This window comes from Rhinoraja longicauda, chromosome 8 (assembly GCF_053455715.1).
Source record: "Rhinoraja longicauda isolate Sanriku21f chromosome 8, sRhiLon1.1, whole genome shotgun sequence".
NCBI classification, from domain to species: domain Eukaryota; kingdom Metazoa; phylum Chordata; class Chondrichthyes; order Rajiformes; family Arhynchobatidae; genus Rhinoraja; species Rhinoraja longicauda.
Genome location: NC_135960.1, coordinates 27,449,885 through 27,569,630, shown reverse-complemented (window position 1 = coordinate 27,569,630; position 119,746 = coordinate 27,449,885). Strand labels below are relative to the sequence as shown.

At 40.6% G+C, this 119,746-nt stretch overlaps 3 protein-coding genes across 11 annotated transcripts; 1 reads left to right on the top strand and 2 right to left on the bottom strand.

Moving 5' to 3' along the window:
- Positions 1-22,328: 22,328 nt before the first annotated feature.
- Positions 22,329-25,118, bottom strand: dbi (diazepam binding inhibitor (GABA receptor modulator, acyl-CoA binding protein)). Of its 3 annotated transcripts, none has more exons than XM_078404424.1 (4): positions 24,964-25,118; positions 24,036-24,153; positions 23,887-23,949; positions 22,329-22,623 (listed from the first exon to the last, which is right to left on the bottom strand). In XM_078404424.1, the coding sequence occupies exons 1-4, from the start codon at positions 24,970-24,972 to the stop codon at positions 22,547-22,549; spliced, it is 267 nt and encodes an 88-aa protein (XP_078260550.1). In that variant the 5' UTR covers positions 24,973-25,118; the 3' UTR covers positions 22,329-22,546. The 3 variants fall into 3 exon arrangements, with proteins under 3 accessions (XP_078260550.1, XP_078260551.1, XP_078260552.1); XM_078404425.1 differs by lacking the exon at positions 24,964-25,118 and adding an exon at positions 24,900-24,948; XM_078404426.1 differs by lacking the exon at positions 24,964-25,118 and adding an exon at positions 24,705-24,829.
- Positions 25,119-25,432: 314 nt separating this feature from the next.
- On the top strand, positions 25,433-49,357 carry c8h2orf76 (chromosome 8 C2orf76 homolog). 7 transcript variants are annotated; one of them, XM_078403466.1, is made up of 6 exons: positions 25,433-25,490; positions 39,809-39,965; positions 43,172-43,222; positions 44,581-44,618; positions 45,541-45,622; positions 47,936-49,357. In XM_078403466.1, the coding sequence occupies exons 2-6, from the start codon at positions 39,833-39,835 to the stop codon at positions 48,010-48,012; spliced, it is 381 nt and encodes a 126-aa protein (XP_078259592.1). In that variant the 5' UTR covers positions 25,433-25,490; positions 39,809-39,832; the 3' UTR covers positions 48,013-49,357. The 7 variants fall into 7 exon arrangements, with proteins under 7 accessions (XP_078259592.1, XP_078259593.1, XP_078259588.1 ...); XM_078403462.1 differs by lacking the exon at positions 25,433-25,490 and adding an exon at positions 35,729-35,895; XM_078403461.1 differs by lacking the exon at positions 25,433-25,490 and adding an exon at positions 35,731-35,876.
- A 1,763-nt stretch (positions 49,358-51,120) lies between these two features.
- Positions 51,121-84,561, bottom strand: LOC144595794 (metalloreductase STEAP3-like). The gene is made up of 5 exons (XM_078403459.1): positions 84,525-84,561; positions 64,613-65,089; positions 63,258-63,785; positions 60,676-60,840; positions 51,121-55,039 (listed from the first exon to the last, which is right to left on the bottom strand). Exons 2-5 carry the CDS (start codon positions 65,084-65,086, stop codon positions 54,743-54,745), a joined length of 1,464 nt encoding a protein of 487 aa, XP_078259585.1. The 5' UTR covers positions 65,087-65,089; positions 84,525-84,561; the 3' UTR covers positions 51,121-54,742.
- Positions 84,562-119,746: the final 35,185 nt, after the last annotated feature.

Below are 119,746 nucleotides of genomic sequence, written 5' to 3'. Positions count from 1 at the left end.
GACATCTACTTTGTAAACTCCCGCTGAGATACTGCTGCTTCAACTCAATTTTAGGACAATTAAGGCACAGTCCCAGAATAACAACAACAGTGCAGAGTTGCAACTAACTTTAGGGAGAGGGGACTCTGCGCGGTGGATGTCAAAATATCAAAGGCTTTTGCTTTGCATTGCATTTATTCATTTAAACCAATGTTTTATCCTGCAGTTTGGGGATAAACATCGACATCGCAAAGATTTAGGGGCCTCGACGGCTGCAGTTCTCCTGATTTTGGGGTGGCAATTCCAGAGGCAGGATTGAATAGAACTGCAGTTTCCAACAGTGAAGTCACGAGATAGCTAATCAGATTTAAGTACTGCAAAAAAAAGTAAACGAGGAAGCAAGAGTGTATGACATTATTTTGCAAAGGTCAAAATAATGATTGTTCTTTTTAAAAATTAATTTATTGGAAGTGGGTTTCGCTGGTAGGTAGGCTTTATTACAATTCACTCATTGCTCTCAAGAAGATTGTTGTGGACTTTCAGGGAGAGGTGATCTTGTGCACTGTCCTTGTTCCTGATGTTAGAGGTCATGGGACTGTGATGTGCTTTCTTAAGTGCCGCAGCTCTTCTGATGAAGGTCAGAGACTGAGGGGGACCTGAAAGAAGTATGAGAGGCATAGATATGGTAGACTGTCAGAACCGACACCCTTTTTTTCTAGGGAAGAAAGGACAAAAACTGGAGGGCATTGTTTTAATGAAAAGTTTAAAGAAGGTGTGGGGCAAATATCGTGCAAAGGGAGTGGTAGAACTCACTGCCAGGGATGGTGGTGACAGTAGACACAACAGTGGCATTTAAGATTAGCACGTGGATATGCAAGAAGTGGAAGGATATGGATCATGTGCAGGCAGAGGAGATTAGTCTAATTTGCATCATGTTCAGCACTGACATTGTGTGCAATGTGTGCCAAAGGGTCTGTGCTGTTTTGTTCTATGGTTCTCCATCCCCTAACTCCCAGTGATAATTAAAGAATTAAGTGTCAAGAATGGGTGGTCACAGTCTTTCTTGTTGGAGATGGTCATTGCCTGGCACTTATTGGGCACAACTATTAATTGCCTAAATGGTGCCTGAATGTTTTGTTGTGCAAGGGTGTGGAGTACTTTATGTCCTTAGGAGTTAACAAAGCATTAGAAAACAGTTTCTCTCTTATGTGGATCTCGAGGACAGTGGATAAAAACATAATGCAGGCACTAATAGGTTACAAAGAATTAGGTTTTCTTTCCTGCCCACAGGATCCTTATCATCTTTTGTACGTTCTATCTGGTGCTGGCTGTATGTGGAAACCAGGTGATTCTATTACATTTAGTTATCGATAAGTTGCTGCAACTAAATGTCTATTTGGCAGCCATTTCTCCCCAATAAATTTCATCTGGAACCTAACGGAAATATGGTTCAGATCAATGAGTTGTGAAAACAAAGAACTACAGATGCTGGTTAATACACAAATGGACACTAAGTGCTGGAGTAACTCAGCAGTTCAGGCAGCATCTCCAGAGAACATGGATAGGTGATCCAGAGAAGGTTCTCAACCCGAAATGTTACCCATTTATGTTCTCCGGAGATGCTGCCTGACCTGCTGAGTTACTCCAGCACTTTGTGTCCTTTAATGAACTGTGGAATTGTGCAGATCCAGTGGATGCATTGGCAACTTAAGAGTCAAAGAGTCCTCCAGCACGGAAGGTATATTTTGCACCATAGTTGAAAATCCACTTTTAGTTGTTTGGCGACTGGCTATCAACTTCATGGACGTTTGAAGGATTTTCAAATCATCAAGCATAGAAACTTAAATGAAATGCAGATTTGTGAAATTATTGTCATTTAACAAGTACACCAGCTCCATCTAGTGATTATTCATGGTTACTTAATTAACTGATTTATTTGTGTAATATAGGGAAAACACAGGAAAGTAATGGGATAATGGGATTCTTTCCGAATTGCTCAAGCAACGAATTAGCACATGTACATTGCAGAGTTGCCTCTTTGGTGTTGTTGACATTCATTGTCCTTGGTAGCATCTTGGTATGAAAAATAATCCTGAGTTAACTGAGGAACATCGCAGAAAATAACTTGCATTAACATTCCTTATATATAAGAAAACATTTAAATATTTTTCAAAAGATGAAACAAATCTTGCTTTCTTGACCTACAATTCTGTTCAATAGCATTCCTATCACCAAGTATCCCATCACCAATCAACTTTATCGGGAGGGTGGGAAAGGGGTAAGGTCAATCAGAAGTCAAAGTATATCAACCATATACTGTAAGTACTATGGAATGATTTGAATATCTGTGATCACTGCCTGACTCCCCAAAACCTTCCACCATTGATGCAGCATAAGTCAGGAACTTGACGAACTATAACTTCTAGGAATGATTGCATCTTTGGCAAAGCATTGTGTATCTTCCCACTCAATTGCTTTCATTTGGCACCATAAGCACCCAGTCTGTCCATCAGCAAAGTAGTCTGAAGTTTGACGAAGAGCCTGAAGAAGTAGTGAGTCTGAAACATTACCTGTCCATTCCCCCCACAGATGCTGCCTGACTTGTTGAGTTGTGTTTTGATCAAGATTCCAGCATTTACAGTTCCTTGTGTCAGCAAAGTAATCTGGCTGTACTGTATTTCATTCACAAAATATGCCCAAGTTACTCAACCAATCTTCTGCTCCAGCACTTCCCAATGTATAGCTTTTATCACCGGGAAACATAAGGGATGCATACCTATGGAAATGTCATTGTCTACAACTTTTCCCCCAAGTCACTGGCTATCCTGTTGTGCAAATATTTTGCTGTTCTTTCATTACACTGCTGTGTCTAAATCTTGGAAATTGTGCACAGCAACACTGTGAGAATTCCTACATCACGACTTTAGCAGTCAAGGATGCAAGCTCCTACTCAAGGCGAGGGCAATAAATTGGCTTCACCCAAGCATATCCATGAATTTTTTAAAAAGTTGCAGAGGCTAATTAAAACATTTTACAATGTATTTTTCACAAAGATAATATCTGGGATAAAATGATTGTCCTATCAAGAATAGCTAAAAAAAGTTGGACCTGTATTCTTTAGAGTTTAGAAAAATGAGTAGTGACCTTATAGAAACATCTAAGAGCCTAAGGGGTATGACAGAGTAGATGCTGAGAATTAATTACCAACAGAATCTTGGGCAAGGAGACATAGTTAGGGGCAAAGGGACAGTCATTAAAAACCAAGGTGCGTTAGAATTCCTTCTCTCAGAAGGTGGTAATCTCTGGAATTCTCTACTCTGTTAAGTTGTGGAGGCTAGATCATTGAAAGTATTTTTTAAAAGGTGGATAATTGTTTTTTTAAAGAGGTCAGGCGATGGGGAAACTGTAGAGACGAGGAAATGAGGCCTTGGGCAAGTCAGCCATGATTATTCTGAAGAAGGTTCTCGACCCGAAAGGTCACCCATTCCTTCCCTCCAGAGATGCTGCCTGTCTCGCTGAGTTGCACTGGCATTTGTGTCCATCTATTAAATGGCAGGGCAGGTATGAGGGGCCACGTGGCCTACTCCTGCTCCTATTTGCTTGTGTTCCTGTGCTTTCTTGTTTACATCTATTGTTCTATAGACTCCTCAGGCAGAATGACTGGTTGATTTGTTTTATTTCCCAATAAAAGAAGAATGTTGACAGATGAAATAAAATTTCATCCATCATGCAGCTGTTTTATATTAAGTGAAACTTGTGAAATGTCAGTCCAGAGATTCAGCTGGAAAAGCATTTGATGTGTCAAACCTTGTGATGATGATGTAGGACCGAGTTGCCAGAGGAAAAGCTAGACGTTGGGAAAGCCAATTTTCTGGAAAAAGAAGAAAACAATCTGGGTAATAAAATGAATGAGGTGTGAGAAACTGAGATTGTGGTCACATTTACTAAATCAGCTTGAAATGTCAGTAGGTAGATTGACTCCGAGCCCAGGTTTGAGATGCTAACAAATACCAAGGAGGATGACAGCAGGTTTTTTATTTTCATCTGAAGAAATACCAAGTTTTTATATCAGACAGTTTGAGAATCCGGCAACAGTCTTTGGCTCAGTGGGGGGGAGACAACGTGTTGTTGCCAGGGTTAAAATAAAACCTGACCAGTATTTCTGGATAACATCACTGCTTTCTTAAAGCTACCAACTCCTTTGCTAACTTTCAAGCTCGTTGTACCTGCTGGAAAGTTCACCATACAAATTCCTTCTTTTCCCACTGATCTCGTCTGTGATGGATTAACAAGATACAGCCAAAACCATGTATATTTCAACACTGCAGAAAAAGAGATAATTATTTTCCATGATTTTCCGAACAGCCCCGCAATGAATCCGTCGATGTTATACCTCAATTTTCAGATAGCAATGCATGAGGATTCTTTGATTTCCTCTCACATACAAAAGTTAATTGGCCACCGTCATTTGCCCTTTGTATGTGGGTGAGTGGTAGAATCCAAAGGCATTTGATGAGAATGTGGGAAGAATTAAAATATGGGATTAATACAAGATAACATAAATGGGTATATGATGGTCAGTGAGGGCAAAAAGGCATGCTGTATGTCTTTGTGACTTAAAGAAGCTGCACATAAAAGGCTAGTTAAAAAGAAATGTGGTTAATCGGTACAGACAGAAGTGAACTTTAAAAGAATAAAGAAAAATGGGCTATATTTGCACTCCACATTTTTGAAACTTCTCCAGATATTTGACAAGCTTGTTGCTTTACTTATCCATTCAATGTAAATCAGCTATCAATAAAGAAAGTAGTATACAAAATTACCTCCTGCAGTAAATGCAATCCCACTTCCTTCTCTGCTCCAACACCACTTGCAATAACCTTCCCCCCTTAATCCTCTCAGGACTTGGCTGATAATAACTGCTGGTGAGATTGGTGGTCAAAAACATGATTTACCCATGGGAAAGCTGCATGCTGAGATGGAACAGATAAGAAATTGATCCTTGGGTTTCAGGTTTCTTGTGTGTGCATTGCTGGATTTCCACCAAGTTATATCCAGTCTATGCCCCGGCGCTCAATGCCATTGCAACATTCCATTTCCTCACAGATAAACTGTTAGGTGCCATGTCAATGCAGGTGAAAGCACCAAAACCAATAATTAGAGTATGCCTTTATTTTAAGGAAAATCTCATGGAGCTTGAGCTTCAGTAATTAAGCCCCGCTGAGAGGTGAACGTAAAATAAACAATAGTAAAGGGATGTAGAAACAAAGAACTGCAGATGCTGGTTTATTAAAAAAAAAGCAGAGAGTGCTGGAGTAGGCAGCATCTCTGGTGAACATGGATAGGTGAGGTTTTGGGTTGGGGCCCTTCTTCAGACATCTCTGGAGAACATAAATAGGACAAGTTTGGTGCAGTCTTTTTGGGCCGAAGGGCCTGTTTTTGCACTGTATCTCTAAACTAAACTAAACTAAAATCAAGGGAAATAGATCTCCCAAGAAAAATAAACTCCCATTACTAATTTGTCAGGTGCACAAATCACTTTACAGCTGTAATCTGCGTAATGGAGCACAGAACGAAAAAAAAATCTTTTGTTTGTGATTTTAAACAGTTATGCAGTAATCACACTATTTTATTCTATCTCCCTAGATCATTTTTCTCTATAAGTTTATGATCCCATCAGCACCAAGAATTTAATGGTAAGATCATGACATTTACTGCTGCAGATTTGAAGTTATTAAACAACCATAACATGCGCATCACTGGGTCTGTAGAGTTTATGGTGATTGACAAATCCAGTCAATCAAGACTACTGCCTGAGGAATAGTTCTTTAAATAGGGAGAAGACAATTATTTTAGTCCTGGGACTTCCATTTCTCATGGTAGATAGGTATATGTTTTCTCAGGGGGAATTGCGTCCTAAAGCATTCTGTGTCAAGTTCTATGCAGTTCACAGATCGATTAAAAGTTTTATTATATATCTAGCCATATCTCTTTGGTATTGCTCCTGATTTATTATAACTATTCATTTTATTTTTGTGATTTTAACAAAATTAGATATAAAATACTGATGGAAAAAAATTAGTTATACATTTCTGATTTAAAAAAAAAAGTGGAACTCATTAGGGTGAGCCAGCAACTGTGGAGGAAAACAATTAGACAACGTTTTGGATCTGGACAAATCTTCACTCTGAAACATTGTCCATTTCTCTCCACAGTTATTGCCTGACCTGCTGAGGTCCTCCAGTCGTTTGATTTGTGCTCAAGATTCCAGCATCTGCAGTCTTTTATGTTAACGTTTCTGATTACCTGGCTCAAGTTTAGTGTTTAATGTGCACACAAAATGAAAATGGCATAACAAAATTGTGACAACTCACTATTTCATCTTTGGTGAGATTATATTGATGGATGCTAAAGATCTGGTATATCAACCAGGATTGTAATTGGATTGACCCAAATCTGATTTGACCAGATTGAAAGAAAGTACATGTCAGCTTGCACTTAAAGTTAAGTAGTCCTTCGCAACTTATAAATCTAAAAGTCCAGATTGAAAAGAGCTAGGTCTCAATTAACCATTATTTCGAGAACGAATTACATCATTCCCGCTTTTCAGCTCTCAGTGCCAACACTGGGATTAAATCAGGATTCTGATTCACATGGTGCTGATTCTTATGATTACAGAACAAATGAAGTACTGCTTGCCAAAAAACAAAGCCTTGTGTTATTAAATTGATTGGCAATGTTTAATTTTGTTCCAAACGTGTTTTGCAACAAACTGGCTCCTTTCATTACAAATCATTGAAAGTTTCCAAATGCAGATTGAAAACAGTTCCATGGACTTCAAGTATTTGGCCTGACCTTTTGAAGTGGATCTGCATAGCACACAAACACTAAATCAATCTATTTTGAATGTCAAAAATTGAAGATTTACAAGACTGATCTCTCAGAGCTCTCAACCTCTAAGTACAAATCTTTTAATAAACATCCCCACATATACAAAGTGCAAGCATGGCAACACTTCTTATTTCAGTGCTCAAAGTTTATTCATATCCTCTTGTACTGACATGGACAGCTCGCACACTGACCAGCATTTTGAAATGTTTGGTGTGATCACAGTGGAAAATATTACTTACCACGGTTATACATCATTGATAAAAGTCTGTTGTGGTTTCTTCATTTCCAACAATACAGTATTAAATTTTTTTGAATGTATATCTTCATGGAACAAAAATGAAAACACTCCACGAATTATGGAGCCAAAAGCGTACATCAACTGATACATCAGCATTTTATTTTCAGTGCAAACTTGATATCAGACTAAATATTTTGCTACTTAGCCTTCTGTTATGCCAAACCCAGTTTCAGAGCTCGTGTTGAGAATTCATTTAAAACACCCGAAATACGGAAATAATGTTTGATTCAGTAATTTTATGAGACAAACTGTACTTTATTAAATTAAAATTCATTTGAAAATGAAAAATGCATGTTTGAAAACTGCCAGCAGGTTATGTTCTTCCATAACAAATTGTTTCACGAGGCTGTGTGGTGCAGTCAGTTTTTATACTATTGCTTTGTAGATAAAGTATCTTCTTCATATGAAATACATACAGATTCACATGAAATAAAAATACATACATGTTGCAGCAGAAGATATGGTGTTTCCCTTTAAAAAAGAGTATACATACACAGTTTAACTATGTTGGTTTAGTTTCAAATGAAAAAAAATAACAGCTTTCAAGAGTGTTCAGTTGTTATATGCACGGTTAACAGAATAATTAAATATTTATTTGCTGTAGATGTCCAAGTACATTAAGGCAACGATACGATAAATAAATGTACAATAAATAATCCAGTAAATTATCAGTTACAATAAGTAACCAGGCCATTATAGAGCAAGCCAAAGTATGCAATTCAAGCGTGGTTCGGGTTATGCCATTCAAGAGCCTGATGGTTGATGGCAAAAGCTGTTCTTGAACCTGAAGGTAACAGACACTGATAAATGCCTTCCAAAAATCTATGTAGACAACATCCAATGCCCTACCTAGCTACAGTCCAGTCCTCCGGGGCCTCACTTGTGTCAAGAGAAGATGCAAAGAACTTCATCAAGGCTCCTGCAATCTTCTCTCTGCCTCTCTCAATAACCTGGTATAGGTTGCATCAGGTCTTGGGAATTTATCCATTTTATTGCTTTTCAAGAACCCCAACCCCAACTCCTTCTTCACTTCAAACTGTCCAAGCATATTAGTATTCTCCACACTGATTTCACTGTCTTCCATGTTCTTCGCCTTGGCGAATACAGATGCAAAGTACTTATTTAGTATCTTGCCTACTTCCTCTGAGTCCAAGCATAAATCCCCATCTTTAACCTTGAGCAGTTCTACCATATCTCTAGTTACCCTGTGATCTTTTAATTTAAGTATAAAAAGCCTTGGGATTTTCTTTAATTCAACTGGCCTATGAAATTTTGTGGCTTCTTCTGGTCCTTCTAATTACCCACTTTAGTTCTTTCCAGCTTGCTTTATACTTGAGCTGCTTGGTTTCACCTAGTAGGAGGTAGTGGTATGCAAGGGCAGCCACAGTTGCTGAATGTCTGTTAGATCCTCCAGTTTAGACTGAAAGTGTATCATTGGTTTCTTGATGATATTCCTGAGGTCATACCTGAACTTCGTATATGACTCTGTATCACTTGACATGAATGATTGAGATCTGATCCGCAACAGATTGTGGGACTACTTCACTGGTGGATGAAGGTAGAGATTCAGGAGAAAAACTATGATCAAAAGGGCAGCACAGTGGTGCAGTGGTAAAGCTGCTGCCTCATAGCACCGGTGACCCTTGTTCGATCCTACAGTTTCCACCCACATCCCAAAGCATGCAGATTTGTAGGTTATTTGGTTTCTGTAAAATTGCTCCCAATGTGTAGGATGCAAAAGTGAAATAACATAGAACAAGTAAGTGTATGAGGTGATTGATGTTCATGGTTCCATGCTATATCTCTAAACTCGAAAAACAGAAATTGACGTTTGACGCACAAACCTGCACTTCTTTGGGTTGTGAGAGGAAATCACGCAATCACAGAAAGAATGTACAAACTCCATACAGACAGCACCCACAGTCAGTATTGAACCTAGTTCCCTGGCATTGTAAGGCAGCAACTCCACCACTGCACAAATGTACTGCCCATCTAATTTTCAAGAAAGGATACCAGGCTAACCAAAATATCTGCAAAGGTGTTTCCCTGCTACTTACCATGGGGAAAGGCATTGCCAGGGTCCTTATTCCAATGGCTGAGGAGCTATTCCTGAATTGCAGCATAGATTCCGCCCATGCAGAGACATAGTGGCCATGACCTTCACTGTGCACTAACTTAAAAAAACTGCAATAAACAGCCATAGCTATCTTGACTCATTTATTGAAACATGAGGGGATTGGTTTTACATTACTATTTGCAAGATAAAATAACCTCTTCCAATCTGCCTCCATTGCAACACATTGTTTTGTACAATAAGGAATCAAGGTTAGATGGTGGAAACCATGGACCATTGATGATGAAATTCAACATCACCTTCAATACTCTAACTCAGGAAAATCATATTTGAAAATCAAAACTGCAGATCTGGCACAAATGTCATTGTCTACCAGGCAGCAGTTATTCCTCTCCCTTCTGAGGCCTGACCACCTACAACAGGCACCTCCACCAAATGGAAAGATACCAGCAATGTTACCTTCACAATATTTTTTACCACTTTGCTGGATCGCGAAAATTCCCACGCTTACCTGACCGTCAAACTGTTGCCTCCAATCTACCTGTCAAATGTCCTGACGGTAAATAAATTGGTTAAACACAAGCATTTTATGGTATTTTGAAATTACTTTACTTATTTTAATATTATGTGCTTTTAAATGCATCTGAGAACCTAATAAACCTGGGGATAGCATACGACAGCACCCACAATAAGCAACGATACCTGTCGACAAGCCAGCTGTCGCTGAGAAATTTCAAACCGGACGATTTCTCAGCGACGCGCTGAGATCCACTACGATTTTTGGAAGACTCCTCACGATCATGCCCGCGACACCCCGGCGAACTGTCGGCGACAGCCTAGTTGCTAGCAGTCGCCTTTAAATCGCCTAAGTGGATCAGGCCCTTTAGTCACCTATTATGCTCCCTATATACACACAACTGTACGGCTAAATTTGGCTCTAAATGCATCTACAAGTTTGCAGACAACACCACTGTAGTTAGCCTAATCACAAACAGTGGAGACAGAGTACAAGGAAATGGAGAACTTAGTAACATGATGAGAGGACAATAACCTCACCCTCAATGTCAGTGAGACAAAGGAACTGGTTATTGACTTCAGGATGCCAGTGGAGTATATGCCCCAATCAGCATGAATGGTGCAGAAATGAGAGTGATTGAGAGCTTCAAGTTCCTTGGAGTGAGTATTATCAATAAACTGTTGTTGACCAACCACATTGTGTGATACATCAGGAACAGCTTCTTTCCCTCTTTAATTAGGCTTCTGTATGGTCCTTTCATGGCCTATGGTAGCGTTTGATTCATTTCTATCCCACTGAGGACATTTGTTTATGGAATTGATGCGATACAATGCCCTGTAGTGGTGTGAACTATATTCTGCACTCAATATCTGCCCCTTTGCTCCATCTATTGTACTGAGTTTGACTTGATTGTATTATGTATGGTATATCTTATCTACAGGCGTTCAATAATGACTAGAGAACCACATATAGAAAACACAAGTCTTTCATAGTTTAAGCAATGACTAATCTGTGTTTATATCTTTGCATGCTCAGTATCTAGAAAACTGGATAAATAATTTATTCTAAGATGTTAGGCTATTTCGTTACTCACTGATAGAGATATCCCAAAAGTGAAAATCAAAATAGACAACTTTCATGCTTGAAACGCTTGACAGTAAACAACATCCAGTGTTCCATGGATAATTTGAAGACTCTGGAGATTCTACAAGTAGTCACATTAACACATGGAATAAAACAGTGTGGTGTTTCATTTAGGCAATGAACCATAACTTGCACCTATCACAAGTGAATCATCGGACTTTGAAACAGCTGCCCTAATGCAATCAGAAATGACAGCTTGTAAACAAGAGCCGTGCTTTAATATTTTGCAGCGTAATCACAGTTTTCCTAGATATATATATCATTACAATAAGTAATGTGCTACTTTGTCTGTACTATTGTTAGGCAGTTGCTTATAAATTTATAAAATCTCTGACTCATGCAAGGTAATGAACAAAAATATATTTCAATACCACTTTCCATCTGCATCTTAACCATGATTGGATTTGCAGAGGTCCTTTGTTCTGACATCTGAAAACATCGGACTCTTCTAATGCCAATAAACTACTTCGAGGGCCGCATATATTTATGGTAGACAAGATTGCTTCAAGAGTGAAAACTGGAAATCTTTCTAATTTACTTAATTTTATTATAAGCTTTTCTACAATTTTTTTTTTAATGATTTAATAGATAAAACAAAAAGAATCATTATTGGAAGCAAAAACCTTCAAGTGAATATGAGTACTCAAATACTCAAATACAATAATAATATTTGAATGCTTTTAAAAGTGTGGCTGAGAAGAGTGAAAGGGACTTGACTAAACTAAAATAGTTATCATAGTTTTCCACGTATGAGATCATGTCTCATGAATTTGATTGATTTTAATGAAGTAGTGACCAGAAGGTTGATTAGGGCAGGCTCGTGAACATAACTTATATGGACTTCAGCAAGGCCTTTGATAAGATGCTCTGGAAATTTAGATCACATGGGACCCAGCGAGAGCTAGGTAACTGAATACAGAATTTACTTCATGATCCGAGGCAGAGGTGATGGTGGAAGGTTGTTATTCTGACTGAAGGCCTGTGACTAGCGGTGTACCTTAGAGAATAGTACCAGGACCGTGGCTGTTTGTCATCTAAATCACCAATTTTGATGAGAAGTTACAAGACATGATTAGTAATTTCGCAGATTGCACTAAAATAGTTGGAATCATTGACAGTGGAGGTGGTTATCAAAAATTGGAGCAGGATCTTGATCAGCTGGCCAAATGGGCTGAGGAATGGCCAATGGAGTTCAATGCAGATAAGTGCAAAGTGTTGCATTTTGGGAGGTCAAACCAGGAAAGGACCTTCATCATAAGGAGTTGGGTCCCGGGGAGTTTTGTAGAATAGAGGGAGTAATAGTACAAGTACATCATTCCCTGAAAATAATGTCACAGGTAGATAAGGTGGTAAAGAAACATTTTAGCACATTGGCATTCATCAATCAGAGGGAATGGACTACAGAAGTTGACATGCTATTAGTTGTATAAGACATTGGAGAGGCCACACTTGGAGCATAATATCAGTTTTGGTCACCCTGCTGTCATTCGGCTGGAAAAGGTGCAGAGAAAATTTACAAAGATGTTGCGAGGACTCTAAAGCATAACTATAGGGTGACATTGGGTAGGCTAGGACCATATTCCTTGGATTGCAAGAGGCTGAGGGGTGAGCTTATAGCGGTGTATAAAATTATGAGTGAGATAGCGTAAATGCAGTCTTTTTCAAGGGGAGGGGGAATCGAGAAATAGAGCACGTAGGTAGGTTTAAGATGAGAGGAGAAAACATCCAACAGGAACCCATGGGACAACTTTTTCCATTCAGAGGGCTGTGGGTATGTAGAACAAGCTGCCTGGGGATGTGATGAGGCAGATATCATAACATTTAAAAGACATATGGACAGGTGCATGGATAGGAGGTTTGGAGGGATATGAGTAAAACGTGGATATATGGGATTAGCTAAATTGAGGTATTATAGTCGCTGTGGACGAGTTGCCTCAAAGGGACCTGTTTCTGTGCTGTATGGTTCTTATGATTATTTAGCTAGGTGATATGGAAAACATTATCTATTGCAACAACTGCCAGTAGTAGTTTCTGATTTGATGCTTCTTAATGTGAGAAAACAGTAGACACTTGTAAAAGATATACTATTGGTTGGCATTGTATATATGAAAGTTCAAAGTTATGAAATATGTTGCATCTGAAGATGCAAGATCTTGATGTAAAATAATAAGTCAGAATTGAAAAGTTCAAAGAAAATTATGTTGCAACAGTCCAAATAAAAGATACAGTAAAATTTGCCAATGCAATTTCTGCATAGCACCCTATATGTAATCATTGGTTGTTGGGTTGGAGTATAATTCTTTTGCAGATTCATGGTTTTGAAGAAGGCACATCATGCAGAATGTTACAAAAACATTTTAAAAAATGGGAATAAAAGGTCAAATTATGACCCAAGGCCTGCCAATGCAAGTTTACGAGAGCACAAGTTGATCCTTGCTTGTGTGCCTATTTGTGGCTGCTTTGTCGCATGAAATACATGGTTGCTGCTTGTGGTAGATTGTTGTCACGTTTGCACTTCAGCATCTTCACTACAAATGCTTTGAAACAGTAATGACACAAATCAACAATCTGTGCAAGTTGGGATTCTTTACTTGTAGGAAAATAACTGCAGATGCTGGTACAAATCACAAAATGCTGGAGTAACTCAGGTCAGGCAGCATCTAGGAGAGAGGGAATGGGTGACATTTTGGGTCGAGACCCTTTGATATATTGAAGAACAAGAACAGAGGAGGGCTGGAACAGCTACATTATCTGTCAGGAAGGTTTGAAAACTGACTGATGTTTGTATGACTGAACAGATGAAACTAAAACTCAATGAGATCAGTCTGAAGAAGGATCTCGACCCGAAATGTCACCCACTTCTTCTGCCCAAGGATGCTGCCTGTACCGCTGAGTTGCTCCAGCATTTTGTGTCTTAGATGAAACTCAAGAACAGTTTAAGAATTATTGATGATGTTAGGGTCCTTAATGTATGCTACAATGAGCATCTAATCTGATGCAATTATATCAATTGTGCATCACGACTACACTACTTGCCAAGTATCTTCACCGAAACAAATAGGGCCAATAAAGTGGTTGCAAAATTAGACTGTATTGGGTAGCCTGATGGGACTGAAGGCTGATAAAATCCCAGGGCCTGATGGGCTGCATCCCAGGGCACTCAAGGAGGTGGTTCAAGAAATCGTGTACGCATTGGTGATCATTTTCCAATGTTCAATAGATTCAGGATCAGTTCCTGTGGATTGGAGGGTAGGTAATGTTATCCCACTTTTCAAGAAAGAAGCGAGAGAGAAAACAGGGAAGTATAGACCAGTTAGCCCAACATTGGTGGTGGGGAAGTTGCTGGAGTCAATTATTAAAGAGGTAATAATGGTGCATTTGCATAGCGGTAAAAGGATGTCCAAGTCAGCATGGATTTATGAAGGGGAAATCCTGCTTGACTAATCTTCTGGAATTTTTTGAGGATGTGACAAGTAAAATGGATGAAGGAGAGCCAGTGGATGTAGTGTATCTAGACTTACAAAAGGCCTTTAATAAGGTCCACACGGGAGGTTGGTGAGCAAAATTAGTGCACATGGTATTGGGGATAGGGTATTGACATGGATAGAGAATTGGTTGGCAGACAGGAAACAAAGAGTAGGAATAAACGGGTCCTTTTCAGAATGGCAGGCAGTGGAGAGTGGAGTGCCACAAGGCTCGGTGGTGGGGCCGCAACTATTTACAATAAATATTAATGATTTGGATGATGGAATTAGAAGTAACACTGGCAAGTTAACAGATGATAAAGCTGGGTGGCAGTGTGAACTGTGAAGATGATGTTAGGAGGTTGCAGGGTGACTTGGACAGGTTGAGTGAGTGGGCAGATGCATGGCAGATGCAGTATAACGTAGATAAATGTGAGTTTATCCACTGATGGCAAAAATAAGGATGCAATTATCTCAATGGTGTCAGATTAGGTAATGGGGAAGTGCAACGAGACCTTGGTGCCCTTGTACACCAGTCACTGAAAGTAAGCGTGCAGGTACAGCAGGCAGTGAAGAAAGCTAATGGCATGTTATCATATATATACAGCCGGAAACAGGCCTTTTCGGCCCTCCAAGTCCGTGCCACCCAGCGATCCCCGTACATTAACACTATCCTACACCCACTAGGGACAATTTTTACATTTACCCAGCCAATTAACCTACATACCTGTACGTCTTTGGAGTGTGGGAGGAAACCGAAGATCTCGGAGAAAACCCACGCAGGTCACGGGGAGAACGTACAAACTCCTTACAGTGCAGCACCCGTAGTCAGGATCGAACCTGAGTCTCCGGCGCTGCATTCGCTGTAAAGAGGATTTGAGTACAGGAGCAAAGAGGTCCTTCTGCAGTTGTATGGGGCCCTGTTGAGACCACATCTGGAGGATTGTGTGCCGTTTTGATTTCCTAATTTGAGGAAGGACATTGAGGCAGTGCTATTGAGGCAGTGCTATTGAGGCAGTGCAGCGTATGTTCACAAGGTCAATCCCTGGGATGGAGGGACTGTCATATGAGGAAAGATTGGAAAGACTGGGCTTGTATTCTCTGGAGTTTAGAAGGATGAGAGGGGACAAGCTAGATGCAGGAAAAAATGTACCCAATGTTGGCAGAGTCCAGAACCAGGGGACACAGCCATTTAAAACTGAGGCGAGAACTGTAGGTCCCTTGAAGACAGAAACAGGGGAATTTATTATGGGGAACAAAGAAATGGCAGACGAGTTAAACCGTTACTTTGGATCTGTCTTCACTGAGGAAGATACACACAATCTCCCAAATGTTCTAGGGGCCGGAGAACCTAGGGTGATGGAGGAACTGAAGGAAATCCACATTAGGCAGGAAATGGTTTTGGGTAGACTGATGGGACTGAAGGCTGATAAATCCCCAGGGCCTGATGGTCTGCATCCCAGGGTACTTAAGGAGGTGGCTCTAGAAATAGTGGAAGCATTGGAGATCATTTTTCAATGTTCCATAGATTCAGGATCAGTTCCTGTGGATTGGAGGATAGCAAATGTTATCCCACTTTTTAAGAAAGGAGGGAGAGAGAAAACGGGTAATTATAGACCAGTTAGTCTGACATCAGTGGTGGGGAAGATGCTGGAGTCAATTATAAAAGACGAAATTTGCTGAGCATTTGGATAGCAGTAACGGGATCATTCCGAGTCAGCATGGATTTACGAAGGGGAAATCATGCTTGACAAATCTACTGGAATTTTTCGAGGATGTAACTAGGAAAATTGACAGGGGAGAGTCAGTGGATGTGGTGTACCTCGACTTTCAGAAAGCCTTCGACAAGGTCCCACATAGGAGATTAGTGGGCAAGATTAGGGCACATGGTATTGGGGGTAGGGTACTGACATGGATAGAAAATTGGTTGACAGACAGAAAGCAAAGAGTGGGGATAAATGGGTCCCTTTCGGAATGGGAGGCAGTGACCAGTGGGGTACCGCAAGGTTCGGTGCTGGGACCCCAGCTATTTACGATATACATTAATGACTTAGACGAAGGGATTAAAAGTACCATTAGCAAATTTGCAGATGATACTAAGCTGGGGGTAGTGTGAATTATGAGGAAGATGCAATAAGGCTGCAGGGTGACTTGGACAGGTTGTGTGAGTGGGCGGATACATGGCAGATGCAGTTTAATGTAGATAAGTGTGAGGTTATTCACTTTGGAAGTAAGAATAGAAAGGCAGATTATTATCTGAATGGTGTCAAGTTAGGAGGAGGGGGAGTTCAACGAGATCTGGGTGTCCTAGTGCATCAGTCAATGAAAGGAAGCATGCAGGTACAGCAGGCAGTGAAGAAAGCCAATGGAATGTTGGCCTTCGTAACAAGAGGAGTTGAGTATAGGAGCAAAGAGGTCATTCTACAGTTGTACCGGGCCCTGGTGAGACCCCACCTGGAGTACTGTGTGCAGTTTTGGTCTCCAAATTTGAGGAAGGATGTTCTTGCTATGGAGGGCGTGCAGCGTAGGTTCACTAGGTTAATTCCCGGAATGGCGGGACTGTCGTATGTTGAAAGGCTGGAGCGATTGGGCTTGTATACACTGGAATTTAGAAGGATGAGGGGGGATCTTATTGAAACATATAAGATAATTAGGGGATTGGACACATTAGAGGCAGGAAACATGTTCCCAATGTTGGGGGAGTCCAGAACAAGGGGCCACAGTTTAAGAATAAGGGGTAGGCCATTTAGAACGGAGATGAGGAAGAACTTTTTCAGTCAGAGAGTGGTGAAGGTGTGGAATTCTCTGCCTCAGAAGGCAGTGGAGGCCAGTTCGTTGGATGCTTTCAAGAGAGAGCTGGATAGAGCTCTTAAGGATAGCGGAGTGAGGGAGTATGGGGAGAAGGCAGGAAGGGGGTACTGATTGAGAGTGATCAGCCATGATCGCATTGAATGGCGGTGCTGGCTCGAAGGTCTGAATGGCCTACTCCTTCACCTATTGTCTATTGTCTATTGAGAAGAAACTTTTTCACCCAGAGAATTGTGAATTTGTGGAATTCTTTGCCACAGAAGGCATTGGAGGCCAATTCACTGGATGAATTTAAGAGAGTTAGATAGAGCTCTAGCGGAATCAAGGGATATGGGGAGAAGGCAGGCACAGGTTACTGATTGTAGACGATCAGCCATGATCAAAATGAATGGCGGTGCTGACTCGATGGGCCAAATGGCCTCGTCCTGCACCTATTTTCTATGTTTCTAAAATATGTGCAGAGGTGGACTGCTCTTGTCACCAGAATGCCCAAGAGAAAGTAACATTTCCAGCCAGATAGACTAAATGCGAGAGTAACTCAGTGGGTTAGGCAGCATCAGACTGCGGAAGGGTCCCAACCAAAAACATCACCTATCCATTTTCTCCAGACCAACAGTTACTCCAGCATTTTGTGTCTATCTTTGGTAGTTTATTTTATTACATTTCTAGCTTCAGCCTTGAATACAGATACAAACATCTGAAAGAACGTAAAAGCATGTGAGAGAGATCAAAAGAAAGCCTGACTGAATGATCTACATGAAAAGCACTCAGGAGTATTCAAAACGTTGGTTAAATATTTTTGAAAAATAATTATGCCAGCCATCAGATATAATAGTAAAGCATCAATCTCAGGAGATGTATGCGTATATGAAAAGCAATTAGTTTGGACAATTACAGGTAAAAACAAAATGCTGAAGGAACTCTTCAAGCCAGGTAGCACCTGTCGAGAGAAATGAACAGACATTATAGGGCGGAACTCTTCTTCGGACTGATGGAGCAGAGGGAAGAAAACTAATAAAGAGAAGTGAGGGGAAGGGGTGGGGCAAGAATTGGCACTTGATATATGGATTCAGGTGAAGGTGGATGAAAGGCAGATGGATGGAGATAGTAACAAAGGCTTGAGGTGAAATGGAGATCAAAGGGTGCGGATGTGGAATCAGATAATTAAATAAGGAGAGTGAAATGTAAATCTGGAAGAAAGGGTAATGATTGGAGGGAATGGGGCGAGAAAGAGGTTAGAGATGAGCAGATGGAGGAGGGGAAAGGAACCGAGGTGATGGGGCAGCAGGGGGTGGGTCAGGGAGAGCAGTGTGTGTGCACGGAGATTGGTGGGGTGTGGGGGGATAAGGTAGGTGGGAAGGCTGTGGGTGCTGTTTAACTGAAATGGGAGAATTCAACCAACAAGCCAACTACACCAAAATTTGGTGCTGTTCAGTTCACAGGAAAATTGTTGTTTTAGAAAACTAGAACTATTAAACATGCTGCAATAATCTAATGACACAGGCAGTTATGAAAATCCTTTCGTCTTCTAAATAGAAAAGTTTAGCGTTGTGATATAAATACATATTTGTATTTAACTTTGATCTATAAATTTCACTTTAAAAGATTTTTTTCCTTCAAAATTCCATTATCAATATTTTATAAATAGACAAGATTTCAAATGAGAAAAACACAATTCCACCAGCCAGTTTCCTTTCCACCTTCATTAGGTTTAGAGGGATATGGTTCAAATTCAGGCAAATGCAAACAGTCCAGATTGTCAACTTTGTCAGCATGAATCTTCACTCAATATACTTCCCTGACTGACACAGGAAGGTGTTTAGAATTGAGCATTAGCCATTAGTGGATGACTGGTAAAGAGCAGTTAATTATTAATCACAATGTTGCATGTCACTTGATAAGTTATTAACTAATCAATTGCCAAACAGCATTGCATTTTTCTGTGCATTTAATATAGCATTTATAATTTTCCTCAGTTCAGTGAAAAGTTTTATGCCAAATGATTCAAATTTTGGAAATACCAATTTTATTGCTTATTTGGAAAGGTTCTAAACAGTACGAAATACAGGTAAATGTTCACAACAGGTTTAGCCTTGTATATTAGTTGCTAACTACATGAGCTAAATGCCTCAAATGCCCAGAATCAGTTTAATTGGTTAATCATAGCTGCCATCCGAAAGGGCTCATCCTAGAAAATCCATGCAACATGAAAAATTTTGAATTTGTGTTATTTTAAGGCATATGATTACTTATGATTTCAGACAACGGTTAATGGAGTTTAATAGAGAAATGCGTGGTGTTGCATTTTGGAAAGTCTAACATGGGCCTACAAAGTGAATGGTAGGGCTCTGGGAAGCATTGTAGAACATAGTAATCTAGAAGTACAGGTACATAGTTCCCTAAAGGTGACGTCAAAAGGTAGTTGGGGTGGTCATAAAGGTTTTTAGCACATTGGCCCTTATCAGTTAGAGCATTGAGTATAGAAGTTGGGAGGTAATGTTGCAGTTATATAAGACGTTGATGAGACCGCATGTGGAGTATTATATTCAGTTCTCGGTACCATGTTATAGGAAATATGTTGTCAAGTTGGAAAGTGTGCAGGGATGTCCAAGGATGTTGCTAGGACTCAAGGGGCTGAACTATAGGGAGAGGTTGAAGAGGCCTGGATTCTATTCTCTGGAGCACAGGAGGATGCGGAGTGATCTTATCTAAAATCATGAGAGGAATAGATCGGGTAGACGCAGTCTCTTACTCAGTGTAGGGGAATTGAGAACTAGAGGGCATAGGTTTAGTGAAGGGGAAAGATTTTATAGGAATCCGAGGGGTAACTTTTTCACACAAAGGGTGGTGGGCATATGGAACGAGCAGCTGGAGGAGGTAGTTGAGGCAGGGACTATTGCATTATTTAAGAAGCAATTAGACAGATACATGGATAGGACAGATTTAGAGGGATAAGTGGCCAAACGTAGGTGTCAAGTCAAGTCAATTTTATTTGTATAGCATATTTAAAAACAACCCACGTGCAAAGTGCTGCACATCTGATTAGGAAAAAAAAAAAAGAAACATACAGTGGCGTGTCTACTGTAGATGAGACATGTTGGTCGGTGTGGGCAAATTGGATCGAATGGCCCGTTTTTCACACTGTACGACAATGATTTTTATAATTTCTCCAAGGACAAAAGTGCAGCAGATGCGAACCAGGTTTTACCTTCTCAAATCGACCTAAAGCAGCTAGCAAGTCAGCCAAAATGGCACAATGTAAGGAATCTGGAAAGGCTTTTAAGCAACATATATTATCTTCAAGGTTTCAAGGACAGTTAGTGTCACATGTACCAATTAAAGTACAGTGAAATTCAAATTACCATACAGCCATCCAACAAAAAAAAGCAACAAACCACACAATTACATAAAAGTTAACATAAACATCCACCACAGCAGATTCTTCCTCTTTATTCTCCCGTGGTCGGGCCAGTCGAACCATCCGCAGTCAGGACGATCGAAGCCCCCGGGTCGGGGCGATTAGTCAGAGGTTACGGGGAGGAGACAGGAGAATGGAGTTAGGAGGGTGAGATAGATCAGCCTTGATTGAATGGCAGAGTAGGCTTGATTGGCCTAATTCTACTCCTAATCCTTATGACCATATGGCAATATCAAACCACAAGGTTCCAGTTTGTATGCTGGAGAACCAACCTAAATCCATGCTTTCAATGCATCTTATTTTTACTAAAAACAAGATTTTTGGCCTATATAATAGAATGTGTTTTAATATTCTAACTGATCACATTATTGTAATTTAAATGCAGATAATCAATTAATATCTTACACTTGGGCCACAAATATACTAACATAGTTTGTCTGTTTTGGCTATTCCCAATTCATATAAATGATCCAAGAAACACTGGTAATGTCAGCTTTAAATGCTTGGGAAACAGATGTGTAACCAATTTCAATAGAATTTACATCCAAAACCTTTGCTCTAACTCTAGAAGGAAGTCGAATTTAGTTTCTATTTTACAAACAGTAACGGCCTGATTTTGCAGAACAACTTTTTGCAGTGGTAGAATGAAAACTAAAATGAAAATATGCAAACACTAGGTACAAGGAAAACACGTGCCAAATTAAACATAACGAATGAAAATGCCCATTAAAAGTGACACTTCATAATCAACCACAAAGCAGCTGAACACAAGTTTAAGAGAATGTGTAAGAAAATAACTGCAGATGCTGGTACAAATCGAAGGTGTTTATTCACAAAATGCTGGAGTAACTCAGGTCAGGCAGCATCTCAGGAGAGAAGGAATGGGTGACGTTTTGGGTCGAGGCCCTTCTTCAGTCTGAAGAAGGGTCTCAACCCAAAACGTCACCCATTCCTTCTCTCCTGAGATGCTGCCTGACTTGCTGAGTTACTCCAGCATTTTGTGAATAAACAAGTTTAAGAGAAAATTATTTATAAACTTCATTGAAGATATTATTTGGGGATCAAAAAAAAAAATCACAGACTACTCTGTATATTTCAGAAATACAAGCCTCTCTAAACTATTAGTGCAATACACGCATAAAAAAATCCTAAGGCAAATTAATGATTCTAGTCATTCTTCATGAATACCCCACACCTGTAATACATGAACTACTCAACAGTAGGATAATTTCCCCCTAATATTTCAAAGATTAGGCATAGATCTTAATCCTTTGTTCATAGAAGATGGATTAATTTTAAGCAACGTATATTATCTTTTCTCATGCAAAAATCTTCGTCACATGTATATGTTATAATTTCACTGTGTATAAGCTCCAGTATGTTTCACCTACAATTCCTCACTAATTTGCTTGATAACTGCTGGCTCAGATTTCCCCAGAGATGTTTAGCATTATCAAATTAACCTTTTGCAATCTAAAATTACATGACACATGTAATCTCTGCAAGGAACTAGAAAGGAGACAGTCTACTGCAAAATCAGTAGTCATGGTATAAGGAGAAACAAAAAAAAATCAGCATCAGTTACTCTTTCAAAAAGCTAGTGAAATTGCACGAAGTACATTGTACACTCTGAATTAGAAGGGAAAGCACTTTACTTGTTGTTAAGGCAACCCGATGAAGTTCAAATATTCATAATTGTGTGTGTTGTGATATGTCAGTCAAAACAAACAAATGAGTTCGTTTAAAATGTTTTATTTTAAGGTTTACTATAAATCCAGTTTTCTAGCTACAGTTTTAATCCCCATTAGTAAATATTATGAACAGCCATGTTACAATATAAAATTAATCATACCGCCATTAAAAGTTTCTCAACTCTACGCATGGCGTAGAAACAAATTAGTTCAATCAGTGCTTTTGTAAATAAAATTTATACTTAAAAAAAAATGTTCACATTCTATTCCATGCCCAATTTTCCTTTTAACTCTTGTACTTTTTCTATGTATTTCTTCATTGCTTCCTCTTTGCTTGTACCTATTAGAGGATAATCAAAGAATTAAGAAAGCTACCTTCTATATTTGTTGCACAAAGATTAGCATTACTTGGAAAAATTTCGTTCAATGCTCATTTAAAGTTGATTATAAAAGTAGAAAAGAAATGAAGCAGTTCAATTTAGTCTGAAACTCTATGCAAGAATTTCCATTGTCAGGAAATGAGAAACATATGTCCACTGCACATTAGATTCAATGCAATTCTGATTTCATCATGAACTTGGATACAAGTTTAAACTAAGAACACATGTTATAATTTGAGTGATAATCTCATGTATTTTACCCATTTAAAAAGGCAAAGACAGTATAAATTCCCCACAAGAATAGCCTAGAAAGTATCTATATACTAAAACTCTTGTTTGTTCCCGAAGCACAGTCAAAACGGTACACGATAGCACGACAATTTTAGGCCCACCTTACTCACCGTCGTCCCTTTGGTGCTAATGGAAGAAATTTAATTGAAACCGGTGTTATATTTTTAAAGTTATTCACATTTAAAAGTTTAAATCTATCTCCTAGGGAGGGAGGGGGGGAATAAGGGTGGTTGAGGGGGATGGAGTGGGGGAGAGGAGAAGGGGGTGGAGTGAGGGGGAGGGGGGGAAGGCAGGAGGGAGAAAGGAGGGGGTGGAAGGAGGCGGGAGGGAAGGGAGGAGGTGCTGCACCAATGCAGGAGAGGGTTGAGCCCAATGGGTCGACTTGGTCTAGTAAATACTAAAACAAAAATCTTAAAACCTGTTTACATATATGATGTACATTTATTTATATAGACAGATAGTTTTAAATATTACGTGAATTTGTGGAATTCTCTGCCAGAGGGCAGTGGAGGCCAAATCACTGGATGGATTTAAGAGAGTTAGATAGAGCTCTAGAGGCTAGTGGAATCAAGGGATATGGGGAGAAGGCAGGCACGGGTTATTGATTATGGATGATCAGCCATGATCACAATGAATGGCGCGGTGCTGGCTCAAAGGGCCGAATGACCTCCTCCTGCGCCTATTTTCTGTTTACAAACTACTCCTGAGAAATTGTAATTCCAATTTCCAGTTAGTGAAGCTAGGTTCAGAAAAATCTAAGAGGTTGGATACTGCAGATAGGACAGAAAACAGAAATTTGTGATTGGGAAAATTAGCATGCTTTATGCCTAATGCCGTAAGAACTTGATATGCAGCATTGATGCTGAATGTTCTATTAACAGTTCATTATATTATTTAATTAGGAGCCTTTTGTTTTGTTGTGCTATACTAACCTTTCTGTCCGTTCCATGCATCCCACTTGGCTTTTCCTTTCAAGTCCAATATGCCTGGGCGTGCTGGGAAAGCAAAAGATATTATCTAGAAGGTGAACAGCAATTAACATATAAACGGATATTGGTGCAGAATCTGATCGCCAACAAACCTGTATTCACATCCCCAACAACTGCCTGCTTGTAAAGGCTATAGATAATCAGCATGTCTTCATCAGATGGTTTAGTTTTGAGATGTTTGACATCTTCTGCTGCCTTTTCAAAATCCGCCTAAAACAGAAAGAACAAGACGTCAAATCCAAACCATTCTTGGGACATGATCAAAATTTTCAATCCTGCCCCAGATACTTGGATATGTGCACTCAATATGCTCCATAACACTGCACTTGATAAACATAGGGTCTCATAAAGCAAATAACACACCCTCCAGAGACATCTCTACAGACAAGCTCTTGATAATTAATTACATTTTTTCGTTTATTATAATGTACATAATTGTAGGCTCGACCTTCAATCTTTTGGTAAACATTTCTCTAGTGTAATTTCCTGAAGCAATGAACCTCGCAATGATCAATAATTTTTTGGCAGTCATTTTATAAAGATGACCCTTTTGGTCTCGCTTTTGCAAACCGGAAAGATACAAACATTACGAGGTCGTTTCAACAGTTTGGTCAAGATGTTTATAATGTTCATTCATTTTTGACCTGCACAGCAACCTCTGCAATCAAATACTTGTCTAGCTCCACCCTTTTCCCCCGGCAACAAAGGCGGACATTGGAAAATCCGCAATAAAACCAAGAGCTCTTTCCCAGGTACAGTACCCGAGTCAGCAAATCGGTAGTATTCGTCGCTCATGTTTGGAACAACTTCGAGCTCGGGTCCTGGCCGACACCGACCGCCCGGGACTTGGTATAGGGATCGGCAGAGTTGCAGCCCCGCGCCACTCCTCCCACCGATGCAACGCGCCTCGCAGACGGTTGATCGCCGCCAGCCAAACTTCAGCGGGACTTGCCCACCTCGGACATATGTTACTCCCAATTCAGATCGCCCATCCGAGTGATGTTGCACCGAGCACGTTACCTGAGACATTGTTGCAGCTGCACACACTCCACGAACTGTACCTTCCACTCACGTCCGCGATCCAAGGCGCATTCTGATTGGGAGAGGATAGGATGGCACGGCGCGGCTCCGCTCTCTCTGATTGGGTGGAAAGCTCACATTTTGATTGGGGAAAACTAGGGTGCGCTGCTCCCTTTGATTGGATGATAGCCCGTTGAGTTTTCTGGTTGGGGGAAGAGGACTCGCCGCTCCCTCTGAATGGGTGATGAGATCACGCCTTGATTGGGTGACAATGCGTCGCACTGTCTGATTGGGGAGGGTGGGAAAATCGGAGGCGCTCCGCTTTCTCTGATTGGTCGATGAGATCACCCTTTGATTGGATGATAACGCGCCATTCTCTCTCGGTACCAAAGAAAAGAGGGTGGCACTGGGCACACTAACATTCCCTGCACGGTGCATCCCAGTGCTCCACTGTGCCTGGCCTGCGAGCCAATTCATCATACTGTTCCGTAGGCAGCCATTTTGCTCTGTTAAAGACCATATATCCGGCAAGTATTACAAGATGAAGTGAAGTGAAACGCGTAATCTGCAGAGATTTCGCCATGATGTATTAATAATAATAATTCTTTATTCGTCCCATAACGGGGAATTTGCAGGGTTACAGCAGCAAAGTGGATAGCAAAAATAAATAAGCATTCATTAAAAAAAACAAATAACGATAATTATCTTTATTTACTGGTCTGCTGGGAGCAGTGCTGATTGTACAGTCTGATCGCAGCAGGATGGAAGGACCTTCACACACTTGGGGTTAAGTCTGTCATTGAAGGAGCTGTTCAGCGCAGTGACTGACAGTGTCCAGCAGTGATGATAGCTTTGCCATCATCCTCCTCTCTCCCACTGCCTGCACTGAGTCGAGGGGGCATCCCAGGACAGAGCTGGCCTTCTTGATCAGTTTATCAAGTCTCTTCCTGTCAGCAGTTGAGATGCCATTCCAGCAGACCACTCCATAGAAAATGGCTGATGCCACCAGTGTTGAAGGTCTATGATCCAATCCTACAAACAATCTTTCACTACATGTAAAAGAAAGAGGAGTGCATACCCTCCACCTAATTCAGCAACGTTATTTCAACCTGATTTCGCCATGATGCAGGATCAGAAATGCTTTTGCTTTCATAGATGATATTCGGCCTGCTGAGAGTTCCCGGCTCAGCACCAGGCCCACAGCCTCCACGATGCAGACTCTGACAGCACGTGGTCTGACTGTTCTCCCCCCCTCCCCTCCTGCAAGGAACCTCAGTAGTGATTGGTCTTCCCCTTCCCCCTCTTTTCACCCGACCACACCCCACCGATACAATAGGGGGGTTACAGGGAAGGCGTGGTCACAACCCCTGACCCGTACTTTTTTTGCCACTCAACTCCTACTTGGGGGCACGCCGTGTACTGCAGGCAACCACTTTCAGTGCAGCGAGCCCTCTTTGCTTAGTCTTTTTGTTCTATTGCAGGTGTTGCAGTTTAATGTTGCGATAGAACTCGGCTGCAGCTCGGGCTCACCCGTCTTTGCCCATCAGCGCATCTGCTATGGGCAGCGCATCTGCAATGTTGCTGCAGCTCGGCTTCACCCGTCTTTGCCCATCATCGCATCTCCGGTTCCCTCCCGGCGCTCCGAGTGTCCCGACACCTCTCCCCATTCCTGTGCTCCTCGCTCCTCCAGGCTCGGCGCCACTGCTCCAAGCCTCGCTTCCTGTGGCTCTTTGGCCCCTCGCCACTCCTGCTGGCCCTCCAGCCCTTCTCCAAGCTTGCCACCTCCGTCAGCCGGGCTCCGCTTCCGCTCAACACCTCGAGGCTGGGGCCGCTGAGCAGAGCCGTGTCCTCCGCCTCGGTTCTCAGCGCCTAACGTTCAGCGTAGCTCTTGTTGCTGCTCGGCCTCCTCTGCTGGTCGGCCTCTCCCTGGTCCTCTTCCTCCTCTTTGGGCTCGACACTCACTCCTCCTCTTCCACCGCCTCCTCCTCCAAGGCCTCAGGCGGGTCGCTGACCTCCAGCGCTCGCTGCTTCTGCCACTGCATACCTCCAGGCCCCTCAGCTCGGGTTCTTCCCGCTGCTCCTCTCCCAGCTCGCTCAACCCCGTCCTTCCCTCCTCCTCCACCTCTTCTTCTCCCCCCGCCGGCCGGTCAGCGGCCCTCTGCTTCTCGGCCTTCCTCCTGCTCCCTTCCCGGCCGTGTTTCCCCTTCTCCCGCAGGCTGGCCAGACGTCTTTCCAGCTGCTTCTTGCATCCGTGGGCTTGGCAGCCCTTCTCCTGGTTCGTCTTCCTCCAGCAGATCCTCCAACTTCTTAATTTTTTACAGCAGTTTTTTCAAAGTAAGAATGTACGTGTTGCATATGTTACTAGTGTACGCCGGAAGCTGCGATGTCCTCCAGGTGGCTTGGGCGACTCCGTGCGTCACGCACTTTGACCATACGACCTTACGTGCAATCCCCCTACAGACCTCACGCTCCTCTCTGAACACCCACCAGATCGCGCCTTGGCCTTTGTCCACTCCCCGGCCCTCCTCTGATCCCAACCTTGCCTTGTCTTCACCATCCTCCCTGACCTCCCCCTTTCTGATACAGAACCGTCTGTCCTCAACAGAGGCCTCACCTTCATTCCCCTCCGCCCCACCTCAATGAGTTCCGGGTCCGCCACGACGTAGAGCTTTTCTTTCGTCGCCTCCCTGCCTTTTTCTATGGGAAGGAGTCCTCACCCCCCAGTGATGACCCCTTTTCCCTCCTCTTCGACTCCCCAGAATGGCCTTCTACCCTCTCTAGACCTCTTTATTTCTAACTGCTGGCGTGACATCAACCATCTCAACTTTTCCACTCCCCTTACCTACTCCAACCTTGCCTCCTCTGAACGTACAGCCCTTCACTCACTCTGCAGCAACCCTGACATTATCAAACACGCTGACAAGGGAGGTGCAGTGGTAGTCTGGTGCGCTGACCTCTAATGGGCTGAGGCTAGGTGACAGCTCTCAGACACCTCCTCCTACTTATCCTTGGACCATGATTCTACAGATAAGCACCAGGCCTTAATCTCAAACACCATTACTATTTTTTCCAATGATCTGTCGTGGACCAACCACATGGATACAACAGCCAAGAAAGCTTCTACTTCCTAAGGAAACTGAGGAAATTTGGAATTTCGCCAGTGACTCATAAACATCTATGAATGCACCAAAGAAAACATATTGTTGAACATCACAGCTTTGGAAACATCCCTGGAAAACAGTTGTGTTGCATCACACCTTTGGGAACAGCCCTGCTTTGGAAAAGCAGCGAACAGAATCAAAGATATGTCACACACCTGTCATTTCTTCTTCTGCTGTTCCTGTCTGACAGCAGGTAGAAATGCTTGAAAGCACACTTTCTTCCTCTTTGTTATCAAGCGTCTGAATGGTCTTTCCCTAAGCTAAGGTGCTGTCCAATTCACCTCTACCCTATTGTGGATGCTGGACTTTGTCGATGGAATTGATGCACTATAATGCTGAGAACTATTTTCTGTACTCCATATCTTCTTGTTTTTATAGTACTTGAGTTTGCCTTGATTGTATTTTTGTATGGTATATCTGATCCATTTAGACGGCATGCAAAATAGAGTTTTTACCTGCACCTTGATACACATGACAATAATAAATCTAAACCTAGAACGTTGCCCTGTAGAACTCCTACAGTGATGTTTTGGGGTTGGCATGTTTGACCTCCAACAACCACGATCATTTTCTTTTGTGCCAACCTCACAGCCACAATAATGTTTTCACCTTAATGCTCAATGATATCAAAGTTACCAAGGTGTCTGGGTGATCGATCAAATGCTGCCTTGAGACTGTCATGCTCAGCTCTGGAATTCGGTTCTTTGGTCCATGTTAGGATCACATCTGTAAGAAGATCTGAAGACTAGTAGGCCTGCTAAAACTGAAATTGCCCATCAGTGAGAGCCTATTGATGAGTAAATACCATTTGATAGTAATGTTGATGGTAGCTTCAATCACTTTTGCAGGTCATTGGGAAAAAATGAAGATAGGAACAAAAAGGTGGAGTAACTCAGCGAGTCAGACACTGTCTCTGGGGAAAAGGAATATGGTCGAGGTCGAGAACTTTCTTCAGAAAAAAATGATTGGATGGTTGTTGGCTGGATTGGCCTTGTCCTGCTTTTGTTAATCAGACAAACCTGAGCAATTTTCCACCCTGTTGGATAGTTGCAAGTGCTGTAATTGTACTGGAACAACTTGTAAGAATGGCTAGTTTGATTGGATGTTATCTCCTTCTGTTTTTGTTGTATCCAGTGCTCTCAGTCATTTCTTAATGTCACATAATAATAATAATAGGGTTAGGTTTAGAGAGTTTCAGCCACAATAACAAAATCCTTCCCCCTTGCAAGATTTTCAAAAATATTGGTATTTTCAATCACTCTGAGTTTATTTTTGTTACTGCAAGTTAAATGTACTACAGGCTGCATGTTACATTGTTTATTCGAGTACAATTGCATACTCATTAATAGAACGATCACTTATCAATTTCAATGACAACCTGCGGTGAAACCGAGACTATTTTTCCAAGACAGCTTTATTCTACTTATCATTTTCCAAAGTGGTTCTCCAGTCAGTTCCCAATCAAAATCAGTCTGCATCCAATTAGCCCAGCCCAATACAAATAGCGATCCCTAATTTATCAATCGTGCTTTGTCCAATTCGCATTATGGAAACACTCAGAAAGCTCTCAGTAATGCATAGGATTATAAATGTAGAAACAAGGAACCAGAGATGCTGGTTTATACAAGAGGATACAAAGTGCTTGAGTGACTCCGCTAGTCAGGCAGCATCTCTGGGGAACACAAATATGTGATGCTTTGGGTTGGGACCCTTCTTCAGATTGATTTTTCTGTGTCTGTCAAGGCCGACTGGTTTTCCTGGTTGCTAATCATTTAAACTCCCCTTCCCATATTAACCTTTCTGTTCTGGGCCTCCTCCATTGCCAGAGTGAAGTCACCTGCAAATTGGAGGAACAGCACCTCTTAGTCAGCTTGGGTAGCTAACAGCCCAATGGGTACTGTTGTAGAGTAAACAATAGTGTGGGCTAATAATTAGTAAATAGGGATGTAGTTGTACTAATGTGGTGACAGGAAACTGCAGATAAAGCCTACGAGGAATTTCATGATTATGCATGCACCCATCATTGTAACAGAACTTTGGATCTACTGTTAATGAATTTAGACTTGTGGATAATCATCTCATTCTGTTTGTGACCTAATTAAGTCTTTCTGAGTTCCAAAATGTAATTAAGACTTTGCATTTCTGTTAATCAGGTTTCCGAGTAATCTTGTCATCTGAGAACATAAAAAATGTATCAAAGTCACACTTGACGGTCAGCTTTGGCTAGCTTCCTGGTGTGCCCTAGTTTAATAAATCGCCCGTTACTTCAAACGGCAACTCCACATGGCCTTTCCATTTTGCTCCTACAGATATGAACATTACATTTTCCAATGTGCAGGAAAAAACTGCAGATGCTGGTTAAAATCGAAGGTAGACACAAAATGCTGGAGTAACTCAGCAGGTCAGGCAGCATCTCTGGAGAGAAGGAATGAGTGACGTTTCGGGTCGAGACCCTTCGCCAGCCTGAAGAAGGGTCTCGACCCGAAACGTCACCCATTCCTTCTCTCCAGAGATGCTGTCTGACCTGCTGAGTTACTCCAGCATTTTGTGTCTACCATTGCATTCTCCAATCTCTAACAAGCCACCTCTATTCCCCGCCCCCTGCCCCTCTTTCCCAACCCGAAGTGCCACCTCTCCATGTCCTCCAGAGATGTAGTCTGACTTGCTAAGTTATAATTGGCTGTGGGGTACGTGATTACAAGTTACATAGCTGACAATGGACCACTGTGGGCTTCACCTTTCCTTGATCATTGTTGCTTTTTGCATATCTTCATTCCTTTGTTATTTATACACAGATAATATGTGCAGGAGTAGGCCATTTGGCCCTTCGAGCCAGCACCGCCATTCAATGTGATGATGGCTGATCATCCATAATCAGTAACCTGTTCCTGCCTTCTCCCCATGCTCCTTGATTCTGCTAGCTCTAAGAGTTCCATCTAACTCTCTTTTGAATGCATCCAGTGAATCGGCCTCCACTGCCTTCTGAGGCAGAGAAATCCACAAATTCACTCTGTGAAAAGGTTTTTCCTCATCTCAGTTCTAAATGGCCTACCCCTTATTCTTAAGCTGTGACCCCTGGTTCTGGACTCCCCAAACATCAGGAACATGTTTCCTGCATCCAGCATGCCCAATCCCTTAATAATTCTATATGTTTCTATAAGATCCCCTCTCACCCTTCTAAATTCCAGTGAATACAAGCCCAGTCGCTACATTCTTTCATTATATGACAGTCCCGCATCCCCAGAATTAACCTCATGAACCTACGCTGCACTCCCTCAATAGCAAGAATGTCCTTCCTCAAATTAGGAGACCAAAACTGCACACAATTCTCCAGGTGTGGTCTCACCAGGGCCCTGTACAACTGCAGAAGGACCTCTTTGCTTCTCCACTCAACTTCTCTCTTTATGAAGGCCAATATACCATTAGCTTTCTTCATTGCCTGTTGTATCTGTATGCTTACTTTTAGTGACTAATGCACTAGGACACCCAGGTCTTGTTGTACTTCCCCATTTCCTAACCTGACACCATTCAGATAATAATCTGCCTTCCCGTTCTTGCCACCAAAGTCGATAACCTCACATGTATCCACATTATATTGCACTTGCCATGCATCTGCCCACTCACCCAACCTGTCGAAGTCACTCTGCATCCTCATAGCATCTTCTTCACGGTTCTATATCTCTCGTTTCCATCTCCCCTAACACTAAGAAGAAGGGTCTCGACCCGGTACGTCATCTATTTCTTTTCTCCAGAGATGCTGCCACTGAGTTACTCCCACACTTTATATCTATCTTTGGTGAAAACCAGCATCTGCATCGTCCTGACACAGCGCTGATTTACTGCAGCACTAGGCTGTTTCAATGTCCTTTTCGTCTGCTCCACTGCAAAACTCCACTCCTTAAGGTTTTCCTACTTTGAAGAAGTTCTCCTCCTCTGCCGAGAGTTCTGCAATATCCTCCCTCACTGCTCCCCTCCATGATTCCTCCTGCTCTGCGGAGTCTGAAGAAGGGTCTTGACCCAAAACGTCACCTGTTCCTTTTCTCCAGAGATGCTGTCTGTCCTGCTGAGTTACTCCAGCATCTACTCCAGCACCTAGTGTCTAAACCAGCATCTGCAGTTTCTTCCTACCTACCCGTGAGATATTCCAGCACTTCGTGTCTATCTTTGGGGTAAACTAGCATCTGCAGTTCCTCCCTACCCTACCATTTAGTTACTCAAGCACTTTGTGTCTATAGAAACCAGCATCTGCCGTTCCTTCCTACCCACTGCTGAATTGCTCCAGCACAAAGATACTAGAAGAGCAAGATAAACCACTCCGTCGAAATCGCGTATACTGAAGTGTAGTAAGCAAAGGAGCGGAACGTCCGCCATTTTAGTAGGCAAAACCCACCATTCGCTATGCCTCTTGCGGTGTAATCAGTGTTGTGGGGGAACAGTATGTGCGATGATACCATTAAAATGCAGAAAATATCTCATCTATCAACTCACATTTTTTTGTTATTTTTATTGTTAAATGTTTTCCCCCTGCTTAATTTCCCTGATTTTTATTATTTCTTACTGTTTCTGCCCATTTCCCCCATCCTTCCTCCCCAGCCCCCTCTTTTGTGCAGTTTCCCTTGTATTGCTCAAACACACACTCTGCACAAATTTAACATTATATATATATATATATAGTTGAGCTTATAGGACTTGATATTACACTATATCATTGTCGTTGTTAAATGTACGTTTTGTTTTATTTTTAATTCTGTGTATGTAGGGGGGTGGTGGGGGGGGTGGGGGAAACCTTTTTTTCAATCTCCTCCTCAACGGAGATGCGACCTTTACCGTGTCGTATCTCCGTTCGCGCTACGGCCTAGCATCGTGGAGTCGGCGGCCTCCAGCTGGGATCGACCTCGAAGACTCCGGTCGCAGGGCCTGGACTTACCATCTCGGAGGCTTCGGCCGTGGGCCCTGCAGACCGCAACATCGGGAGTTCGCAGGTCCCTGGCTGGCGACCGGCTTTTGGGAGCTCCAGCCGTAGCAGCTTCGACCGCCCCGAAGCGCAAGGTACGATCAACCCGCCCGCAGGCCCTTCATCGCCCTGCGTGGCTCGGCCGCAGCACTTTCCATCGCCCGGTGGGGGCTCAGGACTTTCATCGGCCTGCTCGGCTCGGCTGCGGCATTTTCCATCGCCCGGTGGGGGCTCAGGACTCTCATCGGCCTGCTCGGCTCGGCCCTGGGACTTTCCATCGCCCGGTGCGGGCTTCAAGGGGTTGGGAGCCTCGATCGCCTCGTGGCGCCACGGGAGAAGAATGAGGAGGAGATAAGACTTTGCCTTCCATCACAGTGAGGGTATGCCTGGAGCAATCACTGTGATGGCTGTTTTGTGTAAAAAATTGTATCTGTGTGTCTTGTGCTTTTTGATGTCTGCTGCCGGACCCTGACGTGAGAGGACTCTGGCGTTGAGTATTCGCCGCTTTTCCGTCAGGATAGTTTGTCTGTTTGTTTCTATGTTAATTGTATTTGTAAAGCGCTTTGAGCATGTGATAAGGCGCTATATAAAATAAATATATTATTATTATTATTATTATTATTATATACTATAATTGGCACCTTCTTAATATCTTGAGTGGGGGTCGGGGTAAAGACTTCATTGGGGTCATCAGGTGGGCACCCTCCTTCCTTGATAGGCCCCACGACACCTCCAGGGCTCAACAGCGACACCTGGTGTCCCAGGTGGGCTCCCCTCCATTTTTACCCCTCTTGCTGGTCATATATGTGTGTGTGTGTGTGTGGCAAGGTAGAGAAAAATAGATCTCAAAGTTCCTTCTCATGGATCAGAAGCAAATTTGATTTAAAGCAATGCTCTAATTCTCTCTTCATCTTATTTTTCACATGATGTACATAAACCATAAGGCGATTCGACCTTTATGGTTTATGTATATGTGTATATCTATAATATATATAGTTTATTTCTTGTGATTTCCTCTAATTATTAGTTTAACAACCTTTTTCTTTCAATTTCTCTCTATATATAAATATATTTATATATATCAGTCAAGCACACACTTCTCAGCACATGGTTCTCCCTATTGTGATCACTGTTCTCTCACATACATTTCATTATGGCCTACCCATACACATTCACAATCAATGACATCAAACCTATTTCCAGAAATCCTAATATTGCGAATAAAATAACTATGAACACATGTCGATATTTTATCATTCTTTTCATTCTATATTAATGTAATAAAATGTAATGCATACGCACCTACACAGTTTAGTTTTGAATCTAACATATAATTGAGGGTGTTGGTGCAATATAGTGCTAACCCTCACTTTTGTGAAAAATTAGTTAAATGCATTAACATGATCCTTACCCACTATCCTACAACCTGTAAAAATGTCATTTGAATTCAACTGATAAGTTAGTCAAATTACACAAGCACCTTTTTTTGTGATTTATAAATTTTTCAAATGTGAATATCTCATAACGACACATTTGTCGGTTAGCAGTATATTGCACCAACCCCCTTCAATTTTACATCATTCAAAAATGAACTTCAAAAACAAGGATAACACTTTTTATTTTTGTCGTTCATGGAAAGATTTACATCATTTTGTGTGCGAGATGCACAGGGTTGCACTGTTTCGCATTTCAACTAACCAATGAAAAGATCAGGTCCTGATTTATACCAGCTCTTCATCTTCCTCCCCTTGTCTGAAGGGTACCAACCTGAAACATCACCCATCCTTTTTCTCCAAGATGCTGCCTGGCCCAGTGATTTACTCCACCACTGTGTCTATTTGAATTTGATTCCTGCTTCTGTACCACGTCAGGCAGCATTGGTCATTTTAGTGGTTGTCAAAGGATTTTAACTAATCAATTCACCAATTCAAATTTTCTTGGCTCTAAGTATAAAGTTAAATGTCTTTTCAATTATATTGTTGCTCAGTAGAGTTCTATTGTTTGCAAATGCCTAATCTTTGCTTCCATTACTTTTTAAAATAAAACAAAAAGAGATACAGCTCGTGGAGGTAAAATTAAAATTAACAGAGAAAACAAAGAAGAACAGTTCATTAAATATAAGAAAATAACTGCAGATGCTGGTTAAAATCGAAGGTATTTATTCACAAAATGCTGGAGTAACTCAGCAGGTCAGGCAGCATCTCTGGAGAGTGACGTTTCGGGTCGAGACCCTTCAGACCATTAAATATGATCAATTGGCCTGATACAGAGTGGATCTCTAGTGCAAATCTTCAATCAGTAACACCCAAAGTTTAAAGATCACGAAGCAGCATCTCTTCAAGAAATAGTTACAAATGTCAACTATCAACTTATCCAAGAAGTTGAACAAAAATAATTGCGAGCATTTTATATACGAAGAGATCGCAGAGTTGTGAACACTGCCCAAACTCGCACACAGAATCTGCTTACTAAAATGGCGCTGAAACGTACCCATCATGACCTACTACGGTTTTTCGAGTCGAGTGGTCTATCTTGCTCCTCTAGTATCTTTGCCCCAGCACGTTGTGTCTATCTTCGGGGAGTAAACCAGGATCTGCGTAGCGCTCGGGGCGTGGAGTTCTTGCCGATTTGAAATGGCTGGCAGTTGCACAGACGCTGGGCCCGGCGTTGACGTCGACGTCGACGTCGTGGGCGAGGCCGCTGGCGGGGAGGCGGTGCTGCTGCTCGGCTGCACTCGGCTCTGAGTTTGTCCTCTGAGACTGCGCAACGACCCCGAAGTACAACTCAGCGGCATCAGAGTACGTGCTCACGGAAAGGGTAACGGCAAGGAATCCCGAGAGTGCGAGAGCAAAACACAAAATGTTGGAGGGACTCAAGATCTGGCAGCATCTGTGGAAGGAAATGGAAGGGCGATAATCAGGGTTTGGGCCGTTCCTCAGTCTTGCTCAAAGGTTGCAGCATCTACAAATCCTGGTATTCTAAAAAGCGGAAAGTAGGCAAATGTAAACAGATACCATACAATGTAATGGTAAAGACACAAGGAACTGCACATGGTGGAATCTTGAGCAATACTCAAAGTGCTGGAAATACTCAGCGGGTCAGGCAGCATCTGTGGAGAGGAATGGGCAGAGGGTGCTTTACGTCTTGATCCTTCAGTGGTATTGGAGTAGTGGGGAGAAAGCTTGGCGAATGTTAATTGGAGAAACGAACTGCATATATTTATATAAACCTTGCTGTTTTATAGTGGTGGGGGTTTGGCAGATAGGTGGGGTAAGTGACAGGCTTGAGGTGAAAACAGTGTCGGTTGGGATGAAATATACAAGAGTTGGAAATGTGAAGGCTTAGTGAAATAGAGGTAGAGAGTATACAAGGAACTGCAGATGCTGGGATCTTGAGCCATACACAAAAGACTGGAGGAACTCAGCAGGCCAGGCAGCGTCAGGGAGGGAATGGACAGGTGATGCTTTGGGTTGTGACCTTGGTCTGGATCCAGATGTCATGACTTATTTGTGATTGAAAATTTAATCTGGGCAAAATATGGAGCATGTTCCCATTCTATTTTAAAGTGGTGTGATCACTATATTTTGGGTTCCAGTAATCTGGGGAGAAGAGTGATGTGGCACAAGTTACACAGGTAGAAACCAAATCGTTGAAAATGGGGGATAAAAAAATAATAAACCACAGATGGTAGAAATTTGAGATTTAAAATGGTGAATGCAGTAAAACTGAGCAGGTTGGGCAGCATCTGAGAAAACAAAAACAGTTTTAGGCCAGAAACCTTTTGTCGGGCCATAATGAATTAGTCTATAAATGACTGGTATTTACAAAACATTTGCTTCTTTGGTACAGTTTTTCTCCTAGTGTTTTGATCCCAGGTTTGTTCATCATTTGTACTGATGCTGTCAGGAGCAGATGATGGAGCTCTCAGGAAAGTTTTTTATATCTTATCAAAGTATCTGTATGCAGATGGATCTTCTGGGTACCCCAAGCATTTGCTGATCTTATGTTATGAATAAATGGTGTTTTACTTTAATAGCTGTTCAGAGATGTGGTTCATAGTGGCAACGGTTAGGAATTGAGTAGTTTGTTGGAGTTGATATTTGGAAAGCATACATAAAATGGAAATATGTAGGAACTGCAGATGCTGCTTTAAGCCGAAGATAGACACAAACAGCTGGACTAACTCAGCGGGATAGGCAGCATTTCTGGAGAGATGGAATGGGTGATGTTTCGGGTTGAGACAGAAGAAGTGTCTCGACCCGATACGTCACCCATTCCTTCTTTCCAGAGATGCTGCCTGTCCTGCTGAGTTACTCCAGCTTTTTATGTGTAAAATGGAAGTACTTGGTGATCGGTATTTCCATGATGAAAGGGAGATGTAGGAGGAATGACACTGGGTTAGAAACATGGGAAGTAGAATTAGTAAGGATGGAGGGCGGCAGGAAATAATAAAGCCAAAGTACTTGTGGTAGTGTATGTACTTTCTAAATACAGGAGCACAAATGGACAGAGAATTAATACATTAGAAAATTGTGCAAACATTTTTATTAAGAGTTTAATTCTTCGATTGGACAAATTAAATTATAATGATTTGGAAAATGTTCCGAATGCTTTCAACATTCACTTTCTTGGGCTATTATGCTATAGAGTCAATAGGAAGTTGAAGAATATTGAACATGGTTATTGTGTGGGTATACAATGGCTAAAGTATGCAGAAATTATATGAAAAATGTTTGTTGATTGTTGAGTAGTCCTAACATTGAAACACTTATATTTCCCAAATCTATATTCAACTGAGAAATAAAGTATCGTGAGTAATGGGATCTGTCTGTAAATAACTAAGAATTGAAGGGACGCATGTGAGTAAAATTGTTGCCTGTAGGAAGCCTGGTAAATAGAAGTTTTAAGAATCAAGATGACCATGGAATTTAGAGAGACAGATTAAAAAAACGTTGAGAGTGTGTGAGAAGTTTTAATGATATAATACAAATAAAATATTGGAGAAATTAAGGATTGAGGGCCACTGTTCATTACTGCTAATGGCTTCTGTACCGGGATTTTTAAGAAGGTAGCTAGGGTTCCTGGATCCTTTATTCCAAGATTCCTGCTTTTGGAATCTAGCAAAGATATAGCCTTCTTCGATTTCCTATGTTCCTATGTCTTGATATTGTAGGTATAGAATCTTAGCTTTTGTAGCTCTATCTTTTGAAGATTCACTTTCATATCTCTGACATTTACTTAATAACTTGCTTAAGGTTTAACGAAAATTAAACTTTAGTGTAAAGATGTCAAATATTTTAATATTGAACAGTAACTTAATACCCTTGACAAGCCATCACTGGCTTTGATTGCTTGCTTTTTGACACTGGTGTATTTTAGACATTAAATTAATATGAGGCAAATTCTTCAAATTTAAAGTGACTAATTCTTTGGTGGACACATTTAAGTTATTCTTACTTTCCCAACAAATATTTCTCGACAGCAAACGTAGGTGAAAGTTTAATGTTTTTGAATTCCCAGTTAGTCATGTATTTCTCTGGTAATCTGAAATTGAATTGACTTCATGAACTAAATTTGGTTTATTATCATTTTTTTCTTCGACACTGGTGGCATCAGCCATTTTCAATGGAGCGGTCTGCTGGAGCAGCAGCATCTCAACTGCTGACAGGAAGAGACTGGATAAATTGATCAAGAAGAACAGCTCTGTCTTGGGATGCCCCCTCGACTCAGTGCAAGCGGTGGGAGAGAGGAGGATGATGGCAAAGCTATCGTTACTGCTGGACGACTCTTCCCACCCCATGCAGGACACTGACACTGCACTGAGCACGCCACTGGAAATAAATGGGTCTACTGTGGATAGGGTGAGCAGCTTTAAATACCTGGGAGTCCACATCAAAGAGGATCTGACATGGACAACACACATTGCCGCACTGGTGGGTAAGGCAAAGCAGCGCCTTTACCACCTTAGACAGCTGAGGAAATTCAGTGTCTCTGAGGATCCTTCAATGCTTCTACTCTGGGGCTGTAGAGAGCACCCTGTCTGGCAACATCACAGTCTGGTTTGGCAACAGCTCTGCCCAGGACAGGAAGGCCCTGCAGAGAGTAGTGCGTTCGGCATAACGCACCATGGGAACTACATTCACCCCCCTGCAGGACCTATACATCAGGAGGTGCAGATCAAGAGCAAGCAAGATTATGAGGGACCCCTACCACCCCAGCAACAGACTGTTCCAGCTGCTACGGTCAGGCAAACGCCTCCGCTGTCATGCTGGGAAAACGGAGAGGATGAGACGGAGTTTCTTCCCACAGGCCATCAGGACTGTTAACTATTATAACTCCAGGGACTAAATTTTCTTTTCTGTATTAATTTTAATTTATATGCTGTAATTGTAACTTATTTTTGCACAATCCGCAGGCATTGCCACTTTCATTTCACTGCACATTGTGTATGTGTATGTGACAAATAAACTTGACTTGACTCCTTCATTGACAGACTTCTTCACCCTAAGTGTGATAAGGAGAGATATCGAAGGTCCTTCCTTCCTGCTGCCATCAGCACTGCTCCCAGCAGACCAGTAAATAAAGATAATTACTTTTATTTTATTTAATGAATGCTTATTTATTTTTGCTATCCACTTTGCTGCTGTAACCCTGCAAATGTCCCCATTGTGGGACGAATAAAGTACTTATTATTATTATTATCATTATTTATTTCTGCTTCAAATTGTAGGCTTGATGTTCCTAAATACAACACATGTCTTCTGAAAAAACAACTGTTACTGTTCGGCTGGTTCGTTCCTTCGAGCATCGCAATTTCAAACCAGTCGTTTACCATGATGTTAATGTAAATCAATCTGTAAAGGAATTCCTTTCCTTTCTCCAGAATGGTGAGCTAAGTGAATGGAGTTCTGTGTTTTTTATTGTAGTAACATATTACTTTTGCACTGCTGGGTTAGATTTGCGATGCATGTGGATTCTACTATCAATGTGCATTCAAACACCTTTCAAAAGAAAGTTGTCTTGTTTAAAGTCTCTGCTAATTCAGTTGTATCACCAGCCACAAAGTAGTACAAGGGTAGCAATGTTTTAAGGTTTCACACAACAGCAGATTCCACATCTTCCTAGACTTTTACATGCAAAATAAGTGACTGCAAATGTAATTAGTTTAGTTTAGTTTAGCGATGCAGCGCAGAAATAGGCCCTTCGCCCACCGAATCCGCGCCGACGATCGATCCCCGCACACCAACACTATCCTACACACACCTACAAACCTGAACGTCTCTGCAATGTAGGAGGAAACCGGAGAAAACCCATGCAGGTGAGGGGGAGAACGTACAAACTCCATACAGACAGTATCCTAAGTCAGGATCGAACCTGGGTCTCCGGCGCTGTAAGGCAGCAGCTCTACTGCTATGCCACCGTGCTGCCCTTCTGTCATGCGCTCAGAGATCAGTAAGTATAGCGCACCTTAATGAGAGACCAGACTTTTATACAGTAGTCAGAGCTTGCCATAACCTGGTATAGTTGGAACAAAGCAAATCCTCTTGTAGTAAAGCCTAACATGTCGTGTAATTTTCATACCTTATGTAAACTTTCAGTGACTGGTGTACAAGGATAGGTGGAGCCATCCAAGCACCAATACCTTTCAGTTTCTTGCATTTTTATTCTTTATAGAGGATGACCATGCATTTTCTACATTGTACTCCAACTTCCACAACGTTGTCCATTCACTTATTTTGTTAATATCCCTATAAAGTCTATTGGCATACTCTGTGTTGTCCGCATTGAGAGTTAACTTTGTCATCAGTAAACCAGTATATTATACTTGATCCTCTCTATGCAATCTTTATTAATGATTTAGAACAGCAAGGGATCTAGCATTGATCCTGATGGGATTGTTTACAGCCTTCCAACTCAAATGATCTAGTTCTTTCCACTGGATTCTGTCAGTTAACATTCCACACCACTATTGATTCCAGTGCAGAATATCCCACTTTGTTTTTATTTCTTGTGATAACATATCAAAGGATTTCTGAAAATCTGAATTCACATCAACTGCTTCACCCTAATCTATTCTCGTTATCGTCGTAAACTCAAACATAATTTTATTTTCATAAATCTACATTGACTCTGCCCAATCCGTGCCCTATTGCCACTTCCTTAATAGATTCCATATTTTCCCCTGCTACTGATATCAGGTTAACTGGTGTGCAGTTCCTGATTTTCTTTGGCCCTTACTTCTCAAAAAGTTGGATTAAATTTGTTATCTTCAAATGTGCAGGAATTGTGCAAGCCTCATGGAATTTTCATAACCATAGGATGCAGAATCTTCAGGACTTGGGCGTTATCTTTGTCTCATTAATTTCTCTAATACTAATTTTTAACTGATACTTATTTCTCAGATCATCATGCACACTGGCCTTGGTTATCTGTTTCTGAAGGTTCTGTTAAGATTGATGCACATATTAATCCAATTTATCTGCTATTTCTGCATTTCACGGTATTGCACACTTTGCTCCTCCATTCATTTTTTCCTCTTGCTCCACTGAAACTGATACTGCTCTTGATATTTTTTAAAGCTAAGATCCTTCCTTTCCACATCCTTATCCTATTCTTTAGTTATCAGGATTGCCTTGCCTCCTTTCCTACTTTGTCTATCTTATCTAAAAGTCAAGTAGCCTGGAATTACCAATCTTGGTTGCATGCAACCTTGTTTCTATAAAACTTATTTCCATTTGTCATTAATTCAGCAATCCCATGTGGATTACATTTGGATAAAGAAGCTTCAATTTTGCCTTTCGGTCACTTTTTCTCTGTTCTAAATGTAATTGGAGGCAAACCTTTGTGTTTGTAAATTAGGATCAAATTATAAATCTGAGGCGTTTTCTCTATTTTGGATTTTAGAGGTGGAACAAGTAGTGGACAGCCAATGAGCTTGGCAATTTACCAATTTAGGTATATTATTGAATTTTCCCCTCACTGTTTCAATCTGCTTTATTAGGCCTTGTCTGAAGTGAGGTGAGGACTGTTCTGAAAGATTCCTTCAATGCAATATTTGGGGCCCAAAGAGCCCTCCTTCTTATCTGCAAAATGCCTCCTTTAAGAGAGAGTTAGATTTAGCTCTTGGGGTTATAGGACTCGAAGGATATGGGGAAAAAGCAGGAATGGGGTACTGATTTTAGATGATTAGCCATGATCATATTGAATGGCAGTGCTGGCTCGAAGGGCTGAATGGCCTACTCCTGCACCTATTTTTCTATGTTTCCACGTTTAAGTCCCAACTCCACCAACATCATTGAAAATAGAACATAGTTCAGCACAGCAGAGTAACAGGTCCTTCGGCCGACCATACCTGTGCCGAACATGATGCCAAGACAAACTCTTATCTGCCTGCACATAATCCCTATGCTTGTACATCCAAGCATTAAATGCCCTAATCACCATCTCTCGCTGTGTGTTCCAGGCACTCACCCTCTGTGTGTTGAAAAAAAACTTGTCTCATACATTTCCTTTAAACGTTGCCACTCTCACCTAAAAGCTACGCCCGCTAGCATTTGATATTTCCATGCTGATTGCCCGTCCCTTTCTCTGCCTCCTCTTTCTTCATTTGCTAAGTTTTGCAAATTTAGAGCTGGATATTGTAATGGCCTTTAATTCATTGCAAATGATGTGAAGGAAACATAATAGAAATGACATCGTGAATTAAGTATTCATATATTAAATTAATATAAGTTACAAATTTACATTATTTGGAACAGTTTGAAAGAATTAGATCATCCTTGGAAAAGACAACTTTCTGTGTCAGTGAAATTGTTTATTACTTCATAATTGAATGTTTATACTTGAATGACCAGACATTTTCTCCTGTTTCATAGAACTGTTAATTTCATAACTTCTCATCAATATTAATGCCACATCTTTTGATATGTTATTGCAAATACTTTGTACACAGTCCTGTCCTTTGTGTCAATTTTACAGATTGCAACTATCGTACTTGCAAGTAGCTTCTGAATAGCCCCAATTGCAAACCCTGAAACATTGTTATTTTTTATAGTCTGGATCAATGCATAAATGTTTGTTTTGCTTTCTGTAGATGTATCGTCAAAGCCTGGGCTTCCCCCACCATTTAGGAAGTACACATATGGTATGTTATTTTAACAGAAAGTAATGAATAGTTCTTTTGGGAAGTTGCTGTTTATATTCACAGAGCAGAACAGTTGACCAAACTTCATAGTCTGTCTCATTTATATAATTCACTAAATAACTAAATGTTTTCAACATGGTTCACAGGAAATTGGAAATTATTTTTAATTCCTGGCAACAAGTGGCAATAATACTCATGACTTTTCTCTGGCTTAAAGTTATATAATTTTTGTCATCTTGGCCATGAATGATGTGAGTGTCATGGTGATAAACTCCCCTGTTGTTGCTCTTGATTGACAGCTGCATCTTCCCACACATTTGTTAATGAGGAACAGTGTGTACCATGGTGTCTGGCCTCCCCATCATTCTTCTGCAGCTGACAGTCTTCTCTCTGGTTGCAATTGCTGTTGCATGTTTCTGCAATTAAATATTAGTAAGCTTGTTTAGCATCAGTTTTTTTCTATTGCTCTTTCCTTTGAGTTTATATTTGATTCCTAAGCACTTTGGTTAAAGCAGAAATATAAACCTTTATGAAATATGAACTGTAGCTTCTGAGCTATAGGGAGAGGCTGAGTAGGCTGGGACTCTATTCCTTGGAGCATAGAAGGGGTGATCTTATAGAGGTGTATAAAATCCTGAGAGGAATAGATCGGGTAGATGCACAGTATCACTTGCCCAGAGTTTGGGAACCAAGGACGTAGGTTTAAGATGAAGGGGAAAAGATTTGATAGAAATCTGAGGGGAAACTTTTTCACAAAGGATGGTGGATGTATGCAACGAGCTGCAAGAGGAGGTTGTTGAGGCAGGGACAATCTCAACGTTAAAGAAACAATTCAACAGATACACTAGCTGGAACATGTTGGGTGGTGGGCACATTGGACCAAAGGGCCTGTTTCCACACTGTATGACTCTATGAATGGTCCTAAACTACAAATGTTTACAATATCTCAGTGGTATTTTTTGAAAATCTTGACAGCTAACTTAAGAACATCATGTATGTTAACATACCTGTGTAGCAAGGAACTGCAGATGCTGGTTTAAACCGAAAATAGACACATACCTGTTGCACTGCTTCAAGTAAGAATTTCATTGTTCCACTTTGGGACATATGATAATTAAACAATCTTAACTCTTGATCTTTGAATGTTAATTTCATCACTTTGATAGCCCCTGCCTAGTTTAAGCTCTACACCTGAGGAGAAAACATAATTTGGGTGGCCAAAAAAGAGTAGAACCCGAAGAATAGTTCCAGATTGAAAAGTAATGAAATAATGAAACACTTAGAAATGGTGAGAAAATAGAAACACATGCAATTTTCTTTGTGAATTATGTAACTGATTATATTTTTATTTACTTTAGATACATTAAAGATTATCCACCAAGCACATGGGGCAAAGGCAAGTATTAATATGAAATATTTCGGATCTTTTAAAACTTTTGCTATTTATATTTAGTTTTTTTCCTTCAGTCAACTAATAATTTTGTACACTCATTCTTTTGCAACATTTTGTTTTATTTTGGTATATTCCAATAAGCAAATTTAATTTAATTAATTTAAAAATGAAAGGTACTGAAGGAACTAAGCAGCATCTATGAGGGAGGAGGGGAGGGGTCGGACGGGACCCTTCTTTAAACTGGAATTTTAATTATTTCAACTAAATGATCTTGTCCATTTTTTAGATTTGCGATAGTATAAAATGACACCTGTAAATAAAATGTTAATTTAATTGTTGATACAACTACTAATATTTGTGACTTTTGCATTTTTAAGTATGTTGGTTTACTTTTAGCAATAATGAAACAAATAGTGTTTTGGGACTTTAGCGGGTTTTAACTTTGTTGGTATTTAATTTGCATTTATGACTTTATAATACATTAAATTCCTTTTTGTTCCTTTATCCAAATTGTAGCTGTGTACTTTTTGCTTTCCACATTTTCTTGCAGCTTTTCACTTATGGACACTTTGTATAAAAGAAACATTAAAGCAAGTGGTGCTTGCTATTGATGAAAACCTCCTGTTCGTTGAGATTCTGACAATCTATGTTCCTTTTTTTGCTTCCATAAATTGAACACTAATGTTTTGAGTTATAAAGGAGATCAATAAACCTTAAACTACACTTGCATTCTGGGGGAATAAAAAAACTTTGTATGGTTATTTTAAAATTGGCTCAGAATATTTCTCACCCAGTTTTATTGGTGGTGATTGTTTTCCTGAAATATGTATGCTTTCAGCCCCTGTGTTGTAGACTATGAATTGAATGGTCCTAGCTTGACACAAATTAAACCACAATAAGGTACATTTTGTATTATTTTTTACAGACAAATGATCTTGTTGTAAGTTTGGATAATGATGATCAACTTATATTGAAGGAGACAAGCACACTGAAAGAAGCAGGAGTGGGTAAGTGCTCGGAAATACCTGGGTTTATATTCTGAGATGGCTTGTAGCTTTTGGAAGGTGATGATTAGAGGTTAAGCTGCATGAATTAATTGTCAGTTGGTCATCTGTTCATCCCTTCGGTACAATTGATTAATGACAATTAGGTGCTAACTTGGGTTTCTCATTGGCATCACCGCTGTATGTTATGACATGGTGCACCTGCATCATGACGGTAAAATATTAGTAGGGGTGGATAGATTTAAGTCTCACAATATAGTAAACCCTCGTTTAAAGGACACCTTTATAATGGATTTCAGTTATAGCGAATGGATCTTCCGACACCATCCTGGCTAGCTCTGCCTGCCAGACTCGGCTTCCAACGCTACCCCAGGCTCACAAGGTGCACCAGTGAGCCCTTCACCCACCGCACGGTCCGGATGACAGGGCTATTTTTACAGTTCATGTGGTAGCCCCTGGGGACAGCGCTTTCTTCAAGCCGCTGCCACCAACAGGATACGCCTAGTCAATGTGGAGCTCCCACCCCTCCCACCAGCTAAGGCTTCTTTCTGTTGGTCATTGCTTTGTCGCTCTCTCCTCCACCGCCACATCCTCCTGTTGCCCTGTCCTTTCAAACTCCACACCTCCCCTGCCCAACTTCACCACTGCCCCCTCCTTTTCCCCTGGAGTCGCAAACATAGACCACCTTGGAAGATGTTGGCAACTGTGGGGAGAAGGAGGCGGCGGCAGCAGAGCAATGGACAAAGTAATGGGTGAGAGGGGAAGGGGCCCCATGGTGACCGAGCTCGTCCTGACGTTAGTGGTGGCCTGAAGAAAGCACATCCTATCAGAAACTACAACATGAACCACAGCAACAGCTGTGTCAAACCAGTGAAGAAGGGCTAGCTAGTGCAGACCTTGCACTAGGCATTGGCGCCTAGTATTAAGGTGAATTGATATGAAACGCTGGAGTAACACAGCAGACTGAATCAGTCTGAAGAAGGATCCTGATGTCACCTATGCATATTCTCCAGAGATATTGCCTGTGTAACTCCAGCACTTTGTGCCTTTTTGTGTATTAACTTTCATCTATAGTTTCTTTTCAACAATACATACATTGATATCACTTTACTAGGATATGGCAGACAAGTTGGGAAGTTATGTTACAGTTGTACAAGACATGGGTGAGGCCGCATTTGGAATATTTTGTTCAGTTTTCGTCACCCTACCATAGGATATCACCAGACTGGAAAGAGTGCAGATGTACCAGGGTGTTGACAGGACTCAAGACCCTGATGTATAAAGGTTGGGCAGTCTAGAACTATGTTGTTTGCAGTGCAGGAGGCTGAAGGCTGATCTTATAGAGGTGTTTTAAATCATGAGGAGAGTGGATAGAGGGAAGGAACAGTCTTTTATATAGGGTTGGGAATCAATAAACTAGAGAACATAGGTTTAAGGTGAGAGATGAAAGACTTAATAGGACCCTGAGTGGCAGGTTTTTCACTCAGAGGGTGGTGGGTCTATGGAATAAGCTGCCAGAGGGGATAGATGAGGCAGGTATTATTAATAGTATTTGAAAGACATTTGGATAGGTACACAGACCAAATGTGGGCAAATGGGACTAGCTTGGATGGGATATCTTTGTTGGCTTGGGTGAATTTTGCCAAAGGGCCCATTTTCTTGCCATAACTCTGTTTCTTATGTTTTTTTTAATCAGTTTCAGATTTTTCAAATTCATGGTTGGTTGTTTTATTTGAGTGGTTAATTATGCAGCTGTTTCATGGTGTTTAAATGTTGGTACATTGAAACAAATAAAGCTACAATTTCTGTTTCATAGTTTGACTAAGAATGAATTGCAGCAATATTGTGTCAATTTTAGCTTAAAAATTTACAGTCAGCACATTAATTGAATAACTTTGACAGTGACTGTAGTTATGAGCAAGTCAAAGCATCAAGCTTGCGATTAAGGAAAAATGAATACAAATTAGTTTTTTGTCCAGATCATTTGGTCAGAAGCCTGAACTTGGCTGCCAATTGGTGAGTTAGTAAAAGATATATGGAGTTATTGTCAATGAAAGATCAAGGTTCAGGTTTCAATCAAAATGGAGTTGCCTGATCTCAACTGGGGCAGAGATTGATGTTTTGCAACAAGTCTCAAGATGCCTGCAAAGGATTGAGAGAAAAAAAAGCTATGATATTCTCTTGTTAAAGTCAGAAGCATAAATTTCCAAATTTGAAATGACAATGACTTTTCTCAAACACTATATATTATTAATAGAAGGTACAATGTACCTTAATAGTATGGTACTGATATCCATTTTTTGGTTTGTTTTGCAGCCCATGAAACTGAAATGGCTTACTTTAAGAAGGAAGATTATGAAACATACAAAAAGAATCCTGTGGTTATCTGGTGACAATAGTAAAAATGTCTGTGTTTGAAAAATTAATGACCTCCAGTATCACATTCTGTGAAGTTTGAAATTTTGAGAACAGTGTGATAAAGCAGCTCATGCAAATAATGATTTTTTTCCCTGTTTAAAGATTAATTGTAATAACATACATTTTAATTTGGCTGTCTTATTTATGTCACTCCACTATATTTTCACCAGTTGCAATGTACATTTCTGAAATGAGACGTTTAGAAAGATTTTCAACTGGTCATGTTTACAACCCAGTATTAAGGGGAACCAGGGAGTTTCCATACTTATATTGGGAAATGTTTGAGGAAAGAACCATAAAGCATAAAAAATTTTTTATACATGAATAAAATTATTAACATTCTTTCAAATGAAAAAATGTGGTTTTGTAAATTTGTTTGTTAGCTGATGTATACAAATCACATCCTGAGAGTTGTAATGAAAGTTGAGTGCATGGATTAGATATTCTGAAGCCGAGAAGTTGACAATTGCTACAGCAGCTTCTATCCTTTTAGCAGTACAGCTGGTAGAGTTCCTGCCTCTCAGCTCCAGTGACCAAAGGTTAAATCCTAATCTGAAGTTTGGATGTTCTCCCTGTGTATGTGTGGTTTGTATTCATTGCTTTGGTTTCCTCCCACATCCCAAGATGTGTGGGTTGGTAGGTTAATTGGCCATTGTAAATTGATCCCACTGTGCAGCTGAGTGTTAGAATGTGAGGCAAATTGTTTAAAAAATAAAATTGGATTAGTATAAATGGTTGGTGCAGACCCAGTGGGTAGAAGAGCGTGCTTCCTTGTTGTTTGACCGACTCTTCAAAATTTATGAGGTTATCATTGTAGCCTATTGTTTGAATAATGACAATGATGGAAAATTGTAGGAGGAATGAATGAAGTTATTAGATGAGAAAGTGAGAGGTCATGTTTTAATTTCTTGAGGTAGAATACCAAGTTATGAAAACATTTGAAATATTAAGCTCTTGAATTCATTACTGCTAATAAATTTACAGTATATCTTCTGGAACACAAGTGAAAAAAACATGAATGCTCCTCAGCAAATAAAAATCAAACGTTATTGATCATTGAGGTTTTAGTTTATTATTATCATGGATATTGAGGTACAGTGAAAAGTTTTGTTCTCAATACTATCATATCAAATCAGCCAATACTATACACAAATACAATCAAGTCATACTCAAGTACTATAGGTCGAGCAGAGCGAAAGATAGAGTGCAGAATATAGTTCTAAGCAATGTGGTTCATTTAATGCAATTGTATGAAATAGTTCATTTAACTAACTATTGTAACCCAAATTGTAAAATTGCAACTTGAGACATTTAATAAAGTAGTCATTTTTCTTAAGGACAGTTTGATTTGACACAATTCTTTAAATGAGAACTTTTGAGATGAATTTTCATCTAGAACAACTCTGCCATGGTTAAGTGGAACAAGCTGAATTGCTGCCTCCTGTCATGACAAATATGAGAAATGACTAGAATTATGAAACTCTCTAATTTACAGTTTCTCCATCAATAAGTAACAGAGAGGGGTGCAATTAACTAGCCATCTATTTCTAGATTTACCATCATCCCTTTCTACCAACAATATTTGAGACAAAGTGGGAAAATTGACCTATCATTTACTGATCAAGAGGTCAAAGAGTGATGGTAGACACAAAATGCTGGAGTAACTCCGGGTTAGGCAGCATCTCGGGAGAGAAGGAATGGGTGACGTTTCGGGTCGAGACCCTTCTTCAGACCAAAGAGTCAATGAGTGTTGTCAGTCAACATAGAAAGATGGTGGATGGTATGGTATGGTCTTGTCACTATTTAAGTTGAGTATTGTGATTATTAACTTCTAGGATTGTTGTCTTTCAAAGTAGTTCAAGAAAACTGAAATTTTTAATTTTATTAAGTAGACAAAAATCAGCATACAATATTGAATTATTTAATCCTTACCTAGTTTTTTTCTAAGGACAATATTGACAAAAGGTTCAAGTTGTAAGTCTGGATGTTTATCAGTGAATTCAAGATGAAATGTTTTTGAAACATACTCCATGTATTCACTGGCATATTTATTTGCAATCTAAGAATCAAATTGAGCCTAACTGGAACAGTACAGGACTTTTTGCTGTGCAAGATTAATATTTCATGTTAAGTAAATTATAAAAGTTCTAAACGCTCCACACTAAATAGTCTGTATCCAACACTTCTGACATCTCAGTGTAATTCTTGAATTAAAATATATTCAATATTGCAAATTTGCCAGAAAGTTTATATTGAATGAGTTGATTTAATTCCAGAAATAGAGGAACATTAATAATTCAATTGAAACATTTGCCCATACATATATACAAATGTCCTTATTGTGTAACAGCCAATGTTATAGTATTTTGTGCTCCAGCCAGATCATAATAAATGGCTGCATCAGTTAACTGCCATATCTTCTCAAGTTTGTTTAATGGAAACAGAATTGAGAGGAACGCTGTGGGGATTGGGTGGGATGTGGAAGGTTTAAAAAAAAAAATCTACTCAGAACACAACGCACATCCTGAGCTCTGTACAACTTTTCTAATTTTCAACATTCTGAATTATTGCTGTCTAACCCAATAGACTGCTGCTCTTTCCGGCCAACCTGCCACCTTAGTGGATCAAGGAGAAACTAATATCTAAGTGCAATTAAATGTCACATTTAAAACGAAGAACACTGTGAACTCAAGCTATGGAGCTACTAAAGTTTGTGGACCTTGTGGCACATCGTTCAAATACATTCAAATTGATGCACAATGTTCCAGAATGATGCCACGTATTTAAAAACGCCATAATGAAACATTCTTTTGCTAGTTTTGTACAATTTTAGCATATTATTCAATATGTACAAACCATATGCAAAAAGTAGTTCTGTAGAAATATAGGTGTGTAGAAAAATAACTGCAGATGCTGGTGCAAATCGAAAGTATCACAAAATGCTGGAGTAACTCAGCAGGTCAGGCAGCATCTAAGAGAGGGAATGGGTGACGTTTCGGGTCGAGACCCTTTTTTAAACTGAAGGTCTAAAGTAGGTCAGTCTGAAGAAGGGACTCGACCCGAAAAGTCACCTATTCCCTCTCTCCTGGATGCTGCCTGACCTGCCGAGTTATTCCAGCATTTTGTGATACCTTATGTATATATATAGAAATAACTCATTTTGAGCGGCATCTCTGGCTCTACCAATCACATATTTTAAAAAAACACATACTGTGCCCCCCATAATGTTTGGGACAAAGACCCATCATTTATTTATTTGCCTCTGTACTCCACAAATTGAGATTTGTAAAAGAAAAAATCACATGTAGTTAAAATGCATATTATCTGATTCTAATAAAGGCCATTTTTATACATTTTGGTTTCACCATGTAGAAATTACAGCAGTGTTTATGCATCGTCCCCCCATTTCAGGGCACCATGTTTGGGACACAGCAATGTCATGTAAATGAAAGTAGTCCTGTTTAGTACTTTGTAGCATATCCTTTGAAGTCTGCAATTCATGAACATCACCAGTTGCTGGGTGTCTTCTCTGGTGATGCTCTGCCAAGCCTGTATTGCAGCCATCTTTAGCTTATGCTTGTTTTGGGGGCTAGTCCCCTTGTTTTCTCTCTGTCCTCCAAGTTACGATGGAGCGAGTACCTGCACACAATTTTCTGGCTGTGCTTGGGGACTTCAATGCCCGCCTTGGACCGGAGGATGTCTGTTACACCTATCACGCTGGTGACACTAACCGGAATGGTCAACACCTAGCCAGCTTTCTCAAGGAGTATAGTCTCCCAGCTGTCAACACCATGTTCAAGAAGCGACGAGGAAAGCTCCAGCTAGATTACATCATGGTGCGACGCAAATGGCCCAACAGTGTCATGGACGCTGAAGCGTACAGCACTTAAGAGACCGTGAGCTCGTATCACCGAGTGGTAACAATGCGAGTGATGCTTAGCCTGAGGCAGCTTAAATCTACAGGCCCCAAGGAAAAAGTGGATTGGAAGTTGTTTTCCTCTCGACCAGATCTACAGGCCCAATACACAGTAGAGGTGGTGAACTGCTTCCAGATGCTGGAGGAGGAGAAATGAGAAGAGGAGAGGTGAGGAGCTGAGGCGAAGGAAAATGCTACGGCTCGCTACGAATGGTTCATAGAGGCCAACTCTGAAGCAATGAAGAGTCTACCCAAAGTGAAGCATGTGAAGAGAAGTCGCAACTCTGAGCACCCGGAAGTTGCTGCAGCACGGAATGTAGTTGTTGAATACCAAGAGGCCTACACTAGGAGCAGGAATGAGCAGCTCAAGGAGGACCTGAAGTCAGCCAAATCCCAACCCTTTGAGGTGTACAACAAACTGAAGGAGGAGGAGGTTGTGAGAATGATAGAGGGAGTAGAGGCTGCTAACAATGGCAAGCGGTATAGCGAGGCATGGAGAGTTGTGAACAAGATCAGTAGCAGGAGGAAGGCCAAGTCAGGTCAAGTCAACGGGAATTCTCCAGAGGACCGAATCCACACGTGGTTCACCCACTTCAAGAACATACTTGGATCACCTCCAACTGTCACTGAGGAAGATGAGGAGATTGAGACTGTGCTCATAGATGTAAAGATTCCCAACCTTGGAGGAACTGAGAAAAGTGAAGACCTTGCTGAAGCAAGAGAAGAGTCCAGGCCCTGATAACATCCCTCCAGAGGTGTTGAAAAACTGTGAGCTCGATGACATTATGCTCACGTTCTGCAACACAGCTCTAATGACGAATGACAAGCAAACACAAAGGCCACAAATCAACATCATCTCCGTCCCCAAATCTGGGAGCCTGAACAAGACTGACAACTATCGTGGCATCAGCCTGACATGTGTCTTGGCCAAGGTCTACAACTGCTTGATTCTCAACCAGATTAGGGCTGCTATCGACCCGAAGCTACGTTACAATCAGAACGGCTTCAGAGAGAAGAGGAACACGGTCACATAGGCCGTCCGAGCCTTCATTGACTTCAAGAAGGCATTTGACTCGATTCATCGATGCGAAATGATGAGGATTTTGAAGGCTTATGGTATTCCTCCTCGTCTCCTGGAGCCATTGAGGATATGCACTTGGGCACCACGGCCAAGGTTGTCACCCCGGATGGCGAGAGCAAAGCGTTCAAAATCCTCGCGGGGGTCTAACAGGGAGACACGCTGGCACCCTTTCTCTTTGTCATTGAGTATGCAATGAGGCAGGCGCTCAAGGAACACGAGGACCTCGGCTTCACAATCACCCCAAGGCGCTCGAGAACAATCGGGTCCGTCAACTTGTCAGACCTCGACTTCGCTGATGACATCGTCCTGTTGTCAGACCAAATTGTGAGGCACAAGAGCTGCTCGGCAGGGTCGAGACGGAGTGCGAGAAAATGAGCCTCCACCTCAATGCCAAGAAGACGGAGTACATGGCGTTCAACGGTGGTGACCATGAACCTCTTAAGACCAGTGGCAGTGCATCTCTCAAGAAAGTGGAGGACTTCAAGTACCTGGGAGCGAGGATGCAGAGCTTGGAGAATGACATCAAGGTCCGGAAAGCACTTGCATGGAATGCCCTCAATAACAAGAGGAAAATCTGGACGTCTCGGATGTCTAAGGGTCTCAAACTGAGATTCTTCCATGCAATTGTAGAGACAATATTATTGTACGGGTGTGAGGCATGGACTCTCACTTGGGCACTGTCCAAGTCTCTCGATGGTGTCGACACCCAAATGCTCAGAAAAGATCAAAATGTCAGTTGGAGGGACCACATCACCAATGCCCAGCTCTTTGGGGAGATTCCACCTCTGACCGAGAAGATCAGGTCGAGGCTCGCTGGTCATTGCCACCGCCATCCAGAAATACCAGCAAACAAGGTTGTGCTGTGGGAACCCACCCATGGAAGACGGAACCCGGGACGACCAAACAAGATGATGCTGAAGACGTTGATGGAAGACACATATGTTAAGACAAAAGAGGAGCATTCGAACTGTATGGAGGGGAGAGATGTGTGGTGCGTCCGTCACCGTGCCCGTCGGAAACCAGCACCACTGCATCGCTAATGTTTTCAAAGATTTTAAATTAAATTTAGAATTCTGTCATTATTGGAGGTCTTCCTTGACCTACCAGTCCCTTTGCAATTAGTAAGCTCGCCAGTGCTTTCTTTCTTCTTAATAATGTTCCAAACAGTTGATTTTGGTAAGCCTAAGTTTTGGCTGATGTCTCTAACAGTTTTATTCTTGTTTCTCAGTCTCATCATGGCTTCTTTGACTTTTATTGGCACAACTTTGGTCCTCATGTTGATAAACAGCAATAAAAGTTTCCAAAGGTGAAAGACTGGAGGAAAGACTAGGTGCTGAGAGCTCTCTTATACCCTGCATAAAGGAGGCAATTAAACACACCTGAGCAATTACAAACACCTGTGAAGCCATGTGTCCCAAACATTATGGTGCCCTGAAATGGGGGGATTATGTATAAACACAACTGTAATTTCTACATGGTGAAACCAAAATGTATAAAAAATACCCTTTAATAATATCTGACAATGTGCACTTTAACCACATGTAATTTTTTCTATTACAGATCTCAAATTGTGGAGTACAGAGGCAACTAAATAAATGCTGGGTCTTTGTCCCAAACAGTATGGAGGGCACTGTACATGTGTATATGTACTTTGTTTATTTGGTAGAAAGTTTCTCTTTATAAAACAAGACTACTTTGAAGAAAGAAATTAAACCCTGGCGGTGCTCTCCATGTTGAAATCTGCAACAGATCTTGCTTCACCAGGTTCACAGAACTTCACTTGGTGACTGGTTTCCCATCCTCGCCTGATGCGTTTCAGTTTACGATTCACACAAGGAAGGAATAGGCACGCTTTGGCCGGAAGGACTATACATGGCACAATGAGAGCGATCGCAAACGTAGGTGGTAGGTAGAACTTGTATTGAGCAGAGTCAAAGGCTTTGCGCCATCCAAACGTTAGAACATGCAGAGTGCTGACCACCAGAGCAGTGAATCCAAGTCTGGACTGATAAAAAAAAACAATTTATAATTATTACCGATTAAACACCTCATAGAATGCATATGAATAATGTACAGCAGCTAATGAGCTTTTACGCAAAGAACTTTGAGAACCACCAGAATTAGAAATATGAATTATGTGCACAATTTAGATTGTATATGCAGAAACTATTTCAATAGTTTACCATTGTAATTCACAAATCACAATTTACTTCTGGAGTATCTTAATTGTAAGGATAGGGATCAACAAATTGATATGCATTAATAAGTTCCACATTTTGTTTACCTTTTGATATTGGTTCGATATTATTTGCTACGTCTAAATTAAACAAAAAAATTTATAGGGAAAACCCTATAATATTTAGTGCTACACGAATTTGGAAACAATTAAAAAAGACATTAAAATTAGATAATTTATCACTTTTTCTTCCAATTGTGAATAATCCTTTGTTTAAGCCTTCATGGGTAGACGGGGGTTTTACACAATGGAAGGATTATGGAATTAAAAATATGGGACAACTTTATAAGGAAGGCACCTTTCTGACATTTCAGGAGTTGCAACAGACTTATGGTCTTCGTGGAAATGACTATTTCAGATATCTTCAACTTAGAGATTATGTAAAATCGAACTCCCAAAATTTTCGAATTAGAAATTCAGAAATTCTTGATGAATGTTGGAACAAACATCCTAATACAGAAAAATTAATATCTTATATATATAATATCTTATTAGACAGTGACATTCCCTCCACGGACTTATACAGACAAAAATGGGAAAAAGAATTAAACCAAGTAATTACGAAAGATACTTGGGAAGAAAGTTTGCAACATATACATCAGTGTTCACTAAACGCCAGACATTCTCTAATACAATTTAAAGTAATACATAGGTTACACTATTCAAAAACAAAACTACATAAAATTTTCCAACATATCTCACCTATATGTGATAAATGTCAACATTTAGAAGCTACATTATTTCATATGTTTGCAAATTGTATAAAAATTAAAAAATTCTGGGTAAATATTTTTAGCATAATATCTAAAGTAACCAGCACACAATTGGACCCAGATCCAAAATTAATTATACTCGGAATATTAGAATTAAATCAAACATTTAGAACAATACAAAGAAACTTTATGGATTATAGTTTAATAACAGGAAAAAAATTAATTCTAAAATTTTGGAAAGGCCCTACGGTCCCCACAATCAAAATGTGGATTATAGAAATGACGGAGACCTTAAACGTGGAAAGAATCAGATTTTCCCTGTTGGACAAACAGGAATTATTCATTGGAACATGGTCTCCTTTTATTGATTACTTAAAGGGTCAGAATGGTTCAGCACAGGAACCTGACTAGCACTCGGACTAAAGAATGGATGAAATGCTATACTTTGAAATGTACGTATATATCTCGAATGAAGTTTTTGTTATTTTAATAAATTTTTCCATTCTTCTTTAACTAACTTTTTCCTTATCTTTATAATTTGTTTTTGTTTTTGTTTTTATTTTGCTTCTCTCTCTTTTCTTTCTTTACTTCATCTATTTCTTTAGTTCTATCTAGTTTAAAAAAAAAAGGGGGCAAAAGGTATTGGAGACAATATAATAATAATTGACAATATTATCAATTTAAAAATGTATGACTGTAAAGATGTACCTATCTCCAATAAAAAATTTATCTTAAAAAAAAAAAAGAACATGCAGAGTGCTGACCACCAGAGCAGTGAATCCAAGTCTGGACTGATAAAAAAAACCAATTTATAATTATTACCGATTAAACACCTCATAGAATGCATATGAATAATGTACAGCAGCTAATGAGCTTTTACGCAAAGAACTTTGAGAACCACCAGAATTAGAAATATGAATTATGTGCACAATTTAGATTGTATATGCAGAAACTATTTCAATAGTTTACCATTGTAATTCACAAATCACAATTTACTTCTGGAGTATCTTAATTGTAAGGATAGGGATCAACAAATTGATATGCATTAATAAGTTCCACATTTTGATTTGGTTTCTATCTAAACAATGATCAATGTAAAGTGTGTCTGAATGATTAATATTGCCATTCCATTTAGAAAAAATAGAATACGGTTCACAGAAAACCTTGAGAATTATTAAACAATTTGTTGATCTTCACCACTGTCTTTAAATTGCAATTTATAAATACACTTTCACTTGTTTAGCCTAAAAGTACAATTTTAAACTGTAGAAAGACACAAAAAGCTGGAGTAACTCAGCGGGACAGGCTGCATCTCTGGAGAGAAGGAATGGGTGACGTGTCGGGACTCGACCCTTCTTCAGACTGAAGAAGGGTCTCGACCCGAAACATCACCCATTCCTTCTCTCCAGAGATGCTGCCTGTCCCGCTGAGTTACTCCAGTTTTTTGTGTCTATCTTCGGTTTAAATCAGCATCTGCAGTTCCTTCTTACACAATTTTAAAATGTAGTTGTCTTATGACCATTCTCCTGATCTGCAGGTATTATAGACTTAACTATTGATTTCACAGATATTTCATCCTCTTATGATCAGCTTTGTGTAGAAGAGCCCAACGCCATCAGCATTGGCAACTGGCTGCACTCATTGATTATCAGTCAAAATTGTCCGTGTTATCAGTTGGTTGATGTCTTTGATATTTAAAGACCTTAGTGATGTGTTGGACTTGTCAATAAAATAAACTCTTGAACACTGAACTCAAATCCACATGCTTAAAATGTGAAAAAATATTGAAACTAAATAATAGAGCAAGCTCTACGTGCTTTGCTCCTGGCAGCCAATTGAATGAAGGCTGCTATTAAGGCCCACAGCAGGACTCTCAGCCAGAGGGAGGGGAATTCTATGCACAACATCCTAAACTCTATCGGGGGTCCAGAAGTGCAGTACAGAGACAGCCAGTAGCATAGGCAGGAGAGCAGATGGTAGTGCAGATGCAAGCTCAAGTTCATACCAGTACTGGACCCCAAGGCTTTCATGGGGAAATGCGGATATGTCCCAGCTTTAATGCTAATGTTGGAACAGAAATCTATGCAATTATACCTCATAATCCACTTATTGAACTGCTAAAAACAACTTTAAAAAAGTTAATTAGAAAACAAAAAATGAATATTGCTTTACAAATAATAAGAAACAACTAGCAGTAACCTAAAATCTTATTTTGTAACTACTATCATTATCAAATCTAGCATGTGGACATTGATAAGACCATGAATTGTGTTTTGTCACTGACTCCAAAATCAAGTAATTCACTGCTAAAATCAAAAGGCTCCCACAACTATCAAGGAAACTTTGTGACATGAATTCCCTCCTTCCAATAGTTCCAGGGGATCCCTGAGATCAAGCAACAAAGTTAACATGAAACTAGCTGAGCAAGCAGTCATATTGAAGCCACCAGCATCCACAAAGACTCTTCACACCCCTGCAACAGTCTGTTCGAACTTGTACCATCGGGCAGACGATACAAGGCCTTCTACGCCTGCACCTCCAGACTCAGGAACAGCTTCATCCCCAGGGCCATAGCTGCTATGAACCGGTCCTGCTGAGCCGGATGGTCACATCGCACAGTGAACCGGCACAGATCTACTTGCACTTTATTCTGTTTTAAAACTGTTCTAATTTGTTTCATTGGGTTGTTTAAATTAATACTGACTAGCTAATTAATTTATTGCATCGTATGGGAGGCGCATTCCCAATCTCGTTGTACCCCTGTACAATGACAATAAAGATATATTGTATTGTATTGTATTGTCATCCATGAAATCAAGAAATGAATAGCAGAATTTTAAGAGATAGAGGGAAACATAAACAAAGAATTAATAAATTTGATAAATATTGGAACATACAGATAATTAATGTAGAATACTAGAGGTTTGACAAATTTAAAAATTGCATTGAAATATTTATCTGAGGAAATGAAAATCCACTCAAAGTAGTGTTTATTTTAGAAAAAAACATGCTAAATAAGTTATCTCAAATTAAAAGCTCAATTAGAGTCATAGAGTGATACAGTGTGGAAACAGGCCCTGAGGCCCAACTCGCCCACACGGGCCAACAATGTCCCAGCTACACTAGTCCCACTTGCCTGCACTTGGTCCATATCCCTCCAAACCTATCCTATCTATCTACCTGTCTAACTGTTTCATAAACGATGGGATAGTCCCAGCCTCAACTACCTCTTCTGGCAGTTTGTTCCATACACTCACCACCATTTGTGTGAAAAAGTTACCTCTTGGATTCCTATTAAATCTTTTCCCCTTCACTTTGAACCTATGTCCTCTGGTCCTCGATTCCCTTACTCTGGGCAAGACTCTGTGCCTCTCATGATTTTGTCTACTTCTATAAGATCTCCCCTCATCCTCCTGCACTCCATGGAATAGAGACCCAACCTACTCAACCTCTCCCTGTAGCTCACACCCTCTAGTCCTGGCAACATCCTCGTAAATCTTTTCTGAACCCTTTCAAGCTTGACAATATCTTTCCTATAACATGGTGCCCAGAACTGAACACATTATTCCAAATGCAGTGTCACCAACATCTTATACAACTGCACTTGACCTCCCAACTTCTATACTCAATACTCTGACTGATTAAGGCCAAAGTGCCAAAGGCTTTTTTGACCACCTTATCAACCTGCTACTCGACCTTCAAGGAACCAGGCACCTATACTCCTAGAACCCTCTGCTCTACAACACTACCCAGAGGCCTACCATTTACTGTGTAGGTCCTGCCCTTGTCCAACATCCCAAAATGCAACACCTCACACTTCTCTGTATTAAATTCCATCAAACATTCCTCCGCCCTCCTGGCCAATCGATTCAGATCCTGCTGTAATCATTCACAACCATCTTCACTATCTGCAAAATTCATGCTGCAAACTGTTTTGTAATTATGGGAAGTATTTTTGCACTGTGTGGGGAATTGTGCAAGAGAAAGCATGGAACAGCATCCAGTGCATCCGATGTCAGGCCATCAAGATTCTGAACAGTTGCTGAGTGGATTATTGGAATTTATTGTATTTCCTAAATGTTTGAAAGTGCATCTATTGTCTCATCAATTGACCAACTTTTCAAGACTGGATTAAATGATTCTGAGAAGCAACAAACCCTATGAAGAGCAGGAGTCCAACTGCAAGTTTAGAATTTCCACATTTAATTGTGCATGTGAGCAGTGAATTTAAATGGGGTAACAATGAGTGCTAACAGTTTCACTATTGTAACCACCACAAAATCTGGACCCAGGGGTTCCAAAATGTAATTATAACATGTCAACTGGAATGACAGTGCACAAGATACATCAATGGACTCAATGTTTTATATTTGAATTCATGTCCAAATTAGTTTAAAACATGATTGTTATGGGATGTATTTAAAGCTGAACGAAAACCAGCAGGAGACTCATGAGACTGGTAAATTGTCAAAATTAACTTCAGCTTTCAAATACCAGAATAACTTTCAACTCCTACAAATAAAGAATTACTGCCATTGCTTTTCTTAAGGAACAGCTGTACTAGTTCGCTTTTCACAAATCTAAATTATTGACATCTACAAAAGTACTCAAAGAGCCTCACCAGAAACAGTCAAGTATCACTGTCATAAGCTTACTGCCTCCTATTTACAAAAAAAAGTAAAATTGCCTTACTTGAATGAAATTGAATTCCCTCCAGTTCAGAGAATTTGCCACTGAAGGCAATGATGTCACAGCGAGCAATGAAAGCATGCCGATAGCCAAGATTCCAAAGAAAAGATAAATTTCCATCCTCCACACTTCTTCTTCTACCCAAACATTCTTCATATCACCTCCACTCTGTTAAACCATGAGAAATTGCACCAGTTATAGACATAAATAACTATACACAATGAATCATTATGAAATTAATTTTCAATCTTTAATGCAACTCTTAATCATTCTTTTACTGCATTTGCAAACCGTGCCATAAGCCTTTTTGAGTTTTGATGAAAAGTTCAATATTAAAACCTCTCTACATTGTTGATGGATCTGATTTTCACCATTAAAGTTATCATTTTCTGGAGTGTATCTAATTGTAATAAGTTGTGTGTGTATTATTATACTATAAACACCTTCTAAGCATCTCATTAAGTAATATCAAAATTCTGTTAGAGGCTTCAATCAATCAACTGATTTAAGAAGTTAACATTCTTTTGAAGGATAACCGTTCGAAGACCATATGTCCAGAAGACTTAGGAGCAGAATTAGGCCATTTGGGCCATTGGGTCTGCTCTACCATTTGATCAACCCTATCCCCCTGCATTCTGCCAATAACTTTTGACGCGCTTACCCACACACAGCATGTGAGTGAGGTAAAAAAAAACGAGGGAAAGAGCCGAGCGCTTGCGTGCAGCGGGGGTCAAAATTTTGAAAATTTACCCACAAAATGACCAATTTCAAGCCTCTTTTAGTGCATTTCAGTTAAAACGGACATTACAAAATAATGTGAATATGTCACTGTATTCTAATAACAATTTTATTATTTTAATTAACTTAGTTATATAACCTTGCACTTAAATTTAATATTTACTCATTACAGTTCCACCATTGATTTTCTGGCGCTCTTGGTTCCAGAGCTTTGCTGGTTTATCCAGCCGGCCAAGGAAGTCGGCTATGGGGATAAATGTGTTGGCTCCAGCTGGGCTGGAGTTACAGAGCCCAGGCCGCAGATTGCAAATTCAACCCTTGGAAGTACCGATGAGGTCGAGATTGGCTGTTTTGCCCAGCCTAGGTGCCACATTTTTGGGGGATACTTCCAGGGCGGGGGATTTCAAGTGGGCTCTTGTAATTTTGTCCAGATTTCAATGATTAGTGGCTATTTTTTGTGGAACCTCTAGCGACCTCTAGCAGAACCCTAGCGTTGAGAAACGCTGCTATACATCGTTTATTTTCTTTTTTTCCCCTCTCTTTTTGTCCCCATCCGATTTTGTCCGTTGGTAAACACAGTTTTTGCAAAGTGAAAAACACAAAAATCATGCAAAAAGCGCGGAAAATGGATTTTAAAACGTGGAAATCTGCGGAAAATTCACATGCCTGTAATCAAGAAGCTATTGATCTTTAAAAATACCCAAATGACTTAGCATCCACAGCCGTCAATGGCAATTAATTCCATTGCGTCACCAGCCTCTGACTACAGAAATTCTTCCTCATCTCCATCCTAAAGGTACATCCTTTTATTCTGAGGCTGTGCCCTCTGGTCCTAGACACTCCCAAAAATATCCTCTCCACATCCACTATATCTAGCCTGCAAACTTAAAAACATTATTTTGGGCCATATTAGTTGTAAGCTATGACAGGATCAAATCTTGGTTTCAATCGAATCTCTTCATCACCATAATCATTACACAACTTATTTGGCACTATTAATAGCATTCAGATGGTTGCTGCGCACTCTATTTTTGATGCCCGATTACTGAAACTGCAAAGCCCAGATAAGTGACAATGTTATATAAAAGAGAAGTTATTCAGGGAGTAAAATCAAAACATCATCATCAGTATTTATTATATTATTGTAAGGATTTTAGAAGGCTATCAGGATTTACAGGTTTGTAAGGATCTTTAGATTACTTACAGTAAGTACTCTTTGATAGATCAAGCTGATTAAAAATTGCTTACAATGCTATTTTCTTGTCAGTGGTTGCTGTTCTAGGTCTTTGATCACCAGAATTTAGTTTTAAAACGCCTTACATTCTAGTGCCAGCATTTATAGCCAATTTTTTTTTCAGATAAATGGCTGTTACTCATTTATTGTAGTCTGATCCAGCTCAGGAAAAGTTATAGAACAAATTGTCACCATATTAAATATTTTAATGTAAAGTTAATTAGAAAGGCGGGTTTTATAATTTTTACTAATTGTACTCTGTACTTATTAATTTAGTCAGTTCATATTTTTTGATAATTTGAATTCATTTAAAGTGGCAATTTGCCATCTTAATGATATTGCTTAATTGAAATTTCTAGATAATTTGATAAATCAAAAAAAAAATCTCTCCATCCACTTATATCCCCACTCCACGAGGAGATTTGACTTTTTGATTCTCTTAGAAAACACCAAATTTACTTAACAAGAACAGGATCTAGTTTGACACTTGTAAAATGGTCTAGAAAGTATTCTCCAATGAAACTTGCCACTTGGTGGTGTGCTTGCTGCATCATCTTTGAAATTAGTTATTAACAGGCCAGTTGCGTGATATTTTAAATGACATTTCTCTTACCAAAGCAGAAGCTTCATTCAGCAGCCGGTAACGGGCAGATCTACGCATAGGAAGGCACAGGCTGTAGACAGCATGTAAGGCAGCACAGAGAAAGCTCAACAAGCCAAGTTGTTTCCTTTGTTGAAGCCACTGATCTAACCAGCACGGAAAACGCTTGTACTTTGTACCATTGCGCAGTTGAAAGAGAGCTGCAAGAACTCCAGGCAGGTAAACAAGGGATAGCATCACGAATGAAACACATGGTAGAGCAACATTGACAACATTAATTGGGATTTTATAAAATGCATTCTGCCCTTTCATTACATATGGGTGAATAACTTTCCTAATAAAGCTGTACACATAGAAAAGTACAAATAAGACTACAGTCAGGATAACAGGCATTTTCCACGAAGGGAAGAGACGTAATGGGAGGTTCTCAATTTCTTTTGCTGATGATAGTGAGCCCAAATCCAGAGGAATGAATCCCATATTTCGTGCTATTTCAACCACCATGCATCTAGCTTCTTGGCTGTTACTACAGATCATCACCTGCAGGAGAAGAAGATATCATTGTAAATCAAAAACATGAAAACACTTTTCCAGAAAGTTTAAGGCTAAATAATGAACGCGAGGTTATACTCACAGCCAAAATATCTTTTGGCATAATTAGGATTTAATTTTGTTCACAGATGTCTGTAGGAAATACCAAATTACACCACCAACAATTTTGTTCAGGGCCCAACAATCTACACTTTCGAGAATTCTACATCACTTTACGCGAGAGTAAAAGCATCCCCAATTTGGAATTACTACAAATTATTTTCAGCAACAAGTGGAAATTCTTTTGCACCAAAGTTAGTTTCAATATAAATGCGTTCTCATTTAAATGTACAAATGTAGATTTGTTCTGAGAGATGTGCTGAAGTCCTACTCACGATCTGCACATTTTTTTAAATCATAATTCAACACTTTGAAGAACAGAGAGACTGGAACTGGCCTGATCAGACTGTTTAAAATTCACAATTTAACATTATACAATTTCTTTTGTAGCAGTAATAAAATGCATAAATATTATAAACAAGATCTGGAAGGTTCAAGGTTCCAAGAGGTATTTTATACCCAAAGTCTTATAATGGTTCATAAGTCATAAGATCATAAATGATAGGGGCAGAATTAGGTCATTCGGCCCATCAAGTCTACTCCACCATTCAATCATGGCTGATCTATCTCCCCCTCCTAACCCCATTCCCCTGCCTTCTCCCCATAACCTCTGATACCTGTACTAATGGGTTTGTAGCCCCATGTCTATCATAAATCATAGTACGTTAATAAATGGAAAGAATTACATTGCATCACTTTATTTTACTGATACATACCTGCTTATTTCCATCCCTAGCACCTGACTGTAGAGCCCAGGCTGAGATGACATTAAAGCCTTTTACAACTGTAGATTCTGGGAACATAGAAGCAAGGCATTCTGCATTTGATTCCTCACGCTCATTTACTTCAACATTGTTGCTGACGTCCACCAGAATCTTTCCCATCAGTCCATCTCTAAGTCCGTTCAGCGTACTGTAATGTTCATGGTGCACTGCTACAAAGATGATATTTGCCCTGTCTGTTGCTTCACGTTGACTGGTAACTTCAATTGTACTGGGAAACAAAGTTCCATTGCATTTAGGATATCGACTTCCAACGATCACGCCATAACCAGAACGTAATAGGCGTGTTGCCAAGGAGCGAGCAAAATCTCCAGTCCCCAAAATACCCACTGTAATTTTCTGGAGGCTGTAATTATGAATTTCACACTCATTCCCCAAGAGTGGCTTTATCATTTCCATTTTGGCCATTCTCTGTAGCAAGAAAAGAAAAGGTGAGATGTGATTTTCTGTGGATAACTTGCAATCACAATATACAAACATGATGAGATGGAGATGGGAAGCGGAGAATGTAAGCTTTCTTCACTAACGCTAAATATTTGAGTGTTCTAGCTTCTGAACACACCCTGAACATACAGAGCTAGGAACAACTCATGGTCAATACTCTTGCACTATTCAGTGCTAAAGATTAATTGCCACCTATCGGGGAGAGGGGTGACACTAGGGTATATTGGGCTACACCATGCTGCTTATAGCCAACAGCACTTCCAAGGAGTATCTAATGTATTGTGCTGGGATTTGTCATTTTGATCCCATGACAATCATAGGATCAGAGTCCAAACTCGTAACTATTTCATAATTTATTTATTTTTAAAATTATAATTTTAACAATTTCAATCATTGATTTCAATGCCAGAATAGAAATGATTTTTTAAACTTTAAGTGCTTGTTGGTTGAAACTTTATTTTATTTATGCATGAACTTGAATATTCTTATAAATATCCATGTAATTATATAGTAATAGACATTTTACCAAGTTTGGAATTATATAAAAGTAGCCTTGAACCTTATAAAATAAAATTACCCAAGTTACATTGAAAACTTACTCAAAATATACCCAAATTATGGAATTGACAAATTCGCTCCCAGTGTATATATTTTTGAAAGGTACTTTGAGGATTATTTCTGCAATAAAATAAAGCTGCAAACTGTGTGTTAAGCAAATCCTTGGCTTCAAAAGGCTACATTTACCTACAGCTACAAAGATGAATTGTTAGTGTGCACCAGGCATTTCAGACAACAAATGTTTGAACCTCAGACTCATATCTGTATTGAAACGTGCACTCATTTGTTTTTTCAGTGTAAATACTCGGGATGCTTGGCCAAGGACACTCAATTAAACAATACTGCAATAGGAGAGTCAACCCAAATAGCAACAGCTTATACTTTGCAACTGATCCATTATCTTCAGCAAATATTCAACTATAAGCCTCTGATTTGTAACTGTCTGTCTGTACTGGATCGCTGAAATGAATTGCTTCTACATTTGAGTATGTAGGTAACATGAGCAACTGCATTTATTGCCCAGGCCATCTATTGAGATGTCAGTGGGATTTCTAGCTGAATATTTCAGTCCTGAGCTTCCACAATGTTATTAAGTAGGAATTTCAGGATGCTGCAACAGTAATGCTGAAAAAAAAGCAATCTCTTTCCAAGTTAACATGTTCTGCTATTTGGAGTGGGAATATGGAAGTGATGGTGGTTATGCAATATCATTGCTATGATTTTTCTTGGGTGGTTAAAGAATAATGTAAAGTTGTAATGTACTCTTACAGAAACTTAAGTCGCTGCATTACAAATGTAGATAAAATGAAGGCTTTTAAAGGATATTTGGACAGATATATATGGAAAGGAAGGCTTTAAGAGGACTATGGGCCAAATGCAGGAAAATGGGACTAGCACAGTATGCCAACTTGGTCATCATGGACAAGATAAATGGTCTGTTTCTGTGTTATGTAGCTCTATGACTCTATGATTAGGTTAAATGTGTCTTCATGACAAATTCAGCTAACATTTTATCTAAATTCCCAGTCAGCATTCATATCTTGATCAAAACAGTGGAAAGGTCCAAAGAAGAGTTGTTGTAGGAGTGAGAAAATTATGTGCATTGCTTGGTAGCATTATTGGTAACTCTGTGCATCACTTTGTTCGTAGCTGGTAGAATGGAAATTGGTCACATTAGATTTACTCAACTTGTCTGCGGATGGATGCCTACTTGAGCAACTCCTCTACATTGTCAAGTGGATCCTAATGCTATTATTGATTTGCCAGAGAAACAGCTAGTGATGAACAGTTTTAGAAGCATTATAACAAGCATAGAGTAACCCCTAAAGCTATATTCATAAAATGCTGGAGTAACTCAACAGGTCAGGCAGCATCTCGGGAGAGAAGGAATGGGTGACGTTTCGGGTCGAGACCCTTCTTCAGGCTGATGTCAGGGGGGCGGGACAAAGGAAGGATATAGGTGGAGACAGGAAGATAGAGGGAGATCTGGGAAGGAGGAGGGGAAGGGAGGGACAGAGGAGCTATCTGAAGTTGGAGAAGTCGACGTTCATACCACCGGGCTGCAAGCTGCCCAGGCGAAATATGAGGTGCTGCTCCTCCAATTTCCGGCGGGCCTCACAATGGCACTGGAGGAGGCCCATGACAGAAAGGTCAGACTGGGAATGGGAGGGGGAGTTAAAGTGCTCGGCCACCGGGAGATCAGTTTTGTTAATGCGGACCGAGCGCAGGTGTTCAGCGAAGCGATCGCCGAGCCTGCGCTTGGTTTCGCCGATGTAAATAAGTTGACATCTAGAGCAGATGATGCAATAGATGAGGTTGGAGGAGGTGCAGGTGAACCTTTGTCTCACCTGGAAAGACTGTTTGGGTCCTTGGATGGAGTTGAGGGGGGAGGTAAAGGGACAGGTGTTGCATCTCGTGCGGTTGCAGGGGAAAGTGCCCGGGGTTGGGGTGGTTTGGGTAGGAAGGGACGAGTGGACCAGGGAATTACGGAGGGAACGGTCTCTGCGGAACGCAGAGAGGGGAGGGGATGGGAAGATATGGCCAGTGGTGGGGTCCCGTTGTAGGTGACGGAAATGTTGGTGGATGATATGTTGGATCCGCTGGCTGGTGGGGTGGAAGGTGAGAACGAGGGGGATTCTGTCCTTGTTGCGAGTGGGGGGAGGGGGAGCAAGAGCGGAGCTGCGGGATGTAGAAGAGACCCTAGTGAGAGCCTCATCTATAATGGAGGAGGGGAAGCCCCGTTTTCTGAAGAACGAGGACATCTCGGAAGCCCTAGTGTGAAACACCTCATTCCGGGCGCAGATGCGGCGTAGACGGAGGAATTGGGAGTAGGGGATAGACTTTTTGCAGGGGACCGGGTGGGAAGAAGTGTAGTCCAGATAGCTGTGCGAGTCGGTGGGTTTGTAGTAAATGTCCGTCACTAGTCTGTCTCCTTTGATGGAGATGGTGAGGTCCAGAAACGGGAGGGAGATGTCAGAGATAGTCCAGGTATATTTAAGGGCAGGATGGAAATTGGAGGTGAAATAAGGTTATATTACTGGTTCCAGTGAACTAACTGCTGAAGGCTATGTGAAGGCTACAATCATTTCTACTGATAGTGCTGGCATCTTGGGAGGAAGATGAATGGAAATTCCAGTGGAAGAAACTTGTACTTCAACTTCATTTCATGCACCCCATACACAAATAGCTGGTTAATCACGGGCTGCCGAAAGCAATGAGATAAATAGATTGTTTTTTTCCCATAAAAGTTTCTTTTATTATCCAAGTTAGAGTTTAACTAGTGATAATCGTGTAGGTTCTGTAGGTTACAAACTTCATAAGTTCAGAAGTCATAGGAGCAGAATTAGGCCATTTGGCCCATTGAGTCAACTAGTCATTCAATCATGGCTGTTCTATTTTTCCTCTCAACTCCAACCTCCTGCCTTCTCCCTGTAGCCTTTGATACCCTTACTAATCAAGAACCTATCAATCTCCACTTTAAAAATACACAAAGACGGCCTCCACAGCCGTCTGTGGCAACGAATTCCACAGATTCCACCATCCTCTGGCCAAAGAAATTCCTCCTCATCTCCTTTCTAAAGGTACGTCCTTTGATTCTGAGGCAGTGCCCTCTGGCCCAAGACTCTCCCACCAGTTGAAACATCATCTTCACATCCACTCTATCCAGGCCTTTCATTATTTGACAGTGTCCTGTATAATTGTGAAATAGAAGCAAGCCAACACCCATCCAAGTTATTAATCAATGAAAGATTATGAGAGATCATCTTACGTTTAAAGAAACAACTAAAACTTGGATGGGGACATGTATTGGGTGTATGTAATGTTTTTTTACACAAAGATAATGGTTCATTTGACTTGGTTAAAGGAACAAAAATAAATCTCAAAACAAATAACTTATAATTCCCTACTCCATCAAATATCTAACCCATTCTCCTGTATATTTCCACCCACTACCCCTATTCCCTTCATGCAGTACACTGTGAAAGTAACCAAACATGCATCTTCCTATCTTTTAGACTCTACTATCTTTTAAAAAAAAGATTTATGTATAACTAGACGACCCGTGGACCCGTTGGGTTCCCGTTGTTACTAAAGGTGCTTTAGTAACTTGTCAGTTTCTTTGTTGAACTAAATTAAGGCACTTTTTCAGTGTTTTACAAAGCTAATTCATCAAGGCAGGAACATCTGCATTTAGCCTAACCAAAATCCACTGCGAAGTAACCTCAATTTTCTGTGTGTGCAGTTTGCCCGCAATCATAATAACTCCAGCATATCTCTTCAACCATCCACAAAACTTTGGTAACTTCTGAAACTGTATGAATGTCATGAATATAAAGTGTACAGCCAAAGTAAAAATTTGACTTAACTTTTTTCCATTTGACTTCCAAGGGGTTCTGCAGAATCTATCTTTTGACAGTGCTAAATTCTCCAAGTGAATCCACAATTCTTGACCAGTTACAGTATATATACTTGCATTGGTACAAGTAGGTACTGTCAAATTTATCCCAAGGCTAAAGGTCAGACATGCAATAACAAGTTTTGAATTCTTGATGAGATGTTTGTGTATCACTAGTAGACTGAGTCACTATAAATAAACACAACAGTTCTAACTATGCCAGAATATAATTTTGCTCTGTATGCGATGCGTACATAATTATGATTTGTAAGGCTGTTAACTGCTGTTGTACTGGAGGTAGTCAATAGGAAATGGAGGGAATCCATTTGTTTTTTGTTCATTCAGTAGTTTTTCCTGCAAGTTCATTCAAAGCATTAGTTTGTAATGGTTTTCAAAAATGAAACACATGCTGCTTGGAATAAAACAGATGTCAATAAAGTAACATTGAAGTTTTTCTAACATATGACATGGGTTTGCCTCTCTCTGGCAGCAGTTAAAGAAGTATTGTGTGGGGAAAGAAAAGCTTTTTTCCCCATTCGTATATCAAAACCTTATGTTAAAGTCCAGTTTGCATGAGACATCATAATTTTCATTTCATTTCTCAATTCCAGTTCTACAAAATTGATAATGAAATGAAGGATTGCTCTGTAGGGAATCTAACAATCTGTATTCTGAGCTGGTCAGAACGCCAGCGTGGAAATTGCTAAATACGACACTGCACAAACAAAGTCTCATGTTGAATTTCAGACATCAGATGAGAACTATTGAAGTTAATTATTAAATTGTGTTTTTTGTTTCTCTCTTTTAACAAAATCTTTCATTTCAGGATACACTTTAGCGCTTAATGCTTTTACTTTTTTTTTTAAAGGAAAATTTTCTGCACATTCTGTCAGACCAGAAATATTGCAGACCAAAAGAATGCATGTCATAGACTGTGAACAAGTTCCACACAAAGTATGAGCTTTGCTTTGTCTATTGTACGCTTGCATGTGTTCCGTTGAAATCTGCTTATACCTAATTATTAAATAGCTTTCAGTTGTTTCAAGGACCCATAGAAGATTAAAATCAATTTGTTATGGCTATTTGTTGAAGATTTCCAATTCCGTTAGCCATCCAACCAAACATTGTGATACAGTAGTTCTTTGTTTTCTAATAACCTTGTCATGGCCAGTTGCAAGGCACCAGTCCCCCACACACAAGTAAAGTGAAAATCAACCACATCTTTGCCAGCCTCGATCCTCCAGACTAGTGTTTCTCAACCTTTTTACCCTTGCGGAACCTTTGAAATAATCCATGTCTCAGGGAACCCCTACACTAAAGGCCGTTTCACACTGATGCCGTATAGACGTCGCTAAATATATTCCCTATTATACTTTAAAATGACATAACAGGTTGAAGACTTTATTATAATACCCAAGAATTTTCCAAGAATGTGCCATACGTGTATAATAAAATTACGAATATGAAATTAAACACAAAAATGAATTTACATATGACCAATCTGCTCTACATTGGTTCTAGTCCTGGGGAAAACAAACCCACATATGAGCACTAGTTGCAGTAATTTAGAGTATAACGTCATCTTGCTTATTGAAGTACATATTGAAGTACTTGTTGAAGTAAATTCGCACATAAATTGATAATCAGCCCAAAAAGGTGGCAATTGGCTTTTCTGCTATGTTTTATATTTTAACCACGTCTTAATTAATTAATATAGTTATATAATCTTGCACTTAAATTTAATATTTACTCATTACAGTTCCACCACTGATTCTTCTGGCACTTTTGGTTCCAGAAAATCAGAAAATAGTTTATCCATTTTACCTGACCAAAGGAGGTCACGGCCTCCGATAGGGGTACAATCAATCAAAAAAAGATCCAGTGATTTCTGTGGTGCAGATCTCACCTGTCCCTAAGATTAATTTAATTCTAGCATTAGTTTTAGGGAAATGTGGTGATGAATTTGAGCAGGCTTAGACAATAGACAATAGGTGCAGGAGTAGGCCATTCAGCCCTTCGAGCCAGCACCGCCATTCAATGCGATCATGGCTGATCACTCTCAATCAGTACCCCGTTCCTGCCTTCTCCCCATACCCCCTCACTCTGCTATCCTTAAGAGCTCTATCCAGCTCTCTCTTGAAAGCATCCAACGAACTGGCCTCCACTGCCTTCTGAGGCAGAGAATTCCACACCTTCACCACTCTCTGACTGAAAAAGTTCTTCCTCATCTCCGTTCTAAATGGCCTACCCCTTATTCTTAAACTGTGGCCCCTTGTTCTGGACTCCCCCAACATTGGGAACATGTTTCCTGCCTCTAATTTGTCCAATCCCCTAATTATCTTATATGTTTCAATAAGATCCCCCCTCTTAGTAGCCAATTATATTGAAAAGTTGTCACAAATGAGCAAAGCAGAAAGTAGCATGGAAGTTTTACTATAGTTTTTTTTATCACAATTTTATAGAACATAAAATTAAAATAAATCAGAACATTCAATGAATTACAATAGACACCAAATAATTAAAGTTTTAAAACTTTTGAATATCAACAGATTTATGGAAAACGGGGAAATTTGACATTCTAGTCATCAATTAATATTTATATGGCTCCCTAATGTAATATCACAATGTGCTGAATTGGAGTATAATCAAACAAAAATCTGATAGCTTATTTTTGAAAAAATAGCAGGACAGATACAATACAATACAATATATCTTTATTGTCATTGTACAGGGGTACAAGAAGATTGGGAATGTGCATCCCATACGATGCAATAAATTAATTAGCTAGTCAGTATTAATTTAAACAACCCAGTGAAACAAATTAGAATAGTTTTAAAACAGAATCACCAAAGGCATGTTCAAGGAAAAGAATGGTTTGGATCTGTACTTCACCATTCAAGCCCCTTTCAGAAAATCCCAGACATTACCTAAACGGGAAGGTGGCTGGTAGTTTAAAATCCAATCCAAACATTGGTCGCCTGATGTTACTCCCTCCATTGTAATGTCAGCCTAGATTCGCCTATTCAGGCTGGACAATCCTATAACCTTCTGACACTGAACAAATCACACCAAGTGGCGAGTTTTAAAGAGGTGAAGATGAGAGTATATTGTGCAGTGTAGTGCATCATTAAAGTTTCAAGTTGCACTTCATTCAACAAAGGTCAACATCTGAGCGTTAACATAAGAAAAATGTACAAAAATGGAAATTTATGCTGACTTAAAATGATTTCCATCTGGGAGGACTTTCAACAGCTCACGCTGTGAAGGAACAGACTATCATTGCCAGCAACTTGTGGATTAACTACACACTAGAAAACCATAAATTGTCTTCAGTTTCATAAAATAAAATGACTATTTTACCATTATTATCGTCTAATATTTAGAACTAACATATGGTATAAAGGAGCAATGTATTGTGCCCCAGTGACTAATAAAATGGAATAAGTTGCACTTAGGAAGTCATTAGTAAAGTGAAGAACAAACTTTTGAAGACTAAAGGCAAAAGATTGGAGTGGTGTAAACACCTGCGGTGTGGAGGAAGTTTGAGGATCAACCACCTTTTCCTTGTGCTGAAATTATTACAATCTGTGGCCATAGATTTCCTCAAATCTGCTCCTATTTGTCATAAGTCCAAGAGAATTTTAGATTGATCGTGCAAAAAGGGCTTTCACTTCTTTTGATTTGAAAAGCAATGGCAGGGAAGTGGGAATAAAGTTCCAGGAATATAGTGACTATTTACATTTTTGGCAGGAAATTCTGATGTATGGTCCAAATTATAACTACATTTTTCAGAACTAATAGGTGCACTGTTCTGGCTTAGATGTTCAGTAACACTAACATCAGTGTTGTGGAGACTCCATCGGTCTTGCTTTTGTCAATTCAAAATGAAACCTTCTCGCATAGATGGTTTGCTCAAGCAGTGGTAAAGACTCAAGCAGAAATTTACTCCAGAAAGTAACAGTTCAAATGTTTTGAGTTCACAGGCAGAAACTGTGTCTCTCGATTAAATCACAAATTGGAGGAACAGCACCTCACTTGGGCAGCTTACACCCCAGTGATATGAACATTGACTTCTCTAACTTCAAGTAAACCTTACTTTCCTTCTCTCTCCATCTCTCCCGCTTCCCAGTTCTCCAACCTGTCTGACCGGCACAGACCTACTTGAACTTTATACTGTTTTAAAACTGTTTCTAATTTTGTTTCACTGGGTTGTATAAATTTATACTGATTAGCTAATTCATTTATTGCATCGTATGGAAGGCGCATTCCTAATCTCGTTGTACCCATGTACAATGATATATTGTATTGTGTTGTCTCTGACTACATTTTATCTGTTTGATTTGTTGTTACCTTCTCCCAGCTAACAATGATCCATGCTACATTTTCTTTGATTTACATCCCCTTTGTCCTGTTTTCATACCTTACACTTCCTTATCTATGTATTTTTCTCTCTCCTGACATCAGTCTGAAGAAGGGTCTTGACCCATTCCTTCTCTCCAGAGATGCTGCTTGTCCCGCTGAGTTACCCCAGCATTTTGTGTCTATCTTCGGTTTAAACCAGCATCTGCAGCTCCTTCCTACACTAATTCTATAGTATGAGAACCTTTTTGTATGAAACTGAATATGGTTCAGTGCTGAAATTTGAGTTAAATGGCACAAATCTCTCTCTTCTTTTGTGTTATAACCCAGCATTTAAAAAATATTGTTGCAAAATAAAAGCGAATTGTCAACAACACAAATGTACAACATATATACATCTGAGCATATCCAGACGATCAGTAACTTGAACAATTCAGCAAAGAAAATATGGACAGAGCCCAGCAAAATGTTCTCTTCAGGAAAATGTTAATGTTTCCACCACTGCCCCTTCCAAGTTTTTTGTGTCCATGTATTGTGAAGTTGAAATGAGAGAACAATCTTTAACAGAATAATTAATACCATACCTTAACCAATCCATATTTCATCAGAATACAAGATCGTCAATAAGTGAATTCAATCATCTTGACCACCTATAAGCAAGTTTCCCAAAGTGATCAAAAGGACACAAATTGCCAGAATAACTCAGCTGGTCAGGCAGCATCTTTGGAGAAGGTAAATAGGTGACGTTTCAGGTTGGGAACCTTTTTCAGACTGATTGTAGGAGGAAGGGGAAGAAATCTGGGAGAGAATCACAGAGGGGAACCTATGAGAGAGTCTAGAGGAGGAGAACTTCAAAGTATACGTCGAGGAGATTTCACAGTGGAGCAGTTAAAATATATGCCTCAGCATCTGCAGTTCTTTGCTTCTACAGTCTGACTGCTCCACTGCAAAATCTCCTCACCTACTTTGAAGAATTTATCCTTTTCTCTGTGTCAAGAGATCTGTGAGACCCTCTCTCATCACCCCCCCCCCCCTTTGTGATTCTCTCCCAGCTTTTTCCACCCACCCACCCACCCCACCATCAGTGCGAGGAAGAGTCCCAACCATCAGCTATCCTTATTCTGTGGTGGTGATGCCTGACCCGCTGAGTCACTGCAGCACTACATTGTGTCCCCAAGTGATCAGTTGAGCTTCTCAGTCAAATCAGTTATATCCACTGCACACAATGTGACATCCAGCAGAAACAAATGTGCCATTAACCAACCTGGACTAAGATTTAGTATTTCAGCAGCACCCCCAAAAATATGTTTTTGAAGTCTTCTGCTAATCGTAGCATGAACCAAAGAAATAATTTAAACCACTTCAAAGGAAAGCACAATATTTAAATCCAGAAAAGGACAGGTAAAGAATGAGGCAGAAAAATGTTTATTGTTTGAATCACCAGACATTTCCTACGAAACCCAGAGTACAAGTTGTCCCGGACGAATAACTTGTTTGCCTATTTCACACTCCACATTGGACAATAACCCCATGACTCAGGTTACAAGAAGCTCAAATCTTACATGTTTGTCCTTCCTCCCTTCATGATTTGCGATAAAAACAAGGGGAAAAAACATTTATAAAACAATTTTCACATTCTCAAGCTGTCCCAGTTTTCTTTCAGATAAAGATGATAAATATTTTCACTTGGTGAGGTACAGGGAATGTGACAACCAATCATTTCACAGCAAAACACAAGATCACACCTACAACGGGACCCCACCACTGGCCATATCTTCCCATCCTCTCCCCTCTCTGCGTTCCGCAGACACCGTTCCCTCCGTAACTCCCTGGTCCACTCGTCCCTTCCTACCCAAACCACCCCATCCCCGGGCACTTTCCCCTGCAACCGCACGAGATGCAACACTTGTCCCTTTACCTCCCCCTCAACTCCATTCAAGGACCCAAACAGTCTTTCCAGGTGAGACAGAGGTTCACCTGCACCTCCTCCAACCTCATCTATTGCATCCGCTGCTCCAGATGTCAACTTATTTACATCGGTGAAACCAAGCGCAGGCTCGGCGATCGCTTCGCTCAACACCTGCGCTCGGTCCGCGTTGGCCAAACTGGTCTCCTGGTGGCCGAGCACTTCAACTCCCCCTCCAATTCCCAGTCTGACCTTTCTGTCATGGGCCTCCTCCAGTGCCATAGTGAGGCCCACCGGAAATTGGAGGAACGGCACCTCATATTTCGCCTGGGCAGCTTGCAGCCCAGTGGTATGAACATCGACTTCTCCAACTTTAGATAGTTCCTCTGTCCCTCTCTTCCCCTCCCCCTTCCCAGATCTCCCTCCATCTTCCTGTCTCCACCTATATCCTTCCTTTGTCCTGCCCCCACATCAGTCTGAAGGGTCTCGACCCGAAACGTCACCCATTCCTTCTCTCCTGAGATGCTGCCTGACCTGCTGAGTTACTCCAGCATTTTGTGAATAAATACCTTCGATTTGTACCAGCATCTGCAGTTATTTTCTGTTAAAAAAGATTAGATAATCTGTTTTAGCAGTATGCGTAAATGGGTTTAAAACAGGGCGGAAGTACTCCTCCTTTATAAAGTAGTAACATTTGATCTCTCATATCTATCCAAGGTCAGACAGAGAGCCTTGGACTAGGTTTTGTCCAAAAGTAGTGCACTGAAGAAACATGAGTAACATGCTGGAGCCTCTGGGCTGGCCCTTGAACCCATTCTCAGGGGTCAGCTGTGCCACCATTAAAACTAGTGTGCATACCTTAAAATTTAAAGAGTCATAGAGCAAGGAACCACAGCCTCGGGCTGCCTGATTCTGCATAAACTATCAACCACACAAATCCATTTGAAACCCCTCTGCTACCTATTTTACTATTGCAAAAAAAAAGACAATTCAGTGGCTGAAAGGAACTCCAATAAAAGTACAAAACATTGTAACATTTTTAAATGTTCATAACTTCCCCATTATAATATATCAATTGAAGCACTGTTTATTTGGTCTACCGTACAATATAAGATGGTGCTCCAAATATCGCAACAATTCATTTATTTAAAGTTACTTTCAGAGGATCATTTGAAGTTATTTTGAAATCAATAATTACTTAATCAAAATTGTATTCAAAGAATTGATTCCAAAGTTACAACAGCACCCAGCAGGTCATGCCAGAATATAACCAACAATAACTTTGCTCTTTCTATTCCACTATCCTTAAGCAAAAATAGTATTCATTTGCACAGGGGCATTTATCAGTATCCTTATATGATGAATGATAGCTACAAGCATACAAGCTGAGGATTTTGAGCAGTGCAATTGGTTTTGTTTCACATGCAACGGACAGACATTATTCCAGCGATCCAGGGTTACTCAATGCCAACACTGCTATTTTTGATTGAACGATTAACCAAGCATATCTCTCTTCAAGAGCCTCTCCAGACTGTGCATTAGACCAATCACACCCCCCCCCCCCTTACCTCCACTCTCAACCCCTTTTCAAAGTATATACTGTATGTATTATTTTATAGGAGGTCATTTACCCAGAGGAATATGTTACAGAATTCAATTATTCCTCAAAGTCTTTCAAGCAAAAGTGAAATAAAAGTCAATTATATTTAAAGCTGCCTTTTAGTTTGAAACAGCATAACTATTTGAAAGGCAACATGGACAGTGAATGCCAACCTTGTGCCCAGATCCCCAAAATAAGAGAGAAAAAATAGGTTTAGTTTTCTAGGAGAGATTTTCAACCATGATATCATTTGCCTGAACAGAATTTGTGTAAACGATCCCATGACTGTATGACTTGGAAAAGAACATGGGTATTATCTCCAGCATCATTATTGATCCCTCAATCTACGACGTAACAAAAATTGATTATATGGTCCTCAGCAAATTGCAGTTTGTGGAGACTAAAGGCCCTGTCCTGATTTTTCAGGTGACTACAGGTGACTAGAATGTTGCCACACGGTCGCCGGGGTGTCGCCTGCATGGTTGTGAGTAGTCTCCAAAGAACCGTAGCATTTTTCTGGCCGCGGCTGGATTTTGAAATGTTTAAACATTTTCGTCGACTGTTGGTTTGACGCCAATGATTGTAGCTTGATGTCTCCTGACGTAGGTGCTGTAACGCCAGGTGACATAAGTTGTCGCCAGTGCTGACTTTGGTGAATTCCATTGGCGACTACCAACGTCAACTGGCGACAGGTACCGGCGTCAAAACCGGAAGCGAAAATGACGTGAATTGTCTTCGGTTGTCGCCAACAGGGTCGTGGCTTGTCGTAGCTTGTCGCGGGTAGTCATAGGTTGACTTCAGTTGTTGTAGGTTGTCGCCTGTGTGGTCGTAGGTTGTCGAAGGTGCGGTCGTAGGTGGACGTCCTAAGTCGCGATGATTGTGTTGCCGGTTGTCAGTAGCTTGCCGTAGCTTGACGTCGACTAGGTGGTAGGTTGTTGTAGCTTGTCGTAGACATTGTCATGGGGGGGTCCAGTCGCCGGTTTTTCAGCGACCTGCTACGACTATGACAGTCGCTGGCAGTCGCCTAAAAAATCGCCTAAGTGGGACAAGGGCTTTATTTGCAATTAGCTGTCACCTTTCCTACTTTATTCTCGTGCCCTATACTTTAGCTTTATGGTGCTTAAGCTGAACTATAGCTGTCGAAGCTGTTGCACTAACAAGAAATGTTAAAATAATGGCTAACGTACCCTGTGATTCCCCAACTGATTACTGTACCTGCACGTTAATTTTCGGTTTGTTATTACTACTTTATTACTCATATATACTCTCCATCATTGTGATGGAAGAATAAAGTTGGGACTTCACCTCCGTCAATTCATATGTTCGAATGAAATCAAGTTAAATTGCTTACCAGAAATGTCATATCGCCAACGCTCCTGAATTAATCCACTGATTGTGTCAGCCGCTTTGTTACTGATACATCTACTTGCATCTCTATCATATACATGATTGTTGTTTCAACAGTAAATTGATAAATTAGAATTCTTTCATGCAATGCCTTCAAGGGAGTACAATCCTCATCAAGGCTACAGGAATTTAAGAGGGTTAATACGTTTGACACAATTTTTCAGGGCAAATAGGATTAGGCGATAAATACTGCTAGGCAAGGATTCCTTAAATTCCGGGAACAAAAATGTAGTTTGTTCACCCCCTTTACAGTGAGCCAGATTTTGAATCACATGCTGTTTGAAAACAAACAGTAGAAAAATGTATTTGTGGAAATGGCATCTTGCACGATTTGCACATTTTTATTTGCCCGATAAACTAGAAAGTGTGGTAATTTAACAGTGCATATACTCAACTTTCTTAGCATAGAGAGAGCAGGGAGATGTTCCTTCAGGATAATGCAAAAGGTAACATTTAACATTTAAACCATTTAACTTGTTGTTTTGTTTCTGGAGTCCACTTTCATTTTTCCTTTCATTCTGAACATGTTCAACTAGAAATGGTGCAACAGATGGTACTGGTGCCTCACAACTCCAGCAGTCCAGGTTTGACACTAGTGTGGAGTTTACATGTCTTCCCTCTAACTATGTAGGTTTTCTTTACACAATCCAGTTTCCTGCCACGTCTCAAACACTTGCTGGTTGGAAGAGTACAGCACAAGAACAGGCCCTTCGGCTCACAACGTCTGTGCCAAACATTAAGCCAAAACCTTCTCTTATCTGCCTGCACATAATCCATATTCCTACATTCCCTGCATATCCCCATGCCTATCCAAAAAGTCTATTCAATGCCACTAATCAATACCTCCACCACCACCACTGCACGTCCCAAGCTCTCACCATCTCCTGTGTAAGAAACCTTGCCCCTTACATCTTCTTTAAACTTTGCCCCTCTCACCATAAAACTATGCTCTCGAGCATAGGGGAAATTATGCCTCTCATAATTTTATATACTTCTATCGGGTCTCCCTGCAAGCTCCAGCGTTCCAGAGAAGACAATCTACGTCTCTGCTTATTTTGAGATCTGTGGCCTCTTAGCTCTACAGTCCTCATACAAGAGAAATAACAGCCCTCCCTCTACCCTATCCACCCATTGAAAACATTATCTGTTTCAAGGAGGTCTCCTCCCATTCTATTAAACTCTTAGAATACTAATTATTTTTTTTTCATGTGACAGGCCTGCCAGGCGAATTATTAGTAATAATGTATCTTTGCTGCACTCCCTCTGCAGTGAGTATATTGCAAAAAGCAATCCGCTGGAGGAAATTGTGGTTAACAGGGAGCAGTATCTGTGAAGGAAAATGGACAGTTGACATTTTAGATTAGGACCCATCATCTGTACTGAACAGTACAGAAGAGATGCATAGAAAAGAACTGCAGATGCTGGTTTAAATCGAAGGTAGACACAAAATGCTGGAGTAACTCAGCGGGACAGGCAGCATCTCGGGAGAGAAGGTATGGGTGACGTTTCGGGTCGAGATCCTTCTTCAGACAGATGTCAGGGGAGTGGGTGGTACAGAGATAAAATGTAGTCGGAGACGGTAAGATTGGTGAGAGAACTGGGAAGGGATAGAGAGAGAGGGAAAGCAAGGGCTACTTGAAGTTCGAGAAGTCAATCTTCATACCATTGGGGTATAAGCTATCCAAGCAAAATACGAGGTGCTGTTCCTCTAATTTGCGCTGGGCCTCACTCTGACAATGGAGGAGGCCCAGCACAGAAAGGTCAGATTGAGAATGGGAGGGGGAGTTAAGGTGCTGAGCAACTGGAAGATCAGGTAGGTTTAGGCAGACTGAGTGGAGGTGTTCAGTGAAATGATCGGCGCGCCTGCGTTTTGTCTTGTTGATATACAGGAGTTGACACCTGGAACAGCGTATACAGTCGATGAGGTTGGAGGAGATGCAAGTGAACCTCTGCTTCACCTGAAAAGACTGTTGGGGTCCTTGGACAGAGTCGAGGGGGGAGGTAAAGAACAAAGGAGAAGAGGGGTGAGGCAAGGGTTAACAAGTGATTGATAGATCCAGGTGAGGAGTTCATTGGCAGAAAGGTCTACTGTCCATTTCTCTCCACAGATTATATTGGCCCACTGTTACTCCAGCAGGTTGTAACTGCAGATTCCATGTAGTGTCTTGTGGCTCCTTAACAAATATATTCTTTTTTTGAGGGCAAGGAAAACAAAATTGTCACCAATACCCAAGGTGTAGTTTCATCAAAACTATTTCTAATTACAGTAAAATAATGTTACTTTTTAATTCATTTTCGCTTGTAAAAACCAACATAAGATTTGCCTTTCAACCCTACTTGTTAACTTTGTGCAAGGCCATCTAAGTTCCTTTGAACACAAACATTTCTCAATTGCCCATCATTTGAAAAAACACCTTACTTCAACTTTTTCCCCCACCAGTGGATAACCTCATATATTTTCCACATTGTACACCTACCATGTTATTGCCCAATCATTTAGCTTGCCTACACCCCTCAAAGGATTTTTGCATCTTAATTACCATTCATATCCCACGATTAATTTAATCTTGTCAGTAAACTTGGAAATATTGCGATATTACAATACTCACTATGAAGATAGTGGTCAGTTTTCATTACAGTATATCTCATTCTATATCAAACATCCCAGAATTGAAAAAAAGGGTTTCAAAGTAGAGGGCAATGGTCTGGAAAGAAAAGGGAATATGGCAAAGGATTTTCTCCCAAGAGGCAAGTTTCTTTCAATTCTATTAAGCGAAGAATAAAAAGATACCATTAACTTCATTAAATTCAATGTAATTTATTTGATCAATTCATGTTCTTTTTTTAATGCATATCATTTTATAATTATCTGTATGCCCTTCATCAGTGATAATTCTGCTCCTTGAACATGTTAGATATTCCCTGATGTCCATTTGTTAACCTTTGCTATCTTGATCTAATTGCACCTATGTTTCCAAAACTAGGTAATGTGAATTAAAAAGAACTATTCCAAAAACAGTCCGTAAATTTCTGCGTTTTATTCTTGTTCCCAATTTAATCATTATCCTGATAACAATCAAATATTAATTCTCATTCAGCTAATTATTGGTGTAAGACATTTAACCAATGAATCAAACTCCTCTAAGATTTTGTAATAACCTTTCATATGAGACCTATACCAGAGGCCAGGATACCTATGGAGCATTTTTAATGAGCTGAAGAATGTACCGACTGATCCCATGGATTTGTAAGAAAATAACTGCAGATGCTGGTACAAATCGAAGGTATTTATTCAGCAGGTCAGGCAGCATCTCAGGAGAGAAGGAATGGGTGACGTTTCGGGTTGAGACCCTTCTTCAGATCCCATGGATTTTGTTCCCAACTTTCTTGGATGACTCAACCAGTGCCAAGTTCATTCTCAAGGCTGTCCTGCAGTGAATACAGCAAGAACTCTGCAACCATTCTCCATTTATGGAAAGCACATGTTTTTGGAAAGTCTTGGATTCAGCAAAACATTGTATGTTGAAAAGGCTGGGCTAAACGCATCAGGGGAATTTAGTTGCAACATGTTCCAATAGCAAGTGGAACATTATATTTATGAACCATAAAATAGTTTTGCAAATTAAAAGCACATATACCAAAGAAAAAGTAGTATTACAATGAAAATTCATAAATCAAAAGTGGGAAAATTGAAAATAAAATTACTTTTAACTTTGTTTATTTTCCTCCCAACTATCACCCTACCAACACTGGAAACAAGGAACTGCAGATGCCAGTTAATACACAAAAGGACACAAAGTGCTGGAGTGACTCAGCAGGTCAGGCAGCATCCCTGAAAAACATAGACAGGTGACGTTTTGGGTCATAGAAACATAGACATAGAAAATAGGTGGAGGAGTAGGCCAATCAGCCCTTCAAGCCAGCACTGCCATTCAATATGATCATGGTTGATCATCCAGAATCAGTATCCCGTTCCTGCTTTCGCCCCATTTCCCTTGATTCCGTTAGTCCTCGGAGCTAAATCTAACTCTCTCTTTAATACATCCAGTGAATTGGCCTCCACAGAATTCCACTGCATGTGTATTCTTTGCACTCAGCTTGATACTTACTACCCTTCAGAAGCCTGTGCAGGTTCCTCAATGCCCAGTTCCACGGAGTCTGCCATCCCTCCCCTCTAACTAGTGTAGGATGCATTCATGTCTTGGTGACATCCACCAAAAGATGAAAGAGTGCTGGTTTCGTGTAGGTTGTGAGAAAAAACTGCGACGAACTTGGGAAATTTGACCATGCTCATCTTAACACAGAGTAGCTTCACACGAGGAAGCCATTCAGTGCTGGTTTGGAACTCCTACAAAATAATTTTACAATTTTTGTTTTGGAGTTTTTTTGAGCAGTGTTGGAGATATTGCTAATAACACCTTAACGCCAGAAAAGCAGCGCACCACAACACAACACAACACGTGACATTAGGTTGAAGAAGGGTCTCGACCCGAAACGTCACCCATTCCTTCTCTCCTGAGATGCTGCCTGACCTGCTGAGTTACTCCAACATTTTGTGAATAAATACCGTGACATTAGGTTGATCATTACAGCCCACTGTAACAAGGCAGATGTCAAAACAGTGACGGAGGAGGGAAGACTTAACCAACGATTTAATCGGCATTCTTTCAAGGTGAGCTGGTGAAACATGCCTCAACACATTATTTAATTTGGCTCGTAGTATGCAATAGTAAAAGTGCACACTTGCAATTCGCAGTCGATTATGTAAGCAAATGTACAGCGCCCAAAATACTTTTACAGGCCGTTTTCCACCTGTACGTCTTTGGACGGACGTTTTGGGTCGAGGACACTTTTTCAGATTGAAGTATCTCAACTCGAAGCGTGGTCACGCATCCATGTCCTCCAGAGATGCTGCCTGACCCTACCAACACTCTCAGCTCACCCCAACTTCCCCCACAAGTCAGCACATTAACTGGCGCTAATCACATTAGAAAAGTGCTCAACAAAAGTTTTTTTTTTGTCGTTGATTCTCTCCAATTTACCATTGCTGGATTATTTATAAATCCGTTTGAACAGAATGGTTGGAACAAACTTTTTCCAAAAATTCATTCTGTTAATGTCACAGACAGCGCCTACTTTTGGGAATAGAAACATTGCATGTTTCTAACTTACGGAGTAAATCGTGCAGTTCTGCACGTCTAGGCATATCTTTCGTTTGAACTCGAAATAATGACATTGAATTGAAACAAGAACAGCGGCACTAAACAAAACTGTTTTTCTCCCATTTAACTCTCAGACTGGGGTGGGGGAGACCGATACTATAATGTAACTTTCGACTTCGCACTTAACCCAATGTGCTGCATTTAAGTTCGTTGTTGGCTGATCTTTATTTAAATGCAAACTCATCAGTAAGAAGAACGGACGGAAGGGTACAAGTACACTAGGAGCGTACACACTAGGAGCGTACACACTTCCTCAAAGTTCAGGTTTGAGCAACGATACTGTGTTACACCACCAGCTCTTCCCCTGCAACATATTGGCGACTGTTCCGACCCAGAAACCATTAGGAAACAACTCGGTTTAGAAACTCTACGCAATTTACGGCAACATTACAACGCTGCATTAACACAGCGCACTCACTGGAAAAAAAAAACCATTCTGGCTTCACAGTACTTACACGTTGTTGCTACGCTTCAGACAAGTGGAACGCAGTTCTGCCATGTGACCAACTGCAGTCAATCCCTACACTGCCCCTCCTTCCACATTAGATGAACATAGGCACGCTAATCGGAAGGAGCACACACATTTAGGAATATCAGAACCAGACACATCGTGGCAGCGAAGGGAATCTCAGGAAATATTCATGCGGTTGAAGAGATTATCATAAACTCAAAGAATTTCGAGTTGTCCTTGCTATACAACCCCCCCACCCAGGGCGTATTGCACTAACGGCTGAAAAGGCATTGCTTATTTGTATTTTTTTTGTTTTTACAAATATTTTGTACTTTGCAAAACCAAAAATTCTCTGAAGGCTCTGACACAAAGCCGACCATTTAAGCCAAATTGTTCTGCCATTTCTTCTACATCATTATCCCCAAAGGTAAAAAGTGAATCTTCTGGAATATTGTTAATATCTAAATATTTCGACTTTTTAATTAACTTTTTACATTTATCATTGGAAGCTGTTGTAGATTCAAGCAGCCTGGATTTCACATTATTGACCAAACTCCTCAAAAACTGTTGACTATCTTTAGTAGGTACTTTACCAGCTCTCAAATTTATTCCATTAAATATCATCTGGCTTGTTGCTTTCTCCACTTGAGTATAATTTTTTTTTCCTGGCTTCTCTATTTGACATTCAAGAACCTTGATAGTTCATTTAATTTCCTCATGTGCTTTACTAAGTGTACAATTTCAGTTCTGCAGTTCAAGTGACAGTTCAGACAACTCTAGCAAACTGTCCATCAACAAGCCCAAATTATTTATCAAAGCTGATGACTTCTTTCAGAAAGAGTATAAAACTTTTTTCAGCCCCTTGTACTTTGCTCTCTCTGCACTAGATCTTGAAGCATCACAGCGTGCTTTTCCAAAATGTTCCCAAGTAATCCATTACAGCTGGTCAGCTGAAACCCCCACTTCCATCACTGGTTCCAGTCCAGTCTGAAGGGAGGACGTGGTCACAGGGAGAATGTGCAAACAGACAGTACTGGAGGTCAGGTCAGATATGGAGCTGTGAGACATGCGTGATACTTCCAGTGCCATCTTGTTGCCTATGAAGCACAAAATAATTGACGAGGTTAGGAAAATTAATTTATACAGCCTCTTGCAAATTTATTCAGAGTCTAGGTATATTTTCAAATTGCAAATTGGGTAATTGCTTAAAAGAATAATTTATAAGGATCAAGCAGATGAGTGGAATTAGACTCCTTAGTTGTTGCGGAAAACACAATGGCCATAGACTTGTCCGGTTGCTGAACACTTTATTCCCATACTGACCTTTCTGTCCTGGGCCTCCTCCACTGTCAGAGTGAGGCCCAATGGAAATTGGAAGAACGGCATCTCGTATTTCACTTGTACATTGCTGCAAAAAGACTGGCTTTGAGATGAGTACTTTCAATAGAAAGCCTCACTCATCAGCCATTCGTCATTGAAATTATAAAGGTGACATTCAGATATTCTGCCATAATTCAACAGACAACAGGAAAAAAGCACCTTCATCATCAGTGTACAGTTTGTCCATAACACTGCTGGATATTTCTCTTAATGGTTATTTAATAGCACATCATAATTATTTGATATAATTAAAATATCATTCTGGTTATGTCCTTTTTAAACCTGTTGATAAACAGCTGAGAAAGTTCCCAATTGAAAGGTTTGCTGTGCAGGACAGCATGTTCAATACATTTCCTAAATTACAAATATTTTCACACTGTTATATAATCATGTTTATATGCCTTTGTACGTGTAATTCACCGATGCATGTACAAGATATGTAGGAAAATAACTGCAGATGCGGCACGGTAGCGCAGCGGTAGAGTTGCTGCTTTACAGCGAATGCAGCGCCGGAGACACAGGTTCGATCCTGACTACGGGTGCTGCACTGTAAGGAGTTTGTACGTTCTCCACGTGACCTGCGTGGGTTTTCTCCGAGATCTTCGGTTTCCTCCCACACTCCAAAGACGTACAGGTATGTAGGTTAATTGGCTGGGTAAATGTAAAAATTGTCCCTAGTGGGTGTAGGATAGTGTTAATGTACGGGGATCACTGGGCGGCACGGACTTGGAGGGCCGAAAAGGCCTGTTTCCGGCCGTAGATATATGATGATATGATATGATATGATATGATATGATATGCTGGTACAAATCGAAGGTATCACAAAATGCTGGAGTAACTCAGCAGGCCAGGCAGCATCTAGGAGAGAGGGAATGGGTGATGTCTTGGGTCGAGACCCAAAACGTCACCCATTCCCTCTCACCTAGATGCATGTACAAGTGTACCGATGTGCCAAAAAGATTGAACTAAAAATCAAAATTAATTTCAGAGGTATTTCAACCTTAGTTAATATTTTTGACATAAAATATTTTGGCGTAATAATGATTTTAAAGCTATGATAAAACCAACATATTTGCATTGCAAGTTATTTCGGACCCTTTTTTAACATTAGGTGGAACCCATGGAGATTGTTTTAGTGTTGAATCAATCAAGATCATTTAGGTTCCAAATTACAGGCTGCCCCTCACTTTGAATGGAGCTTAGCATTGATTTCCGTCACAACGATTTTTAAGTTTGGGCTCCCTGCTGCAGTATAGAAGGGTTGCAGCACTCTACAAGTTACTATATTTAAAAAATAACAACAGCTAATTTCATTTGTGTAGCATTTCTAATGCTGTAATCTGTGCAAGATAATTCACAGTAGAATACCCCAAACAATTGGTACGACAGCAGGGCAGACAATTATACATTTGATCAAAAGTGATCATTTAAAATAGTGCCTCAAAAGTAGGGAGTTGGAGAGATGAGGTGCTTGAGTAAGGGAGTTCTAAAACTTAGGACCTTACCAGGTAATGGTGCAACTGCAAGTGGTGAAGGGATTAAAAGTATGAATAATCAGGAGGATTGAATTGAACGGTTTTGTGTACCTTGGATGACAACAGGAATGGTAACGGTTACATAGATAGAGGAATGTCTATATAGTTCCGGAATGTTTTAAATAAATGGAAAGTGAGATTTTGAAATTGAAACATTGCCTAATCAACAATGAATGTACTTCAGCAAGCACGGAATGAAGAGTGAAAAGCATGACTACAAGATAGGTTATATGCATGAGAGTTTGATTGCATACACCTTACCTTGGTTCATAGTGAGAACAAAGGAAGCTATTCCAGTATTATCAGAGAATATCTGGCCAGGCAATAGGTGGTTAGTTAGTAATAAGGAGGCAGAATATACCAAGCTTAAAAATGGTGCAGATGACAAGGTTAAAAGTCACCTTAAGATCCAATGCGATTCCCCACCAAATGGCCGACTCAAGGTGATTAAGAACGATTTTACTGCAAATTTCACTGCAGTGACTATCTTTTTGGGAGAGCGTAGAAGTGAATTATCCTAATTTTACTGGGAGAACTTGGTGCAATTTGTTTCCTCTGCCCTTTAAATAGATTGTTTACTGAGTAAATTGACTATGTTGTTCAGTTAATCGTACGTGCAATCCCGCCTCCAGTTCATTGGGTGACAGTATAATGGCAAAAAGGCTATGTCAGCAGAAGTCTGCAGGTGTTCTTCTCATATGATATTTACCCACCAACCAGCATCACTAAAGGATTTATCTCTCTCATACGGTGGCAAGGCTATTTGTCAATTGGCAGCTATTATTGGCTCCATTTAAACTGCCTATGAAACTCCTCGGTTCCAAAGATGCTTCCATGACTGCAATTTCAACTTTATAATACTTTTATCTAACTTTTAAATGTTTAAATTATATTACATTCCCCCTGGCCTCAGATGGAAAGTTATAAAAAACAAACTTGTACGGTGAGCTGCAAGTTGAGCGGTGGGTACAGGACAATGTCTGGAGCTTCATTAGTCCAGTTGTTACATTTAACTAGGGAGTAGTTCAATAACCTTTCTATAAATAGCAGAATATACTCATGATAGGCCTGACATTGTACATGTAGTCCAAGAACTACAGACTGTTGGAAATAATAGTCGTGCATACTTTTTTTTTGCTGAAAAGTTGCATTACGCGCCATATTATGAATTTTGATTTAAAATTCTGAATTTTGGACATCAAAATGATGAATTTGTAAAATCAAATGTTGGGAGGTCTTTATCAGTCACACACTACCAAACTGAGTCAGATCTGTTTATTCTCACATTTTTGCTTTCTGTCTGATAACTAATTCTTTCTGTATCAGTGCATTATCCATAATTCTGTGCGTTCCAACCTTGTGGACCAATCCTGTATTTGGAACTTTATGGAAAGCCTACTTGAACGTCCGACGCAATATTCAATGATCAAGGCTACTATAGTTATTCAACCAGACGCAACTAAATTTAAGGCAGTTCTTCTCCAAAAAGCCCTTCTTGCTTCAGTCCATACTCCGCCACCTCCAGTTTAAATTTCATTTGGAATATTTTGGAGGACCAAGAACCAAGAACAAGAACCAAGAACCATGAACAAGGCCTCAGGCCTGATACAAAAGCTACTTTCCATTAAGCAGCAGTGATCCCAGGCTTTTATATGATGCCCAGCCAAATATAGTAGGTATCTCAAGGCACTGAAAAAAGATCACTATTGTTACATCATCAAAATCCTCAAAGTCCACAGGACAAGTAAACCAGTGTCCTTCAACAGTAGCGAGGTCCTAGTTACATGCAACTAGCTCCATTGGTGTGTCCAAGACAAGAATGTAGACATTCTGTTTCATGCTCTGTCATGGAAGGAAATCACCAGGTGAAACAAAGGATAAGTTTCAAAGATGTTTAGTTTAGTTTAGAGATACAGCATGGAAACATCGAGACCATGCCGACCAGCGATCCCTGCACACTAACACTTTCCTACACACATTAGGGCCAATTTACATCTATACCAAGCCTACGAACCTAGATCTTTGAAGTGTGAGGAAAAAAAACAGAGATAAAGTCATAGAGTGATACAGTGTGGAAACAGGCCCTTCAGCCCAACCTGCCCACACCGGCCAACATGTCTCAGCTACACTAGTCCCACTTGCCTGCGTTTGGTCCATATCTGTCCAAACCTGTCCAATCAAGTATCTTTCTAATTGTTTCTTAAACATTGGGATAATCCCAGTCTCAACTATCTCCTCTGGCAGCTTGTGAACAAGTTAGCCCTCAGATTCCTATTACATATTTTCTCCTTCACCTTAAACCTACATCTTATGGTTCTTGATTCATCTACTCTTGGCAAGGGACTCTGTGCATCTACCCGATCTATTCCACTCATGATTTTATACACCTCTACAAGATCGCTCATCACCCTCCTGCACTCCAGGGAATGGAGTCCCAGCCTACTCAACCTCTCCCTATAGCTCAGACCCTCTAGACCTGGCACCATCCTCGTGAATCTTCTCTGTATCCTTTCCAGCTTGACAACACCTTTCCTCACAATACTCTAAATGCGGCCTCACCAACGTCTTCTACAACTGCAACATGACCTCCAAACTTCTATACTCCTGAAGATCCTGAGAAAACCCACGCAGGTGATGGGGAGAATGTACAAACTCTGTACAGACAGCACCCGTAGTCAGGATCAAACCTGGGTCTCTGGAACTGTAAGGCAGCAACTCTACCGCTGCACTACCCTGCTGCCATATGTTCAAAGCTTCCTTGGAGAAATACATTATCCCTGTTGATACCTGAGAATATCTGGGACATGAGCAATTAAAGTGGAGAAGGAGCTTTTGATTGGTTGAGGACCTCAAGGCCCTGCATAAATAAAAAAACATATGGAGGTAATCCCATTATACACAGTGTTATCCGTACCTGGAAACAATTAAAGCTTACGTTAAAATTGAGTAAATTATCTGTTTTCCTTCCTATTGCGAATAATCCTTCTTTTAAACCGTCTGTCTTAGATAGTGGCTTTGCTCAATGGAAAAGTTATGGAATTAAAAGGGTGGGAGATCTTTATCATAAGGGAACTTTTCTTTCTTTTCAGGATTTACAGCAGAAGTACGGATTACATCTTAATAATTATTTTAGATATTTACAACTTAGAGATTATGTAAAATCACACATGCAAGAATATAAGTTTAGAGGTCCAGAAACACTTGATGTATGACTGAATCGACATTATAATTCAAATAAATTAATATCCTTTATTTACAATACTCTCCTTGACACTGACATTCCGTCATCAGAATCTTATAGACGAGCATGGGAGGACGAATTGAATCAACTTATAATGCAAGATATATGGGATGAAAGTTTACAATATATACATCAATGTTCATTGAATACTAGACACTCCTTAATACAATTTAAAATAATACATAGATTACATTATTCGAAGACGAAATTAAATAGGATTTTTCCTAGTATCTCTCCTATTTGTGATAAATGTCAATTTCAAGAAGCTAATTTAACTCATATTTTCGTAACTTGTATAAAAATGCAAAACTTCTGGTTGGAGATTTTTAAAATAGTTTCTAAAGTTATTAATAAAAAGTTAGATATGGACCCAAAATTAATTATATTAGGATTATCAGAACATACTACAAATTTTACAGTAAGTCAGGTACATTTTCTTGATTACAGTCTAATAACTGCGAAAAAATTAATACTTAAATTTTGGAAAAAACCAATTACCCCCACAATTAAAATGTGGACTACGGAAATGACAGAGACCCTGCATTTGGAAAAAATAAGGTTTGCCTTAATCGACAAACCTGAGCTATTTTTAAAAATATGGTCTCCATTTATTGAATTTTTAGAAAAGTAGATGTGTTTGGCACAGGACTAAAATAAAAAAATTAAATTAAAAGTTGAAACTTGAGTTAGGGGTTGGATGTACAACTGTGGTTATTGTCTCCCGGATCTACTCCCTTTAATTTTTATTGTTAGATTCGTTTTTTTAACCCTTTTACTCTCTCTCCCCAAGTTTATAGTTTTTTTTATTTTATTTTTACTTTTTCTCTCCAAAAATTTAAAAATTGAAGCTATGTAAGAACTTTGTAACAAATGTGTTTTTTTATTTCTATTTGTACATATGCTTTTCAAAAATAAAAAATATTAAAAAAAACAAACTCTGTACAGACAGCACCCGTAGTCAGGATCAAACCTGGGTCTCTGGAACTGTAAGGCAGCAACTCTACCGCTGCACTACCCTGCTGCCATATGTTCAAAGCTTCCTTGGAGAAATACATTATCCCTGTTGATACCTGAGAATATCTGGGACATGAGCAATTAAAGTGGAGAAGGAGCTTTTGATTGGTTGAGGACCTCAAGGCCCTGCATCAAGAGCACACCGATCATACTGTAGCCATGTTTCCTTAATGACAATTGTAGTATACCACTATTTTCTATTTCCACCATTAATTCTCTACATTGTTGGGAAGGCTGTGTACATTTGGATATTGCACCTTCAATTTTGTCATTTTAATGTTTTTCCTATTTGGATTCCATTTCCTTTCCTTCTGCTGTTGATTTATGACAGTTTTTCTGGTACCCACTCACTAGTTTGTTTCCTCTTGAATTCCCTTTGCTCCCTGCCAAGCTGGTTTAAAACCATTTCCAACCACACATGGAAATTCCCCAGCAAAGATGTTGGTCCCAGTCCTGCTGAGGAACAAACAGCTTGATAATTGCAGGTCACCATTTGCCCCAGAAAATGTCCCACTGCCTCAGCAATCTAAAACCCTCCCTACTGCACCAGCCACACATTATTTTACTCCATCCTTTTATTTTTGCTATTGCTAATTTTTGATACTGAGAGTAATCCTGAGATCACTGGCTTTAAGAAGTTACTTTTTAACATGGCCTATCATATTCCATTAGAGCTGTGCTCAAATCTCCATTTTTCCAGACAGAAAGAACTGTCTGATTTGCACATATGTCTGCATCAGGAAGTTGCCTTCCTTGAAATTTCCTATTTTCGTGTTTTAGTCTCACTACGTGGCCCAAGTGAGATAGTGATATTCTTATACACCAACACTAATATTTTATGATTTTAGCTGCAGCTGCTTGCACTGCATACTGTGCAACACAGCAAAAGTACATGGGTTTAGTCAAACATCCTCCATCAATCAGCTCTCATCCCAACTGGCCGTTGTATTGTGCGCTTCTATGTTAAGCTACCTCTGCCTACCCCATCAGGTACAGTGCATTCAGAAAGTATACAGGCCCCTTCACTTTTTCCACATTTTGTTACGTTACAGCCTTATTTTAAAATGGATTAAATTCATTTTTTTAATCATCAATCTACACACAATACCCCATAATAAAAAAGCGAAAACAGGTGTTTAGAAATTTTTGCAAAGTAATTAAAAAGAAATAACTGAAATATCACATTTACATAAGTATTCAGACCATTTACTCAGTAGTTTGTTCAGGCGCCTTTGGCAGCGATTACAGCCTCAAGTCATCTTCGGTATGACGCTACAAGCTTGGCAAACCTTTATTCGGGTAATTTCTCCCATTCTTCTCTGCAGATCCTCTCAATCTCTGTCACGTTGGATGAGGGGCGTCGATAAACAGCTATTTTCAGGTCTCTCCAGAGATGTTCAATCGGGTTCAAGTCTGGGCTCTGGCTGGCCCACTCAAGGACATTCACAGACCTGTCACGAAACCACTCCTGAATTGTCTTGGTTGTGTGCTTAGGGTCGTTGTCCTGTTGGAAGGTGAACCTCCACCCCATTCTGAGGTCCAGAACGCTCTGGAGCAGGTTTTCATCAAGGATATCTCTGTACTTTGCACCGTACATCTTTCCCTCGATCCTGACTCGTCTCCCAGTTCCCCACTGGAAAACATCCCCACAGCATGATGCTGCCACCACCATGCTTCACTGTAGGTATGGTATTGGCCAGGTGATGAGACGTGACGCTTGGAATTCAAGCCAAAGAGTTCAATCTTGGTTTCATCAGACCAGAATCTTGTTTCTCATGGTCTGAGAGTCCTTTAGGTGCCTTTTGGCAAACTCCAAGCGGGCTGCCATGTGCCTTTTACTGAGGAGTGGCTTCCATCTGGCCACTCTACCATAAAGGCCTGATTGGTGGAGTGCTGCAGATATAGTTGTCCTTCTGGAAGGTTCTCCCATCTTCACAGAGGAACCCTGGAGCTCTGTCAGAGTGACCATAGGCCTTGATCACCTCCCTGACCAAGGCCCTCCTCCCCCATTGGCCGAGCGGCCAGCTCTATGAAGAGTCCTGGTGGTTCCAAAGTTCACGCGCGGATGCCGGGCCCGGCAACCCTCCCCCAACTGATGACCCGTGGACGCATTGCCGGCCGGGGAGTCTGCCCTGGGTCCGGGGGCAGGTGAGGGGGGAGAGGAAAGGGGAGAGGGAGCCACTCACCCCGGCCCTCGGCGGCCATCGGGTCCGCCAGCAGCATGAGAGCGGCTGCAAGACGCTGCCGCATGTTCGGTCTGCCGGCAGCCATCTTCTTTGAACCTCTGCCGCTGCATTGCACCACGGGAGGAAGGTCAGGCGCAGGGCATGATTGGGACAAACGCCGGTCCTCCCAGCACTGCTGCAGAGGGGGGGGGGGGGGGGGGAGGAGCACATTTATTACAGTTTATAAAGTAAATCACTTTTAATATGTAATGAAACTTGATAAATGCACACCTCAGGCGAATGGTAAGGTGGTCCTAAAATTGTTGCGCTTTCATGTACCGTTTTGGCTGTATGTCGGGAACATGCATCATGCACCGTTTTGGCTGTATGTCGGGAACATGTATACAAATATTTATACAGACAAGATGAGGCTTTTATATAGATAACATAAACAGCATAAAAGGAACCTAACGCAAACAAGCAGTCGATACATGTAGAGTTTAGATAAAAGTATAATTTCCTAACAGCTGTGACGTTTTCAACATGCTGAGCCTACCTATTTTGTTTCTGCAGCTTAGCTTTTAAAGATCTGGCTGCCCTTGCTACCACCCTGTCTCCCCAAAGCCTGTCTCGTGCCTCCTTCCATTTCTCCAGTTGTTCTCACACAGAGTTCAAAGAAATTAGTGCAGTGAGTTGTTTATCAATTAACCACATTGGCTAACAAACGGCTAATGCATATTCTTTAGGGGAAAGATCCCAACATCCATTTAACATATTCATCAACTTTCATCTAGATAGATACCTTTGTTATACACGTAATATGTATTAAAAGTGTCTCCTATTTCAAATTCCTTCTTAGAAGAATGGCTTAAAAGTTACATTTTGAAACTTCTTAATTCAATTGTAGCTGGGATATGTTAGCTGGTGTGGGCAAGTAGGATCTGTTTCCACACTGTATGACTCTATGACTCAATTTTGGGGTCAGTGTAGGAATGTAAATTAATGTGACTGCATGGGTCATTAAGGATGTGGATTTATGTTGAGAACGATAGCAGAAATATTGCATCAGAGGCCAGGTTTAGATAGATAGTAATGCAATTCTCTACATTTCTTATAACAAAATCATTATATGGAAGAATGGTTTGAAGCTCCAACTAGTTTGATTAACATGGAACTGATGGAAATGAGTTATTTTGCCAGATTGCTGTTATAATCAATTGAACAAAGAAAAGTTGCATACATCCATTTTTAAAATCAGATCATACCTATTCTTGGAGAAAAACAACACAATATTGGCTCTGAAAATATTCAAGATTTTGAACAGATCAACTATGAAGTATAAGCTTTAAGCTTTACTTAATTAATAGGAACAAAATTAGGTTATTTGGGCCAGAGGTAGCCTAAAAATTCAATTATGACCTCACTCTCCAAACCATCCCCATGTCCTTTGATTCTTTTAGTATTGACATTTTTTGATCTCCATTTTGAATTAAATCGGCAAATCAACATATGTAGCCTTCTTGAATTGATGCATCCAAAGACCTCAATATTTTATATGAAGAATTTTGGCAGACAACTTATTCTATCAAGATTCCAGATTCCACACTCTCCAGTCAGAGGACATACCTTCTAACACTATTAAATATTGCTATACATGTTTCAATGAGATCTCGTCATTCTTCTAAACACTGGGGAATATTGCTGGCCAACTCAATTTACACAATTTATTACAGTATGTCTAAGACAAAGAGTTTCTTCCTTGCCTAAGGACTTTAAAACCAAACACGTTACTCACGGGGTTGTATTATTTTTAGTGCTATCAATAACCCTTTGCGACAAAAACGAACGTACTGTTACTTTAATAATAATTCTGAGTCTCTTATGATTGGGATAAATGAGTAAAATCTGTTTCAGCATAAATTAAAGTGGACAACTTTTCCGAGCAGGTCTCAGGTCAGTGCTAGAAAATGAGTCTGGTAGGACCCATTTTATTTATTTGATTATCTAATTCTCTACTGGGCCTCTCATACCCTGACTGCCCCATTTCCCTCAATCGCAGAAGTGCCCCCACCAGCATCTTCTGGCACTCAAACATCACCCACCACCCACCAACCCTTGCCTTCCATTACCAATAATAACCCGCTGGACCACCAATTCTCCTGCCGAAAATGTCCCTGACTGTAGATCAGCATGAGTGATGAACACATATCTGTTTACCAGCCCATAGCTCAATTGCCAAATGCAATTCCCCAAGCTGACTATCTCCACCATCCAATTAAATAACTTAATTCAATTAAGTGGAATTTACCTCTACCATCTTGTTGACGGTCTACATACCACCTCATGCTAATGCCAATCTCCAGTGAACCCAGTCATGATAACTTAGGAACATACTCCTCAAATACCATCAGCATGTCTCCTGCCTCACAAAAGGTGTTAACGCTCTAGGCCACCACTGTACCATTATATAGTATGCCCATTACTCCATCCCTCACCTGCATTTCAGCCAATCTGATAACTGGAAGTGCTGCTCCTGCCGGCTTTCAGACCAAAGATACTAGAGGAACAAGATGGACCACTCCGTTGAAATCGCCTACAATGAAGTGTAGTACGCAAAGGAGCCTAACATCTGCCATTTTAACTCGCCGTCCGTTATGCCTCTCGTAGTGTAATCAATGTTTTGGGGGAACAGTATGTGTGATGATACCATTAAAATTCAGAATATATCTCATCTATCAATTCACAGATTTTTGTTATTTTTCTTTTGAAATGTTTCTGCATGTTTCTGCCTACTAAAATGGCGCCATGACATACTACAGTTTTAGGGTCGAGTGGTCTATCTTGTTCCTCTAGTATCTTTGTTTCAGACAGAGATTGAAGTACAATACAACAATGGCTAGCGGTCTATTTCCGGACTGCCTTAAGTCAGTGGCTGGAACATGTTCAAGACCACTCCATCCAGCCTGAATTAGTACGCTCAGTCATCACTGATTGCATCACAACTTCATCATCTTCTTCATTGTATCCTTGGCCTCTCAGTCAAACTGACTTATCCTTTGCTCTTCTTGATGACTTCTTCACAACTAAAGTTATCAAACTGCGGTTGCAGTTATACTGTAGCTGCTTTGAGGCTTATGCAGTGCGTGACTATTCGCTCGAGATGGTCTCATGATACTTCTCATTTTAATTGACAGATTAATACATGAAATTCACAGAATTGTTAACATGGAAATGAAGAAAAAATGTTTAAAATCCATAGGCTGATCTTCCAGCTGGAGGCTGTGATTCTGATGATCTTACCCAGGTTTCTCTGTGGAAGTCCAGTGCTGGCGACAACTTTAACCCACAGCAGCGTCATTTATATCGTGGAATATCCCTGCAATACTTTGGTCGACTCCTCGAGGAATCCAAACTTCCATTGAGTTCCCAATTACAAGTTGGTTAGTAGGTCCCTCAGCCTGCACCAGATTGTACCTGGTTGAAATTAAATAGGAAGTAACAGCTGCTGTGAGGAAAATAAGAAGTATTTTTATTTGATTCAATACAGCTAGTTGAGGGAGGCATGGTGGCACAGTGGTAGAGTTGCTGCTTTACAGCACCAGGGACCTGGTTTCGATCCTGACTGCGGGTGCTGTCTGTATGGAGTTTGTACGTTCTCCCCGTGACCTGCGTGGGTTTTCTCTGGTGTCCTCTAACATTCCGGACGTACAGGTTTGTAGGTTAATTGGCTTGGTATAATTGTAAATTGTCCCTAGTGTGTATAGGATAGTGCTAGTGTGCGGGGATCACGGATCGGCATGGATTTGGTAGGCCAAAGGGCCTGTTTCCTTGCAGTATCTCTGAGACTAAAACTAAAAACTAAAAGTTTAAGTATAATTACTGCTTAGGAAAGTATTTGTGCTTCTAATGCCATCATTCTTAAACATAATTTTAATTTTTAATGGTATTTTAATTTAAACTTTTCAGTGATGGCTTTGACAATTTATAAGTCTCGGGTAGGTTATCTAAAGGGCCTGTTCCACTTAGGCGATTTTTTAGGCGACTGCCGGCGACTGTCAAAGTCGTAGCAGATCGCCGAAATTTTCTTTTACCCGACGACAATGACCACAACAATGCCGAGTCAGGTCGAGATTACAGCGTCTTCGGAAACATCGCGAAATTCCCATGCTTATCAATGCTTCTCCGGCGTCCTAATTTTCGCTGAAATCACTGACAAGTCTGTAATTACGAGAGTTTTGATATATAACATCTTGCCCGGGTTACTTGAAAACCAAGCTTCACGGTAACAAGGCATAAACTGGATTGACTTCCAGTTTACTAATAGCAGTATTAAGAAATTTAATTTTAAACGTGGTTAAATGGATTTTTGTGCAGAGTGTGGGCATTCTTTGAAAATGTACGGGAGATGCATATCTGGTATCTGGGTTGGGAGCCTACTTTAAATGTACTCGCTGATGGCCATAAACATCGTGAAATTCCCACGCTTACCTGACCGTCAAACTGTCACCTCCAATCTACCTGTCAAATGTCCTGACGGTAAATAAATTGGTTAAACACAAGTATTTTATGGTATCTTCAAATGACTTTACTTAATTTAATATTACGTGCTTCTAAATGCATCTAAGACAACCTAGCAAACCTGGGGACAGCATGCGACAGCGCCCGCAATAAGCAACGATACCTGGCGACAAGCCAGCTGTCGCCAAGAAATTTCAATCCGGTTGATTTCTCAGCGACGAGCTGAGATCCACCACGATTCTTTGAAGACCCCTCACAATCGTGCTTGCGACACCCCGGCGAACTGTTGGCGACAGCCTAGTCGCCGGCAGTCGCCGGCAGTCGCCTTATAATGGTCCAAGTGGGACAGGCCCTTAGAGCTTCTTGCCTTTCTGTGACGACAGTTGGGTGTTTGTGGCGCAGCGGTAGAGTTGCTGCCTTACAGCGAATGCAGCGCCGGAGACTCAGGTTCGATCCTGATTACGGGCGCCGTCTGTACGGCGTTTGTACGTTCTCCCCGTGACCTGCGTGGGTTTTCTCCGAGATCTTCGGATTCCTCCCACGCTCCAAAGACGTACAGGTATGTAGGTTAATTGACTGGGTAATATGTAAAAATTGTCCCTAGTGTGTGTAGGATAGTGTTAATGTGCGGGGATCGCTGGGCGGCGCGGACTCGGTGGGCCGAAGGGCCTGTTTCTGCGCTGTACCTCTAAATCTAAATCTATATCTAAATCTTGTGTTGGGAGAGAAAAAGGAAAACTGTGCCCAGGATATTGGTGGAAGAAGCAATTGAAGGGTAAGAGGTCTCGGGCAATGGATGTTCTCCCTTATTTATCTCATTGCCACTTTTATGCTCACAGGGAAGTCTGTGTGTGTGCGTGTGTATACGTGTGTGCGTGTGATAACAACAAAAACAGCAATGTCTCTGTTAACGGCAGAACATTTACCATTAAAGATGTACTTCAAATAATAAATACACCCACTCATTTCCTGCTAATATCCACATTCCTCTCTGTATTTCCAAAATGACAGCCACTGAAATCATGTTAGGAATGAACTTATGCTGTTGCTGACTGACTAAAAATGTGATTCTGGAATCAGATGAAGACTTAGCTTAAATTAATTAATCCATGCTGAGTGACTTTGAAGTCCAACTATTGCGGGATTCCATTGTTTATTTAACTATTACGCTTTTTATTTGGAGTTACTGTAGCTTATTCAAAACAGGAGGAAGTGTGGGTGAGAGCTGATGAAGATGTTGCAAGCGGTTGAGTTTTCAATGAAAACCACTTCTGGCTTTCTGAGGTCGGGGCCGAAGACCAACCAGCAGGCACTGGAGAATTGTTTTATTCAACACAGATGGGCGGAAGTAGGACAGAGCATTTAAAATCAGTGAATGAAAGGACAGAGGTTTTGTAAATTTACACATTACTGTAAAGGTCCATTGCTGCTGGTGTGTTATTTTACACTTATGTCAAGTCAAGTCAATTTTATTTTGTATAGCACATTTAAAAACAACCCACGTTGACCAAAGTGCTGTACATCTGATTAGGTACTAATTTAAAAAAAAAGAAACATACAGTAGCACGCAAACAGTTCACAGCGCCTCCTCAATGAGCCTCAAACGCTAGGGAGTAGAAATAGGTTTTGAGCCGGGACTTAAAGGAGTCGATGGAGGGGGCAGTTCTGATGTGGAGAGGGATGCTGTTCCACAGTCTAGGAGCTGCAACCGCAAAAGCGCGGTCACCCCTGAGCTTAAGCCTAGACCGCGGGATAGTGAGTAGCCCCAAGTCGGCCGACCTGAGGGACCTGGAGTTAGAGAGGTGGGTTAGAAGATTTTTGATGTAGGGGGGTAATGTCCATTTAGGGCTTTATATGTGAATAGGAGGAGCTTGAAGTTGATTCTGTACCGTACAGGGAGCCAGTGGAGAGAGGCCGTACAGGGAGCCAGTGGAGAGAGGCCAGAATCGGGGTGATGTGGTCCCTTTTACGGGTACCCGTCAGGAGTCTCGCTGTGGCGTTTTGGACCAGTTGCAGGCAGGACAGGGAAGATTGGCTGATCCCAGTGTATAGGGAGTTGCAGTAGTCTAGGCGGGAGGAAATGAAAGCGTGAATGATTTTTTCTGTGTCGTCGAATTGGAGGAAAGGTTTGATTTTAGCTATGGTTCGAAGTTGGAAGAAGCTGGCTTTTACCACAGCGTTGACTTGCTTATCAAATTTTAATGCAGAGTCAAATATCATGCCGAAGTTTTTGACATGCGGTTTGACTAGGCAGGATAGACTTCCAAGACTGCCTGTTATCGATTTGATGGAGTCGGGGGGACCAAATAGGATGACCTCAGACTTGCTCTCATTTAATTGGAGGAAGTCTGTGCCATCCAACATTTTATGTCCTCAAGGCAGTGTAAGAGACTGTTTAAATTTGACTGGTTGTTGGGTCTCAGGGGGAGGTAAAGCTGAGTGTCATCGGCATAGCAGTGGAAAGAAATGCCGTGCCTTTGAATGATTTGGCCAAGGGGGAGCATGTATAGAGAGAAGAGAATGAGGCCTAGGATGGAGCCTTGTGGAACTCCGCAGGAGAGGCTAGCTGGAGCAGAGGAATAACTGCCTATGTTGATGGCGAAACTCCTATCTTTGAGGTACGAAGCGAACCAGCTCAGGGCAGTGCCATCAATGCCAACCGCGTACCGGAGACGGTCAATAAGGATGGTGTGGTCCACTGTATCGAACGCTGCGCTGAGGTCGAGAAGGAGCAGGATTGCACAGTCGCCGGTGTCGATGGCGAGAAGCAGGTTGTTGTGTACCTTCAACAAGGCAGACTCTGTGCTGTGGTGGGCTCTGAAACCTGACTGGAAACTTTCCAGGATGGTGTTTTGGTACAGGTAGGGCACTAATTGGTTTAGAATTGCCTTTTCAAGGTCTTTTGACAGGAATGGCAATGTGTTAATATGTTAATGGGAGCTTTGAGGTTAGCTTCTGAATTCAATATTGGGTGAAAAAAACAAACTGATGGAGGAACTCAGCAGGTCAGACCACATTTGTGGAGAGAAATGGACAGTCACAGTTTGGGTTGAGACCCTTCATCTGGACTGACAGAGTAGCCTGTACATAGAGGTGATGGGGAGGTGTGGGACAAGAGCTGGTAAGTGATGTGGATCCAGCTGAAGAAAGGGTTAATTGGCAGATAAGAGTCAGTGGAAGAGGAAAGGGTGAACATAACAACAGAGGTTGGGAAGGAATGTGGAGACAACAATATGATGTAGACTGTAGAATCTAATACAAAAGGAAGAGCTGAACCAAATAAGGGAGGGATGATGGGCCAATGGGAGGGATGTGATAGATTTTTTTTTAGAGATACAGCACAGAAACAGGCCCTTCGGCACACCGGGTCCGCGCCGCCCAGCGATCCCCGCACATTAACACCATCCTACACCCACTAGGGACAATTTTTACATTTGCCCAGCCAATTAACCTACAAACCTGTACTTATTTGGAGTGTGGGAGGAAACCGAAGATCTTGGAGAAAACCCACGCAGGTCACGGGGAGAACGTACAAACTCTGTACAGTACAGCACCCGTAGTCAGGATCGAACCTGAGTCTCCGGCGCTGCATGCGCTGTAAGGCAGTAACTCTACCGCTGCGCCACCGCTGCTGCTGGGGTGGGTAGGGGAGAGGAAAGAAACTGAGTAATAGGGAGCTATTGGTTTGGAAAGGACTTGTGTGAGAGGATCTGGGTAAATCAGAAGGATAGTTAAATGTATAGTGCAGAAATGGGCTATCTGTAATTGGAAAATTCAATATTCATAACAAGAGCCAGGATTTTGCTATAAGTGCCATAAGTGACTTTTCATGCCTTTTTTTGATCATTTCAGCAAGATAATGCCTTTTTCAGCCTTTTTTTTGCCATGTAAACGTAACTTATAAGAAAATTTCCACCACTGGGGCGAAACCGGGGGCGCCACCATCAGTCTTTCATTCGTGGGTAGTGGACGAGGCCCCAATCTTTTGCAGTCAGGCTGTAAGTGGGTGTTAAGTGGTGATTGGAGAAGAGTGGGTGGGGAAGGGTCCAGTCTTTTCAAACTGGAGTAGGTGTGAAGTGTTGGTTGGGGAGGGGGTACCAGGGTTAAGTTTCTGTTTATCGAACCTGCAGTAGAAATCGTTCAGGTCGTTGGTCAGCTGACGATTGTCCAAGGAGCGGGAGGATTTTCCTTTTGTAGCTTGTGATTTCTTGCAAGCCCTTCCAAACTGAAAAGGAGTCATTAGCTGAGAATTTGCTCCTCAACTTCTCAGAGTACCTTTCCTTGGCAGCTCTGATTCCTCTTCTCAGCTTGTACTTGGCCTGCCTGTAGAGGTCTGCATCCCCGCTCCTGTAGGATCTACCCCTGCAAGCATCAAAGTGCCTCAAGTCAAGTCAATGCCATGTAAAAAACTGAATGATTTGGTGAGAGTGTACAGGAGTGATATATTCTCAACCGACAACTGTGTGCTGTTTTGCAAAGCAAGTGAGAAAGCAGAAAATCATAAGGAGAAATATTTCACCTCCCAGCATGTACAGACAGCTAATCACATTTTAAACCATATTTTGGTGGTGGAAATACATGCCTTTTTATGCCTTTTTTTGGCAGTAAATGCCTTTTGCGTGCCTTTTTAATAATTTTATTATGCCTATTTGCCTGCCTATTTCAGAGATTTTTAGCACCTAAACACACTGGCTGTATTCATAACATTAGCTTATAGACTACCTTTTTTTTAAATGTGCTATACAAATAAATTGACTTGACTTGACTTGACCTGGCAGAATATAAGATACTTTTCCTTTACTTTGTGTTTGGCCTCATCTTGGCTGTAGGATATCAAACATCAAACCTGATCATGTGGCCATATTAATGGTGAGGCACTCAGTGATGGTAATGCTATTGAATGTTAACCACAGCCATCTTTCGTCATGCAAGGTATTACTCTAGTTCTTTGAGTGTTTCTCCCTTGATGCCCATTGACTTCAGTTTTGCCATGGCTGCTTGGTTCTATACTCGATCAAATGGTGCCTTGATGTAATGGGCAGTCACTCACACCTTACATCTGGAATTCATGTCTTTTGGACCAAGACAATGATGGGGTGTGTAGGCAAATGGTCCTGAAAAAAAGTCAAAATGGACGTTGGTGAGCAGATAATTGGAAATTAAATTCCTCCTCACACTATTGTTGACACTCCCTGCCATCATAGTGCCATAGAATCATAGTCATACAGCTTAGAAACAGGATCTTTAGCCCAACCTGTCGACCAAGATTTTGCTGACGTTTCAATGCAAACTGATTTGGCAGTAATTAGTTCTTTGGACTTTTCCTGTTTCTTGTGAACAGAAAATACTTGTTCTATTTTCCACATTGTCCAGTGTATAATGCTGTTGTAACAGCTTGATTAGGGAATCAACTAACTCTGGAGAAGTGGTTTAAAGTTGGAATGTATTCTCATTGATAGTCTTTGCTGTGTCTGGGGCTGTCAGTTATTTTCTTGATATCACACAGAGCAAATCAAATTGACTGAAGTCTGGCTTTTGTGATGATAGCAATGTCAGGAGGGTTATCCATTTCCTTGCACATTTCTTTTAAACTTTGTCCCTCTCATCTTCAAGTAATGCCTTCTAGTATTTGTATTTTACATCCTGGGAGAAGGTTCTGTCTACCCTATTTACGCTTCTCATAGTTTTAAATACTTCTACAAGGTCACGTTGCAACTTCCTGTGATCCAGAGAAAACAATCTAAGTCTCTCCAAACTCTCCCTGCAGCAAATCCCTCCTAATCCAGGTACCATTCTGGTAAACCTCCTGTACACCCTGTCCAAAGCCTCCACATTCTTCCAGTAAAGGGGCAGCCAAAACTACATTCAATACCCCAAAAACAACCTATCTAAAATTCTATAAAGCTGCATTATGACTTCCTGACTCTTATATTCATTACCCCGACCTATGAAAACAAGTATATCTTTGCCATCTTTACCACTCTATCTATTTATGTTGCCACTTTCAGTGAATTGAATTAAACTGAATTGAAAGATATAGCATGGAAACAGACCCTTCAGCCCACTGAGTCCACACTGACCTGTTCATCCTCAACACAGGATGCGTTCTCAGCCCCCTTCTTTACTCCTTGTACACCCATGACTGTGCAGCCATGCACAAATCTAATTCAATTTTCAAATTTGCAGACAACACCACCATTGTGGGCCGGATATCAAATAATGATGAGACGGAGTTCAGGAGTAGATTGAGAACCTCGTGTCCTGGAGTCTGAACAACAACCATTCTCTCAATGTCAGCAAGACAAAGGAGATAGTGATCGACATCAGGAAGCGAAGCGGTACACATACCCCAGTTTGCATTGACAGTTCCAAAGAAGAGATGGTTGAAAACTTCACATTTCTAGGAGTCAATATCACCAACAACTTCTCCTTGGACCACCCATATTGAAGCAACGACCAAGAAAGCACACCAACTTCCTTAGGAGATTTAGAAAGTTTGGCATGTCCCCTACAACTCTCACCGACTTCTACAGATGCACCATAGAAAGCATTTTATCGGGATGCACCACAGCTTGGTTTGGGGACAGCTCCATCCAAGGTCGCAAAAAATTGCAGCAAATTGTGGACGCAGCCCAGACCATCACACAAACCAAACTCCTTTCTATTGACTCTATTTATACCTCACACTGCCTCGGCAAGGCCAGCAGCATAATCAAGGATGAGTCGCAGCCTGGCACTTCCCCTTCTCCCCTCTCCCATCAGGCAAAAGGTAGAGAAGTGTGAAAATGCACACCACCAGATTCAGGGACAGTTTCTTCCCAGCTGTTATCAGGCAACTGAATCATCTTACCACAATCAGAGAACAGTGCTAAACTACCATCTTTGGTGACCCGAGGACTACTTTAAATGGACTCTGCTGGCTTTACCTTGAACTAAACGTTATTCCCTTATGTATCAATACACTGTAAATGGATTAATTGTAATCATGTATTGTCTTTTTGCTGACCGATTAGCACGCAACTAAAACTCAGCCACAACTGGACTTAGACTTAGAGTCATAGAGTCATTGTTCTATATTACTCCACTTTCTCATCCACTCCCTACATACCTGGAGCAATTTACAGAGGCTGATTAATCTACAAACTCGCTTGCCTTTGGTTGTGGGAGGAAACTGGAGAGCCCACAGGATGCCATATCACAGGATAGAAGTAGAAACTGCAGATGTTGGCTTACATAAAAGGACACAAAGTGCTGTAATATCATGACAGTTCCTAAAATGGCCTTGTACTGACTGCCCTTTAATTGACCCTGTTATTTCTGTTAGACCGGTCCCAAAACAGTAATGTCAGAAGAAATAGTGTAGCAAGAAAAACCATGCAGAAGATTTCATGGATCCTACAACAATTGCTCTCCTTCGGCAGCACCTCACAGACAAACTGAGTATTGCTAACTGAGAATTGAGAACCATTCATCGGGAGCACAGGAGAGCTCGGCAAAAATGACTTCAGGTGAGCTCCATGTCACAGACTGCCTAGCTGCCACCCCTTCAAACATCTCCAGCCCCAGTTGTGGCTGAGTTAGCAGACCCCACAAATGGGCTCCTCAGCAACATCAGAACTCATGGAAGGAGAGTGAAGCAAGTCCCCAAGCTAACACAAAATTAATGAAAATTTTCATTAACAACCTAATTTACTTTGCAGGCTGAATAACATATTAATTGCATAATAATGTTAAACTGGCAACCAAATTTGTGGTTTTAAAGTTTAAAAGTATATTAAAGGATACAAACTTTACCAGTTGGCCTCTGTTGTAATGATTTCATATGAATATGCTTATCAAACTACATTTTAGAATTAGCTTGTACATCTCATGTGACATTATTAGATGACATTATTATTGGACCCATCAATCAGATTGGAAATTGATGAGATAAAAATGGATTAAAAAGCATTTTTGCACTGAATTCTGATCTGTGACAATATTAAAACTGAAAATGATGATAATTTTAAAAAGTTTCAACTTCAGATGGATCCCCCTCCTTTCACATTTTCATCTGAACATACTATTAGAAATACATTTTACAGATGATTTACAAATGATTGATTTTCACCAGGTTTTGCTGATGTATATTTGATTATGGGAAAACTGGATTGTAAATAAGATTGTAAATAAGCAGGTGTTTCTGCAAAGTTTCTGCTTACGCATATTTTGGTGGTTGTGTAGGCAGGTGGAATATGTTCCCTCCTATAATAGGCATGAGCATCAAAAACCTGGTTTTGGTATCACTGGAAATGTGTACAGGGTGTAAAAAGGCAGAAGATTTATTAAACTATTCAAATAAATGGCCCATTATGCCAGCACAGCATTGAATCCCATGATCCCCATTTATAATGGATACCAATGGGAATGAGCTGTCGGCAAAATTTCATTTACTAGAAAAAATAGGAAGAGTAATTGAAGTGATTAAAGCTAGATCAGTAGCAATGTTTTTTTTTCTCTTCTATTTTTTGTATGTAGAAAGGAAACATTTCAGAAATTATTTTCCAGTGTTTTTTTCACGTATAGGGTGGTAAATATTTAGAACAAGATGCCAGGGGAGGTGGAAGAGACAGGTACAATTATAAAGGCATTTTATAATTTAAAAGGCATTTGGACCAGCACTTGGATAGTAAATACTGTATAGAATGATGCAGGCCTAATGTAGGCAAATAGGATTAGTGTAGATAAGGCATCACAGTTCACAATTTCTGTGCTGTAGGATGCTATGATTCTACGATTTTTAAATAACATTCTCTTTATCATTAGCTGTCAGTTCCCCAATGGAATACCTTACCCCGAACTAAACTGGGGAAAGATGAAGAGGATGACAACATGATGCTTGTTAAGTACACATAGCAAGTTTTTGATTCCACTTACAAAGACAGGGATATATCCTTTGTCATAGGATTAGTGCAGCTGAGGCCTTAAGTGCTTCAAGAACACTGAGATGTCTGAGATACAACTGAAGAAATGTACATGAATAACCGATAGACCTTACTGCTCTAATAGAACCACTAATGAAAATACTGGGGAGATATTCTATTACAGATTTTCCAGGTACGGTCTGAAAAAGGATCCTGACCCAAAACTTCACCTTCCCATATTCTCCAGAGTTGCTGCCTGATCCGCTGAGTTACCCCAGCACTTTTTGTCTTTTTTTGTAAACTAGCATCTGTGGTTCCTTGTGCATTCCATATATTTCATTGTCCACTCATGCCATCTATTAAAACGAATGGTGAATGCTGAGGAATGTGGGAAAAGCAAACATCCAGTATTTAGGTGATTTTTCAGTATTATTCTGATGCTTCAATAAATATTTGGATTATCAGTAGTCTGAATGGTCATGACAAGAAAGCAGGCATCAAATTAAACATTCACTTACATCCAATTGACATTGATAGTGGGAAGTAAAAACTGAAAAATGATGGGTTATTCAGCAGGTTACGCATCATCAGTGGAAGGAGACACAGAGTCACCATTTCATGTCAATGACTCTTCATCAGAACTGAAATGTTAACTCTGTTCCTCTCTTGCAGATGATCCCTGACCCGATGAGTTTCCCCAACATTTTTCTTTTTAAATTTGTTTTCAACACATGTAATTTTTTGCTACTCATTGAAAGGGGAAACAGTCCTTATAAGTTTGAGTCCTTCAGAGACCTACATCCAGAGCTGCAAATCATGTTGCTTGGATATCTACAGACATCAGGCGTTACGGGTTTAAATGGACACACCCAATCCTCAACTTACGATAGGGTTACTTTCCGAGAAACCCATCGGAAACTGAAAATATCGTAAATCGAAATGCATGAAATACACGTGATCACGTGGCCGGAAGCGAGCTGCGGCTCGTTAAGGGCTGCTACCGTTTGCACCATCACAAAGTCGAAATATTGTACGTCGAAGCATTGTAAGGCGTGGAGCACCTCTAATAGTGCAGGACAACACCTTGCTGCAATGATAATTATGAAAACGGGGGCAGAATGTGCTTCAAATTCACTCCTTTAGTAAATTTTTCTGCAGCAGACCTTCCATCGCAGCAGAGATTAAACAAAGTAAGTTAAATGCTACTGTAGTTTCATTTTCACTTATAATATAACAGAATGTAATAGGTTAGTAAATACTTCAAAAAACAGTAATCGGGTAAGTAATCTCCACTAGATTCAATAACAGCTTCCTGCCCTCTGCAATCAGACTCCTGAATGGACCTCTCATAAACTAAGGATGTATTACTAATCTCCCAATCTACCTCGTTGAGGCCCTTGTACTTTAAAAAATATCTGCACTTTCTCTGTAGCTGCAACATTATATATTTTGCAATTTGTTTTCCTTCTCTTTTTGACCTTTCTGTGGTTCTCATGTATGCTTTGATGGGGACCATGCACTACGGTGGGGTGGTTGGTGCAGATGAAGAGCAGACCAGAGAGTTCAGAAGGGAATGGACACTGAGGGGAAGATGTGTCTAGTAATGGAAACTTGTTGGAGCTGGTGGGAATTTCAAAGGATAATCTGTTGAATGTGAGGGCTCTTGAGTGAAGGCAAGGAGGATACCTTTGCATCCTGAGGTAGAGATGGTTCGAGCAGAGATGTGGGAAAAAGATCAAGTGGCTTGCTTCAACTGTTACATAATTAAACCTTTACAAAAGCCATTGTGACTTCCAAACTCAACCATCTCAACTCCCCTCCTTGCATCCCTTTGTTCCTCCCCTCATGATCTCAAACATGCCCACTGGTATCATGTGTTGCAAAAGTTGAGTTCCCTTTATAAACTGGTCCATATGTTCCAAACTATATTCTGCACTCAGTTTTTTTTTGCTCTACCTAATGTACTTGAGTTTGACTTGATTATATTTATGTACAGTGTTATCTGATTTGATTGGATAACATGTAAAGCAAAGCTTTTCACTGTACCTCGGTATATGTAACAATAAACCTAACCCTAAACCTCAATTTTGAATTTCACCGCTTCCGTCAAAGTTGTAGGCGGACAGTTTATCATTTCCAGTCATTACATTCATTTTTGAAAACCTTCCCGAGGAACTGTTTGATATCAATAAATCTGCATAAAGGTAATTATGTTTGCTGTGAACTGTAAATTTTCCATAGTTTTTCCAAAGTTAATGTTTTTATTCACTTTATTTTCATGACTGTATGAATTAACCTTGGATATTTCAGTTATTAAATTCAACACAGACCATTTATTCACAGACATAAAGACACGGGGCACTGAAATATAACAAAAATAATTCCACTGCAGCAGAATCCAGTTCTGTGAAGAGATGCATTTGTTCTTCCTGCTGCATAGATCAGTGAATATACAAACCGAGACTGCAGTACATGTGACAATTCTAGCATACAGATTGTCCCTCCAGGAACTGAACCATTGAAATATAAGAACATTAAGCATAGTGGACTTACATGATTATCTTAATAGAAGATGAAACCAACCAAAATGAGAACCCACTTAATATTTTGCAATAAATATGATTGCTTTCATTTAAAATGAAACATGATTATTATGGAGCAGATGAACACAGTTATATTAATGGCTTTATTTCACTGAGAGAATGCAAAATTTGTCATTTTGTAAACTGAAGCTAAATTAGGAAACAATAATTGTGGAGTGATGAAGGCCGAATAGTTATATCAAAGAGAGATATGGCTAAATTTGAGAGAGAAATCGAGTGAATAGAATTATCAGTGAAACAATCCATTGAGAGTAGGCTAGTCTGATCTCATTACCTTCAGCTGTTTATCCATTTGTACACTAGAGGTCACTTATGAGACGTATCTCAATACTATTAACAAAGAAGAGCAACTGAATTGTTTAAAATCATATCTTTCAGGTGTGAACATATTAGGACACAACTGTCAGACACTGTGACATTAGAGGATAACACTTGGCTTCTCTTTATTTGCATTGATGGAATATATATAGCACTTTCCCCTGAAGATTGAGGGCATGCAAAAACGTGTGACTGAACTTTGTCAAGTCTAACTGTAGCCTGAGGGTATCATAAAAAATAATGGAAATACATGAATAAATGTAATAAAGCTAGAACTATTTGCCAAAAGAAGACACTAACGAACGGACCATGACAAGGTCACTGTGTTCTAGCATTTCAAATTAAGTATGTTCAAGACATTTTTACCTGTATGATTCTAAAGGGGTACTGTTACTGAAGCACTCAGTACATAAAGCAAGGTGACAGGCTAGTGTGAGATTATGCAAATACCCAAAAGATTGAAGGGAAAAGTCAAGGAAGTGGATATATATATATATATACAATATAATAATTGCAACAAAAAAAAAATATATATATCAACAATATAATAATAGAAAGAAAAAAAAATCATTTGTTATATTGTTTACAGAGTATTATGTTTACATATTCTGTTGAGCTGCTGCAAGTAAGAATATCATTGTTCTGTTTGAACATATGACAATAAAACACACTTGACTTGAATTCACAAAGACACAATTCAATAGCAAGGTGTAATTGGCAAGATGTGTGGGCTGAAAGCTAGAACCCTCCTAACACATTGGTATCATAACCAACTACCTGTTCCATCAGAGAGGCATGCACAAGACTGCATGCCAACACCCTAGGACCAGGTAGTGGTGGCTGTTTGAAAATATCATGAACTATGTGATAGAGCCAAGGATGTCCAGATCATCCTTGCAATGACAATTACCAATGACTGCTGGACAGATTGCCACTCAATCCCTTCTGATGGCTCCATGAACCTGGCCCCCATACAACAGCCACAGCATGAACGTTGCTGCAAATTAACTATTGTTGAAGGTTTGAAGCATCCCACAAAGAAAGCACGTCTCAGACAATGCTTGAAATATAATCTGGCAGCTCCCAACCAACAGTGGGTGCTGCATGTTCACAATGCTGGATTGACCTGAAGTACCCCACAATTACACCATGGTGGAGAGTCTTGGCTTCTTTAGCAAAAGAACATTAGGACTGAGTAAGAGAACCTGAAGTTAATTGACCACAAAAATAAGGTCATCTTGGTTTGGAAACCTCATGTCACTTCAGGGGTGGAGAAATAGCTTCACTGGCAGCTGAAGGGTCAAGGTCCAAAAGAAAGCATATGTTAAAGAACAAATGATGTTGGGAAGGACCACAGGAAATGTGGAGATTCGCAGGGGATCATGATGTATATAATTTTTTTCAGTGCGATCAAAGCCCAAACACCCTTAGCCCTCTCTGCTGAGAGCCAAGCATGGATGTTATCTTATCATTGATAGGTAGACAGTCATTGCCCACTGCAAAGGTTGCTTTGCAGTGCTCCTCATCTGTGACTCTGTCCTTGATATGAGTGCCCACAACTCCATTCCACAGTTAATTATCTGGCGCAGCTTTACCAGGTTGACTTTGCCATATGCCAACTGAAAGATAACTTTGCCTCAGGACTGGATTACTAACACTGCTGAAGTTATAAAACACCATAGACATTTCAGTCACACATCCACACATCTCCAGGCCTGAAAAGAGGAAGGCCTTCCAGAGCACCTCAGAGACTCTTAACTGTGACCATCTTCTTGTAAAGCGACAAATCTGATTGCAATAACTTCAGAGCAACTTCCCTCTGTCGGCCACAGGGAATGTCATTGATGATTTGTCCTTACTGCCTTCTCCTTGCTTCAGAGGTAGTGCATTCCAGATTACAACCACCTTCTGAGTAAAAAATATTTTCCTCAGATCTGCCCGAACTCTCCTACTCCTCACCTTAAAGCAATGGCTTTTTTTAGATGACTCCATTATAGAAACATAGAAAATAGGTGCAGGAGTAGGCCATTCGGCCCTTCGAATCATATGTTCATGGCTGATCATTCAAAATCAGTACCCCATTCCTGCATTTTTCCCATATCCCTTGATTCTTTTAGCCCTAAGATCTATATCTAACTCTCTCTTGAATACATCCAGTGAATTGGCCTCCACAGCCTTCTGTGGCAAATTCCACAGATTCACAACTCTCTGGGTGAAAAAGTTTTTCCTCATCTCAGTCCTAAATGGCCTTCCCCTTATTCCTAAACTGTGACCCCTGGTTCTGGACTCCCCCAACTTCGGGAACATATTCTCTGCATCTAGCATGTCCAATCCCTTAAGAATTTTATATGTTTCTATAAGATCCCCTCTCATCCTAAATTCGAGTGAATATAAGCCCAGTTGATGCATTCTTTCATTGTATGTCAGTCCCGCCATCCCAGCAATTAACCTGGTAAACCTACGCTGCACTTCCTCAATAGCACGAATGTCCTTCTTCAAATTAGGAGACCAAAACTGCACACAATACTCCAGGTGTGGTCTCACCGGGACCCTGTACAACTGCTGTAGGACCTCCTTGCACCTATAATCAACTCCTCCTGTTAACATCCCATTTGCTTTCTTCACTGCCTGTTGTACCTGCATGTTTACTTTCATATTATGGGGGAAAATATTTTTCCCCATCCGCTCTAAAGATGCCTCCCATGATTTTGTGTGTTTCTGTCAGTTCTTCCCTCAGCCTCATCTGCTCTCAGGGAACCAATCCCAGCCTAATCAATCTCAATATTCCAAACCAGACAGCATCCTGGTAAATCTCCACTGCACTCTCCCCCATGTAATCGCATCATTCCTTTTATGTGGAAACCAGAACTGCCATAATAATCCAACTATAACAATAAGATGCTATAACCAAAGTTTAATAAACGCCGTGAAAGATATATATAAAAATCATAAAACAAGGTCAAAAAAGGGCTGCTGTGTGGTTACATATGAAAATTCAGATGTTTCTTTCAGAAAAACACCAATCTGACATTACCATCCCTGAAAATGGCATCTCATTGCCTGATTTCTCATGCAGAAGCATTGAATGGCATGAATTTTCCAGGTTCACGTTAAACTCACAGTAAGTTGGAGCTTGTCCATTTGAGGCTAAGTAGTTGATTTTGATTGTAAGGTGAAAATTAAATATCACCAAACAGGCTCTTTGGTGCAGAAGGTTAACATGGAACCTCATTCTCCTGATTTTTAATTAGAGTCTTTTGGAAAAGATGCAATTCCGAGAATCTTTCTTTTCCACTTCCTGTTCCATAATCCATAGGTTAATTTATTCTTCCTGTCACATTTCTGGTGTTCTTCTTAAAGCATGCTTGAATCTGATCACTTGAGGAGATGCACCAGTGCTTGCCCTACTTAAACAGGCCCCAGATGACCTGTAGAGAAGACAACAATATTTGTATTTCCCACATAGCAATTTTCCATCAAAATAGTTATGCAAATGCAATTGGTGAAGAGTAAGTCAAGTGTACTGCAAATGTAGCAACAAGGAACTGCAGATGCTAATTTACACAAAATGACACAAAGTGCTGGAGTAACTCAGCAGGTAAACAGCATCTCTGGAAGGCATACTTTGAGGAGATTTTGCAGTGGAGCCATCAAAATGTAGATGCTGCTTGACACAAAGTGCTGGAGTCACTGCAAATGTTGTTTAGTCACTGGGTTCATGAAATTCTGGTACATATTTATATGTATAAAAACTGGATTATTTAATATCATTAGGGTCTGAATAAATCGATGCATTTAGCCAATGTATCTCAGAAGACCTGACAATAGACTAACATCCACCCACCATGCATCTCTGAACTGTGAACGGTACACAGCCTTGTAATTCATTTGTAGTCAACAAAATAGTCTGCAAAAACTTAGAAATGGATTAAAAAAAACTGTTTACTTTTATAAATATTTATATTAAAATATTACAGTCTTGCCAATCTTTTCTAATTTAAAATTACAGTTTTAATTAGTTTTTGTGCCACACTTGCTGATGTTGATTAACCTAAGGGTTCATATTTTAATGTACACCAAAATTAATGAAGTGTAATTGAAAGATAGGTGTCAGTCAGATATTGCAGGGGCTCTAACACAAAATCAGCTGGCAATGGAAAAATCATGACAGAATCAGTTCATTACTTCTCTTGAAGCCATACCCGGAGTAATCAAGAGAATCAAGTTCTTGTAGCTATAAATCCATCACTATAAAAAATAACAGGCCTTGGCAGCCATAGGCAAGCATTTTCAGGGAAATCTTGACAAAGTTAGACAACATAAGAAATGAATTACTAAAAATTGCTGGAAAACATTCAGCAAACTGAAATGTTAATTTACAGCCGCGCTGATATAAAATGATCTTGCCAATCTATATCAACGAAATTGTCAACTGTATCAATGATTTGGACGAGAGTGAACAAGGCATCAGTTTACAGATGATACTAAAATAGGTGGTATCGTAGTCAGTGAAGGTGGTTAGCAAGAATTACAGCATGATCTTATTCAGCTGGGTAAGTGTGTGAGGAATGGATAAAGGAGGTTAATTCTGATTGGTGTGAAGTGTGCCATTTTAGGAAGTCAAAGCGGGGCAGGACCTTCACAGTGGGATACAAAGGAACCTTGAGAATGTTGAAAGGCAGAGAAACCTAGGAGCACGTTTAGTTTAGAGATACAGCGCGGAAAGAGGCCCATCGGCCCACTGAGTCCACTCAGGCCAGCGATCCCCGCATACTATCCTACACACACAAGGGACAACTTACATTTATACGAAGCCAATTAACCTACAAACCTGTATGTCTTTTTTGGAGTGTGGGAGGAAACCGAAGAATGGGAAGGACGGACAAACTCCGTGCAGACAGCAACCGTAGTCAGAATCGAACCCGGATCTCCGGCGCTGCAAGTGCTGTAAGGCAGCAACTCTACCGCTGCGCCACTGTGCCGTCCAAGTACATAGTTCCCTGAACATGGCGTCACAGATAGATTGGTGAAGAATGGATTTTGGCACATTAGCCTTCATCAGTCAGAGAATTAAGTATAGATGTTGGGTCATTATGTTACAATTGTACACTGTGTTGGTGAGGATGCATTTGGAGGTTGTGTTCAATTTTTTGTCACCCTGTTATAGTAAAGACTAGCCCAAGTGGACCCGTTGGGCCCAAACCTCTCCTGCATTGGTGCAGCACCCTCTCCACACCCCCTCCCCCCTCCACTCTCCCCCCCACCCCCCTTCCCCCTGCCCCTCTCCCCACTTCCCCCTCCCCCTCTCCTCCCTCCCCCCCACCCATCCCCCGCTCCTTCCCCCTTCCCCCCACTCCCCTCCCCCTTCCCCCCACTCCCCTCCCCCCTCTCCCTCCTCCCTCCACTCCCTCCTCCCCCCTCCTCCCCTCTCCCTCCCCACCCCCCTCCCCCCAATAAGATGAATTGTGAGTTGTTTCTCAACATTGTGGGAATCTGATTTATTTACATTGCTGATTATTCTTGAAGCTCACTGTTGTAACTGTGATATATCGTTTTAACTTATAGTTAGAGGTGGCAAGAACAGGTAAATCCCGAAATGAAAAATACATTCTAACTGTTTTCTTTCGAAGGTTAGATCTAAATGAAGAGGTTGCAGAGCTGAAAGGGAGAAAGACCAAATCTCGTGCATGGATGCATTTAAAGAAGCCAGCAGCATTTGTAGATTTGAATGCGGAATGGATGTTAAACTGTGTTACACAACATCAGGATGTAATTTTTTTGCCATTTATGTGGATGTGATTAGAGACCAAATAGATTCTAAAAGATCCCTCGGAGGAATAATTGGAATGTGTAGTCATTCCTGGCCAATTTAATGCACTTCTATTTATAGGCTTTAACCTAGCATCAGACCTGAGGCAGCAGGTTATGGACTCATTTTGTTCCCCTTTCATTGAAATAATGACCACCAAGTGGCGTCAGCAATGGCTGCCTCGCCAACAGTCTGCCTGTCCCTTCCTTCCTTGTTTAATAGTATGTGTTAAATGTACATTTTTAGTGTTCTTTAGCTTGTTTCATGTGGCGGGTGGAGGGGGGGAGTTGGGGGAAACTTTTTCTCATCTCTTACCTCGACGGAGATGCAATTTTTTTCCGTATCGCATCTCCGTCTGCAGTGCGGCCTAACATCGAGGAGTTGTAAGAAAATAACTGCAGATGCTAGTACAAATCGATGGTATTTATTCACAAAATGCTGGAGTAATTCAGCAGGTCAGGCAGCATCTCAGGAGGGAATGCATGGGTGATGTTTCGGGTCGAGACCCTTCTTCAGACATCAACATCGAGGAGTTGATGGCCTTTTCAGGAGATTGACTTCGAGAGCTCCACAGCAGGAGCCAACGGGATTTAACATCACGGAGCACGCGATCCCTGTCGGGGGTCGACTTTGGGGCTCCAACCGCGGGAGTCTGTGGACTTTAACATCGCGGAGCTCGCGGTCTCTGGTTAGATAACGACTCCGGGAGCTCCAAGCCACAGGAGCTTCCACCGCCCTGACACAGGAGCTATGATTGACCCAACGTGGGTGCTTCGACCGCCAGCAGCGCGAGCTATGATCACCCCAACAGCAGATTGTTTGGCTGCAGGAGAATAAAGAGGAAGAAGTTTGGACTTTATTGTCTTCCATCACAGTGAGGAATGTGGGGAATCCACTGTGGTGGATGTTTATGTTAACTTTTATATAGTTGTGTGTCTTGTTGCTTTTTGTTTTTGTGGCTGTATGGTAATTCGCATATCACTGTACCTTAATTGGTACATGTGACAATAAAAGACCTTTGAAATCTTTGAAATGTAGCGCCTGAAGATAAGGTTAAAATACTAGAAACCGGACACCCACATGTATCCCTACCCCACTAAATATGTTACTTAACATATTTATTTTTGATGAGTTTATTAAGGAAATCTACATGATCTTATATTTTTAAATCACAGTATTGCTGAGTTTAACTGTGGTAAATTATTAACAATGAATGTCACTCTGTTTAAAATTGCCATCAGTATCTAGTTAAAATGTATATACTGTAAATGACATTCTGTTTCTATCATTGCCCACAGGCACAACTGCTGCCAGGAGTCAAGTACATCTATACAGATATATTTCATCATTGACAACTCAGAGTGAAGCCTGAAGCTATTTTTATATGATTTTCCTGAGCTTGTGCAGATTTCAACAATAAAAAGTTTAAATGATCATAAATGCTACTGCAATAGAATTACTTCTGTAGAATAAATTGTGCAACCATTCTGGGTAGTTACTGGAATATTGAGCTAAATTCTAAAATCTATCTAAATTAATTCACGGTGGTGCACTGATGCCTTACAGCGGCAGAGACCCGACTTCGATCCTGACCACAGGTGCTGTCTGTATGGGGTTTGAACGTTCTCCGTGTGACCGTGCGGGCTTTCCCCTGGGTGTTCTGGTTTCCTCCCACACTCCAAAAACGTGTTTGTAGGTTAATTGGTTTTGGTTAAAAAAAAGATTAAATTGTCCTTTGTATGTAGGATGGTGCTAGTGTACCGGGATCGCTGGTCAGCGTGAACTCGGGGGGCTGTTACCACACCGTATCTATAAACTAAATGCTGCATTTTCATTCTGGACCTAAAGGTTGTGCTTTTACAAAATTAGACTAACCACAGAAAGGTTAATGGGTTCTCTCCTCTAACTGGATCACTGCAGGATATATTTACTTAAGGTTTTAACAGACGAAAGCAAGAAATCTTATACATCTTATATCGCATCTTCCTTAAAAATATTTCTAAACGGCATTTGAACAGAGATTTATTTGTCATTTTCTTCATTTTCTCCATTTTCTCATTTTCTTCTTTTTACTCCAAAAAGGAAAAAAAAGATTTTTAAATAAGTTGAACATCACAACTATGTTTTTACTAAATTCCTCCAATACAACAATCACTGTATTCCAATACAACACTTAGAAATGTTTGCGTTTGACGGCATTATGAGATTGAGAAAAGCTGATGTAAATGGAAATTCTTTCCTTTACTGTTATGGGTCAAATAATTCCTAGGCTAGAGATTCTTTGGTGGCGAGAAATAAGTTTTAAATCTACAGCATAGTGGGTTAACAGAAATTGAAAATCAAAGAACTGTACATGCAGAGAATCTGAAAAGAAAATAATATGGAAGTAAAACGTCAGCTTGCCTGGCATCAGCTGTGGAAAAAGAAACAGAGATAACATTTCAGGTCAAACACCCTATGTCTGAACTGGGAAAAAGATCTAGATTAGGGTAGGGTTGCCTGGTTTACAATGCTGTATGAATAATGGGTTAATAGGGATAGTTAGAGAGGCAGAGAAAATGAAGAAAACAACAAATAAATCTCTGAAATAAAGTTAGACATGTTGCTGAAACCATAAACCAACAAATATTTATTCAGTGGTCCACCACTGTGTAATGGTATTGCACATCAGGCTCAATGCAACAGGTGCAATGGAAAAGGCCAGACAGAGCAAAGGGTTTCCTTCAGATGATCATCAATTGTGGAATGAAAAGAAAAGAAAGGATGCTTTTGTATCTTGGGGGCAGGGGAAGTGGTTATGTTGAAGAGAAAAGCCCAGGCCAGTTGGTAGGGATATTGAGGCCATGAGTTGGTAGGGATATTGAGGGCAGGTACTGTAGAAGGATACGATTGGGTCATAATTGGTGTAGGTGGAACAAGGTCATGATGGGGAGTGTTGGAATACCTGAGGAAGAGCCAGTTTTGCTACGTGTTAATTTAAAATATCTGGAGCCTCTTACCAGGTCTGCTTTGGTATAAATGAAAACCAGGTAAATGAGATAGTTTTAGTTAACTCCAAAGTGAACTGTTGTGAAGGCTGATTCAACATGTTATCATCTATGAGCCCTCAGTGAAGTTCATGGATGCCATATCCAGATACCTTGCATGTGCTGGATTATATTGTGCATCTCCAGATATCTTGTTGTGTTGAAATATCAGCTGCATAGATATCCCAAAAAGGATAATTGTGCACTTTATTATGGTCTAGTAAATCCAGTTTTCATGTAGAGAGTACAAACATTGGATTAATTGATAGAAGAGAAGATTTACGAGGATGTTGTCAGGACTCAAGGGCCTGAGCACAAGGGATATGTTGAGCAGGCTAGGACTTCATTTCTTTGGAGTGCAGAAGGATAAGGGGTGATATTATAGTGTATAACATCATGAGCCTTTTACCCAGTATAGTGGAATCAAGAACCAGAGAACATAGGTATAAGGTGAGGGGGGAAAGATTTAATAGGAACCCAAGGGCAACTTTTTTACACAAAGGGTGGTTGGTATATGGAACGAGCTGTCAGAGGGAGTCGTTAAGGCTGGTAGTATCACACATTTAAGAAACAGGTACATGGATAGGATTGGTTTGGAGGGATATGGGTCAAACGTAGGCAGGTGGGACTAGTGTAGATAGGGCATATTGAGCTTCATTGTGGAATTCTCTGCCACAGAGGGCAGTGGAAGCCAATTCACTGGATGTTGTCCAG

Excerpts from the sequence above, each read along its gene's own strand:
- dbi (XM_078404424.1), bottom strand. Across the intron at positions 23,950-24,035 it reads TGTTGGGGATGTGAATACAG|CACGCCCAGGCATATTGGAC; the intron begins GTTTGTTGGCGA and ends TTGCTTTCCCAG. Across the intron at positions 22,624-23,886 it reads TGCATGGAACGGACAGAAAG|GTACAAGCAAAGAGGAAGCA; the intron begins GTTAGTATAGCA and ends ATCCTCTAATAG.
- c8h2orf76 (XM_078403466.1), top strand. The coding sequence starts at position 39,833 with ATGTCTTCTGAAAAAACAACTGTTACTGTTCGGCTGGTTCGTTCCTTC. Across the intron at positions 39,966-43,171 it reads CCTTTCCTTTCTCCAGAATG|ATGTATCGTCAAAGCCTGGG; the intron begins GTGAGCTAAGTG and ends TGCTTTCTGTAG. Across the intron at positions 43,223-44,580 it reads ATTTAGGAAGTACACATATG|ATACATTAAAGATTATCCAC; the intron begins GTATGTTATTTT and ends TATTTACTTTAG.
- LOC144595794 (XM_078403459.1), bottom strand. The coding sequence starts at position 65,086 with ATGGCCAAAATGGAAATGATAAAGCCACTCTTGGGGAATGAGTGTGAA. Across the intron at positions 63,786-64,612 it reads CTAGGGATGGAAATAAGCAG|GTGATGATCTGTAGTAACAG; the intron begins GTATGTATCAGT and ends CTTCTCCTGCAG. Across the intron at positions 55,040-60,675 it reads GGGAATTCAATTTCATTCAA|TCCAGACTTGGATTCACTGC; the intron begins GTAAGGCAATTT and ends TTTTTTTATCAG.